General features: G+C 49.6%; 4 protein-coding genes across 4 annotated transcripts in view; 1 reads left to right on the top strand and 3 right to left on the bottom strand.

The window, feature by feature from the left end:
• Positions 1-4551: 4551 nt before the first annotated feature.
• Positions 4552-24987, bottom strand: LOC140203536 (uncharacterized). The gene is made up of 5 exons (XM_072269595.1): positions 23313-24987; positions 23086-23246; positions 18307-18770; positions 14221-14445; positions 4552-13542 (listed from the first exon to the last, which is right to left on the bottom strand). Exons 1-5 carry the CDS (start codon positions 24250-24252, stop codon positions 12528-12530), a joined length of 2805 nt encoding a protein of 934 aa, XP_072125696.1. The 5' UTR covers positions 24253-24987; the 3' UTR covers positions 4552-12527.
• Positions 24988-27012: 2025 nt separating this feature from the next.
• On the bottom strand, positions 27013-82907 carry LOC140203537 (uncharacterized). The gene is made up of 7 exons (XM_072269596.1): positions 82802-82907; positions 79815-80877; positions 69095-69223; positions 57314-57558; positions 55222-56577; positions 33135-33481; positions 27013-32626 (listed from the first exon to the last, which is right to left on the bottom strand). Exons 2-7 carry the CDS (start codon positions 80724-80726, stop codon positions 31536-31538), a joined length of 4080 nt encoding a protein of 1359 aa, XP_072125697.1. The 5' UTR covers positions 80727-80877; positions 82802-82907; the 3' UTR covers positions 27013-31535.
• A 7602-nt stretch (positions 82908-90509) lies between these two features.
• LOC140203538 (uncharacterized) lies at positions 90510-114230 on the bottom strand. The gene is made up of 7 exons (XM_072269597.1): positions 112378-114230; positions 112055-112303; positions 102229-102505; positions 101996-102102; positions 94836-94969; positions 93026-93302; positions 90510-92473 (listed from the first exon to the last, which is right to left on the bottom strand). The coding sequence occupies exons 1-7, from the start codon at positions 113731-113733 to the stop codon at positions 91799-91801; spliced, it is 3075 nt and encodes a 1024-aa protein (XP_072125698.1). The 5' UTR covers positions 113734-114230; the 3' UTR covers positions 90510-91798.
• Positions 114231-127350: 13120 nt separating this feature from the next.
• LOC140203539 (uncharacterized) overlaps positions 127351-142785 on the top strand; it is a 16714-nt gene continuing 1279 nt past the window's right edge. Inside the window, exons 1-3 of the mRNA XM_072269598.1 lie at positions 127351-127539; positions 128815-129973; positions 140991-142785. The exon at positions 140991-142785 is cut by the window's right edge and continues 1279 nt beyond it. Coding sequence (XP_072125699.1) covers positions 128967-129973; positions 140991-141906 — 1923 coding nt within the window. The 5' untranslated portion in view covers positions 127351-127539; positions 128815-128966 and the 3' untranslated portion in view covers positions 141907-142785. The remainder of the gene's footprint in view (positions 127540-128814; positions 129974-140990) is intronic.

Here is a 142785-nt window from a genome sequence, read left to right on the forward strand (position 1 = left end):
GGCATAGCTCAAATACCATCTATAAATTTGCTGACGATACAACCACTGTTGGTAGAATCTCAGGCGGTGACGAGAGGGCGTACAGGAGTGAGATATGCCAACTAGTGGAATGGTGCCGCAGCAACAACCTGGCACTCAACGTCAGTAAGACAAAAGAGCTGATTGTTGATTTCAGGAAGGGTAAGACGAAGGAACACATACTAATCATCACAGAGGGATCAGAAGTGGAGAGAGTGAGCAGCTTCAAGTTCCTGGGTGACAAGATCTCTGAGGATCTAACCTGGTTCCAAAATAGCAATGCAGTTATAAAGAAGGCAAGACAGCGACTGTTCTTCATTAGGAGTTTGAAGCGATTTGGCATGTCAACAAATACACTCAAAAACTTCTATAGTTGTACCGTGGAGAGCATTCTGACAGGCTGCATCACTGTCTGGGATGGAGGGGTTACTGCACAGGACCGAAAGAAGCTGCAGAGGGTTGTAAATCTAGTCAGCTCCATCTTGGGCACTAGCTTACAATGTACCCAGGACGTTTTCAAGGAGCGGTGTCTCAGAAAGACGGCGTCCATTATTAAGGACACCCAGCACCCAGGGCATTCCCTTTTCTCACTTTTACCATCAGTGGGAGGTACAGAAGCCTGAAGGCTCACACTCAGCGATTCAGGAACAGCTTCTTCCCCTCTGCCATCTGATTCCTAAATGGATATTAGACAATAGACAATAGGTGCAGGAGTAGACCATTCAGCCCTTCGAGCCAGCACCACCATTCACTGTGATCATGGCTGATCATCCACAATCAGAACCCCGTTCCTGCCTTATCCCTTGAAGTTTTGGATACTACCTCACTTTTTAAATATATAGTATTTCTGGTTTTTGCACGATTTTTAATCGATTCAATATACATATACTGTAATTGATTTACTTATTGAATTATTATTATTTTTCTTCTTCTAGATTACGTATTGCATTGAACTGCTGCTGCTAAGTTAACAAGTTTCACGACACATGCTGGTGATAATAATCCTGATTCTGATTCTTAACATTCGCAGGGGACTTCTAATTTATAAAAGATTTCCAAATTACCAAACATGTACAAACTACAAAGCATTTCCAATCATAGATACAATTCTTACAAACTAAAAGAACATACTAATGACTTGCAGATGAACGAGTCGTCCGTCGCAGAAATCGAAGGCTGAGGAATAAAGTCTAGTTCCGTTTTTCCACCACCCCATCTTTCTGCCATTTCTAACACTCCTCAATGTGATCTATATTTACAGTGTTTTCGACTGGTTTATATCTACATCTGGAAAGGTAGAATACTGCAAGTTAATTTCACAGTTCATTGGCGAGAGTAACAGGGAGGGGCTGGGGGGGTACTACGTTGCCTTGGTTGTGGCGAGGTCTAGGTCGAGACCACGGAGTCACCTTTTGCAGCCGACCAGGAGAAGAGGCAGCGAGGCGTTGTGAGGGAGGTCCTGCGGGGCGCTGGAATCCGTACTTGGGTTGCCGGACTGCCCCTCCAGTGTTCGCTTAGTGCTGGCCTCTGGTGTTCACTCGGTGCTAAACTCCGGTGTTTGCTCGGTACTGTCCTCTGGTGCTCACTCAGTAGAAGAGCAAGCTGGACCCGGACAACTTACCACCAAATCTATACTGTAGTCATGCTACTCGTGGACTTGAGCTATATATATTGTTTATTGTATGTTTTTCCTGAAGTCATATGTGCTATTTGTGCTACGTGCCATGTGCTGTGTGACGTTGGTAATGTAAACACGAGGAAATCTGCAGATGCTGGAATTTCAAGCAACACACATCAAAGTTGCTGGTGAACGCAGCAGGCCAGGCAGCATCTCTAGGAAGAGGTACAGTCGACGTTTCGGGCCGAGACCCTTCGTCAGGACTAACTGAAAGAAGAGCTAGTAAGAGATTTCGATAGTAAGACGAAGGGTCTCGGCTCAAAACGTCGACTGTATCTCTTCCTATAGATGCTGCCTGGCCTGCTGAGTTCACCAGCAACTTTTACGTGTTATGCACGTTGGTAATGTGTTTTGTGCCGTGGCCCAAGAGGAACGATGCTTCATTTGGCTATATTCATGATAATTAAATGATAACAAATTAAATAATTAATTAGTTGAATGATAATTGCCTGTAATGTTTTCCAGATACCTAGCTGGAAGAAAGATGGTCTAAAAGCTGCTGGCAACAGAGATCCCGAACACCCACTTGTATCCATGTTGCTGTGATAAGCGGTATAACCCCATTTCCTTGTACTTGGCTAATGCAGGTGTGGCAGACATGGACTGCGCCTTTAAAAGAGAGAGAGAGAGACTGACTACAGTACTGCTGCCTGCCTCTGGGTTGCTATGGTGAGAGAGGGGTGGAGTTATGTGATGGACATTTCGATGTTTACAGTTGGTTTACTTAAGCAAGGAGATAACTCTCACAGACACAGAGTGGAACACCGGTTAAGGCGGCCGGTCAGTGAAAGGAGGCCAGTGACAGGAGTCACTGGGTGGAAATTTCGAGTGCCCACAAGGGTGGGTTGAGGATCGATCACTGGTTGTCACGGTGTGTGGAGGCGCTGACCCGGTGGAGGGTACCGGTGTGTCTGGGTGCTAGTTTTCCCTCGAAGACGGTCCCCTTTGTGAAAAGCTACATTTGTCCAACTCGAGAGTGGATTCGGAGACGGACGACGGAAGACCGAGGGCGCCTGTTTATTCGTTCTTCTCCGACTGTGGATTTCAGCTCGGCTTACAAACACCTCTCTCTCCGCCGCCAACTCCGTGCACTGAACTGAACTTCCTGACATTACCATCGTGAGACTTTAACTCTTGCCACCCGAGCTTGAACGAGTTTGGGAGTTATATTTACACACATATATATGCATAAGACTGCTAACTTTGGATTCACCTGGTTTAAGTTACTATATTAAGTAGTTACTAAAAAATAGTGGTCTTAACATCAAAACCAGACTCCCGGTGTGTTCTGTTGCTGCTGGTTCATTTAAACTGTCGCCTGTACGTAATACAGGCAAGAAGACTCCGGGTCACTTTACTTTGCAAGCTGCATTTTTCAACAGCCAGCAACCATAGCAACCCCCCCCACACACACACACACACCCCTCCCTCCCTGCTGTGGGGGCGCAGACTGCGCTTTGTAGCTCTGTTGTTTGGAAATCTGTGATGTTAAATTCAAACTCATTACTGTTTGTATTTTACATTAAGAACTGAATACCTAATATTAAGAACCTTAACATTAAGAACCTAATATAATGTATTTGAAATTATTTTATCTTTTAGTCGATTTATAATATATATCTTCTGGTATTCTTTTATGTGGAAACTAATAAAAATATTGAAAGAGAACTGAATACTGGATCTTGTTTCAGTCTGAAACTTTGGCTCTTTCTTTCCCTCCTCAGATACTGCCTGGTCTATCGAGTTCCTCCAGCATTTTGTGCACATTGTTCAAGATTTCCAGCAGCTACAGAACCTTTTGTGTCTCTGTGTCTGACCCGGGAGTCTGTGATAAGACGGTTTGAGGGAGTTTCACTCTGTGTCTGACCCCGGGAGTGTGTGATGGGATGGTGGGTGTGGAGGGAGCTTCACTCTGTGTCTGACCCCGGGAGTGTGTGACGGGACGGTGTGGAGGGAGTTTCACTCTGTGTCTGACCCCGGGAGTGTGTGATGGGACGGTGTGGAGGGAGCTTCACTCTGTGTCTGACCCCAGGAGTGTGTGATGGGACAGTGTGGAGGGAGTTTCACTCTGTGTCTGACCCCGGGAATGTGTGATGGGATGGTGGGTGTGGAGGGAGCTTCACTCTGTGTCTGACCCCAGGAGTGTGTGATGGGACAGTGTGGAGGGAGATTCACTCTCTGTCTGACCCTGGGAGTGTGTGATGGGATTGTGGGTGTGGAGGGAGCTTCGCTCTGTGTCTGACCCCGGGAGTGTGTGATGGGATGGTGTGGAGGGAGATTCACTCTGTGTCTGAGCCCAGGAGTGTGTGATGGGGTGGTGTGGAGGGAGATTCACTCTGTCTGAGCCCAGGAGTGTGTGATGGGGTGGTGTGGAGGGAGATTCACTCTGTGTCTGAGCCCAGGAGTGTGTGATGGGATGGTGTGGAGGGAGATTCACTCTGTGTCTGAGCCCAGGAGTGTGTGATGGGGTGGTGTGGAGGGAGATTCACTCTGTGTCTGACCCCGGGAGTGTGTGATGGGATGGTGGGTGTGGAGGGAGATTCACTCTGGATTTGCTGCCAGTAATTAACTCCTCCGCAAATTCTCTTTTTGGGTTTCCTGCTCTTTGCAATTTTGGTAAACAGCTTGGATGATGAAGTTTAAAGATGTGCGAGTAAGTTTGCAGAGGACACAAAGGTTGGCGGTGGTGTGGATAGTGTAGAACAGTGTAGATTTCTTCCGGACACTTATGGGTTCAGAGCTGGGCTGCAAAGTGGCAGCTGGAGTTCAGTCCGGAAAAGTGTGAAGTGTATGGCGTGTTGTCCTTCATGAGAAGGGGAATTAAGTTCAGGAGGCGTGAAGTAATGTTACAACTCGATGAAAACTTTACTTAGACTGTACTTGTGTCCCAGTACATCGGCGGTAAAGCTCTCTCAACCTCTGAGGACGTCTATACAGAGCACTGTCGCAGGAAAACAACATCCACCATTAATCACCCCAGCCACCCAGGCGTTGCTGTCTTCCCATTGCGGCCATCAGCAGGAAGGTCCAGGAGCCTCAGGATCCACACCACCAGGTTCAGGAAGAGTTACCACCCCTCACCCATCAGGCTCATGAACCAGAGGGATAACTTCACTGGCCCCGTCACTGAACTGTTCCCACAACCTATGGGCTCCAGTTCAAGCACTCTTCACCTAATGTTCTCAATATTTATTTATTAATAATATTGCTTTTTTTCTCTTTCTTTCTGTTTTTTTGGCACTTTGATTTTTGTCTGTCCCGTTGGATGCCGTCTTTCATTGGTTCTATTGAGTTTCTTGTCTTTACTGTGAATGCCCGCAAGAAAATGAATCTCGGGGTTGTTTGTGGTGACTCGTACTTTGATAACAAATTCACTTTGAACTTGGAGTATTATGTTCAGTTCCGTTCGCCTCGTTAGAGGAAGAATGTGAAACCGTTAGAGATAGTACAGAGGAGATTTACCAGGATGCTCCCTGGATTGGAGAGAATGTTTCCTGAGGAAAGGTTTAGTGAACTAGGGTTTTTTCTCTTTGGAGAAGAGGAGGAGGAGAGGTAATTTTACAGAGGGGCATCAGCTGATAGTAATCATCGACAGAGTGGGCAGCTCCAGGCTTTTTCCCAGGGCAGAAATGGCTTCAGCTGTGGGAGCCATAATTTTAAGGTGACTGGCGGAGAGTAGAGGGGAGATGTCAGATGTGAACTGGCGGAGAGCGGTGGGCGTGTGGGACGCACTGCCAGGGCGGTGGTGGAGGCAGGCACACTGGGGGGCATTTTAGAGACTCAGACAGTAACAGGAGTGAAAGGACAATAGAGAGTTCAATGAGAGGGTGGGGTCAAACCGGCCTTGGGTTTAGATTTGATTTATTTATTTTTACCACAACAGCTCAGAACGTCACAGACCTCCCATAACTCAAATTCACCAAAGGACACCACAGGTCCAGTGCTCCACTATTCCCACACCCAACACCTCCCCCCCAAACCCACCGAGACCGGAATTGACGGCCTTGTGGCGAAGCTAGCAGATGATATGAAGATGGGTGGAGGGGCAGGTAGTTTTGAGAAAGTACAGAGGCTACAGAAGGATTTAGACAGATTAGGAGAATGAGCAAAGTAGTGGCAGATGGAATAAAGTGTTGGGAAGTGTATGGTCATGCACTTTGGGAGAAGAAATGAAAGGGTTGACTATTTTCTAAATGGAGAGAAAATACAGAATTCTGAGATGCAAATGGATTTGGGAGACCTTGTGCAGGATTCCCTAAAGGTTAAGTCAGTGGTGAGAAAGGCAGATGTGATGTTAGGATTCAGTTCGAGAGGACTAGAATATAAAAACAAGATGTAATATTAAGATTTTATAAAGCACTGGTGAGGTCTCACTTTAAGTGTTGTGGGCAATTTTGAGCCCCTTATCTAAGATAGCATGTACGGACTTTGGAAGGGGTTCAGAGGTTCATGAATATGATGCCAGGATTGAAAGGCTTATCATGTAAGGTTGAATTTGTATAAGGCATTGGTAAGGCCAAATTTGGAGTATTGTGTACAGTTCTGGTCACCGAATTATAGGAAAGATGTCAATAAAATTGAGAGAGTACAGAGGAGGTTTACTAAAATGTTGCCTGGGTTTCATCTCCTAAGTTACAGAGAAAGGTTGAACAAGTTAGGTCTTTATTCTTTGGAACGTAGAAGGTTGAGGGGGGACTTGATAGAGGTATTTAAAATTATGAGGGGGATAGATAGAGTTGACGTGGATAGGCTTTTTCCATTGAGACTGGGGGAGATTCAAACAAGAGGGCATGGGTTGAGAATTAGAGGACAAAAGTTTAGGGGTAACATGAGGGGGATCTTCTTTACTCAGAGAGTGGTAGCTGTGTGGAACGAGCTTCCAGCAGAAGTGGTTGAAGCAGGTTCGATGTTGTCATTTAAAGTTAAATTGGACAGCTATATGGACAGGAAAGGAATGGAGGGTTATGGGCCGAGTGCAGGTCGGAGGGACTAGGTGGGAGTAAGAGTTCGGCACGGACCAGAAGGGCCGAGATGGCCTGTTTCCGTGCTGTAAATGTTATATGGTTATATCATATGAGGAGTGTTTGAGGCTCTGGGCCTGTATTCACTGGAATTCAGAAGAATGCGGGGTGACCTCATTGAAATCTATTGATGCTGAAAAGGTTCGAGAGAGTGGAAGGTTCCTGTGTTGGGGGGAGTCTAAGACCAGAGGACACAGCCTTAGAATAGAGGGATGTCCTTTTAGAATGGAGATGAGGAGGAATTTCTTTACCCAGAGAGTGATGAATTTGTGGAAGTTTTTGCCACAGGCAGCTGTGGAGGCCCAGTCATTGGGTAATAAGTAAGGCAGAGATTGACAGATTTTTGATTAGTCAGAGCATGAAGGGATATGGGGAGAAGACAGGAGATTGGGGCTGAGAGGGGAATTGGATTGGCCATGATGAAATGGAGCAGACTCAATGGGCCAAATGGCCTAATTCTGCTCCTATATCTTGTGGCCGCAGAGTACCTCAGTGTGGAAAATATCAGCCAGTCGTGTATCAGCACGGAGGTGAAATTCCGAAACTCTGGGTCTTTTCACACCATTATAGGAAGGGTGTGCAGGCTTTGCAGAGGTTGCAGAACAGACTCACCAGTTGTCGCCCGGATTTGATGCGAAGAACTGGAAGGGAGGCTGATCAAACTTGGGTTATCTTCTCTGAAGCAGCGGATTAAGAGAGACATTGATGGATGAGAAAGTTGTATCTTTCTCCCCCAGTGGGGACGTGCAGGGAGAGATATGGACACACGTAGGCAGAAAGTATTGGGCATCGGTACAACATTACGTTTTACGGCATCTCAAGACGTAGGATCAGAATGAGGCCATTCAGCCCATCAAGTCTGCTCCAACATTCGATCATGGGATCCCTCTCAACCGCATTCTCCCACGCTCTCACCAAAAACCTTTGACCACCTTACTAATCAAGAATCTATCAACCTCCACTTTAAACATACCGAATGAATAGGCCTCCACAGCCATCTGTGGCCATGAATTCCAGAGATTCACCGCATTCTGACTAAAGAAATACCTCTTCATCTCCGTTCTAAAGGGACATCCTCATATCCTGAGGTGTACCTGCTTAATGGAACATCTTCTCCACCCCCACTCTACCCAGAGCTTTCAATATTCAATGGGTTTCAATAAGATCTCCCCTCATTCTTCTATTCGCCAGCGTGTCCAGGCACAGAGTCATCAAAAGCTCCTCAAACGTTAGGCTTCACGTTCCAGGGATCATTCCCATGAACCTCCTCTGGACCCTTTCCAACGCCAACACCACCCTTTACTAGCAAAGGGCCCAAGATAGCTCATCATGCAATAATTCCCCGGGTATCAACATCTCTGAGCATCTAACCTGGTCCCAGCACGTCGATGCACCTGGAAAGCAAGCACAACAGCGGCTATATTTCATGAGGAGTTTTGTCACCTAAAACACTCAAAAATGTATCGCGGAGGCCATTCTGACTGGCTGCATCACCGTTTGGTATGAGGGGGGTTAGAAAGCTGTACAGAGTTATAAAATTAGTCGGCTCCATCATGAGTACTAGCCTCCCGAGTATCCAAGAAAACTTCAAGTTGCAGTCCCTCAGAAAACTGACGTCCTTCACCCAGGACATGCCCTCTTCTCATTGCTACCATCAGGAAGGAGGTACAGGAGCCTGAAGGCTCACACTCAATGATTAAGAAACAACTTCTTCCCCTCTGCCATCTGATTTCTGAATGGACATTGAACCCGTGAACACTACCTCACTACTTTTTTTTAATTTCTGTTTTTACACTACTTATTTAAGTATTTAATATAGTGCTATCACGTTTGCTGTTGTGCGCTGGGGCAGCAGGCTGAGGGTAGCAGACACCAACGTAAGGCCAGTGATGTTGTGGGGATGGAACTGGACTCTCTGACGGTGGTGTCTGAAAAGAGGATGCTGTCCAAGTTGCATGCCATCTTGGTCAATGTCTCCCATCCACTACATAATGGACTGGTTGGGCACAGGAGCACATTCAGCCAGAGACTCATTCCACCGAGATGCAGCACAGAGCGTCATAGGAAGTCATTCCTGCCTGTGGCCATCAAACTTTACAACTCCTCCCTTGGAGGGTCAGACACCCTGAGCCAATAGGCTGGTCCTGGACTTATTTCATAATTTACTGGCATAATTTACATATTACTATTTAACTATTTATGGTTCTATTACTATTTATTATTTATGGTGCAACTGTAGCGAAAACCAATTTCCCCCGGGATCATTAAAGTATGACTATATATACACCTACTGTAATTCAGTTTTTAAATATATTTATCATTGCATTGTACTGCTGCCACAAATTTCATGGCATACAGTGGTGCTAGAAAGTTTGTGAACCCCGTAGAATTTTCTCTATTTCTGATCTAAAATGTGATCAGATCTTCACTCAAGTCCTAAACCTAGATGAAGAGAACCCAGTTAAATAAATAACACAAAAAACATCATATTTGTTCATTTATTTATTGAGAAAAATTATCCATTTGTTGGAAAAAGTATGTGAACCTTTGCTTTCAGTAGCTGGTGTGACCCCCCCCTTGTACAGCAATAACTTCAACCAAACGTTTCCGGTAACTGTCGATCAGTCCTGCAGAACGGGTTGGAGGAATTTTAGGCCATTCCTCCTTATAAAACTGCTTCAACTCTGGGATGTTGGTGGCTTCCTTGAAATAACCGCTTGCTTCAGGTTCTTCCACAAGATTTCTATAGGATTAAGGTCAGGACTTTGACTTGGCCATTCCAAAACACAATTTTTCTTCTTTTTAAACCATTCTGTTGTTGATTTACTCTTGTCTTTCAGATCATTGTCTTGTTGCATCATCCAACTTCTGTTAAGCTTCAGGTGACAGACTGCTACCCTGACATCCTCCTGTAAAATGTCTTGATACAATTTTGAATTTATTGTTCCCTCAACAATTGCAAGCTGATCGGGCAGAGGCAGCAAAGCAGCCCCAAACCGTGATGCTCCTTCCACCATGCTTCACAGCTGGAATGAGGTTTCAGTGTTGGTGTGGAGTGCCCTTTTCCCTCCAAACAGAGCGGTGTGCGTTTCTGCCACGAAGTTCAGCTTTTGCCTCACCTGTAAACAGAACATTGTCCCGGAAGTGCTGTAGAACATCCAGGTGGTCTTCTGCAAACTCGGGACTTGCAGCAATGGTTTTTTTAGGAGAGCAGTGGTTTCCTCCGTGATGTCCTTCCATGAACACCATTCTTGTTCAGTGGTTTTCTTAGAGTGAACACATGAACAGAGACTTTAGCAAGTTCTAGAGATCTCTGCAGGTCTTTTGCTGTTACCTTTGGGTTCTTTTTCAGCTCCTTCAGCATCGCACGTTGTGCTCCTGGTGTGATCTTTGCAGGATGCCCACTCCGAGGGAGAGTAGCAACAGTACTGAATTGCCTCCATTTGCAGACCATTTCTCTTGCTGTGGACTGATGTACTCTCAGGTCTTCAGAAATGCTTTTGTAACCTTTTCCAGCTTCATGCATCTCTACAGTTCTTCTTCCAAGGTCCTCTGAAAGTCGATTTGATCGAGGCATGGTGCATATAAACAGATCTTTCTTGAGATGAGCAGGTTCTGTCAGTAACCTGACTTTGTGAGTCTTTTTCTACAATCCCCACCTCCAATCTCATCTCATTGACTGGAGCACCTGACTCCAAATAGCTTCTGTGGAAGGGCTGGCTGGTGGTGCAGTGGCATCAGCACTGGACTTCAAGGCAGATGGTCGTGAGTTCAAACCCAGCCAGGTCCCAACCTGGGCAGCAGCAACATCTGCGCGGAAGAGAGGCCTGGCAATCCACTTCCGTATCTTGCCGTGAAAACCTTATAGTCCGTGAGTCGGACTTGACTTAATGACTGAACAACAGAAGGCATTACCCAAGATGTTCACATTCTTTTTCCAACAATATTGTGTTGTTTATTTAATTGGGTTCCCTTTATCCAGTTTTAGGACTTGCGTGTTTACGTTTTAGATCATACTTTTGCAGAAATAGAGAAAATTCTACAGGGTTCACAAACTTTCCAGCACCACTGTGATATTATGCTTGTGGGCTGTCCACTGCCTTATAAAGGCTCAGCAGGGAATCATCCTGCAAGTCGGCCGTTAGGGAAACCTGCACGACGACTCGTCAGATTGTACCCCTGATAACCGGATTTGTCCCCACCCCAACGTTCAGGAAATTATCTGCACCTTTATTCCTGCTACCAAAGTGCCTGACCGTATACCTCCCGACACTCTTGGCCCGTGCTATTAATCTGTCTAAGTCCTTCTGCAGACTCTGTGCCTTGGACGGAATGTGAGGGATGCTCTGCCACGTGGCGTGATAGAGGCCGGTACAGTGAGGACGTTTTAGACACTCAGACAGCAACTTGGGTCAAAGAAGAACAGCGGGTTATGTGAGAGGGAAACGTTAGATTAAAATGTCAGTACAACATTCAGGGCCGAAGGGCCTGTACTGTTCCCTGTTCTAATGTCTCACATAAATAGGTCGCCTATTCTAAAGAACACCGATTTAATTTTTCAGCAGCCATTCCAATACCAACTTCACCACTTCCCATATCTACATTAACAAAACGACACTACAAATACAGCCCTGGTCTAATCCAACAGTGTACCCCACAACCACAACTCCTCTCCTGCCCTCGGAGTCCCACAGTGACCCAGCCTAGAACATCTCAGCCAAGGGTGTATCGTCACCGTGTCCAAATCACAGAAACCCCAACTACAGAGCTCATCCCTTCACAGGAGGGGTGGTGGGGGCCCTGCACCAGGATGCTGTGTGGAGTGGAGGGGCAGCCTGGAAAAACTTGGGTTACATTGTCCGGAGTGCCAGAGGCTGAAGAGAGACCTGATAGAAGTTTACAGGATTTCGAGAAAGACAGATGGAGCAGACAGTCAGAATCTTTTTACCAGGGAGAAATGTCTCAGACTAGAGGGTTTGGAGTTGAGGTTTAGGGAGATGTGGGAGGCAAGTTGCTTTTTACTTCCATAGTCAGTCATGGGTACCGTGGATATGCTGCCAGTGTGGTGGTGAAGCAGGTATGACAGAGGAGTTTAAAAGACCATTAAATTGGCACTCCGATATGCAGGGAATGGTGTGATCTGGACATTGTGTAGGCGGGGGGGATGAGGTGTCAGCATAGCACCGCGGGCCGAAGGGCCTGAACCGACCACATTTACACTGACCCATCTCACTCTCCCCACACAGTTCACTGCCAGAGGCACACGTCCACGTTCACACATCTGCCGTGGGTAACTCAATTACAGCAGCATTACATCCCCGTCAACAACACCCCCCCCCCCAGTCTATCCCTAACAAAGGACGAAACCAGAACAGAGACACACACACATACAGACAGCACCTGAGGGTGGGGTGAAAACGAACCTCCTCCCCAAACCCTGAATTGAGGCCACGGCTGCTCTACATGGCGGGGCGAGTGCGCTGGTGGGCCAGGAGTTGAGCGGACCAAGTAAAAGCACCCCCCCACCACAATCAGGACAGCTGACTGACTGTGTCTATCAATGGTTCTGGAGCTGTGACGAGCCAGTGAAACCCTTCCCGCAGACATGGAAGGTGAAGGACTTCTCGCCTGGGAGGAGTTGATGAGGGCCTTGTTGCATTTGAGACAGGAGGAGGGCTCCTCCCCGGTGTGGATCGGCCGAGAGTCCATTAGCTGGGAGGAGTTGATGAGGGCCTTGCTGCACGTGGGGCAGGAGAAGGGCTGCTCGCCGGTGTGCCAGCGGGTACAAGGACCGGGTGAAGGTCTGTGCGTCAGGTGAAACTCGTCTCCTTGGTGTGAACCTGCCGGTGCCTCCACAGGTAGGAGTAGCGGACGAAGGCCTTCCCGCAGACCGTGCAGTAGTAGTTCCTCTCCCCAGTGTGGATCACCAGGTGCTGCTTCAGGTACCGGGGTCGTTTGAAGACCTTGCCACACTCGGGGCAGGGGTAGGGCCGCTCTTCGGTGTGGACGTGTTGGTGCCGCCACAAGGTGCAAGTGGTACTAAAGCTCATCCCGCAGTCCGGGCAGGTGTGGGGCTTCTCCCCCGTGTGCGATCGCTGGTGGATTTGGAGCTTTGACAACCCGGCGAAGCTCTTCCCACAGAAGGGACAGGTGAAGGGCTTCTCCCCAGTGTGAACTCTCCGGTGCTGCACGAGGTGGGAGGACTGGACGAAGGCCTTGCCGCAGTCGAGGCAGCAGAAAGGCCGCTCGCCGGTGTGGGTCCTCCGGTGCTGAAGGAGGTGTGAGGAGCGAATGAAGCTCTTGCCGCACTCGAGGCAGGAGAAGGGGCGCTCGCCGGTGTGGGTGCGCCGGTGCACTACCAGGTGTGAGGAGTGGCCATAGGCCTTGCCGCAGTCGGGGCAGGAGAAGGGCCGCTCACCGGTGTGGCTGCGCAGGTGCGCCTGCAGGTGAGAAAAGCTGCTGAAGGCCTTGCCACACTCGGGGCAGGTGATGCTCTTCTCTCTAGTGTGGATCCGCTGGAGCCGTGAGAGGTCCTGGCCGCTCTTCAAGGCCTTGCTGCAGTCATCACACCTGAAGGGCCGGATCTCATTGTGGGCTAGTCTGTTGTGGTGCGGCACGGACTGGTCAGGAAACACATTCCCGCACAGTATGCACGGCAACAGGTTCTGCCCGGACGGTGCTTCCCCCAGCACACCCTCGCCACCCTCGGAGACAGGTATGGCTGTGAGGACGTCACAGGGCTCTCCTTCCATCGGTCGTTGTCTGCTGTTTGCCAGATCCTGGCACTCCTGAGTTACTCTGCAGGATCTTGGTGTGACCGCTTGTCTTCAGCTTTTGGCTCCAACGCTGGTGTGGTGTAGGACAAACAAAGCTAAGCTTTCTCAGCAGTCTCTGAAAAGGCAAAAAGAAGACTTCTAAGTATGTCATTTTATAACCTGTCTCTGTAATTGTAACACATCATTCTGTTTTACCACTTTTTCTGTCTAAATGCTGCCCATACAAAATCTTTTTCCTAAATTCAAGTGACAGTAATAAATCAAAACCTGCATTGCGGTGCCAAAAACACATCCAGCATTACTATTTAAATGGCTCTGACTCCCAAATCCAGGGAGCTTTTTCACTAACTTTCTTCCAGCCCAACACATTTATATATCTGCCCTCTGCTCAAAGGCAGAATACACTGCAATGTTTAAAAAAATGTTACTAAAGGCCTGAACTTTGAGCATGCCTAGTGTAGTCGATGGATTCTCCGTCCCGTGCTAAAAAGCTAATGATCTGAAATCAAACTATTCAGGACAAATTGCATGATGAATAACCAGCGAGATGCTGAAGTTAGGTTTCCAGATTTTGCAGAAAGCTGATGGCGGAGACCTATCCCATGACGTACCGCGCGCCAGAAACCGCTCTATCTCATTAGCCAGCGACCTTCGCACCACGGGACGGAGAATCAATCGGCTACACTACGCATGCTCAAAGTTCGGGCCTCGCTCCGCTGTAAATTACCCTGGGCGGCGGACAACCCCCGGCTGCAGTTTCCCACCCGGCAGCGGGGTCGGAATCGCCGATAGGGACCGGTCAAGATCGGGGGGAATCCGGGAGGAAACACCGAGCAGACGGGCCGCGCAAACCGGAAAGCAGATTCCGCCGCTGCACGTTGCCGGAACCGAGGCTCCACGTGATTCCCAACGCCCGCCCACATAACGTTCTAGCGATTGATTGGCTTGGCCTCTGATTTACAGGAGCTTTAGCCAATCCGAGGAACCGATGGACTGAACCCTGCGGTTGTCATCCAAACAAAGGGACAGCGGAGTGGGCGTAACCCGGATCGGTTGATTGACGGGTCGGTGGAACAAGCGGACCCGGTGCCCGGTGCCCGGTGCCCGGTGCCCGGTGCCCATCGGGAGTGAGTTACCGAATTAGTATCGGAATTGGTTTATTATTATCACCTACCGCGATACAATAGCAAAATATCGCCTGGCGTACTGTTTATTCAATCAAATAATTACACAGTGTATCAGAATCGGGTTTAACATCACCGGCATATGCCGTGAAATTTGTTAATTTAGCGGCATCAGTACAATACAAAACATGATAATATTAAAAAACTGATTAAATAAGTAGGGTAAAAACAAGTTTTTACAAATTAGTGAGGCAGTGTTCATGGTTTCAATGTCCATTTCGGAATCGGATGGCCGAGGGGAAGAAGCTGTGCTTGAATCACTAAGGTTGTGCCTTCAGGCTTCTGTACCTCCTCCCTGATGGTTACAATGAGAAGAGGCCATGTCCAGGGTGGTGTGGGTCCTTAATAATGGACGCCGCCTTCCTAAGGCGCCGCTGCTTGGAGATGTCTTGGGCACAATGGAACTGACTGAATTTACAGCTCTCTGCAGCAGAGGAGTAATAATGGAATGCAGAATTTACAGAGACCGTGCGCTGCAGGCAGATAATAAGGTGCAAGATCTGCGTCCCTGTTTCTCATCAGTCAGGCCGTGCCATCTTTCCACGGCTCCGATCGGGAAGGAGGTGCAGAAGTCTGTAATACCACATCACCAATTTCAGGAGCAGCCTCTTCTCTTCAGCCATTTGGTTCCTGAACCAACTGACCATAATAAGACCATAAGATTCAGTATGGAGCAGGAGTAGGCCATTTGGCCCATCGAGTCTGCTCTGCCATTTCATCATGGCTGATCCATTATTCCTCTCAGCCCCTATCTTCTGACTTTACCCCCCCATATCACTTCATGCCCTGATCAATTAAGAATCTATCAACCTCTACCTTAAATATACATTAACATTTGGCCCCCACAGCTGCCTGTGGCAACAAATTCCACAGATTCACCACCATCTGGCTAAAGAAATTATTCCTCATCTCTGTTCTAAAGGACGCCCCTCTATTCTGAGGCTGTGTCCCCTGGTTTTAGACCCCCCCCCCCACCTTAGGAAACATCCTGGCCACATCCACTCTATCAAGGCCTTTCACCATTCGATAGGTTTCAATGAGGTCTTCTGAATTCTAGTGAATACAGGCCCAGAGCCATCAAGCACTTTTCATATGCCAAGCCATTCAATCCTGGAATTATTTTTATGAATCTCCTTTGAACCTTCTCCAGTTTCAGCACATCCATTCTAAGATAGGGGGCCCAAAACTGCTCACAATACTCCAAATGAGGCCTCAACAGTGCTTTATAAAGTCTCAACATTACATCCTTGCTTTTATGTTCCAGTCCTCTTGACATGAATGCTAACATTGCATTTGCCTTCCTTACCTCAGACTCAACCTGCAAATTAACCTTTAGAGAATCCTGCACAAGGACTCCCACGTCCCTTTGTGCCTCCGTGTTTTGTATTTTCTCTCCATTTAGAAAATGGAGAGAAATGGGCTGTCAATGCTAGGGCTTTAATGTTTTGGCAACGGGGTTCCAGATAACCTAGCCCCTGGGGCTCCCTTGTGGCTATGTATGGAGTCCAACTCTGTTGTCAATTCCTCCTTGCCAGCCACGCTGTTCTCCAAGTTAGAGAAGCCTGGGATTTCAAAAAGTTTGAGTTTCATTTTGAAAAATTCCATCAGAATTCTAAACCAGATTAGGAGCGTTCTGAATTCACCAGACACCTCTGCACAAACACCAATCTGTTTCAATCACTCCTTTCTACCTTCATGGTCAGATAAAACCTACCATGCTTGGAGGGAGAAGGGTCTAGTTTCTATTGAAGACCCGTACATAGAGGGACGGTTTGCAACACTTAGTCTGCTGAAAGAGAAACTTGAGCTGCCTCATTCACACTTTTTTCATTACTTACAAATTAGACACTACATTCAATCTAAGATTTGTCATTTTGAAATCCTTCCAGGGAAACATATATTTTTTGATATTTTAAAGAACCCTCCTGACTCTAGGCATCTCGTTTCTAAGTTTGCATGTTTGTTTGATAATTGCACTGTAGCATCTACTGTGAAGATTAGAGATGCCTGGAGAGAGGAGTTGGGCATTGAATTATCTGAAGCTGCCTGGGACAAGAGTTTGTCAATGATACAGGCTTGCTCTGTTAACAGCAGGCACCAACTGATCCAGTTTAAAGTTGTCCACCATCTCCATTACTCCAAACTTAGATTGCACAGGATCTACCCTTCTGTCTCACCAATGTGTGATAGATGTCAAGGGACGGAGGCCACGTTGTCACACACCTTTTGGTTTTGCCCATTACTGACTGGATTTTGGTCCAAGATATTCCACTGGTACTCAAAGGCCTATAAAAGATCCTTCCCCTTGGAAGCTGGTCTCACTATATCTGGCTGCTCGCAATCTATTGTTTGTTTCCCTGCCACCATACAACAGTCTCTGATGCTGGGGATGATTGCTGCCAAAAGACTTATCTTGAGGGAATGGAAATCACCTTCTCCCCCTTCCTTTCAGAGATGGATGGCTGATATGATCTTAGTCATACAGATGGAGAAACATAGGTTTTTGAGAACCAATTCAATTAAAAAAATTTTCGGCTATCTGGGATGCATTTCTTGCCTACCTCGACGAGGCCAGGGACAGATGAGCAATTTCCCCCCAGCTGATTTCTCATGGCCCTCATTTGAGATTTAATGTTTAGTATTTTTGAGCACTTTGTACAATTGGCATCCCTCTAATGTTATGTTCCTTTTTTATTGCTCATTTCATTTTTACACATGTCTGAGCTGGTATGTTCTTGTGATTTCATTTTGAAAATTTTGAAAATAGAGTATTTAAAAAAAAAGAAAACAATCAAGCTTTTCATTTCTTTTACCAAAGTGCATGTCTATAAACTTCCTGACACTGTATTCCATCTGTTGACTTTTTGCCCATCTCCTAGTCTAAGTCCTTCTGTAGCCTCTCTACTTTCTCAAAACTATCCGCCCCTCTACCTACCTTTGTATTGTCCACAAACTTGGCAACAAAGCCATCAGTTCTGTTATCCACATCATTGACATATAATGTAAAAAGAATCGGTTCCAACACAGACCCTGTGGAATACCACTAGTCACCGGCAGCCAATCAGGAAAGGCTCCCTTTATTCCCACTCTTTGCCTCCGGCCAATCAGCCACTGCTTTATCCGTGCTAGAATCTTTCCTGTAATACCATGGGCTCCAAACTCGTTAAGCAGCCTCATGTGTGGCACCTTGTCAAAGGCCTTCTGAAAATCCAAGTACACAACATCAACCCATTTTCCTTTGTCTATCCTGCTTGTTATTTCCTCAAAGAATTGCAACAGAGTTGTCAGACAAGATTTTCCCTTGTAAAACCATGCTGACTTCGGCCTATTTTATCACGTGCCTCCAAGTACCCTGAAACCTCATCCTTAATAATCAACTCCAACACCTTCCCACCCTCTGAGGTCAGACTAACTGGCCTGTAGTTTCCTTTCTTTGGCCTCTCTCCCTTCTTGAAGAGTGGAGTGACATTTGCAATCTTCTAGTCTTCCGGAACCATTCCATCATCTAGTGATTCTTGTGAGATCATTTGTAATGCTTCCACATTGTTGATGCTTTGCTGGTCAGAGAGGCTCCCCAGGGTGCTCGCCTCCTGATGAGAGAGGGTCAAGTTGGAGGCCCCTCATCCCACAGTCGGAGCAGCCACGTGGCCAGGTGCTCGCCCAGCCGTTGGCGGTACCGATCCGCCAGCTGGATCCGCTCCTTTGGGGAGAAATCCCGGGTCTCGGAGGGACCACGGGCATGCCTCCCTGCGGCTTGGTCATCCTCATCCCCCTCCTCTCTGCAGTGGACCTGGGACCGCGTGGTGACGGGTCGAGCGTGCAGGGGTTCGGGCGCACAGGGGAAAGGGCGGTTGTGGGACCTAGGCTCCTCGGGCACCCGCTCCCCGTCACTGCTTAGCCATAAATCGCCATCTCCCAGCCACGCGTCCAGCTTGTCACCGCGCTGGACCGGGGCTCGAATTTTTAGCGGGTCCGGCTGCCAGCCAGACCGGCGAGCTGCCCGCGCCTGCTGCAACTGTATTAGCCCGCAGGCGACTTCAGTCTCCCTGACCCCGAGATCGTTGTCTCGAGTCTGGGCAGCTTGTACTGCCCCCTGCAGCGTGGAGCAGCGCTGCCGAGCTCTTCTAACTCCCTGTCCCTCTTGTTGCATAGCTGCTGGATCTGGCCAGAAACCCTAACCTGGCGTTTCAGGAGGGACCCAAAAAGCCAAAAGGCTCCCCCTTCACTCCCTTTGGCTTTGAGGGAACCCGACTTCCTAAGGAGGGAGACCACGTGGTGCCCCAGTTTCTCGCCACGTGGGTCCAACTGCTCGGACTAGCCCACCGGTTTACCGTGGTCCGCAGGCTGGCAGGCTGGCCAAGCGCTCAAATCCCTCTCTCTTGTCGGTCCACCCAGGAATCCTATCCTCGGTGCCTGCACTGGTTTTTTTTACCAGTTCCAGAACATTTTCCCACGCCTGTGCCCAGCCAAGAACCCTGAGCCCTGCTCGCAGCGCCAATTGTGGTAAGTGAGGAAACAGGTTCGGTAGGTCTCAAAGGCGAGGACTCTGGACACACAGTCTTGGTAGTAAAGGATTTTATTTACAGAAGGCAAACGTGTGAAAATGGCAACAGAAGCAACACGCACATGCGCACAATTTACAGCAGTCGTGGGAACACAGTACACGTGCACCATACACACAGACACACACACACACATACAACCAAGGGAAAAGTCAATATGATACCCGTCACCCCTTAACTCTGTGCAGGCTCGGCTCTATGCTATTAGGGACAATAATCAATGCTCCCAGCCCTATTCAATGCGCAGCTCCCCAACAGTTTCTCCAGCACCGTTCCACGGTTCTCAGCCTGGAGTGAAGCAGGGTGGTCCCTCGGAGATGGCAAAGAGAGAGAGAGAGCCCAGCGCACCCTTTTAGTGCAGGAGGGCTGGAGGGTCCCACCCAGGTAATTCATGGGGGGGGGGCAATGGCTCGGTGCCATCTGAATTAAGCTGATTAGAAAGGACAATTGCTCGAGGCCAAGTACAAAGCTAATTAAAGGGGCCAATGGTTAGGTGTGTATTGATGAGTGAGGAGGGGTCAAACCTTGATTGGCAGGTGGGGTCCCAGAACAGATCCCTGAGGCACACCACTGGTCACCATCCTCCATGCAGAATATGACCCATCTAGAACCACTCTTTGCCTTCTGTGGGCAAGCCAATTCTGGATCCACAAAGCAATGTCCCCTTGGATCCCATGCCTCCTTAATAAGCCTTGCATGGGGTACCTTCTCAAATGCCTTGCTGAAATCCATATACACGACATCTACTGCTCTACCTTCATCAATGTGTTTAGTCACATCCTCAAAAAGTTCAATCAGGCTCGTAAGACACGACCTGCCTCTGACAAAGCCACGCTGCCTATTCCTAATCATATTATGCCTCTCCAAACGTTCATAAATCCTGCCTCTCAGGATGTTCTCCATCAACATGGAGAAGATGGGGTTGAATTCAACAGGCATGAAGTAATATTGCAGCTCTATAAAACTACTCTGAGACCGGACTTGTGTCCTAGTCCATCACGGATAAAGCTCTCCCTATCATCGAGCCCATATGTACGGAGAACCACGCGGGAAAGCAGCGTCCATCACCAAGGCCCCCCACCATCTCTTCTGGCTGCGGCCATCAGCAAGAAGGTACCGGCGCCCAGGGACATCGCACCACCAGGTTCAGGAACAGTTACCCCCCCTCAACCATCAGACTTTTGCCCCAAAACGGATAACTTCACTTGCCCCATCACCGAATTGCTGCTAGAACATTCGGTCTCACTTCCGAGGACTTTTGATCTGATGTTATTGATAATTGCTGCTTATTTGTTAATTTTTATTAATTATATATATTTATTTATTTGTATTTTTTGCATATTGGTTGTTGTCTGTTCTGCTGATGTGGTCTTTCATTGATTCTATTATGGTTATTGGATTTATTGAGTATGCCTGCAAGAAGATGAATCTCGGGGGTGTATACAGATGTAGCCCCCTGGTAAGCCTCAGGCTCGCTCAGCTCGCTTCCGTCCAGAGGGAGCAGCCTTCGGCCCCGCTAAACTGGGTCATCAAGTTTGTGTGGATGCTGTGTGATGTACCACATCCCGCCAAATAACAAACAATACACCATATGCGATTAAATGATTACACTTTATAGATATTACTGGAACTGTGTAATTAATAGAGATAAAATATAAAAGGAAAGTAAAAGGCGCCAAACTTATCAAAGTTCAACCACTTCGTGCACAACAGTTGAAGCACAATTAACGGAGTCTTCTTTCCACCCTCCAATCCCCTCTGACCTCCTCAACCTGCCGTCTGGGACCAACCACGATGGTCAGCCAGACGCTCCACACGAGTCTATCTTCGTCTCCTCTCCTCGCCGAAGACCCTGGGCCTCGGACTCCCACTCGGGGTCCGTCCCGCCGCCCAGTTTACAGCATCGCGTCTCCTCTCTCTGTCCCCATCGCGCCTTCCGCCCCAAAGCCCGCGAAACAATAGCTTACAGACACACAAGAAAGAATAACGTCTATATTGGTTAGCAAATGAATACAATCCTCTTATCGGTAATTATAACCCAAACAAGCTGCGAGAGAGAAACACTTTCTCAGCGGTTAACATAACAAAGAAGCCATTTTTATTAGCCTTAGCAGCAACATAAGAGAAGAAACCTCTTACACAGACTTTGAACTTGTTCAGTTCCAGTCGCCTCATTAGAGGAAGGATATGAAACCGTTAGAGATGGCGCAGAGGAGATTTACCAGGGTGCTGCTTGGATTGGAAAGCATGCCTTCCGAGAATAGATTTAGTGAGACAGGGTTTTTCCTCTTTGAAACAAAGGGAGCTGAGAGGCAACTTTATAGGGGTATGTACGATGGTACGAGGCATAGAGTGGAACGCTGGAGACTTTTACCGAGGCAGAAATGGCTTAGTTATACCCCTTACATAGGAGGAATAATTTTAAGGTGATTGGCAGAGAGTTTAGTGGAGGTGTCAGATGTAGGCATCTCACACGGAGAGTGCTGGGTGTGTGGAACGCACTGCCAGGGCGGAGGTGGAGGCAGATACATTGGGACATTTTAGAGGCTCAGGAAAAAAAGGACAATAGAGGGTTAAGTGGGGTCAGATTGGTCTTAGAGATCTTGGGGTTAGATCTGGTTTATTTATTTTTACAACATTGAAATACGTCCCAAAGCCTCACACACCTCCACACACAAAACGCCGCGGCAGATACTGACCTCGGCTATTGCGAACCAACGGTTCTGCTACTCCCCAGGTCCCAGACCACATCTTCACCCCACGCTATCAATCTTTGAAGTTGTTCTGCAGACTCCCTGATTTGGACAATGTGAGGAACACGCTGCTACGTGGCGTGGCAAAGGCCGGTACAGTAAAGAAATTTAGCTGACTCAGACAGCAACTTGGTCAACAGAGGAACGAAGGGTTATGTGGGAAGGAAGCGTTAGATTAAAACGCTAGTACAACATTGTGGGCCGCAGGGCCTGAACTGTTCCCTGTCCTAATGTTCCAAATCAAAAGACAAGGCATTTTAAAGACTGCTTTATTTTTTCGCAACAGCATTAAAATATTGCTCAGAATTTCACCACTTCCCATATCTACATTAACAAAACGACTCTGCAGGTGCAATCCCTGAATTAATCCAACGGCGACCCCCACAACCACGACTCCTCTCCCGCCCTCCGAGTCCCACGGTGACCCAGCCTGGAACATCTCAGCCAAGCGTGTACCGTCACCGCGTCCAAATTCCAGAAACCCCGACTACAGAGCTCATCCCTTCACAGGAGGGGTGTGGAGGATCCGCACGAGAATCCTGTGTGGAGTGGAGGGGCAGCCTGGAAAAACTTGGGTTACATTGTCCGGAGTGCCAGAGGCTGACGGGAAAAGTTTACAGGATTACGCGAAACATAGATGCGGCAGACAGTCAGAATCTTTTTACCAGGGAGAAAGGTCTCACACCAAAGTTAAGGTGACAGGGGATAAGTTTAAAGGAGATGTGTGCGGCGAGTTGTTTTTTCGCTTACACAGTAACTGCTTTACTTTCTCCGCAAGGCTCTGCCGACCACATTTACACTGACCCATCTCACTCTCCCCACAGAGTTCACTGCCAGAGGCACACGTCCACGTTCACACATCTGCCGTGGGTAACTCAATTACAGCAGCATTACATCCCCGTCAACAACCCTCCCCACCCGAGTCTATCCCTAATGGATGACAAAATCAGAACAGAGACACCACACAGACAGCACCTGAGGGTGGGGTGAAAGCGCACCTCCTCCCCCAAACCCTGAATTGAAACCACGTCTGCCCTAGACCAAGTAAAAGACCCCCCCCCCCCCACCACCACACACAATCAGGACAGCTGACCGACTCTATCTGCCAATGGTTCTGGAGCTGTGACGAGCCGGTGAAGCCCTTCTCGCAGACGTGGAAGGTGAAGGGCTCCTCCCCGGTGTGGCTCGCCCGGGAGTCCAGGGGCTGGGAGGAGTTGATGAGGGCCTTGTTGCATTTGAGATTTAGGAGAAGGGCTGCTCGCCAGTGTGGGCGAACAGGTGTGCCAGCGGGTACAAGGACCGGGTGAAGTTTTTCGCCTCAGGTGAAACTCCGTTCCTTGGTGTGGACCCGCTGGTGCCTCCGCAGGTTGTAGGAGCGAATGAAGGCCTTCCCGCAGACGGAGCAGAAGAAGTTCTTCTCCCCGGCGTGGATCACCAGGTGCTGCTTCAGATTCCGGGGTGCCTTGAAGGCCTTGCCGCACTCGGGGCAGGGGTAGGGCCGCTGCTCGGTGTGGACGTGTTGGTGCTGCCGCAAGCTGCAAGTGGTACTAAAGCTCATCCCGCAGTCCGGGCAGGCGTGGGGCTTCTCCCCCGTGTGGGTGCGCTGATGGGCCTGGAGCTCGGACAACCGAGCCAAGCTCTTCCCGCAGAAGGGGCAGGAGAAGGGCTTCTCTCCAGTGTGAACCCTCCGGTGCTCCACAAGTTGGGAAGACTGGGCGAAGGCCTTGCCGCAGTCGGGGCAGGAGAAGGGCCGCTCGCCTGTATGGGTGCGCTGGTGGCCCTTTAAGTGGGAGGAGTGGGTGAAGACCTTGCCGCAGTCGGGGCAGGAGAAGGGACGCTCGCCGGTGTGGGTGCGGCGGTGCACCACCAGGTGCGAGGCGTGGCCGTAGGCCTTTCCGCAGTCGGGGCAGGAGAAGGGCCGCTCGCCGGTGTGGCTGCGCAGGTGCGCCTGCAGGTACGAGAAGTTACTGAAGGCCTTTTCGCACTCGGGGCAGGCGACGCTCTTCTCGCCCGTGTGCATCCGCCGGTGCCACATGTGGTCCAGGCTGTTCTGGAAGGCCTTACCGCAGTCGTTGCACCTGAAGGGCCGGATCTCCGTGTGGGCCATCCGGTGGCGCCGCAGCGTGGACTGGTCGGGAAACACCTTCCCGCAGAGCGGGCAGGGCGACGGGCCTTCCCCTGGGGACGCGCTCCTCTGCACACCCTCTCCCCCCTCGGAGGCAGGTACGTCCGTGAGGAGGTCACTGGCCTTTCCTTCCATCGGTTGTTTGCTGCTGTCTGCCGGGTCCCGGTGGGTCAGAGTCCGTCTGCGAGATCTTGGTTTCAGCGTTTGGCCTCAACTTCCTCTGTCCTAACGCTTCATCTACGCTGGATGATGCTAAGGACAGACAAAGCAAGCCCTTCACAGCAGTCTGATACCTAAAAAGACAAACAGAACACTTCTCAATGTAGTTTAATGTTACAATCTTTTTCTGTAACTGTAACACATAATTCTGTTTCAAGACCGTAAGACATAGGAGCAGAATTTAGCCCCAAAAATGTCTGCTCCGCCTTTCCATCATGGCTGATTGCTCATCCCTATCAAACCCCATTCTTCTGCCTTTTCCTCGTATTCTCCGATGCTCTGATTGATCAACAACCTCTGCCTTAAATATATCCCACTGCTTTAAATGGACGTCCCTCAATCTGAGGCGGTGTCACTGAGTTTTCCTATTTTATGTTGGCATGATCTGTCTGATGGTTCACATGGTTGTCAAGTATTTCGATAGAAGCGACAGCAATAAATCAAAACCTGTACTGCTCTGCCGAAGTTCGCATCCGATATCACCTGAATCCCATATTCTGGACGTTGTTCTGTTAACAATTGTAGCCCAAAGAATTTATATCTGTTCTCTGCTCAAACGCATCAAAATCGGTGAAGGGGAGAGCGTTGCTGCAGGCGCTAAAACCATTCGATCTGAAATTAAACTATTCAGAACAAAATGTACGTAGCGTAATCAGCGGATAACATGATGAATAACAAGCATTTCCAAGCGTCTGGAATTGGAGCATGGCGGACGCTTCTCCCACAATGACCCGCGCGCCCGAGACCACTCTATCCCATCAGCCCGCGCCTCCGCACCGCGGGACACAAGAATCAGTCGACCACACTACGCATGCTCCGAAGACCGGGCCTCGCTCCAGTGTAAATTAACCTGGGCGGTGGACACACCCCTGGCAGCGGGGTGGGAGTCACCAATGGGAACGGTCAAGATCAGGGGAATCCGGGAGGGGGCAAGCACCGACTAGATGGGCCGCGCAACCGGGAAGCAGACGCTGCCGCTGCCAGAACCGAGACCACCCACGTGATCCTAACCCTCCCCCCGCCCACATCACGTCATTGTAATTACCCCGCTTGGTTCCTGATTTACAGGTCCTTTCGCCAATCAGAGATCTCGGTGGGCGAAACCCGCTGGTGTTCATCCAATCAGTGTGTCGAATGAATGAGAGGGCGTTAACCAAGACCGGTTGATTGATGGGTTGGCAGAGCCGGATGTCCATGAACGAACTGAGTTATCGAATTGATATTAGAATTGATTATTGTCACATGTACCAAAATGCATTAAAGAAAACTTGCGTTGCATTCTGTTCATATTGATCAAATCATTGCACAGAGCTGGAACATACCGCCGGTATTCCTAGACCAGCCTGTGCTGGTTACGTAACTGGCTGCAAGAGAAATCTTGGGTAGCTGGAGCAGAAGGGAAACGTCCGTCACTCGACCGTCCTTTCCGGAACGGCGCCAGGAAATCCTCCCTCGTTCTCGGAAATATCGGGCCGAACGTGAAACTTGACGAGGCGGAGGAAGGGGTGTTGATCCGATGTGGTGGAACAACGATTATTCTCTCCCCCCCTTTCCGAGCGAAACGGCTTTTCGGCGATTTGCCGGGGCCACGCTGATTAGCAGCCGCCAAAAAACGCAGCCCAAACTGGCGGAGACCCTCCACACCTCCTTCACTGTATCCTCGATTTCTCCCAGCTCAATCAAGACAGCTTCACTGTGTCTGACCCCGGGAGTGTGTGATGGGACGGTGTGGAGGGAGCTTCACTCTGTGTCTGACCCCGGGAGTGTGTGATGGGACGGTGTGGAAGCAGCTTCACTCTGTGTGTGACCACCAGCCTGTGTTGGGATGGTGAAGAGGAAACTTCGCTCTGGATTTGTCACCTGTAAATTAACTTCTTTTCCTCTAATTCTGTTCTGGGGCTCCAGCCCTTTGTGATTTGTGTAACTGACTTGGATGGTGAAATTGAAGTTTGTGTTGGTAAGCTTGCAGATGAGATAAAGGTTGCTGGTGCTGTGGAAAGTGTAGAAGATTGCCTTACGTTATGTCGGGACACTGATAGGATGCAGAGCCCGGCTGCAGTTGAACCTGGAAAAGCGTGAGCTGATTCTCTTTGGAACGTCGAACTCTCAGACAGAGCACAGGGGGGAATGGCAGGAGTCTTAGCAGTGTGCTGGTGCAGAGGGATCTTGCAGTCCACAGCTACAACAAAATTGCATTAGTAAGGCCTTCATAAGCCAAGGAAGAGACAACCTGCAGATGCTGGAAATGCAAGCGACACACACAAAATGCTGGAGGAACTCGGCAGGCCTGATGAAGGGTCTTGGCCTGAAACATTGACTGTTTAGTCTTTTCCATAGATGCTGCCTGGCCTGCTGAGTTCCTCCAGCATTTTGTGTGTGGTTTATCGGGGGGGGGGGTGGTTGAGATCAGGAACTGTGAGGTAGCGTTGCAGCTCTATAAATCTCTGGTTAGACACACTGCGGATATATTGTGTTCAGTTCTGGTCACCTCACCGTCCAGGATGTGGATGATTGGAAGGTGGTACAGAGGAGATTTGTCCTGGGAGGATAGGTTGAGGGAGTTGTGGCCTCTCTACTTGCAGTGAAGGAGGATGAGACAGAATGGACGGCCACAGGCTCTTTTTCCCAGGACAGATGTGGCTCTAACGAAGGTGACTGGAGGAAAGTACAGTGGAGGTGTCAGATGTAGGCATTTCACACGGAGAGTGGTGGGTGTATTGAACGCACTGCCAGGGCACTGGTGGAGGCAGACACATTGGGAAGATTTAAGAGGCTCAGACAGCAGCAGGAGTGGGTTAAGTGGGAGGGTGGGATCAGATTAGTCTGGGAGATTTTGGGGTTATATCTGATTTATTTTTTTTAACCACAACATCAAAATACAACCCAAAGTGCCACACACTTCCCATAACTAACATTTACAATACAGCACTGCAGATACAGTCCAAGCCTATTCCGACCAATGCCCCTCCCACCCTCCGAGTCCTAGAGTATCCCGGCGTGGAACGCTTCAGCCAGTCGTCTACCGTCACCGGGTCCAAGTCCCGAAATCCCTTCGGACTTTTCATCCCAGGTGCACTACGGTCGTGCGGTGGTCAGAGTTCAATGGTGGCATTCTCCGCAAGGAGTTTGTACGTTCTCCCTGTGACTGTGTGGGTTTCCAACGGGTGCTCCGGTTTCCTCCCACAGTCCAGAGGCGTCCTGCTCAGTTAGTAGGTTATTTGGTTATCATAAGTTGTCCCGTGATTAGGCTGCGGTACAATCATGGGTGGCTGGACGGTGTGGCTCGGAGGGCTGGGTGGGTCTATTCTGCACTGTATCTCTAAATAAACTATCAGAAGCGTGCGGAGGCTTTGCAACAGATGCAGATGAGATTTACCAGACGCTGCCTGGTTTACAGGGTATAAACTATAAAGAGACGTTAGACAAACTTGGATTAATAAACTCTTCTCGGGATTTCAACCGGGTACCGGTATAACCGACGTTTCGGTGACAAACTCTTGCCATCTTCATCAGAGGTGATCCCTGGGCATGTCTAGTCCGGTGGTATTTGTACCCCCATGTCTAGTCCGATGGTACTTATACCCCCATGTCTTGTCCGGTAGTATTTGTACCCCTATGTCTAGTCCGGTGGTATTTTTACCCCCATGTCTAGTCCGGTGGTATTTATACCCCCATGTCTAGTCCGGTGGTATTTGTACTCCCATGTCTAGTCCGGTGGTATTTTTACCCCCATGTCTAGTCCGGTGGTATTTATACCCCCATGTCTAGTCCGGTGGTATTTGTACTCCCATGTCTAGTCCGGTGGTATTTTTACCCACACGTCTAGTCCGGTGGTATTTTTACCCCCACGTCTAGTCCGGTGGTATTTGTACCCCCATGTCCAGTCTGGTGGTATTTGTACCCCCATGTCTAGTCCAGTGATATTTATACCCCCATGTCTAGTCCGGTAGTATTTGTACCCCCATGTGTAGTCTGGTAGTATTTATACCCCCATCTTCCATCCCTCCCAATTGGTTAGTTCTCAGCCACAGTGTAATGGCAAAGAATTTGGACAAAGTCGAATGTCTCCACAAGTAAAGAACTGGAATTTGATTGTAAACAAGGTGGGGCAATGGAAGCCTGATTGGATGAGGACTAACCAATCAGGAGGGGCTGATGACGGGGGTATAAATCTATTCATCCAGACTATTCATGCCCAGGCATCATCTGTGATGATGATGGCAGAGTGTGTCACTGAAACGTCGATTAAAATCGATACCTGGAAGCCCGAGAAGAGATTATGTGTCATGTATGCCAGGAAAGCACTAGATCCCTTTTTAAAACTTAGATTACTTTCTCTGAAGTGGTGGAGGACGAGGGAAGTTCCGAAGATCATGAGAGGCACAGTTGGAGTAGACAGCTCTATCTCCCTGTGGAAATGTCTAACACCAGAGGGCATACAGTTAAGACCAAAGGGTGAAAGGTAAAGATGTGTCAGACAGGTTTTTCTGGTTTTTTTTGCAGAGACAATGACAGGTGCCTGGAATGCTCTGCCAGGAGTGGTGGTGGTGGCAGATACAATCGAGGATTGTAAGAAGTCCTTAGATGGCCCCATGGATGCTTGGGAGACTTATGGACATTGTGCAGGCTGCACGACGGCACTATAATACACAGGAACTGAAGTAGGGCCACTTGGCCCATTTGCTGTTACATCATGGCTGATTTACTATCCCTCTCAACCCTATTCTCATCCAATTTTCTGGTAACCTTCCACGCCCTTACTAGTCAAGAACCTATCAATTCCCAGTTTAAATACACCCAATGACTTCACCTCCACCACCATCTGTGGCAATGAATTCCACAGATTCTCCACCCTCTGGCTAAAGAAACCTCTTCCCCCATCTCTGTTCCTTCTATTCTCAGGCTGTTCCCTCTGGTCCTAGACTCACCCACTACCGGAAACATCTTCTCCACGTCAACTCTATTGAGGCCCTTTAATATTCCACAGGTCTCCCCTCGTTCTTCTGAACTGCAGCGTGTACAACATTGCATTTGCCTTCCTTACCAGCGACTCAACCTGCAAATTAACCTTCAGGGAATCCTGCGTGAGGACTCCCCTCACTTCTGAATTCTGAGTTTGCAGCATTCCCCGCCCCCGGCAGTTTACAGGTTATCCCGTGGCTTTATTCCTTCTACCAAAGTGCATGACCATACACGTCCCTACACTGCATTCCACCTGGCGCTTCTTTGCCCAATCTCCCAATCTGTCCGAGTCCTTCCGCAGACTCCTGCCCCTCTGCCTACCTTTGTATCACCTGCAAACTTGGCCGTAACGCCATCGATGCCGTCATCCAAATCATTGACATATAATGTGAAAAGCAGCGGTCCCAACACTGACCCTTGTGAAACACTACTAGTCACCAGCAGCCAGCCACAGGAGGCCCCCTCTTTGCCTCCTGCCAGGTCAGCCAATCCTCCATCCATGCTAGCAACTTCTCCCGTAATAACACAGACTCCTGTTTAGCAGCCTCATGTGTGGCACCTTGTCAAAGGCCTTCTGAAAATCCAAGTACACAACATCCACTGACTATCCTTTGTCTATCCTGCCTGGTATTTCCTCGAAGAATTCCAACAAAATTATCAGGGAAGTTTTCCCTTTGAAACCACGCTGACTTTGGCCCAGTTTATCATGGGCCTCCAAGAATCCCGAAACCTTATCCTTCACAATGGACTCCAACATCATAGCAACTACTGACCTGGCCCATCATTTCCTGCGCAACACACACAGAATGCTGGAGGAACTCAGCATCTATGGAAAAGGGTAAACAGTCGATGTTTCGGGCCGAGACCCTAATCTGTACTGACCAAGGCACCTACCTTGTTCCGGTCCTCGTTGACCGCTCCTGGCCCATATTCCTCTCTTTCCTATCCTGTCCAAGTGTCAATGTGAACTACCCACTTCAACCAGACCTCCTGGCAGATCGTTCCACACACAAAATGCCGGAGGAACTCAGCAGGCCAGGCAGCATCTATGGAAAAGAGTAAAAAGTCTACATTCCCGGCCGAGACCCTTCCTCAGGACTGGAATAAAAATGACGAGAAGTCAGAGTAAGAAGGTGGGGGGAGGGGAGGAAGAAGTACAAGTGGTCGGTGATGGGTGAAACTGGGAGAGGGGGGTGGCGAAGTGAAGAGCTGGGAAGTTGATTTGTGAAAGAGATCAAAGGCCGGAGAAGGGGGAATCTGACAGGGGACAGAAAGCAAAAGGAAAGGGGGAGGAGACCCAGAGGGAAGTGATGGGATAAGGTGAGAGATGGTAAAGGGAATGGTGAAGGTGGGGGGGGGGGGGGGGAAGGGCAATTACTGTAAGCTCCAGAAATCGATATTCATGCCATCGGGTTGGAAACTACCCAGACAGGTCACTCCTCCAGCCTGTGGTCTCATCACGGCAGTAGAGGTGGCCGTGGACCGACGCGTCGGAATGGGAAGTGGAATTGGAGTAATTTCCTGTTATTTGCCTCCCTCCCTTCTTATAGAGCAACATTTGCAACTTCCCAGCCCTCCTCCGGAAATGCTACAGAATCTATCGATCCTTGAAAGGTCACAACCCGTGCCTCCACAATTCCCTCAGCGACCTGTGCCACAACCCTGGGATGTACACCCTCTGCCACGTTCTGTGAGGACCGAGCACCGTCACCCAGACCCCACCTCACAAAGTTCACTTGCAGAGGCACGAGTCCTCGAGTGCACCAGTGCCCTGAGAGACTCACTCGCAGCTGCATCACGTCCCCTACAACACCTCCCCTCCCCACCAGATTCTACCTAATACCAGGGGCGGAGGTGAATGAGTTATGTCTGTGAAAGAGGGAGGAACATGGAGCAGACAGATACAGACAGCAGCCGAGAGGATGATGGAAGCACACGCTCCCCTGAATAAAGACCAAGGTCTGCCCTATGCGAGTCTCAGCTGGGCCAGGAGTTGGGCAAACCGAGTGGAGGCTCCCCAGCAGTCAGTGCAGGTCGCGTGCCTCTATCCTGTGTGGGTCCTCCGGCACATCTGGAGCTGCGATGACCCGGTGGACTCTCCCACACACGCGGAAGGCAAAGGGCTTCACCGCAGTGCGACCTCCCTGTCGTCCAGGAGCAGGTGGAGGCCGCGCTCGGGACAGGAGCAGCACAGCCCACTAGGCCAGCTGCCGGCGCAAGGAGAGGGTGCGGGCGTGTCAGGCGAAGCTCGTCTCTTCGGCATGGACGCGCCGGTGGGTCCGCAGGTTGGAGTACCGGGCGAAGGCCTTGCCGCAGACGGCGCAGTAGAAGTGCCTCTCCCCAGCGTGGATCACGTGGTGCTGCTTCAGGTTCAGGGGGCTCTTGAAGGCCTTGCCGCAGTCGGGGCAGGGGAAGGGCCGCTCCTCGGTGTGGACCTGACGGTGCTGCAGCAGGATGGAAGACGTGCTGAAGCTCTTCCCGCAGTCGGGGCAGGTGTAGGGCCTCTCCCCCGTGTGGGTCCGCTGATGGGCTTGGAGCTGCGACGACCGGGCGAAGCTCTTCCCGCAGAAGGCGCAGGTGTAGGGCTTCTCCCCGGTGTGGATCCTCCGGTGCACCTGCAGGTGCGAGTCGTAGGTGAAGGCCTTGCCGCAGTCGGGGCAGGTGAAGGGCCGCTCGCCAGTGTGGGTCCGCCGGTGCCTCTGCAGGTGTGAGGAGTGGCCATAGGCCTTTCCGCAGTCGGGACAGGCGTAGGGCCGCTCGCCGGTGTGGGTGCGCCGGTGTCTTTGTAGGTGTGAGGAGTGGCCGAAGGCCTTGCCACAGTCGGGGCAGGGGAAGGGCCGCTCGCCGGTGTGGGTGCGCAGGTGCGCCTGCAGGTGCGAGGAGTGGCTGAAGGCCTTGCCGCACTCGGGGCAGATGAAGTTCGTATCACCTGTATGGATGCGCTGGTGCCGCGAGCGGTCCGGGCCGGTTTTGAAGGCCTTGCCGCAGTCGTCGCACCTGAAGGGCCGGATCTCACTGTGGGCCAGCCAGTGGCGGCGCAGCATGGACTGGTAGGCGAACACCTTCCCGCAGAGCGTGCAGGGCAACGGGCCCTCCCGGGCAGGCCTGCTCCTCGGCAAGCCCTCGCTGCCCTCGGCAGCAGGTATATCCACAAGGATGTCACTGGGCTTTTCTTCCATTGGTTGCTGGCTGCTGTCAGTCGGGTCCTGACCCTCCTGAGTCACTTTGCGAGATCGTGGCGTGAGCGCTTGGACTTTTCCTGCTCTGATACTCCACTTAGGCTCGGTGATGCTCTCGTGAGAGGGACATAGAAAGCTGTCTCTGATACCTGAAGAGATAAACAGAAGTCTTCTATATATATGTTACCAGCAGTAAATTTTACAATCTATTTCAGTAACTGTAAAACATAACTCCATTTTAACATTTCATGTGTGGTACAATCTAGCATACAATTTTTTTCACATAAGTGACAGTAATAAATCAAAACCTATACCACTGTGCTGAGTTTAGCATCAAATATCTTTTTAAATGATCTGTCTCAAATCCAGTAGTTCTTTCCCCAGCTTCCTTGCAGCCCTGCAAGCTTATATCCTTGCCCTCTGCTCAAAGCCATTATCAGGCTGCAATTTTTTCTGAAAAGTGTTACTACAGGGGCTAAAAACCTGATGATATGAAATCAAACTATTCAGGACAAACTGCGAGAAGAATAATCAGCGGAGAGCGCGATGAGAAACTTGGGTTTCGGAGTATCTTTACACGGTAGATGGCGAGCGCGTATCCCACAATCCCCCGCGAGTCTGAATCGGCTCTACCGTATCAACCAGCGCCCTCCATACCACGTGATGTAGAATGAACGGACAACACTACGCATGCTCGGAAGTACGGGCCCCCGCTCCAGTGTAAATCACCCGCCCGGGCACCTACGCGGTGGACAGTCCCCGGCTGCAGGTTCCCACCCGGTAGCGGGGTAGGAGTCGCCAACGGGGACCAGTGAAGATCCGGGGAATCGGGGAGGAAACACCGACCAGATGGGCTGCGCAATCGGGAAGCAGGCGCCGCCGCTGCCCGTTGGCCGAACCAAGCTCCCACGTGATCACTTGCAGCGTCATCGCAACTCCCCCGCTTGGTTCCTGATGAGCAGGCGCCTCGACCAATCCGGATATCCGCCGAACTCAACCCGCTGCTTGTCATCCAACCAATAGGGTGGCTGAATGGGTGTAACTAGGTCCGGTTGATTGACAGCTTGGCGGATCAAACGTACCGGGTGTCAGACACATTAATCGAACCCAGTACCCAGTTTATCTGAATAGGGCCGCATTCGATACTCTGATAGCAGAGGGGTGGAACCATCCTTAAAGCTGGTGGTACATTTGCATCTTCTGCCGGATGGGAGGGCGGTGAGACGAGATAATGTACCAGCGGTTGCGGTCTTTCATTTTGTAGTAATGACTCAGTCATAAGCTGCCGTGTCCACGACCCTGTCGCTGCTGTCGAGAGTTGCTGAGCAAGACCGTGATGCAACCATTCAAGAGTACATCAGAGTTTGCTATAGGGGAGCTATGACCTCCCCTGCTGGGACATATTCTGGAATTAGGGCATATATCAAATCATCACTTCAGCAACCAATCTTTGTCCAGAACTGTATTCTAAATTCAATCTGCAATCCACGTTCCTAGAGCTGTGGACAGCAAGTAATTGAAAAACCAGACAATGCTGATTAGCATTCACTTTGGGTGTCTGGACTGTGGGTGCGAAGACGGAGGTGGGAAAGTTATATTCACAGGAAGCATTGTACATACATTATAAATATTGAATTGTCCTTTGATCTTCAGCAAACAAAATGTCATGTAGCACACATAAAAGTTGCTGGTGAACGCAGCAGGCCAGGCAGCATCTCTAGGAAGAGGTGCAGTTGACGTTTCAAGCCGAGACCCTTCGTCAGGACTCAAATACTGACGAAGGGTCTCGGCCTGAAACGTCGACTGCACCACTTCCTAGAGATGCTGCCTGGCCTGCTGTGTTCACCAGCAACTTTTATGTGTGTTGTTTGAATTTCCAGCATCTGTAGAATTCCTGTTGTTTGCATTAAAATGTTATGTAATACTGGGTCGAACAGATCTTCCCCCCCCCCCAAGAGTGAATCACTTTGTTGAATAAAAGACTACTTTATATCAACTAACAGTGTCTCTGTAGTGATTTTGTTCACATTATGGCTAGAACTTGCAGGTGTGAATTGGGATGATGTTTTTTGCAGGGAAATGTACAATGGACAGATGGTCGATATTTAGGGATCTCTTGCAGGATGTTAGGGATAAATTTATCCCAGTGAGGAAGATAAAGAATGGTACGGTGAAGGAACACGTACAAGTGAGGTGGAAAATCTAGTCAGACAATAGACAATAGGTGCAGGAGTAGGCCATTCAGCCCCTCAAGCCGGCACTGCCATTCACTGTGATCATGGCTGATCATCCACAGTCAGTACCCTGTTCCTGCCTTCTCCCCATATCCCTTCACTCCGCTATCTTTAAGAGCTCAATCTTGAAAGAATCCAGAAAATTGGCCTCCACTGCCTTCTGAGGCAGAGCATTCCACAGATCCACAACCCTCTGGGTGAAAAAGTTTTTCCCCAACTCCGTTCTAAATGGTCTACCCCTTATTCTTAAACTGTGCCCTCTGGTTCTGGACTCCCCCAACATCCGGAACATGTTTCCTGCCTCTAGCGTGTCCAATCCCTTAATAATCTTACATGTTTCAATCAGATCCCCTCTCATCCTTCTAAATTCCAGTGTATACAAGCCCAGTCGCTCCAATCTTTCAACATATGACAGTCCCACCATCCCTAGAATTAACCCAGTGAATTTACGCTGCACTCCCTCAATAGCAAGAATGTCCTTCCTCAAATTTGGACACCAAAACTGCACACAGTACTCCAGGTGTGGTCTCACCAGGGCCCTGTACAACTGCAGAAGGACCTCTTTGCTCCTATACTTAACTCCCCTTGTTATGAAGGCCAGCATACCATTAGCTTTCTTGTTAGCAGATCATGTCTAACAAGCCTGAGAGAGTTCTTTGAGGAGGTGACCAGGCATATAGATGAGGGTAGTGCAGTGGATGTGATCTATATGGATTTTAGTAAGGCATTTGACAAGGTTCCACATGGTAGGCTTATTCAGAAAGTTAGAAGGCATGGTACCCAGGGAAGTTTGGCCAGGTGGATTCAGAATTAGCTTGCCTGCAGAAGGCAGAGGGTGATGGTGGAGGGAGTACATTCAGATTGGAGGATTGTGACTAGTGGTGTCCCACAAGGATCGGTTCTGGGACCTCTACTTTTCGTGATTTTTATTACCGATTTGGATGTGGGGGTAGAAGGGTGGGTTGGCAAGTTTGCAGACGACACAAAGGTTGATGGTGTTGTAGATAGTGTAGAGGATTGTCAAAGATTGCAGAGAGACATTGACAGGATGCAGAAGTGGGCTGAGAAGTGGCAGATGGAGTTCAACCCGGAGAAGTGTGAGGTGGTACACTTTGGAAGGACAAACTCCAAGGCAGAGTACAAAGTAAATATCAGGATACTTGGTAGTGTGGAGGAGCAGAGGGATCTCGGGGTACATGTGCACAGATCCCTGAAAGTTGCCTCACAGGTAGATAGGGTAGTTAAGAAAGCTTATGGGGTGTTAGCTTTCATAAGTCGAGGGATAGAGTTTAAGAGTCGTGATGTAATGATGCAGCTCTATAAAACTCTGGTTAGGCTACCCTTGGAGTACTGTGTCCAGTTCTGGTCGCCTCACTATAGGAAGGATGTGGAAGCATTGGAAACGGTACAGAGGAGATTTACCAGAATGCTGCCTGGTTTAGAGAGTATGCATTATGATCAGAGATTAAGGGAGCTAGGGCTTTACTCTTTGGAGAGAAGGAGGGTGACAGGAGACATGATAAAGGTATACAAGATATTAAGAGGAATAGATAGAGTGGACAGCCAGCGCCTCTTCCCCAGGGCACCACTGCTCAATACAAGAGGACATGGCTTTAAGGGAAGGGGTGGGAAGTTCAAGGGGGATATTAGAGGAAGGTTTTTAACTCAGAGTGTGGTTGGTGCGTGGAATGCACTGCCTGAGTCAGTGGTGGAGGCAGATACACTAGTGAAGTTTACTAGACAGGTATATGGAGGAATTTAAGGTGGGGGGTTATATGGGAGGCAGGGTTTGAGGGTCGGCAGAACATTGTGGGCCGAAGGGCCTGTACTGTGCTGTTCTATTCTATGTTTTATGTTCTATTACAACACTGCCTAACCTCAGCAACCTTTGAAGAAAGAAGCAGCAGTGGTGGTCTTCTTCCTGGGCCCACAGCAGGTCACCTAAGATGCTAATGAAGAGCGTTTGCAGCTGCCTTTCCATCTCTGATCCACCAGTGAGAGCCGGTCTCTCCACTCCTCCGCTCCGAAGCCAACTATTACATCTTATGATTGTTGATGCTGAGCCAGAGGGTGGTGGTGTGGTGCCACTCGGTCTGGGGACCCATCTTGACTCCTCTCCACCTGTGATTCAGCCAGCCACCGCGCTGGCAGCGGTGAGCGTGTCTGTGGTGACGGCCACGTGTACAAGGGGTTAGCAGCTCCACAGATGCCGTTTGACCTGATGACTTCTTTGTCTCAAAGTCAAGTTTACAGAGTTGAAATGAATTGACTTTATTACTTACATCCTTCACACACAAGGAGTAAAAATCTTTACGTTATGTCTGCGTCTAAATGTGCAATGTGAAACTTACAGTTATTTATAATAAATAGTATGTACAATAGGACATCAATACAATTGTATCAGCGTGAATTAATCAGTCCGATGGTCTGGTGGAAGAAGCTGTCCCGGAGCCTGTAGGTCCTGGCTTTTATGCTGTGGTACTGTTTCCCGGATGGGAGCAGCTGAACAGTTTGTGGTTGGGGTGACTCGGGTCCCCAATGATCCTTTGGGCCCTTTTTACACACCTGTCTCTGTAAATGTCCTGAACAGTGGGAAGTTCACGTCTACAGATGCGCTGGGCTGTCCGCACCACTCTCTGCTGAGTCCTGCGACTGAGGGAAGTACAGTTCCCATACCGGGCAGTGCCGCAGCCGGATATGACCAGATACATCTCACAGTGCTCCCTCAGCTGACATCTTCTTGATAGACCACAACACCCTGTATTTCCATCGCTTTGCAGCTACTTTTTATGTTGAATTTGTTTCCGGAACTGTTAGAGTGTTGACTCCAGAGGCCGATTCAGCATTCCTGTGGTTTGCTGTCTCCAAGAATGTTCCTGGAACCAAACGCGAGCTCGAGCTGGAACCCCCAAGGCCTCCATTTCGCCAATTAAAGCACCCAGGAAGATTGAAACTTCGAGCAGAATGCGGAAGCTGAGCGAGGGTTCAGCGCCAACTGCCTTTGGGTCAGGGATGGGTTCGATCTGCCACTGGAGAAGGTGTCACTGAGTGGCCATTTGCTCTGTAGCAGCTTGCTGTGGCCCAGGGGTATAGGCGTGTACGTTCCAGTGGATGTCGGGGGACGTTACCGAGTTGTGGAGTTTCTGGATTTGGACTGTGAACTTTTTCTATGGTTTTTATATTCTGTGTTTTCGGCCGTTTTCCCTCATTTTTTTTTGTGCGGAGGAGGGAGTTTCAGGGTCAATGTTCTTGTTGAGTTTTGTGTGGGGGGACGGGAGATTGGATGTCAGTGTTCTTGCTGTGTTTTGTGTGGGGGTGGGAGTTTGGGAGTTGGTGTTCTTGTGTTTTGTGTGGGGAAGATAGGAGTTAGGGGTCAATGTTCTTTTTGTGTTTTGTGTGGGGTGATGATCATGTTGCTGTACTTTTTTGTCTGTGGGTGTGCGTGGGGGGTTGGGGTCGCTGTTTCTCTTTGAACTGAGTTCCATGGTTTTCTTTGACTCATGACTATCTGGAGAAGGTGAATCTCAGAGTTGTATTCTCCATACATCATTATCATCATCATCAGGTGCCATGCCCAGTTTGAGCTTTGCCTGCCATGGCCCACACACTCCTGTTTCGGGTCAAGTGGATCAATTCATTGGTATTCATTTCCAGTTCTCTGGCTGCTGTCTCCATCATCATTTGTCTTTGCTTTCTTCCCTTCAATCTTTCCCATAATTACTGTGCGTTCTAACTTCTCTTTCCTAATCACATGTCCAATGAAGTTACGTTGCCTTTTCATGATCTCATACATTATTTCTCTTTTTGTGCTTGCTCTGTTCATGACATCCTTGTTAGATATTCATTTCGTTCATGATATTCTTTGTATCCTCCTCAAAAACCACATCTCCACTGCTTCAATTTGTTTCCTCATGTTAGTAGATATTGTCCAACATTCTGAGCCATATAACATAACTGGATAAACGTAACATTTCAGTACTCTGAGGCAGGTTGTCATGCCTAGTTTAGTATTGGTCAGTATACTCTTCATTCTCGTAAAGGTATCTACATACATTCTTTGATAATAAATGAATCTTTGAATGTTTGATATGTACAGGTCCACATTGGCACAGCTGCCACCAAAATCCACAGGCACTCAATGTCAACATGTGCAGCTTTCAGAAAAGGCGTAAATTAAACATAAATTACACGCAAATTCTTAAAAGAAAGAGCTATAGTTTTCTATAGTTCTTTTTTTTAAGTTTTATTTAGTTTAGGTTAATATCGCTTAGTTTAATTAATATGTCTTTCTTTTCTAATTTGGGGGTTTATTTTTAGATTTTTTTCTCATTTATCCCTCTATCATGTTTAATTGTATTTAGAGTTTGGGAAACTTTTTACATCTGTATTAAGAGCATAATTTGAGCATAATTGGGAATCCTTTTGCAGAACACCCTGAAGATTAACGAGTTGGCGGTGAGGAAGGCAAATGCAGTGTTAACATTCATTTCAAGAGGTCTAGATTACAAGAGCAGGGATGTGATGCTGAGGCTTTATAAGGCACTGGTGAGGCCTCACCTTGAGTATTGTGAACAGTTTTGGGCCCCTCATCTTAGAAAAGATGTGCTGGCATTGGAGAGGGTCCAGAGGAGGTTCACAAGGATGATTCCAGGAATGAAAGGGTTATCACAGGGGAACGTTTGATGGCTCTGGGTCTGTACTCACTGGAATTCAGAAGGATGAGGGGGGATCTCATTGAAACCTTTCGAATGTTGAAAGGCCTAGACAGAGTAGATGTGGAAAGGATGTTTCCCATGGTGGGAGAGTCTAGGACAAGAGGACACAGCCTCAGGATAGAGGGGCACCCTTTCAAAACAGAGATGCGGAGAAATTTCTTTAGCCAAAGGGTGGTGAATGTGGAATTTGTTGCCACGGGCAGCTGTGGAGGCCAGGGCATTGGGTGTATTTAAGGCAAAGATTGTTAGGTTCTTGATTGGACATGGCATCAAAGGTTATGGGGAGAAGGCCAGGAATTGGGGTTGAGGAGGAGAAAAAAAGGATGAGCAGTGATTGAATGATGGATCAGACTCGATGGGCCAGATGGCCTAATTCTGCTCCTATGTCTTATGATCTAAGTCTGTCGGAATTCTTTGACGAAATGACAGGCAGGATAGACAAGACAGAGTCAGTGAATGTTCCTTGGCATCCACGTTACCAAGATTCTACAGATGTGGGGCGGAGAGCATTCTGACCGGTCGCACTGAGGCCTCCAATGCCCAGGATCACAGGAGGCTGTACACCCAGAGAGCACTGTCACGGGCACAATCTTCCCCCACCCCACAGAGGTCAGGGGCACCCTCAAGAAAACAGCGTCCACCTGAGGACCTTCCCCATCTGGGACGTGACCTCTCCTCATGACCAGCCTCAGATCAGATTCCTGAATGTCCATTAACTCATGGACACCACCTCACTATTCCTCTTTTCCACTATTCCTTTGTTTCCTTAGAACTTACAGTAATGTTTCTGATTTGCAGTGTCCTGCTGACCAACACCTGAAATCTCATGACCTACGTCAGTGAAAATGAACCCCATTCTGACTGGGATGAAGAAAGCCCATAGCGTGTTCACTTTCTTAGGCATCAGATTGCTGAACCAGTCGCCTCCATCGCATCCCCCTCCGCTGGCGTTGCCTCCCTCTGGGGCACTTAACTCGACCACCCTCTTCTCTCCGGAAGGGAGATCTCAGTGCCCACTGGCTGGGCCGTGCTGTCTTTTCATGGCTGCCGGTGGGTAGGAGGTGCAGAGGCCTGCGATGCCTCACCACTGAAATTCAGAAACCGCTACTTCTCTTCAATCAGTTCCCGAGCCAATTGACAAAGCCCTCACCGCCACCTCAGTTCAGCAACGGCGTGATCGCAGTGGACCCAGCTTTTTGTTAACGAATTGTGTTCTTTATTGTAAAAACTGGGCATCGGTTACGTTGAGTTCACACTTTCCTGGTGAGCGATGCTTATCGGATACCGCATGGCTGTGATGGTAAGTTTGTCTGAGTGGCTGGGGATACGTGCACTGTACATGTGGTGGTAATATAACTTGGATTAAAAACAAACACCTGATGTAAGCCCACCCAAAGGTGCTGATCTGGAAGATGGCGATGTCGTGTGAACATCCCCCCCCCACCCATGTTAGTTTTGTGTTCCCTGTCCACAAGATGGTAAACTCAATAGAAGATGTTCAGCCTATCTGATAAAGACTACCCTCCTTTACCCTCGGGAGATTACACTGTGTCGATAAGCACGAGCACCCTGTCTGGTGTCTGCTGCGAGGTCTAGCTGCCTGTACCACCCACTCGAATGGTGCATCCCTCCTCCCCTCCCCACCGAGGATCAGATACTTCCAGCTAGCAAAGTGGTTTAAACAGACTTTATTCTATTTTTAATGATTCACGTTTAAATTTATACAAATTGGCCTTAACACGCATTTTTAACACTTACAGAGGATTTCTGACTTATAAAAGATCTTGGAATTACAAAAGATTTACAAACTACAGCCAATTTCCAAACACAAGTACAATCCTTACGAATTAAAAGAACATACCAAGGAGTTGCAGACGAACGAGTCGTCCGTCGCAGAGACCGACGGCTGAGGAAAGAGTTTTAGTTCTTTCTGTCACATCAGTTTATCTGTCAGTCTCCGTGTTGTTCCGAACATTCGCCAATGCTTTCTGATATTTGTACCATTTTCTACTTGGTGACACCATATGCGTGTGATGTTCTCCAGAAACCTTTGCTGGGACAAAGTAATTCACACAGATGGTCCTAAAGCTTCTGGTGACAGAGATTCCCCCAAGCATCCACAATTAATGCTGTGAGGGCTGACCCTGCCAGCACACAAATATCCCAGCCTGGAAGCATGTCTGATGTGCTCAGTGACACAACCCCGTGGTCTTGCATTTGGCTAGTGCAGACAGGAAGGCTCCTGGTTACTTTACTTTGCAAACCACACCTCTCAGCAGCTGGAAACCCCTGTATCCCTCACCCCCCCAAACCCCTTTCCCCACCCTGGGGGAGCAGCTTGTGCTCTGTAACTGTTGTTTGCAAAGTTGTGCTTTTAACTTCAAACTGATTACTGTTTGCAATTTATATTAAGAACTGAAGACTGGTTCTCGCTTACAACAAAAAGCTGAGCAAGGAATATTTGTTATAAATTTAACTTTCTCACAAACGACTCTGACCCTTTGAAAAGGTCATAGTCCTGAGCCAGAAAGCTGAGGTTGGTAAGAAGACTCTCGGGCCCAGGAAACTGAATATCCATCACACCCCCACCCCCTTTCCCTGCAGCGGTACAACTGTACAAGACCTTAAGGTGACATCTTCACCAACAAGTTCTGAGCTCAGAACCCTCATCAGGAAGGGTGTAGAAGCCAGAATTAGGTGTTGGGAGAGGTGGAGGAACACGAGTTGCAAGGTGATATGGGAGACCAGGTAAGGAGGAAGTTGAGTTGGGGCACTGGGGATGTTGTAAGAAGTTTGGTGCTGATAGGTGGAAGAGGTAAATGACAAGAGAATAAGGTAGTTAATAGGATAGACCATGGACCAAGGAATAAGGGGAAGGAAGAGAGGATCCAGAGGGAGGTTATGGTCAGATCATGACAGCAGAGAGGAAGGGATGAGAAGGGAGCCAGAATGGGGAATAGAAGAGACAGGAGGAGAGGAGGCCAGAGGGGACGAGGAGACGGGAGGAGAGAGGGGACGAGGAGACGGGAGGAGAGAGGGGACGAGGAGACGGGAGGAGAGAGGGGACGAGGTGACGGGAGGAGAGAGGGGACGAGGTGACGGGAGGAGAGAGGGGACGAGGAGACGGGAGGAGAGAGGGGACGAGGAGACGGGAGGAGAGAGGGGACGAGGAGACGGGAGGAGAGAGGGGACGAGGAGACGGGAGGAGAGAGGGGACGAGGAGACGGGAGGAGAGAGGGACGAGGAGACGGGAGGAGAGAGGGACGAGGAGACGGGAGGAGAGAGGGACGAGGAGACGGGAGGAGAGAGGGACGAGGAGGAGAGAGGGGAAGAGGAGACAGGAGGAGAGAGGGGAAGAGGAGACAGGAGGAGAGAGGGGAAGAGGAGACAGGAGGAGAGGGGACGAGGAGACAGGAGGAGAGAGGGGACGAGGAGACAGGAGGAGAGAGGGGACGAGGAGACAGGAGGAGAGAGGGGACGAGGAGACAGGAGGAGAGAGGGGACGAGGAGACAGGAGGAGAGAGGGGACGAGGAGACAGGAGGAGAGAGGGGAAGAGGAGACAGGAGGAGAGAGGGGACGAGGAGACAGGAGGAGAGAGGGGACGAGGAGACAGGAGGAGAGAGGGGACGAGGAGACAGGAGCAGAGAGGGATGAGGAGACAGGACGAGAGAGGGAGGAGGAGACAGGACGAGAGAGGGAGGAGGAGACAGGACGAGAGAGGGAGGAGGAGACAGGACGAGAGAGGGAGGAGGAGACAGGACGAGAGAGGGGAAGAGGAGACAGGAGGAGAGAGGGGAAGAGGAGACAGGAGGAGAGAGGGGACGAGGAGACAGGAGGAGAGAGGGGACGAGGAGACAGGAGGAGAGAGGGGACGAGGAGACAGGAGGAGAGAGGGATGAGGAGACAGGAGGAGAGAGGAGATGAGAAGACAGGAGGAGAGAGGGAGGAGGAGACAGGAGGAGAGAGGGAGGAGGAGACAGGAGGAGAGGGGGACAAGGAGACAGGAGGAGAGAGGGGTCGAGGAGACAGGAGGAGAGAGGGGTCGAGGAGACAGGAGGAGAGAGGGGTCGAGGAGACAGGAGGAGAGAGGGGTCGAGGAGACAGGAGGAGAGAGGGGTCGAGGAGACAGGAGGAGAGAGAGGTCGAGGAGACAGGAGGAGAGAGGGGTCGAGGAGACAGGAGGAGAGAGGGGTCGAGGAGACAGGAGGAGAGAGAGGTCGAGGAGACAGGAGGAGAGAGGGGTCGAGGAGACAGGAGGAGAGAGGGGTCGAGGAGACAGGAGGAGAGAGGGGTCGAGGAGACAGGACGAGAGAGGGGAAGAAACTACCAGAAGCTGGAGGAAGTGCTGGTCGTGCCAGTAAGGACCCCCACCACCCAGGATACCTCCCTTCTCAACACTGCCATTGGGAACGAGGTACTGGAGCCTCAGGACCCACATCACTGGGTTCAGGAACAGTTATTACCCTTCGACCATCAGCCTCCTGAACCAGCGTGCATAACTTCACTCATCAATTCTGAACGAATTCCACGACCAAGGACTCTGGAACTCATGCTCCCAGTGTAATTTATTTAACTATTTAGTTATTTGCGTGTAGTGTTTTTTCACTATCGGAGTTCCTGATGAATCTCAAGGTTTTACGTGGTGAGATATCTGTACGTTGATATTAAATTTACCTTCAACTTTGAGGTTGGAGGCCACCAAGACAGAATTTGGGGTGTTGCTGCTCGGAGCTGAACTTGGCCTTGGTCAGACACATCAGTAGGAAATGGGAAGTTGAATTGAAATGGCTGGACAGCGGCTGATCCTGCCTTTTGTGGCTGAAAGTGTGAAAGTGTTGGAAGAAACTGCTCCCCAATCTCCTTTGGGTGTCAGCAATGCAGAGGAGGCCGCTCTGGGACCACCAGATACAATAGACTCGCAAGTGAAACGTTACCTCACCGGGGAGGACTGTTTGGGGTTCTGAGTGGTAATGGAGAGGAGGCGCAGGGGAAGGTTATAAGTTAAATATTATTCTCCTGTTCTGGTGACCCTCTCAGTCACTCTCTCCTCCTCACTCACCCTGATGACCTGCCCATCACCTCCGTCCGGTCCCCTCTTCTCCACTGTCCCTACCCGCTCAGATTCATTCTTCTCTAGACCTGTACAGTCCACCTGTTACCACCAGTTTCTCCCATCGTCCACCCCCCACATACCCACCCACCCACCCTCCTACACCTCACCTGTACTCTCTAACCTGCTCCTCCCCTCTCCCACCGCTGCCCCCTTCCTTTCCAGTACCGATGAAGGGCTTCAGTCTCAAACTTTGGCTGTTTATTTCCTGCCATAGATGCTTGCTGAGCTGCTGAGTTCCTCCAGCACTCTGTGCACATTTGCTCAAGATTTCTGGCACCCACAGAACCACTTGTGTCTCTGAGCTATAAGGAGACTGGACAGACGGGGAGCATACATTTGTGGTGAGCGTGTCTATGAGGATTTTGGAGGATCTGTGTGGAACTCTTCCATCAAGATATCACTAGCTGGATTACTACAGGTAGAGGGAGCTTCTCTCTATGTCTGACTTGCAGAGCATGTGACGGGCTGTTGTAGAAGGAGCTTTGCTCCCTGCCTAACCACGGGACATTGTTTTGGGACACTGTGGAGGGAGCTTCACTCTGTGTCTGACCCCGGGAGTGTGTGATGGGACGGTGTGGAGGGAGTTTCACTCTGTGTCCGACCCCGGGAGTGTGTGATGGGACGGTGTGGAGGGAGATTCACTCTGTGTCTGACCCCGGGAGTGTGTGATGGGACGGTGTGGAGGGAGATTCACTCTGTGTCCGACCCTGGGAGTGTGTGATGGGACGGTGTGGAGGGAGTTTCACTCTGTGCCCGACCCCGGGAGTGTGTGATGGGATGGTGTGGAGGGAGTTTCACTCCGTGTCTGACCCCGGGAGTGTGTGATGGGACGGTGTGGAGGGAGATTCACTCTGTATCTGACCCGGGGAGTGTGTTGGGCTGGTGCGGAGGGAATTTCACTCTGTGTCTGATCCCGGGAGTGTGTGATGGGACAGCATGGAGGGAGTTTCACTCTGTGTCCGACCCCCGGAAGTGTGTGATGGGACGGTGTAGAGGGAGCTTCACTCTGTGTCTGACCCCGGGAGTGTGTGATGGGACGGTGTGGAGGGAGATTCACTCTGTGTCTGACCCCGGGAGTGTGTGATGGGACGGCGTGGAGGGAGCTTCACTCTATGTCTGACCCCGGGAGTGTGTGATAGGATGGTCTGGAGGGAGATCCACTCTGGATTTGTTGCCAGTAATTAACTTTCTGATTGCTATTTCTGTTCCGGGACTCGTGCTCTTTGTGATTTTTGTAAATGACTTGGATGACAGAGTTTAAGGGTGTGTTGGTAAGTTTGCAGATGACATGAGGGTCGGTGTTGTGGATACTGTAGCCTGTTGTTGGTTACATCGGGACTTTGACAGGATGCAGAGCTGGGCCAAGAAGTAGCAGCTGCAGTTCAATCTGGAATAGTGTGAAATGACTCACTTTGACAGTTTGAACATGGAGGCAGGGCACAGGGTTAACGGCCGGATTGTCAGCAGTGTGAGGAACAGAGGGAGCTTGCAGTTTATGCCCATAGATACGGCAAAGTCTCCTGAGGAGACTGAGGTCCTTTAACATCTGCCGGACGATGCTGAGGATGTTCTATGAGTCTGTGGTGGCCAGTGCGATCATGTTTGCTGTTGTGTGCTGGGGTAGCAGGCTGAGGGTAGCAGACACCAACAGAATCAACAAACTCATTCGTAAGGCCAGTGATGTTGTGGGGATGGAACTGGACTCTCACGGTGGTGTCTGAAAAGAGGATGCTGTCCAAGTTGCATGCCATCTTGGACAATGTCTCCCATCCACTACATAATGTACTGGGTGGGCACAGGAGTACATTCAGCCAGAGACTCATTCCACCGAGATGCAACACAGAGCATCATAGGAAGTCATTCCTGCCTGTGGCCATCAAACTTTACAACTCCTCCCTTGGAGGGTCAGACACCCTGAGCCGATAGGCTGGTTCTGGACTTATTTCATAATTTACTGGCATAATTTACATATTACTATTTAACTATTTATGGTTCTATTACTATTTATTATTTATGGTGCAACTGTAATGAAAATCAATTTCCCCGGGGATCAATAAAGTATGACTATGACTAAAATTACCCTGCAAGGTGATCGGATGGCTGAGATGCCATGCTGTGTGATGGCCTTCACTAGTCGGGGAACTGGGCTCAGGATGGCGAGGTAATGTTGCGGCTCTATAAAACTCTGGTTGGACCAGACTTGGCGCATTGTGTTCTGTTCTGGTCGCCTCAGTACAGAAAGGATGAGGGAGCTTTAGAGGGGGTGCAGAGGAGGTTTGCCAGGGTTGGAAGGTAGGTCCTGTGAGGAAAGGTTGACTGAGCTGAAGAGAGGTGACATGATACAGGTGGATATCACCGAGGGAGGGGACCTACCAGGGAGGGGCTGGGGGGGGGGGGAGAGTCTGCTGTGGCTCAGAAGGGAAGGGATGATCCAACACTCCATAGGAGGAGTGGACACGTCGTGCTCTGGACGCGGTAGAGACACCCGGAGGCTACGTTGCCTCGTAGGTGCCAGGAACTGGAACGGCTCAGACCGGGTCCACAACATTCTAAGAGGGGGGTGAACAGTCAGAAATATTAGTCTATATTGGCATCAGTGACATAGGGTGGAAAACCGAGGAGGTCCTGAAGAGAGGATATAGGGAGTTAGGGAGAAAGCTGAAAAGTAGGACCTCTGGGGTAGTCATCTTTGGATTGCTGCCTGTGCCACGTCCCATTGAGGGTAAGAATTGGATGATTTGGCAGATGAATGCGTAGCTGAAGAATTGGTGCAGGGGACAGGGTTTCAGATTTCTAGATCATTGGGGCCTCTCCTGGGGAATGTATGACCTGTACAAAAAGGACGGGTTGCTCCTGAACCCGAGGGGGTCCAATATCCTCGCAGGCGGGTTTGCTAGAGCTGTTCGGGAGGGTCTAAGCTGATTTGGCAGGGGGATGGGAACCAGAGTGAGAGGGCTGAGGATGGGGTAGCTGGTTTACAAACAGAGGCAGTGTGTAGCGAGACTCCAAGCAAAGCAGAGGCTGATGACAGGGCAAAATTGCAGTCAACAGGATGAGTTGAAATGTAAGAGGTGGACAAATGACAATGTGACCAGTATACGGAATACGGTACAGGCAGAGGCCGTGCGTAGTGAGACGGTCAGGGTTGACAGGCAGCTGTTGGGGCAAAATTGCAGTCAGTCAGATGAACTGCAGTGTAGTGGGGACAAAAATCAAAAAAAAAGGTGATGGATAGAGGACTGAAAGTGTGATATTTGAATGCACACAGTATACAAAGTATGGTAGCACAGTTAGAGATTGGCAGGTATGACGTTGTGGGCATCAGAGTCGCAGCTGAAAAAAGAATAAGATCCAAAGGGTACACGCAAACAACAGGAATTCTGCAGATGCTAGAATTTCAAGCAACACGCATCAAAGTTGCTGATGAACGCAGCAGGCCAGGCAGCATCTCTAGGAAGAGGTACAGTTGACGATTCAGGCCGAGACCCTTCATCAGGACTAATTGAAGGAAGAGCTAGTAAGAGATTTGAAACTGGGAGGGGGAGGGGGAGATCCAAAATTATAGGGAGGATGGGCAATAACGGATGGGGTACGACCATTTTGCTGAACACCTATGCTCTGTCCGCCAGAGAAAGCAGGATCTCCCAGTGGCCACACATTTTAATTCTACGTCCCATTCCCATTCTGATATGTCTATCCACGGCCTCCTCTACTGTCAAGATGAAGCCACACTCAGGTTGGAGGAACAACACCTTATATTCTGTCTGGGTAGCCTCCAACCTGATGGCATGAACATTGACTTCTCTAACTTCCGTTAATGCCCCTCCTCCTCCTCGTTATTTATTTATTATATACACACATTCTTTCTCTCTCCCTCCTTTTTCTCCCTCTGTCCCTCTGACTATACCCCTTGCCCATCCTCTGGGTTTTTCCCCCCTCCCCCTTTTCCTTCTCCCTGGGCCTCCTGTCCCATGATCCTCTCATATCCCTTTTGCCAATCACCTGTCCAGCTCTTGGCTCCATCCCTCCCCCTCCTGAATTCTTCTATCATTTCGGATCTCCCCCTCCCACTTTCAAATCTCTTACTAGCTTTTCCTTCAGTTAGTCCTGACGAAGGGTCTCGGCCCGAAACGTCGACTGTACCTCTTCCTAGAGATGCTGCCTGGCCTGCTGCGTTCACCAGCAACTTTGATGTGTGTTGCAAGGGTACACATTGTATTGAAAGGACAGGCAGGTAGGCAGAGGGGGTGGGGTGGCTCTGTTGGTGAAAAATTAAGCAAATCCTTAGAAAGAGGTGATGTAGGATTGGAAGATGTAGAATCTTTGTGGATAGATCTAAGAAACTGCAAGGGTGAAAAGACTCTGATGGGAGTTATATACAAGCCTCCAAACAACAGCCAGGATGTGGGCTGCAAATTACAGTGGGAGATAGAAAATGCATGTCAAAAGGGCAATGTTACGATCGTCATGGGGGATTTCAATATGCAGGTAGGTTGAGAAAATCAGGCTGGTACTGAATCCCAAGAGGGTGAGTTTGTAGAATGCCTATGGGATCGCTTTTTAGAGCAGCTCCTGGTTGAGCCACTAGGACATTAGCCATTCTGGATTGGGTGTTGTGCAATGAATTGGATTTGATTAGGTAGTTTAAGTTATGGAACCCTAGGAGGCAACGGTAAGGATTCACCCTGCAATTTGTGAGGGAGAATTACAGAGGCATAAGAGAGGAGCTGGCCAAAATTGATTGGAAGGGAACACTAGCAGGGACGATGGCAGAGTAACAATGACTGCAGTTTCTGGGAGCAATTTGGAAGGTGCAGGATAGATGCATCCCAAAGATGATGGAATATTCTAAAGGCAGGATGACGCAACTGTGGCTGACAAGGGAAGGGAAAGCCAACAGAAAAGCAAAAGAAAGGGCATGTAATAGATCACAAATTATTCGGTAGTTAGAGGATTGGAAAATTTTTAAAAACCAACAGAAGGCAACTAAAAAAGGCCATAAGGGGGGAGAAGATGAAATATGAAGGTAAGCTAGCCAATAGTGTCAAAGAGCATACCAAAAGCTTTTTCAGATACATAAAGAAAAAAAAAGAGATGTGACAGTAGATATTAGACCGTAGGAAAATGACGCTGCAGAGATAGTAATGGGGGACAAGGAGATAGCGGGCAAACTGTTTTAAGTACTTTGCACCTGGCTTCACTGTTAAAGTCACTACCATTGTGCCAGAGGTTTAAGAGTGTCAGTGTGTAAAAGTGAGTGTAGTTGCTATTACTACAGAGGTGCTTGGGAAACCGCAAGGTCTGAGGGCAGGTAAGTCACCTGGACCAGATAGTGTGCACCCTAGGTTTCTGAAAAAGGTGGCTGAAGAGATTATGGAGTCATTAGTAGTGAACTTTCAAGAATCAGTAGATTCTGGCATCGTTCTGGTGGTTTGGAAGATTGCAAATGTCACTCCACCTTTTAAGAAGGGAGGGTGGCAGGAGAAAGGATATTATAAGCCAGTTAGCCTGACTTCAGTGGTTGGGAAAATGTTGGAGTTGATCGTTAAGGATGAAGTTACAGGGTACTTGGAGGCACATGATAATATAGGCCAAAGTCAGCATGGTTTCCTCAAGGGAAAATCTTGCCTGACAAGTGGTAAAAGGACATTGATGGCAGTTATAAATAGGCCTCCCAACAGTGGCTGGGAGGTGGACACAGATTACAACAGGAAATAGAAAAGGCGAGTCAAAAGGGCAATGTTACGGTAGTCATGGGAGATTTTAACATGCAGGTGGATTGGGAAAGTCAGATTTGTAGGGATCTCAAAAGAGTGAGTTTGTTGAATGCCTAGGAGATGGCTTTTTAGAGCAGTTTGTCGTTGAGCCTACTAGGGGATCAGCGATACTGGATTGTGTGTTATGTAATGAACCGGAGGCGATTAGGGAGCTTAAGGTAAAAGAACCCTTAGGAACCAGTGATCACAATATGATTGTGTTCAGCTTGAAATTTGATAGGGAGAAAGTAAAGTCTGATGTTGCAGTATTTCAGTGGAGTAAGGGAAATTACACTGGTATGAGAGAGGAGTTGGCCAAAGTAAATTGGAAGGAGCTGCTGGCGGGGATGTCAGCAGAGCAGCAATGGTGTGCGTTTCTGGGAAAAATGAGGAAGGTGCAGGTTATGTGTATTCCAAAAATGAAGAAATACTCAAATGGTAAAATAGTAAAACCGTGGCTAACAAGGGAACCCAAAGCTATTGTAAAAGCAAAAGAAAGGGCATACAACGAAGCAAAAATTAGTGGGAAGATAGAGGATTGGGAAATTTTTTTAAATGTAGAGGGCAACTAAAAGTCATTAGAAGGGAAAAGATGAAATATGAAAGCAAGCTAGCAAATAATATCAAAGTGGATAGTAAAAGTTTTTTCAAGTATGTTAAAAATAAAAGAGAAATGAGAGTGGATATAGGACCGCTAGAAAATGAGGCAGGAGAGATAATAACGGGGACAAGGAGATGGCCGATGAACTAAATGAGTATTTTGCATCAGTCTTCACTGTGGAAGACACTAGCAGTATGCCTGATGTTGTAGTGTGTGAAGGAAGAGAAGTGAGTACAGTTACTTTTACAAGAGAGACGGTGCTCAAAAAGCTGAAAGACCTAAAGGTATATAAGTCACCTGGATCAGAGGAACTGCTCCCTAGGGTTCTGAAAGAGGTAGCTTTAGAGATTGTGGTGGCAGTGGAAATGATCCTTTGAAAATCATTAGACTCTGGCATGGTGCCAGAGGACTGGAAAGTTGCAAATGTCACTCCACTCTTTAACAAAGGAGGAAGGCAGCAGAAAGGAAATTATAGCAGTTAGCCTGACCTCAGTAGTTGGGAGGATGTTAATTATTAAGGACGAGGAGATGGAATACTTGGTGACACAGGACAAGACAGTACAAAGTGGGCATGGTTTCCTTCAGGGAAAATCCTGCCTGACAGAACTGTTGGAATTCTTTGAGGAGATTACAAGTAGGATAGATAAAGGGGATGTAGTGGATGTTGTATATTTGGATTTTCAGAAGGCTTTTGACAAGGTGCCACACATGAGGCTGCTTACCAAGTTAAGCGCCCATGGTATTACAGGAAAGTTACTAACAAGGTTAGAGCATTGGCTGATTGATCAGAGGCAGCAAGTGGGAATAAAAGGATCCTTTTCTGGTTGGCTGCCAGTGACTAGTGGTGTTCCACAGGGGTCGGTGTTGGGACCACTTCTTTTTATGCTGTGTATAAATGATTTAAATGATGGAATAAATGGCTTTGTTGCCAAGTTTGCAGATGATACAAAGATTGGTGGAGGGGCAGGTAGTGTTGACGAAACAGGTAGGATGCAGAAGGACATAGACAGATTAGAAGAATGGGCAAGGGAGTGGCAAATGAAATACAATGTTGGAAAATGCATGGCCATGCACTTTGGTAGTAGAAATAAATGTGCGGAATATTTTCTAAATGGGGAGAAAATCCAGGAATCTGAGATGCAAAGGGACTTGGGAATCCTTGAGCAGAACATCCCGAAGGTTAACTTGCAGTTTGAGTCGGTGGTGAGGAAGGCAAATGCCATGTTAGCATTCATTTCAAGAGGTCTAGAATACAAGAGCAAGGATGTGATACCGAGGCTTTATAAGGCACTGGTGAGGCCTCGCATTGAGTATTGTGAACAGTTTTGGGATCCTCATCTTAGAAAAGATGTGCTGGCATTGGAGAGGGTCCAGAGGAGGTTCACAGGGATGATTCCAGGAATGAAAGGGTTATCATACGAAGAATGTTTGATGGCTCTGGGTCTGTATTCGCTGGAATTCAGAAGGATGAGGGGGAATCTCATCAAAACCTTTCAAATGTTGAAAGGCCTAGACAGAGTAGATGTGGAAAGGATGTTTCCCATGGTGGGAGAGTCTAGGACAAGAGGGCACAGCCTCAGGATAGAGGGGCGCCCTTTCACAACAGAGATGCGGAGAAATTTCTTTAGCCAAAAAATGGTGAATTTGTGGAACTTGTTGCCATGTGCAGCTGTGGAAGCCAGGTCGTTGGGTGTATTTAAGGCAGAGGTTGATAGGTTCTTGATTGGACACGACATCAAAGGTTACAGGGAGAAGGCTGGGAACTAGGGTTGAGGAGGAGAGAAAAAAAAAGATCAGCCATGATTGAATGGTGGAGCAGACTCGATGGGCCAGATGGCCTAATTCTGCTCCTATGTCTTATGGTCTAAATCTGTTGGAATTCTTTGAAGAAATAACAATCAAGATAGACAAAAGAGAGTCGGTGAATGTTGCTTACTTGGAATTTCAGAAGGCCTTTGACAAGGTGCCGTACATGAGGCTGCTTAAAAAGAGCCCATGGTGTTACAGGAAAGATACTGGCATAGACAGAGCATTGGCTGATTGGCAGGAGGTGAAGAGTGGGAATAAAAGGAGCCTTTTCTGATTGGCTGCCGGTGACAAGTGGTGTTCTGCAGGGTCGGTATTGGGACCACCTCTTTTTACGTTATATATCAATGACTTGGATGATGGAATTGGTGGCTTTGTGGCCAAGTTTGTGGACACTATGAAGATAGGTGGAGGGGCAGGTGGTGTTGAGGAAACAGAGTCTGTAGAAGGACTTGGACAGATTAGGAGAATTGGCAAAGAAGTGGCACATGGAATACAGTGTCAGGAAGAAAATTCAAAGTTCTGAGCTGCAAAGGGACTTGGAAGTCCTCGTGCAGGATTCCCCAAAGATTAATTTGCAGGTTGAGTTGATGGCGAAGAAGGCAAATGCAACGTTAGCATTCATTTCAAGAGGACCAGTACATAAAAGCAAGCATGTAATGATGAGGCTTTATAGGGCACTGGTGAGGCCTCACTTGGGAGTACAGTGAGCAGGTTTGGGTCCTTTATTTAAGAAAAGACGCGCTGACATTGGAGAGGGTTGAATGGAGGTTCACAAAAATGATTCCAGGAACAAAAGGCTTGTCATACAAGGAGTGATTTATGGCTCTGGGCCTGTACTCACTGGGATTCTGAAGTACGAGGGTGGGATCTCATTGAAGCCTATCAAACGTTGAAAGGTCCCGAGAGAGTGGATGATTCCTGTGGTGGGGGAGTCTAGGACCAGAGGGAACTATCTCTGAATAGAGGGCCGTCCATTTAGAACGGAGATGAGGAGGCGAGTCTTTAGCCAGAGACTGGCGAGTCTGTGGAATCCGTTGCCACAGGCGGCTGTGGAGGCCAAGTCTTTATGTTTCTTTAAGCTGATTGATGAGTCAGGGTGTGAAAAGTTACAGAGAGAAGACAGGAGATTGGGGCTGGGAGGGAAATGGATCTGCCACGAGGAAAGCTGGGGCAGACCTGATGGGCCAAATCATCTAATAATGCTCCTATTTCTTATGACCTTATAAGGAAAGAGGCACAGAGTGGACAGCCAAGGACATTGTTCCAGAGTGCAAATGGCTAAAAAAAAAAGGACATATTTTTAAAATGATTGTAGAAAGTATTTGGGGTGGGTGTCAGAGTAGGTGTTTTTTACACAGAGACTGGTGGGGTCATGAATCACGCTGCCAGGGTTGGTTCAGGCAGATACGTTGGGGACACTTACAATTCTCTTTGATAGCAGTAAGGATGAACGAACAATGGGGGAAATTTCAGATTGGTTTTAGAGTAGGTTCAAATTTCAGCAGAGTTGAAGGGCCGGTGCTGTACTCTGCTGTGTTCTGTTTATGTTCTAATGGGCATCTGAAAGAACACTGATTTACAACACGAAAACACGGCCCAGAATTTCACCAATGCCCCACAACTGACATTTACAAAACACACCGCAGATACCGTCCTGGGCCAATCCAACGGCGCCTCCCACAACCAACACCTCTCCCACCCGCCGAGAACCCAGAGTACCCCAGCCTGGAATGTATCATCATCGAGTCCAAATCCCGAAACTCGGACTGCAGTCCGCTCATCCCAGGAGGGACGAGACTTTGGAGGGGGTGCAGAAGAGGTTCACCAGGATGGTGCCTGGATTCGGGGGCGTGAGCTACGAGGACAGGCTGGAAAAAACTGTGTTACTTTCTCTGGAACGGCAGAGGCCGAGAGGAAACCCGATAGAAGTTTGTCAGATTATGAGAGTCATAGACAGCCGGTGCTTTTTCCCAGGATGGAAATGTCTGATAGGAGAGGCCATGGAGTCGATGTGTGAAGGGACAAATTCAAAGGCGATGTGTGGGGCAAAGTTTAGATCTTTTTTTGCACTGAGCAGCAGGTCCATGGATGGTGGCAGAGACAAGAGGAGTTAAAGGTGCCCTGAGGTAGGCAGGGAATGGAGGTAGGTGGACAAGGGACTGGGCATGTATACAATATCATGGGCTGAATGGCCTGTACTCTGTCATGTTCTGTGATCGCCAACCGCAATTATACAGATGCCTTCTCACCCTCCTCAGAAAGTTCACCGCCACACATCTGTGTACACATGGCGGCCACGAGAAACTAATTTTCAGCGGCGTCACATCCCCTTCACCTCCCCCAGTCCCAGATTCTATCCCCAGCCGACTCACTGAACAGATTTACCTTTGTGGAATGTGGGAGGAAATCGGATCAGCCCACGGACACAGAAACTCCAGACACACACAAGCACACGCAGCGTCCGCTGTACCAGGAGACGACCCTCCCCTCGTCGGGACGAGTGTCACCGCTCTACTCCGTGTGAGTCCGCTGGTGGTTCTGCATCTGCCACGACCACGTGAAGCACTTGCCGCAGACGGGGCAGGCGAAGGGCTTCTCCCCGGTGTGGACCCTCCGGTGCGCCTGCAGGTGCGAGGAGTGGGTGAAGGCCTTGCCGCAGTCAGGGCAGGAGAAGGGCCGCTCGCCGGTGTGGGTGCGCCGGTGGGCCAGCAGGTGCGAGGCGTAGACGAAGGTCTTGGCGCACTCGGGGCAGGCGAATGGCCGTTTGCCGGCGTGGGCGCGACGGTGTGCCAGCAGGTTCGTGGTGTGGGGGAAGACCTTGCCACACTCAGGGCAGGCGAACCTCTTCTCCCTCAAGTGTAGCCGCTGGTGCGCCTGCAGGTTGGAGTACCGGACAAAGGCCTTGCCGCAGACGACGCAGGAGAAGGGCCTCTCCCCGGCGTGGATCACGTGGTGCTGCTTCAGGTGCACGGGGCTCTTGAAGGCCTTGCCGCAGTCGGGGCAGGGGAAGGGCCGCTCCTCGGTGTGGACCTGACGGTGCTGAAGTAAGATTGAAGCCGTGCTGAAGCACTTCCCACAGTCTGGACATGGGTAGGGCCTCTCCCCTGTGTGAGTCCGCCTGTGTGCATGGAGCTGTGACGACCGGGCGAAGCTCTTCCCACAGAGAGGGCAGACGAAGGGCTTCTCTCCGGTGTGAACCCGCTGGTGCTCCAGGAGGTGGGCAGACTGGACGAAGGCCTTGCCGCAGTCGGGGCAGGAGAAAGGCCGCTCGCAGGTGTGGGTGCGCCGGTGCGCCTGTAGGTGCGAAGAGCGGCCGAACGTCTTGCCGCAGTCGGGGCAGGAGAAGGGCTGCTGGCAGCTGTGGGTGCGTTGGTGCCTCTGTAGGTGTGAGGAGTGGCCGAAGGCCTTGCCGCAGTCGGGGCAGGGGTAGGGCCGCTCGCAGGTGTGGGTGCGTTGGTGCCTCTGCAGGTGGGAGGAGTGGCCGAAGGCCTTGCCGCAGTCGGGGCAGGGGAAGGGCCGCTCGCCGGTGTGGGTGCGCAGGTGGGCCTGCAGGTGTGAGAAGTGGGTGAAGGCCTTGCCGCACTCGGGGCAGGCCACACTCGTCTCCTCGGTGTGGATCCGCTGGTGCCGAGTGCAGTCCTGGTGACTCTTGTAGGTCTTGCCGCAGACGTTGCAGATGAAGGGCCGGATCTCGGTGTGGGCCAGCCAGTGGCGGCGCAACAAGGACTGGTAGGCAAACACCTTCCCACACAGCGTGCAGGGCAACAGGCCCTCGCGATCAGGTCTGCTCTTCTGCACACCCTCACCGCCCTCAGAGGCAGGAACATCCACATGGATATCGAGGGGCTTTCCTTCCATCCTGTGGTGGCTACTGTCGATAGAATCGCAGCACTCCCACGTCACTCTGCAAGATCTTGGCGTGAATGTTTGGCCCTAACTTTCTCTGCTCTGATGCTCCACTTAAGCTATGTGACACCGGTGTGGACAGCGTCATACAGAACAAATCTTTCTCACCCGAGTCACTGATACCTGAAAGGACAAAACACTTCTCAATTATAGGTTCACGGCAGTAAATTTTATAGCTTTTCTCTGAAATTGCATAACAAGATTCTGTTTTAACACTTCGTGTACAGCATGATATGTCTAGATGGCACAAACACACAACCTTTTTCACATATTCCAGAAGTAACAATAATAAATCAAAACCTGTACCACTATGCCCAAGATCGCAGCCAATATAAATGGTTATCAATGGTTCCAAGTCCCAAAGCCATGTAGTCTTTTCCCTCAGCTTCCTTGTAGCCAGCAAATTTATACCTGTCCTCTGCTCAAAAGCATATCAAGCTGTAATATTTAAAAGGGGGGGAAGTAAATACAGGCGTTAAAAAAACCGGATGATATGAAATCAAAGTACTGAGGACAAGTTGATGAAGTTCAATCAGCAGAGGTCTGGACTAACTTGGGGTTCCAATCCTCTGCAAGAGGAGCAGGGCGGACAGTTTTCCCAGAATGCAGCACGCGCAACAAACAGCTCCAACTGCTCAGCCAGCGCCCTCCGCACCACGAGACGTTGCCTTACCGAGGGCAGTGCGCATGCTCAGACGTACGGGCCCCCCGCTCCAGTGTAAATCACCCGCCCTGGCAACCTGCGCGGCGGACAGCCCCCAGCTGCGGGCTCACACCCAACGGCGGGCCAGGAATCGCTAACGGCGACCAGCGGAGGGGCAACAATCCGTGACGGGCCGCGCAACTGGGAAGCGGGCGCCGACGCCGCCCGTTGGGCGAACCGATCGCCCACGTGACCCCAGCGCCCGCCCTTCATTGTGACGTTGCAGAAGGCCTTCGCGTGGTTCTTGATTGACAATCGAGTTGGCCATTCCGGGCACCTGGAGGACTCAGGCCCCCCCCCCGTTTGTCATCCGGCTGTTTGGACAGCCGGAGGGGGCGTAACCAAGAACCATTGATTGATAGGTCAGCTGAGTAGGCGGGCGGTGCCAAACGAACATCAAAGGACCCAGTTAATCGAATTGGTTTACATGTACAGTACACTGAAAAGCCTGTCTGCGAACAGATTGAATAATAACGCAGCGCACTGGAGTAGAACAGTAGAAAAGCAATAACAGAATGCAGTTATCTTTAGTAAAAGTGCTGCGCAGGCAGACCATATAATGATTCTCGGGAGCCGTTGTTATAATAGCGGGGTAGAAGTTGTTCTGGAGCTTGGTGGTAATTGCTTTCAGGCGATGGGAGAGGAGGAAGAGATGGGCTCTTCTGGTGGGATATCTTTCATTATGCTCCCTGCGTGTCCACCACCTTCTTTACCCGTGTTGGAATTGCCCTACCAGACCAAGATGCAACCTGTCAACAGGATATCCCTCAAGGTTTGCCAGCGAATTTGTGGCATGCCTAACCACCTTAAGCTGCCAGGACACTGTCGCCCCAACTCCATGGACCCACAGCAGGTCATCCAGATAGCAAAACACACGTGTGAAACTGCTAACTCTTCCCACCTCTGGCCCACCGATGAGATCTGGTACAATTCATAAGCACTAAAAGAACATACCAAGTGCTCACGAACGAGTCATCCATCGCAGAAATCGAAGATAGAGGAACGAATTCTAATTCTTCTTTCCGTCATTCTCCTTGTCATTCCTAACAACACTCGATGCTTCCTAATATTTAAACTGTTAGCCATTAGCTGACATTATCCACCGTCAACTCCTGGGCCCTCGGAAGCTCCATCTTCCTCTCACCCCAACCCTCCCCTCTCCACTGACACCCCCAGCCTCCCCCCTCCCCTCTCTGATCCCAGCTCTCATCCGTGCCGGGTCTTTACCATCCCCTGCGACCTTCAACTGTCGGAGGCAGAACGTTCTGTTCTCAGTAAGGGCTTCACGTTTGTCCCCCTTCGCCCACACCTCAGCGAGTTCCGTGTTCGCCATGATGCGGAACTTTTCTTCCGCCGCCTCCGTCTCCGAGCCTACTTCTTCGGCAAGGACTCTTCCACCCCCGCCGATGACCCCTTCTCCCGTCTTCAACCCTCCTCTTCTTCATGGACACCCCGCTCTGGTCTTCTGCCTGCTCTGAATCTCTTTATCGCTAATTGCCGACGGGACATCAACCGTCTCGACTTCACCGCACCTTGTCCCCATTCCAACCTCACTCCTTCCGAACGCTCGGCTCTCCACTCCCTCCGCACTAATCGTAACCTTATTATTAAACCCGCCGATAAGGGGGGTGCTGTTGTAGTCTGGCGTACTGACCTCTACCTTGCCGAGGCACAGCGACAACTCGCGGATACCTCCTCTTATTTACCCCTCAATCGTGACCCCACTAAGGAGCACCAGGCCATTGTCTCCCACACCACCACCGACTTTATCCACTCAGGGGATCTCCCATCCACTGCTACCAACCTTATAGTTCCCACACCCCGCACTTCCCGTTTCTACCTCCTACCCAAGATCCACAAACCTGCCTGTCCTGGCCGACCTATTGTCTCAGCTTGCTCCTGCCCCACCGAACTCGTTTCTGCATACCTCGACACGGTTTTATCACCCCTTGTTCAATCCCTTCCGACCTATGTTTGTGACACTTCTCACGCTCTTAAACTTTTCGATGATTTTAAGTTCCCTGGCCCCCACCACTTTATTTTCACCATGGATGTCCAGTCCTTATATACTTCCATCCCCCATCAGGAAGGTCTTAAAGCTCTACGTTTCTTTTTGGATTCCAGACCTAATCAGTTCCCCTGTACCACCACTCTGCTCCGTCTAGCGGAATTAGTCCTTACTCTTAATAATTTCTCCTTTGGCTCCTCCCACTTCCTCCAAACTAAAGGTATAGCTATGGGCACCCGTATGGGTCCTAGCTATGCCTGCCTTTTTATTGGGTTTGTGGAACAATCTATGTTCCGTGCCTATTCTGGTATCTGTCCCCCACTTTTCCTTCGCTACATCGATGACTGCATTGGCGCTGCTTCCTGCACGCATGCAGAACTCGTTGACTTTATTAACTTTGCCTCCAACTTTCACCCTGCCCTCAAGTTTACCTGGTCCATTTCCGATACCTCCCTCCCCTTTCTAGATCTTTCTGTCTCTGTCTCTGGAGACAGCTTATCCACTGATGTCTACTATAAGCCTACTGACTCTCACAGCTATCTGGACTATTCCTCTTCTCACCCTGTCTCCTGCAAAAACGCCATCCCCTTCTCGCAATTCCTCCGTCTCCGCCGCATCTGCTCTCAGGATGAGGCTTTTCATTCTAGGACGAGGGAGATGTCCTCCTTTTTTAAAGAAAGAGGCTTCCCTTCCTCCACTATCAACTCTGCTCTTAAACGCATCTCTCCCATTTCACGTACATCTGCTCTCACTCCATCCTCTCGCCACCCCACTAGGAATAGGGTTCCCCTGGTCCTCACCTACCACCCCACCAGCCTCCGGGTCCAACATATTATTCTCCGTAACTTCTGCCACCTCCAACGGGATCCCACCACTAAGCACATCTTTCCCTCCCCCCCGCTCTCTGCATTCCGCAGGGATCGCTCCCTACACAACCCCCTTGTCCATTCGTCCGCCCCATCCCTCCCCACTGATCTCCCTCCTGGCACTTATCCGTGTAAGCGGAACAAGTGCTACACATGCCCTTACACTTCCTCCCTTACCACCATTCAGGGCCCCAAACAGTCCTTCCAGGTGAGGCAACACTTCACCTGTGAGTCGACTGGGGTGATATACTGCGTCCGGTGCTCCCGATGTGGCCTTTTATATATTGGCGAGACCCGACGCAGACTGGGAGACCGCTTTGCTGAACATCTACGCTCTGTCCTCCAGAGAAAGCAGGATCTCCCAGTGGCCACACATTTTAATTCCACATCCCATTCCCATTCTGACATGTCCATCCACGGCCTCCTCTACTGTAAAGATGAAGCCACACTCAGGTTGGAGGAACAACACCTTATATTCCGTCTGGGTAGCCTCCAACCTGATGGCATGAACATTGACTTCTCTAACTTCCGCTAAGGCCCCACCTCCCCCTCGTATCCCATCTGTTATTTATTTTTATGCACACATTCTTTCTTTCACTCTCCTTTTTCTCCCTCTGTCCCTCTGAATATACCTCTTGCCCATCCTCTGGGTCCCCCCCCCCTGTCTTTCTTCCCGGACCTCCTGTCCCATGATCCTCTCATATCCCCTTTGCCAATCACCTGTCCAGCTCTTGGCTCCATCCCTCCCTCTCCTGTCTTCTCTTATCATTTTGGATCTCCCCCTCCCCCTCCAAATTTCAAATCCCTTACTCACTCTTCCTTCAGTTAGTCCTGACGAAGGGTCTCGGCCTGAAACGTCGACTGCACCTCTTCCTACAGATGCTGCCTGGCCTGCTGCGTTCACCAGCAACTTTGATGTGTGTTGCTTGAATTTCCAGCATCTGCAGAATTCCTGTTGTTAGCTGACATTACCTGCATGTTATGTTTTCCAGAAACCTTTGCTGGGACAAAGTACTTCACACAGATGGCCTAAAAGCTACCGGGGACAATAGTGCAAATAACTTAGCTGTAGCTGTTTGGTTTAATGTGGACCAATTAACACAGCCTCATTGTCTTTTGTTGCGGACCAGAATTGGTCACATCACATTGCAAACCACATCTCTTAGCTCCCCACCCCACCCACTGTGAATTAGCAGCCTGTGCTCTGTAACACTGTCATTTTGCAAAGCTGTATTTTTAACTTCAAACTGATTGCTGTTTGCAATTTATATTATTAACTGAAGATTGGTTCTTGTTTACAACAAGAAGCTGAGCAAAGAGTATTTGTTAGAAGGTTAACTTTGTCACAAACAACTCTGACCCTTTGGAAAGGTCATGCTGTGGTTGGCAATAATCCTCTCGGGCCCTAGAAAGTGAATAGCCATCACACTTGCACACTTAACTTTACCTCTCTCTTGTCTCAATAGACAATAGACAACAGGTGCAGGAGTAGGCCATTCAGCCCTTCGAGCCAGCACCGCCATTCACTGTGATCATGGCTGATCATCCACAATCAGTACCCCATTCCTGCCTTCTCCCCATATCCCTTCACTCCGCTATCTTTAATTGCTCTATCTAACTCTTTTTTGAAAGAATCCGGAGAATTGGCCTGCACTACCTTCTGAGGCAGAGCATTCCACAGAACCACAACCCTCTGTGTGAAAAAGTTTTTCCTCAACTCCATTCTAAATGGTCTACCCCTTATTCTTAAACTGTGCCCTCTGGTTCTGGACTCCCCCAACATCAGGAACATGTTTCCTGCCTCTAGCATGTCCAATCTCTTAATAATCTTATATGTTTCAATCAGATCCCCTCTCATCCTTCTAAATTCCAGTGTATACAACCCCAGTCACTCCAATTTTTCAACATATGACAGTCCTGCCATCCCGGGAATTAACCTCGTGAACCTACGCTGCACTCCCTCAATAGCAAGAATGTCCTTCCTCAAATTTGGAGACCAAACCTGCACACAGTACTCCAGGTGTGGTCTCACCAGGGCCTTGTACAACTGCAGAAGGACCTCTTTGCTCTTATACTCAACTCCCCTTGTTATGAAGGCTGGCATGCCATTAGCTTTCTTCACTGCCTGCTGTACCTGCATGCTTACTTTCAGTGACTGATAAACAAGGACACCTGGATCTCGTTGTACTTCCCCTTTTCCGAACTTGACACCATTCAGATAGTAATCTGCCTTCCTGTTCTTGCCACCAAAGTGGATAACCTCATATTTATCCACATTAAACTGCATCTGCCATGCATCTGCCCACTCACCCAACCTGTCCAAGTCACCCTGCATTCTCATAACATCCTCCTCATATTTCACACTGCCACCCAGCTTTGTGTCATCTGCAAATTTGCTAATGTTACTTTTAAGTCAAAGTATATCATCTAATACCTCTTACCAACAGCATCTCATGACTCCCTTCGGGCAGGAGGTACAGAAGCCTGACATCCTACACCACCGGGTTCAGGAACAGATTTTTCTCTTCAGTCACTGAGTTATTGGACCAACCGCCCCCTCACTGCAGTAACACTGTGTCCACTTTGCATTACAATGGACTTTCAATTTTTTTACACTAATTGAATTCTTTCTTGTAAAAAACTGTTCATTATTCATGTTTAGTCTATATTTTGTTTGTGAACACTGCACGTCTGCTGTTAGATGCCTGTGATGGTGCTGCGAGTATGTTTTTCAATGCCTGTGACGTTACTGTAATTTAGAAACACAGAAAACCTGCAGCACAATACAGGCCCTTCAGCCCACAAAGCTGTGCTGAACATGTACTTACTTTAGAAATTACCTAAGGTTACCTATACCCCTCTATTTTTCTAAGCTCCATGTACCTATCCAGGAGTCTCTTAAGAGACCCTATCATATCCACCTCCACCACCATTGCCGGCAGCCCATTCCACGCATTCACCACTCTCTGTGTGAAAAACTTACCCCTGACATCTCCTCTGTACCTACTTCCAAGCACCTTAAAACTGTGCCCTCTCATGTTAGCCATTCCAGCCCTGGGAAAAAGTTTTGGATCTCCCCCTCCCCCACCCACTTTCAAATCTCTTACTAACTCTTCTTTCAGTTAGTCTTGACAAAGGGTCTCGGCCCGAAACGTCGACCGTACCTCTTCCTATAGATGCTGCCTGGCCTTCTGCGTTCACCAGCAACTTTGATGTGTGTTGCTTGAATTTCCAGCAATTGCAGAATTACTGTTGTCTGGGAAAAAGCCTCTGGCTATCCACACGATCAATGCCTCTCATCATCTTATACACCTCTGTCAGGTCACCTTTCATCCTCCATCGCTCCAAGGAGAAAAGGCCAAGTTCACTCAACCTGTTTTCATAAGGCATGCTCCCCAATCCAGGCAACATCCTTGTAAATCTCCTCTGTGTTACAATGGGGGGTGTTGGGAACTGACCCAAATGCAAGACACAGACACTGAAGTACTAGGAACAGGACAAGGATGCAGGACCTGGGCTAGGACATGGACTAGAAACGGGGAAACCAGACAAGGAACTATGAACTAGGAGCCCAGGCTTGAACCCCGAGCCAGAGACTGGACAAGGACCCAGAATCTGGGTCTTGCCTCGGGCTCGGGCCCCAGAACCAGGCAAGGACATGACATGACCGCAAGATTGGAGGCTAGGGTCTTGAGGCTTGAGGCTTGGAGACAGGCTTGGGGTCTTGAGGCCTCAGTCTAGGGTACTTCGAGGCTTGGGTATGGACTCAGAGCCAGAGACTGGGCAAGGACCCAAAACCTGGGACTTGACTCGGGCTTGGACTCCAGAACAAGGCGAGGACTCTGGCTCGGACTCCAGAACTAGGTGAGGACAAGACGAGGCTACAGGACTGGACATGGCTTGGGTGAGGAATTCTTGGGTAGGGCGAGACACAAGGACAGGTAAAAGCACATGGACAGGACTCGGATAGGACTGGACTAGGCACGGACTGGACGAGGGCCTTCAGGAGCACGGAGCCTTGGACTAGAAGAGACAGGAGCACAGAACACAGAGCCGGCAGCCCTCCTTGGGAACAGGACGTAGGGCCAGGACTCATACACAGAACGCTGGACATGAAGAGACGGATCTCAACACAAGGTGGCGGCAAACGGCCAGACCCATCTAGTGAAGGCGTGGACACAGAGAGACAATTCCACACAACGAAAGACAGTCCTTTATCTTGACCTAACAAGGCTCCGGTCTCGCTCCGGTGGTAAAACTTCAGCGATACAGGCGGGGTATCCAGGCTAGGTGAGCAGGCAGAGAGTCAAGCGAGGGGAGAAAAGACAAGGAGGGGAAGAGAACAGTTCAGCAGGGAATCCCTGGTTTGCAGAGGTATTTATGTCTCAGCCCCAAAACGAGAATCATGTGCCTACAACAGAAACTGGGGAAAACCAGAAACCCTGAAATAAGGAACTATGGACCCGACCGTGTCTGATCCCGGGAGTGTGATGGGACGGTGTAGAGGGAGTTTCACTCTGTGTCTGACCCCGGGAGTGTGATGGGATGGTGTGGAGGGAGTTTCACTCTGTGTCTGACCCCGGAGGTGTGTGATGGGATGGTGTGGAGGGAGTTTCACTCTGTGTCTGACACCGGGAGTGTGCGATGGGACGGTGTAGAGGGAGTTTCACTCTGTGTCTGACCCCGGGAGTGTGTGATGGGACGGTGTGGAGGGAGTTTCACTCTGTGTCTGACTCTGGGAGTGTGTGATGGGACGGTGTGGAGGGAGTTTCACTCTGTGTCTGACTCTGGGAGTGTGTGATGGGACGGTGTGGATGGAGATTCACTCTGTGTCTGACCCTGGGAGTGTGTGATGGGACGGTGTGGATGGAGATTCACTCTGTGTCTGACCCTGGGAGTGTGTGATGGGACGGTGTGGAGGGAGTTTCACTCTGTGTCTGACTCTGGGAGTGTGTGATGGGACGGTGTGGATGAAGATTCACTCTGTGTCTGACCCCGGGAGTGTGTGATGGGATGGTGTGGCGGAAGTTTCACTCTAGGTGTGACCCCGGGAGTGTGTGATGGGACGGTGTGGAGGGAGCTTCACTCTGTGTCTGACCCCAGGAGTGTGTGATGGACGGTGTGGAGGATCTTCACCATATCTGACGACAGGAGTTTGTGTTGTGAACGTGTGAGGTTAGATTCACCCAGGACCCTGCCTTCCTTCCCACTAATTCTGTTCTGGGACCCCTGCTCTTTGTGGTTTTTATAAATGACTTGGACGAGGAAGTGGAAGGGTGAGTTAGATAGACAGATACTCTATTGATCCCAAAGGAAATGACAGTGTCACAGTAGCATTACAAGTGCACAGATATACAAATATACAAATATTAGAAGAGAAATAAGAAAGATTAAAAAATAAGTTGCCTCAAACAGTCTAACAGGAGGGGATCATCACTTCCCCGGTTATAGGTTGACTGATTATAGAGCTTGACGACCGAGGGTAAGAATGGCCTCATCTGGAGCTTATTGGAGCAGCGCTATTGTCTTAATCTAGTACTGAAGGTGCTCCTCTGTTCAGCAAGGTGGCATGCAGAGGGTGAGATACATTGTCCAGAATTGCCAGGATTCTCCATGGGGTCCTTTGTTCTACCACAGCCTCCAGTGTGTCCAGTTTGACTCCTGTAACAGAGCCAGCCTTTCTAATCTGCTTATTGAGCCTGTTGGCATCACCCATGTTGATGCCATTGCCCCGGCACAGCACCACATAGAAGATTGTTCTGGCGACAACAGACTGATAGAACATGTGGAGGAGAGGCCTGCATACTGCAAAGAACTTCAGTCTCCTCAGGAAATAGAGGCGACTCTGGCCCTGCTTGTACACAGCCTCTGTGTTGGTGCTCCAGGCAAGTCTGTTGTCGAGGTGCACCCGCAGGTACTTGTAGGTTCTCACCACATCCACGTCCTCACATCAATAGTAACAGGGAGCAGTGCACGATTAGTCTTCCTGAAGTTCATCACCATCTCCTTTGTCTTACTGATGTTGAGCTGCAGATGATTCAGCTTGCACCATTTAACAAAGTCCTCCACCAGGGCCCTGTATTCATCCTCCCTTTATACAACCAACTACTGCCGAGTCATCAGAGAATTTCTGCAGATGACATGACTCAGTGTGGTATCTAAAATCCAAGGTATACAGGATAAACAGGAAGGGAGCCAGTACAGTCCCCTGTGGGGCCCCAGTGCTGCTTGTAGCCATGCCTGACACACAGCTCTGAAACTACACAAACTGTGATCTGCCAGTCAGGTAGTCCGTTATCCAGGGTACAATGGAAGTGCCGATCTGCAGTGAATGGAGCTTTTCCCCAGCAATGAGGGCTGTATGGTACTGAAGGCTCTTGAAAAATCAAACATGATCCTCACAGTGCTGCCCTGCTTATCCAAATGGGAGTAGGCTCTGTTCGGCAGGTAGATGACAGCATCGCCGACTCTAGTGTGCTCCTGGTCGGAAACCCAGGGGATCGAGGGCTGGTCTGACCAGGGGTCGAAGGTGAGTAAGTTCGTCGGTGACACGAAGGCTATCGTATGTTCCAACAAGACGTTGATAGGATGTGGAATTGGGCCGAGAAGTGGCAGATGCAGTTCAATCCGGAAAAGTGCCAAGTGAAACACTTTGGAATATTGAACGAAGGCTGAGTACAGGGTCAATGGCCAGACCCTCAGCAGTGCGGAGATACAGAGAAATCCTGGGGTCCACAGCCATGGCTGCCTCAAAGATGCAGTGCACATTGATAGGGTATTAAGAAGTCCTCTGATGTGTTCATTAGTTGAGGGATTGAGGAGTCGAGAGGTAATGTTGCAGCTCTATAAAACTCCGGTCAGATCGCACATAGAGCAGTGTGTTCAATTCCGGTTGCCTCATTACAGGAAGGATGTGGAAGCTTTAGAGAGGGAGCAGAGGAGATTTACCAGGATACTGCCTGGATTAGAGGGCATGTCTTATGATGAAGGGCTGCGCGAGATTGGGCTTTCCGCTGTGGAGCTAGGGAGGCTGCGAGGTAACTTGGTAGAGGTGTACAAGATGAGAAGAGGCAGAGACTGAGTGATCTGCCAGCATCTTTTTTTTCTTTTTAGGACAGAAATAGCTAATGCAAGGGGTGTGTTTTTAAGGTGATTGGTGGAAAGTATAGGGGAGATATCAGAGGAGGTATTTTTGCAGAGAGAGTAGTGGGTGCGTGGAATACACTGTCAGGTGTGGTGGTAGAGGCAGATACATTCGGGACCTTTATAGCAACATGGATGAAAGAAAGATGGAGAGCTCTGTGGGTGCGAAGGGTGAGATTAACCTTACAGTAGATTAGAAGGGTGAGATTGACAGAGTATATTAGAAGATCAGCACAACATCATGGGCCGAATGGCCTGCACTGTTCTATGTTCACAATAAGCAGCTTGTCTATTCGAAAGAACACTGGTATATTTTGCCACAGCATTAAGATGCAGTCCAGAATTTTGCCTCTTGCCAAGCTAACATTTAAAAAAATGCCACTGCAGATGCTGTCCCGGCCTTTTCAAACAGAACCTCCCACAACCAACACCCCTCCCAGCCTCTAGGTCCCAAACTATCACTGCCAGTGCTGTGGAGAGGGTGCAGAACAGGTCCACCAGGATAGTGCCTGGATTAGAGGTTGGAGAGGTATGAGAGGCTGGAGGGGTAGGAGAGGCTGAAGGGGTAGGAGAGGCTGAAGGGGTAGGAGAGAGGTATGAGAGGCTGGAGGGGTATGAGAGATTGGAGGGGTATGAGAGGCTGGAGGGGTATGAGAGAGGTATGAGAGGCTGGAGGGGTATGAGAGATTGGAGGGGTATGAGAGGCTGGAGGGGTATGAGAGGTTGGAGAGGTTGGAGGGGTATGAGAGGCTGGAGGGGTATGAGAGGTTGGAGGGGTATGAGAGGCTGGAGGGGTATGAGAGGTTGGAGGGGTATGAGAGGCTGGAGGGGTATGAGAGGTTGGAGGGGTATGAGAGGCTGGAGGGGCGTGAGAGGGCTGGAGGGGCGTGAGAGGGCTGGAGGGGTAGGAGAGGTTGGAGGGGTAGGAGAGGTTGGAGGGGTAGGAGAGGTTGGAGGGGTGTGAGAGGCTGGAGGGGTGTGAGAGGTTGGAGGGGTATGAGAGGCTGGAGGGGTTGGAGGGGTATGAGAGGTTGGAGGGGTATGAGAGGCTGGAGGGGTAGGAGAGGCTGGAGGGGTAGGAGAGGCTGGAGGGGTGTGAGAGGTTGGAGGGGTGTGAGAGGCTGGAGGGGTATGAGAGGCTGGAGGGGTATGAGAGGTTGGAGGGGTATGAGAGGCTGGAGGGGTATGAGAGGTTGGAGGGGTATGAGAGGCTGGAGGGGTATGAGAGGTTGGAGGGGTATGAGAGGCTGGAGGGGTAGGAGAGGCTGGACAGATGTATTAGTTTCTCTGGAGTTGCAGAAGCTGGTGGGAGTTGATCTGATTACAATAACCGGCATATTTTCCGCAGGGTGGAAATGTCTAATACGAGAGGCAATGGAGTTAGGACGAGAGGGGAAAAGTTCAAAGGCGATTTGCGTGGCAAGATTTTGATCTCTTGGTGCCTCTGGATGGTGGTGGTGAGTTACAACACAGGACTTAAGTTAGGCAGGGATTGGAGGGATGTGGACAAGGCGTAGCCAGCAGGAACTGGGCATCAGGACTATATTGTGGGCCGAATGCTCTGTACTGTGTTATGTTATGTGACCGACAACCAGATTTATACAGATCCCATCTCACTCTCCTCACAAAGTTCACTGCCAGACACACGTGCCCGTGTATGCCCGGTGGCCTCGAGAAGCTAATTTAAAGTCGTATTACATCCCCTTCATCTCCCCGAACCCCTGGTTCTGTCTCTCACCTAGTCACTCGCGGAACAGTTCACCTTGGTGGAACGCCGTGTTTGCGCCGGTGTCCCTGCAGGCTCGAGGACTGGTGGAAGGTCTTGCCGCGCCCGGGGCGGGTGACCCTCTGCTCCCTGGTGGGCGTCAGGCCGCGTCTCAGCGTGGGCGTACTAGTGGCAGTGCAGCAAGGACCGCTGGGCAAACACTTGCCCGCACATTGTGCAGGTCAGCAGCCCCCTTCGCCACACCCCCCCCTCAATGAGTCTGCTCCACACACCCTCGCTCCCCTCGGAGGCAGATACATCCACAGGGATATCACTGGACTTTCCTTCTGTCAGCTGTCTGTTGGATCCTGGCTCTCCTGCATTAGTCTGCAACATCTTAGCATTAGCTTTCTCCCTCCTGTCTCACTACTCAAGCATCTGCGACGCTGGTGGGGAGAGGGTCATACAGTGCGAGTCTTTCTCAGCGCAGCCACTGATACCCGGGCAATCCTAAATCACAGGTTCACAGTAGTACACAGCCTTTCTCTGTAACCGTACCAGAAAATTCCAATTTCCTGATTTTTTTGTGTGTGACATAAAGTGGGAAAACAGATTTTTTTCCAGCGGCACAAATCAACTCGACGGGGGTGGGGGATCCACACAGGTGAGGGTGGGGGCAGCGGTTTGAAAACTAGTGTTCGCGGGCTTTTGGGTTTTTCTGGTGGCCCAGTTGAATCGCAGATCATTAGCAAGGGCAAATGGAAGTCAGGTGGGGAGAAGCAGGGCAGCCATTGTGGGAGCAGGCCGGCAGTGTGGGAGTGGGGAGGCTTTGGCTCAATTGGTGAGAACGGGCTTGTTCTTCATTCTTCATCTGTTAGTGCAGGGAGGCTGCGAGGAAGGACAGGCAGATGACAGGTCAGTGGGATGAGTAACAGGATTATGAAGACACGTAGTCCTCTTTTATTGTCATTTAGTAATGCATGCATTAAGAAATGATACAATATTTCCTCCGGTGTGATATCACAAAACACAGGACAGACCAAGACTGAAAAAACTGATAAAACCACATAATTATAACATATAGTTACAAACAGTGCAATAATACCATAACTTGAAGAAGTCCGTGAGCACAGTAAAGTTCAAAGTTTCTCAAATGTCACATATCTCATGCAGACGGGAGAAGGAAGAAAAACTCTCCCTGCCATGCCGACCACAATCCGTCTCTGACTCATCCGAAAACTTTAAGCTCTGATCAGCTCTCCGACACCGAATACTGAGCGCCATCTCTGTCCGAACGATTCGAGCTCCTTCTCGGTCGCCAAAAGCGGGCAAGGCCGCGAATTTTGAGGCCTACCCTCCGAAAGATTCCAGACCACGCAGTAATGACAGCAGCGGATGGGCATTTCAGAAATTTCTCCAGATGTTCCTCTGTGCTTTCATGTCCATTCTCCATCAAATCAGAATTGTCCACGGCCCCACGGGGGCAAAATCGAAAAGGGTGATGAATACAGGACTGCAGGTGTTGTATTTGAATGCGCGCGGTATAGAGAATAAGGTAGATGATCTTGTAGCATAGTTAGAGATTGGCAGGTGTGATGTTGCGGGCAACACGGACACGTGGCTAAGATTATAGTTGGGAGTTTAACATACAAGGATACACATTGTATAGAAAGTACAGACAGGTAGGCAGAGAGGGTGGCATGGCTCTGTTGGTTAAAAAAAAGAAATCAAATCCTTTGGAAGTGAACCTTGAGGAGATAGTGATCATAATATGATAGAGTTCACCCTGCACTTTGAGAGTGAGGAGCTGAGTCAGGTATATCAGTATTACTGTGGAGTAAAGGGAATTATAAGAGGCATGACAGAAAAGTTGGCCAAAATTGATTGGAAGGGGACACTGGTAGGGATGATGGCAGAACAACAAAGGTTGGAGTGTCTCAGAGGAAATCGGAAGGTGCAGGATAGATACCCCCCAAGGAAGAAGTATTCTAAAAGCAGGATGACACAACTATGGTTGACAGGGGAAGTCAAAAACAACATAAAAGAAAAAAAAAGGGCAAATTATAAAGCAAAACTTTCTGTGAAGTTGGAGGACTGGGAGGCTTTTAAAACCAACAAGAAAAGCCATAAAGAAAGAAGACATGAAATATAAAGGTAAGCAACACACACAAAAAGTGTTGGTGAGCGCAGCAGGCCAGGCAGCATCTATAGGAAGAGGTACAGTCGACGTTTCGGGCCGAGACCCTTCATCAGGGCAAAAAGGTAAGCTAGCCAATAATATCAAAGAAGATATCAGAAGTCTATTATTTGATCTATAAGCAGTAAAACAGAGGCAAGAGTGGATATCAGACCACTGGAAAATGACACAGAAGAGGTAGTAACAGGGAACAAGGAAATGGCGGATGAACTGAATAAGTACGTTTCCTCAGCCATCACTGTGAAACGCACTAGCAGTATGCCGGAGGTTCGAGAATGTCAGGGGGCAGAACTGAGTGTAGTTGCTACTACTGGGGAGGTGCTTGGGAAGCTGAAAGGTCTGAAGTTGGAAAAGCCACCTGGGGAGGATGAATTACAACCCAGGAATCTGAAAGAGGTAGCTGAAGAGATTGTGGCGCCATTAGTAATAACCAAGAGATTCTGGCATTGTTCCAGAGGAGTGGAAAATTGCAAATGTCACTCCATTCTTCACAAAGGGAGGGAGGCAGAAGAAAGGAGATTATAGGCCTGTAGGCCTGGCCCCAGTGGTTGGGAAGATGTTGGAGTCCATTGTTAAGGATTAGGTCTCAGGGTACTTTAAGGCACATGAATAAAATAGGCTAAATAAATAGGATAAAAATAACACATCTGTTGGAATACTTTCGGGAAGTAACAAGCAGGATAGACAAAGGAGAGTCAGTGGACGCTGTGCAATTGAATTTTGACAAGGTGCCACACATGAGGCTGGTTAACAAGATAAGAGCCTTACAGGAAAGATACTAACAAGGATAGAGGATTGGCTGATTGATTGATTGGCGGGAGACAAAGAGTGGGAATAAACTGAGCTTTTACTGGTTGGGTGCCAGTGACTAGAAGTGTTCTGTAGGGGTCAGTGTGGGACTGCTTTTCTGTTATCGGTCAATGATCTGGATGACAGAGTTAATAGTTTTGAGGCCATATTTTTGCAAGGATTTGAAGATAGGTGGAGTGGCCGTTCCCGTTGAGGAAGCAGGAGGTCTGTAGAAGGACTTGGACAGATTGGGAGAAGAAGCAAAGAAGTGGCAAGTAGAACACAGTGTCGGGAAGTGTATGGTCATGTATTTTGGTAGAAAGAACAAAGATGTTGACTATTTTCTAATAAAGAATTGGTCCCGACACACACCCTTGTGGAACACCACTTGTTACAGGCAGCCAACCAGAAAAGACTCCCTTTATTCCCACTCTTTGTCTCCTGCCAATCAGCCACTACTTTATCCATTCTAGAATCTTTCCTGCAATGTCATGGGCTTGTAGCTTGTTAAGCAGCCTCATGTGTGGCACCTTGTCAATGGCCTTCTGAAAATCCAATTACACATCAGTTCTCATTTGTATATCCTGCTTGTCATTTCTTCAAACAATTCCAATAGATCTGTCCAGCAAAATTTTCCCTATGGCCTATTTTATCACATGCCTCCAAGTACCCTGAGACCTCATCCTTAATGATCGACTCCAACATCTTTCCAATCACTGAGGTCAGACTAACTGGCCTATAGTTTCTTGTCTTCTGCTTCTCTCCCTTCTTGAAGAGTGGAGACATTTGCGATTTTTGAAAATGAAATGAGTAATGAAAGATCATTACTAAAGCCCCCAGAATCTCTTCAGCCACCTCTTTCAGAACCCTGGGGTTCACTATCTATCTTCAGACCTTTCAGCTTCCCAAGAACCTTCTCTCTAGTAATGGTCCTGACCCCTGACACCTGCAGCTTCCATCATACGGCTAGCGACTATTTTTGCTGCAATTTAGAAGAATGGGGGGGGGGCGCAGAATGTTGAAAATTATCAAATGACATAGCGTTGGAAGGTGTTGAATCACTGCAGGTAGAGCTAAGGAACTGCAAGGGTAGAAAGACCCTGATGGGAGTTTTATACAGATCCCAAACAGTAGCAAGGATGTGGCCTACAAATTACAATGGGAGATGGAAAATGCATGCCAAAAGGTCAATATATAGTGATGGGGGATTTCAATCTGCAAGTAGATTGGGAAAACCAGTTTGCTGCTAGATTACAGGAGTGGGATTTTTTAGAATGCCTGCATGATGGCTTTTTAAGAGTAGGTCATGGTTGAGCCCTTGAGCTATACTGGATAGGGTGTTGTGCAATGAATCAGAATTGATCAAAGAGCTTCAGGTAAAAGAACCCTTCGGGGCAAGTGATCATAATACAATCGAATTCACTCTGGAATTTAAGAAGGGGAAGCTAAACTCAGATGTATCAGTATTACAGTGGAGTAAAGGGAATTACAGAGGCAATGGAGAAGAGTTGGTCAGAATTGATTGGAAAAGAACACTGGCAGGGATGATGGCAGAGCAGCAATGTCTGGAATTTCTGGAAGCAATTCAGAAGGCACAGGATATATACATCTTAAAAGAAAGGAAATATTCTAAAGGAAAGATGACACAACCGTCAAAAGCCAAAGTGAGCACACATCATAGAACAAAGGTTATTGGGAAGTTAGAGAGTTGGGAAGCTTTGAAAAACCAGCAGAAAGCAACTAAAAAGGATGAGAGGGGATCTGACTGAAACATATAAGATTATTAAGGGATTGGACACGCTAGAGGCAGGAAACATGTTCCCGATGTTGGGGGAGTCCAGATCCAGAGGCCACTGCTTACGAATAAGGGGTAGGCCATTTAGAACGGAGTTGAGGAAAAACTTTTTCACCCAGAGAGTTGTGGATCTGTGGAATGCTCTGCCTCAGAAGGCAGTGGAGGCCAATTCTCTGGATGCTTTCAAGAAAGAGTTAGATAGAGCTCTTAATGATAGTGGAGTCAAAGGATATGGGGATAAGGCAGGAACTGGATACTGACTGTGGATGATCAGCCATGATCACAGTGAATGGTGGTGCTGGCTCATAGGGCTGAATGGCCTACTCCTGCCCCTATTGTCTATAAAAATTCATTAAGGTAAAGATGGAAAATGAAAATAATGTAGCCAATAATACTAAATAGGATACAAAACATTTCTTCAGATACATAAAATGTAAGAGAGGCGAGAGTGGATATTGGACCTCTAGAAAATGATGCTGGAGAGGTAGTAATGGGGGAAATGGCAAATGAACTGAATTAGTATTTTGCATCTGTCTTCACTGTGGAAGACACTAGCAGTATGGTGGAAGTTCCAGATGTCAGGGGTCATTAAATGTGTGAAATTGCCTTTACTAGGAAGAAGGTTCTTGGGAAACTGAAAGGTCTGCAGATAAGATAAGATACCTGGTCCAGATCATGTACACTCCAGGGTTCTGAAAGAGGAGGCTGAAGTGATTAGTAATAATCTTTAAAGATCACTAGATTCTGGAATGGTTCTGGAAGACTGGAAGATGGCAAATGTCATTCCACTCTTCAGGAAGGAAGAGAGGCAGAAGAAAGGAAACTATAGGCCAGTTAGTCTGACCTCAGTGGTTGGGAAGATGTTGGGGTTGATTATTAAGGTCTCAGGGTACTTGGTGGCACACGATAAAACAGGCTGTAGTCAGCATAGTTTCTTTTTACATTATATGTTGATGCAGGACACCCCTTTGCCACTATTCATTTAATTTTATCGTCACCTGGGGTGATGTTGATGTCTTGTACTGTAGTGCTGCCACAAATCATATGTCAGTGACAATAAACCAGATTCTGATGCCATGATCAAAAATATCCGTCACTTCCTGAAGCATTGGGAAGATTATCAGACTCCGGAACCAATCCCTTCATTCACATCCCTTTCCTGGTGGTGCTGCTTTGCTCTCATGTGATGCTGTTGGATTCCCTTTCACATAGTCCTAAACTCAAAAGGTTTTAAGCCTGATATAGACACCTAAGGGTGCCCTCGCTATAGGGAGACGATACTGCTTTCAGAAGGACAAGCTTACTTGCCTGTCTCGTCCAGCTGCCAATACCCACTGCTCGAGTGCTGGGATCCCCCTCCCTACCAACAAGGAAGGTACTTCCAGCTAATGAAGTAGTTTAACCAGAGTTTATTTTACTTTTAATTATACACTTTTAAATTTAGACAAAAAGTTCTTAGCAAGCATTTAGTACTCACAGAGGATTTCCGATTTACAAAACAGTACAGTTCTAAATTACAAATGATTTACAAACTACAAAGGGTTCCCAAACACAAGTACAATTCTTATAAACTAAAATAACATGCCAACGAGTTGTAGATGAACAAGTTGTCTGTCACTGAAATCAAAGGCTGAAGAATGAATTCTAGTTCTTCTTTCGCTGTCTCCTTGACATCCCTAACAATCCTCAATGTTTTCTAATACTTACACTGTTTGCCACTGGGTGACATTATCTGCATGAGGTGTTTCCCAGATACCTGTGCTGGGACAAAGTAATTCACACCGATGGTCTACAACCAGGGGGTCCAGAGGGCTTCCCCTGTGAAGAAGAGACAGGGAAAATTGGAGCTCCTTTTCCCTGGAGTGAAGGAGACAGAGGGGAGGCATGGTAGAGATTCACTAACACGAGAAAAACTGTAGAATTTGGAAATCATGAGCAACACACAAAATGCCAGAGAAACTCAGCAGGTCAGGCAGCGTCTGTGGAGGGAAATAAACAGTCGAAGCTCTGGGCCGGGACTGGAAAAGAAAGGTGTGAATGAGATTGTGGAGTGAGAGTACACAAGCTGGAGGTGACAGGTGGGATCGAGCGAGGATGAATATGGGTGGATTGCCGTAGGAAGCTGGGTGTGATAGCTGGAAGAGATAAAGGGCTGCAGAAAGATCTAATAGGAGACGAGAGTGGACCAAGGAGTACAGTGAAAGAAGAGAATGGTGAGAGGGACGAGATGGGTAGGTCCTGAGGACGCAAGATGAGAGGGGAAGGGTTGAGCAGGTAACCTGATTGGGAGAAAAAAATTGGTTTGGATGAGGAAAAATTACTGGAAGTTTGACAAATTGATGTTCATGCCATCAGGTTGGAGGCCACCCAGACGGAATATGAGGTGCTGCTCCTCCAGCCTGAATTTTGCCAGAGGGAGGATGTGTTATTTTAGCATGCTGGTGGCCCTCTCACCCCTTCACTTCTCCCCCACCCTCATGACATGTCCATCGCCTCCCTCAGGTTCCCGACGTTCTCCACTGTCGATTCCAATCATTCTTTCTCCTCTTGTCCTTCACCTCTTCCGTCGATTACCTCCCAATTTCTCACGTCATTCCCTCCCCACCCACCCACTTCAACTGGTCTCACCTAGCAGCTGCCTACATACACCCCCTCCCCAGCCTTTTATTTTCGCTTACATTTCCTTCCTTTCCCGTCCCGATGAAGGGTTTCAGCACAAAACATCGGCTGTTTATCTCTCTCTGTAGATGCTGCCTGACCTGCCCAGTGAATCCCACAAAGGGGTGATCACGTTTTCCAGCATCGCCAGTGTCTTTTCTGTCTGAGTCATGAGGAGAGACTGGGCAGGCTGGATAAACGGACAGGGGAGCATATTAATGTAGGAGTGCGTAAGAGGATTTGGGCGATATGTGAGTAAGTTTTTCACCCAAAATTTGTTACCTTTAATTCACGGATCAGGAAGCTTCTGTGTCTGACCCCGGGAGTGTGTAATGGGACGGTGTGGAGGGAGTTTCACGCTGTGTCTGACCCTGGGAGTGTGTGATGGGACGGTGTGGAGGGAGTTTCATGCTGTGTCTGACCCCAGGAGTGTGTGATGGGACGGTGTGGAGGGAGTTTCACTCTGGGTCTGACCCCAGGAGTGTGTGATGGGACAGTGTGGAGGAAGACTCACTCTGTGTCTGACCCCGGGAGTGTGTGATGGGATGGTGCGGAGGGAGTTTCACTCTGTGTCTGACCCCGGGAGTGTGTGATGGGACGGTGTAGAGGGAGATTCACTCTGTGTCTGACCCCGGGAGTGTGTGATGGGACCGCGTAGAGGGAGATTCACTCTGTGTCTGACCCCGGGAGTGTGTGATGGGATGGTGCGGAGGGAGTTTCACTCTGTGTCTGACCCCGGGAGTGTGTGATGGGACGGTGTAGAGGGAGATTCACTCTGTGTCTGACCCCGGGAGTGTGTGATGGGACTGCGTAGAGGGAGATTCACTCTGTGTCTGACTCCGGGAGTGTGTGATGGGACGGTCTGGAGGGAGCTTCACTCTGTGTCTGACCCTGGGAGTGTGTGATGGGATGGTGTGGAGGGAGCTTCACTCTGTGTCTGACCCTGGGAGTGTGTGATGGGATGGTGTGGAGGGAGTTTTACTCTGTCTCTGACCCTGGGAGTGTGTGATGGGACGGTGTAGAGGGAGATTCACTCTGTGTCTGACCCCGGGAGTGTGTGATGGGACGGTGTGGAGGGAGCTTCACTCTGTGTCTGACCCTGGGAGTGTGTGATGGGACGGTGTGGAGGGAGCTTCACTCTGTGTCTGACCCTGGGAGTGTGTGATGGGACGGTGTGGAGGGAGCTTCACTCTGTGTCTGACCCCGGGAGTGTGTGCTGGGACGGTGTGGAGGGAGCTTCACTCTGTGTCTGACCCCGGGATTGTGTGATGGGACGGTGTGGAGGGAGCTTCACTCTGTGTCTGACCCCGGGAGTCTGTGATGGGATGGTGTGGAGGGATTTTTACTCTGTCTCTGACTCCGGGAGTGTGTGATGGGACAGTGTGGAGGGAGCTTCACTCTGTGTCTGACCCCGGGAGTCTGTGATGGGATGGTGTGGAGGGAGTTTTACTCTGTCTCTGACTCCGGGAGTGTGTGATGGGACAGTGTGGAGGGAGCTTCACTCTGTGTCTGACCCCGGGATTGTGTGATGGGACGGTGAGGAGGGAGCCTCTCTCTGTCTGATCCCAGAGGTGTGTGATGGGACTATGTGTAGGGAGCTTCTGACCACAGGATTTTTGTGTTGTGAACATGTGGAGTTAGATTCACCCTGGATCTGTTGCCACTAATTTACTCCCTCTGCCCTAATTCTGTTCTGGGACCCCTGCTCTTTGTGACTTTTATAAATGACTTGTCCGAGGAAGTGGAAGGGTGAGTTAGTAAGTTTGTTTCAACACAAACTTTGTTGCATGTTACAACAGGACACTGATAGGATGTGGAACTGGCAGTTCAGTTCAATCCGGAAAACTGTCAAGTGATACACTTTGCGATATCGAATGAAGGAAGGACAGGTACAGGGTGAATCGCAGAACTCTTAGCAGAGTGGAGATACAGAGGGCTCCTGGGGCCCACGTCCATGGATGCCTCAATGATGACAGGGGGTTAACAAGGTGCGTGGTGTGTCGGCTTTTACTAGTTGAGGGCCGCGCGGTAACGTCGCAGTTCTATAAAACAGAAGAGATTCACCAGGATGCTGCCTGGATTAGAGGGTGCGAGCTATCAGGAGAGGCTGGAGAAACTTGTGTTAGTTTCTCCGCAACAACAGTGACCAAAGGAAGACCTGATAGAAGCTTACAATATTCTGGGAGGCACAGATCGGCAGCCGGTATCCTTACCTTTTTCTAAGGATGAGAACATCTAATATCAGAGGACATCAATGGATACAGCTGAACGACAGAGTGTTCCTCTGAAACCAAGGTGCAAACTATACACAGCATATTCAAAATAACAAGGAAAAAAAAAGTCACGCAAAAAAACAAACCACATATACAGCCCAAGGCCCTGAGCCCCCTTCTCACCAGAACCTGGAATTACGGTGTGAGGGGGCAGGTTCAGAGGAGACGAGTGAGGCAAATTGTTTTTCTCTCAGACAGTTGTGGGTGTGTGGAATACCCTGCCAGGCGAGCTGACAGAGGTGCACAAGAGGCCCTTAGTTATAAGATAAGATACCTGGTAGGGAACAGAGGGATATGGATTCTGTACGGGCAGAAGAGATTGGGCATCAGACCAACATAAGGCCATAAGGGGAATAATTAGGCCATTCATCTCATCGCGTCTGCTCTATCCTTCCATCACGGCTGATTTATTATCTCCATTCTGCCGCCTTCTTCCCGTAACCTTTCCCACCCTTGCTCATTCAGAACCTATCGACCTTCCGTTTTAACTATAGCCAATCACTCGGCCTCTCCGGCCATCTGAATGAATTCCAGATCCGCTGCGCGACCGCCGCCCGTGTCAATCCGGACCCCATTTCGCCCTCCCCACAGAGGTCGCCGGCAGGCGGGCAAGCTCACGCACGCGCAGCAGCCGAGAGCCGCGTCACGTCCCCCGCAATGCCCGGCCAGCCCCACGCGGACGCTATTCCTCCACTACACGCTCGGGGAACGTATCGCCTCCGTGGGACGCGGGAGGAAACCGGAGAGGCTGAACGGGAAACCCGTGGGGCCACTGAGAGAGCGAACAAGCTCCACATACATACAGACACAGAATGGCAGCCCAGGGCAATAGAGAAACTCGTGCGCCCCCCCCCCCCGAATGAGGACCACGTGCGGGGCTTCCGGAGCTACCGTGACTGGGTGAAGCACCTCCTGCAGATGGGGTAGGCGAAGGGCTTTCCCCGGTGTGTAGATGAAGGTCTCACCACATGAGGGGCAGGAGAAGAGGGTCTAGGCTCGCAAGCGTCCCAGCAGGTGCGAGGTCTGGGCAGGACAACCCGCTGCAGACTACGCGCTGCCATGCACGTGCTGGTGCGCCTGCAGATTGCAGTGGCGGGCGAAGGCCTTGCCGCAGATGGGGCAGGAGAAGGGCCTCTCCCCGGTGTGGATCACGTGGTGCTGCTTCAGGTTCAGGGGGCTCTTGAAGGCCTTGCCGCAGTCGGGGCAGGGGAAGGGCCGCTCCTCGGTGTGGACCTGACGGTGCTGCCGCAAGATGGAAGACGTGCTGAAGCTCTTCCCGCAGTCGGGGCAGGCGTAGGGCCTCTCCCCCGTGTGGGTCCGCCGGTGGTCCTGCAGCTGCGTCGAGCGGGTGAAGCACTTCCCACAGACGGGGCAGGCGAAGGGCTTCTCCCCGGTGTGGGTGCGCTGGTGCTCCAGGAGGTGCGAGGAGTCGCGGAAGGCCTTGCCGCAGTCGGGGCAGGCGAAGGGCTGCTTGATGGCGTGGGTGCGCTGGTGCCTCAGCAGGTGGAAGGAGTGCCGGAACCCCTTGCCGCAGTCGGGGCAGGCGAAGGGCCGCTCATCGGTGTGGGTCCGCTGGTGCCGCTCCATGTGCGAGGAGTGCCGGAAGGCCTTGCCGCAGTCGGGGCAGGGGAAGGGCCGCTCGCCGGTGTGGGTGCGCATGTGGGCCTCCAGGTGCGAGACGTGGGTGAAGGCCTTGCCGCACTCGGGGCAGGTGACGCTCTTCTCCTCGGTGTGGATGCGCTGGTGCCGCGAGCAGTCCTGGTTGCTCTTGTAGGCCTTGCCGCAGTCGCCGCAGATGAAGGGCCGGGCCTCGGTGTGGGCCAGCCAGTGGCGCCGCAGCACCGACTCGTAGGCGAACACCTTCCCGCACAGCGTGCAGGGCAACGGGCCTTTGCGGTCGGGCCGGCCCCGCGGCGCACCCTCGCCGTCCTCGGAGGCAGGGACATCCGCGAGGACGTCGTCGAGCTTCGCTCCCATCAGGCAGTGGCTGTCGCCAGTCAGACCCTGGCACTCCCTAGTCACTCTGCAAGGTCTAAACGTGAACGCTTGGCCTCAGCTCTCTCTATCCCCTCGAACTGCTGTGAACTACTGACAGGGAAAGTGATTCCTTCTCAGCAGAGTCCGATACCTGGAAGGACAAACAGGAGACTTCTAAATATATGTCTGCCGCGGTAAGTGTTAAAGCTTTTCTCTGTAACTGCAGCTCTGTTTGACATGATCTGCCTGGATGCCTTATTCACAGATCTCAATACAAGTGGCAGTATTAAATCACTGTGCCGAAGTTCACCTTTTGAATATTCCGAGTCCCAAGGCCCTCACTGTCGCAGTCAGAGGTTCCCATCCGTTTCAAAAGAGTGAGAATCATACCAGTGCCCAAGAAGAGCAGGGTGAGCTGTCTCAATGACCATCGCTCAGTTGCACCCACATCTACTGTGAGGAAATGCTTTGAGAGGTTGGTCACGACCAGAATCAACTCCTGCTTAAGCAAGGACCTGGACCCCTGCAATTTGCCTGTTGCCACAATCGGTCTACACTGGAATCAATCTCACTTGGCCTTGAATCACCTGGACAGTCGCAGTACCTACATCAGGCCTCTTTTTATTGATAACAACTCAGCACTCAACCACCATCACACTCTCAGTACTGATCAACAAGCTCTAAAACCTGGGCCTCTCCGCCTCCCTCTCAAACCGTCCCTTGACTCCCTCACCGGGAGACCACAGTCAGTGTGGATCTGAAAGAGCATCTCCTCCTCGTGGACAATCAGCACTGGTGCACCCCACGGATGGAGGCTTAGCCCACTACTCTACTCTCTCTACCCCCATGACTGTGTGGCAAGGCGCAGCTCAAACACCACCTATAAGTTTGCCGATGACATACATGAGGGTAAGTTTTTTACTCAGAGAGTGGTGGATGTCAGGAATGTGCTGCCTGGTGTGGTGGTGGAGGCAAATACATTAGAGGTTTTTAAGGGACGTTTGGATGTGAGGAAGGTGGAGGGATATGTACACTGTGTAGGTAGGAGGGACTAGTTTTTGTGTCTTTTTTAAAATTTACTTTTTAGCTGGTCTGGCACAACGTCATGCTCCTGTGCTGCTTCTCATTATCATGTTCTATAACACAACTATTGCTGGCAGAATTTCAGATGGTGCCGAGGAGGCGAACAGCAGTGAGATAGATCAGTTGGTTGGGTGATGTTGCAACACCAACCTTGCACTCAACAACACTAAGAGCAAGGAATTGACTGTGAACTTCAGGAAGCAGACATCTTCAAAAGTCAATGTCGCAAAAAGATGGCATCCATCATTAGGGACCCCTGTCACCCTAGACATCCCCTCTTCTCCCTTCATCAAGGAGGAAGTACAGGAGTGTGAAGACACTCAGTGTTTCAGGAACAGCTTCTTCCCTTCTACCATCAGATTTCTGAATGGAAAATGGGCCCACGTACACAACCTCTCTATTTTCCCTCTCTCTGCTTATTTAATTTATTTTTATATATTTCATTTATAGTGTTTAAGTATTTCTAGACTGCACTGTACCACTGCCCCAAAACAATACATTTCATGACCTATACCAGTGATATTGAACTAACATGATTCAAACCCAGACAGCTCTTTCCCAGCTTCCTTGCAGACCAGAGAATTTTATATTTCTGTATCCTTCTCAAAAGCCTATCAAGTTAAAGAGGGAAGGGGGTGCTGAAAAGCTTGATGATGTGAAAAGAAAGTACTCATGACAGGTTATCTCAAGATTAATCAGTCAGCGGACATCCTGACGAAGAGTTTGGTTTTCTGCTCTGCTACAGAAAGCGGATGCCGGACACTTCTCCCACACTGCCCCGCTTCCCAGCAACCACTCTATCTGATCCGTGAGCCCCTCCGCACCACGTGACGTGAGACCTATCAAACGCACTGCGCATGTTCGGACTACAGGCGCGCCCCCCCCCCCACTCCGCCGTAAATCACCCGCCGACACGGTAGGACAACGCCCCCCCCACCACACCGCGCTACAGACTCGCACACAACGGCGGGAAGGAAGACGCCAACGGGTACCGGTGGAAGGCGGGGGAATCCGCATGGAAACGCCGACCAGATGAGCCGCGCAATCGGGAAGCGGAGGCCTCTGCTGTCGGTTGGCCGAACCGGCCTCCCACGTGACTGTAACGCCTTCCCTACGTAGTGACGTCTTGCAAGTCCCTGCGCGTAGTTCATGATTGACAGTCGCATTCGCCAATCCAGACAGCCGGAGGCGTCATCCCGCAAATAGGACGGCCGGGGGGGGGGGATTATTCGCAACAAATAAAAGAAAATGTGCAGACGCTGGAAATGCAAACCAAACACTGGAAGTGTTGGAGGATTATTCAGGAAACCTAAATAGGCGGAGCCGGTTATCGGACTGGAATTGGCGGTGGGATTGATCCCCACCATCTGTCACGTGCACACGTCTCATTAAAACCACCGCAGCAGATTTTGAACGGCCCATCGCTATTCCTCTTTTGCACAATATATATGTTTTCTAAATATGAAACATGGTGGTAATGTTCATGCCTCACACTTTACCGCTGCCACAATTAACACTGCGCCTGTTTCTGATTACGGGGAAACCCCTGATGTATTCACTTTCTCAGGCATCGGGAAGGCTATCAGACCCCTGAAAAGCTAACTTCTTTTCGCACCCTGTCCCGATATGGAACACTTAAAGTTCAAGTTCAGGGCTATTTGATATTCACCCGTACACCTGCAAGCGAGACACCGGACCAAGGTGCACAACACGGTGCGTATAAGTCACACACATAACACATAAAGTAAAACTACCACAAATAATACAGTGCATATACAATGCAAGATAAAAAGTAAATGGCATAATGCTACCGGCGCTGATTCATATCTGATGAGACCTGGGTGGTGGCAGGGAGTTCAGAGCAGCCCTATGGCCTGGGGGATGAAGTTGTTTCCCATCCCTACAGTTCTTGGGAATCAAAGTTGGCAGTGAAAACATCAATAATTTCAGATATGTGGATGACACTGTGTTAATTGCAAGTACGGAGGAAGAACTAGAAAACTTAATTGATATCATTTTGAAGAAAGTGCAAAAATGGGTCTATCTATCAATTGCAAGAAGACAGAATGTATGGTGATATCCAAAAAGAAGGAGAATCCTATCTGCAGACTGAGAATAAACGGGGAAGACATAAAACAAGTACAGAACTTTTGCTACTTAGGAAGCTGGGTGACATCAGATGGCAGGTGCGACATGGACATCAAAAGAAGAATAAGGATGGCAAAAGACACCTTTACGAGAATGAAGAGTATACTGACCAATACTAAACTAGGCATGACAACCCGCCTCAGAAAACTGAAATGTTATGTTTATCCAGTTATGTTGTATGGCTCAGAATGTTGGACAATATCTACTAACATGAGGAAATGAATTGTAGCAGCAGAAATGTGGTTTTTGAGGAGGATGCAAAGAATATCATGGACGAAATGAATATCTAAGGAGGATGTCATGAACAGAGCAAACACAAAAAGAGAAATAATGTATGAGATCATGAAAAGGCAAGGTAACTTCATTGGACATGTGATTAGGAAAGAGGAGTTAGAACGCACGGTAATTATGGGAAAGATTGAAGGGAAGAAAGCAAGAGGAAGACACAGACAAATGATGATGGAGACAGCAGCCAGAGAACTGGAAATGAATACCAATGAATTGATCCACTTGACCCGAAACAGGAGTGTGTGGGCCATGGCAGTCAAAGCTCAAACTGGGCATGGCACCTGATGATGACAGTTCTTGTCCTCATGCTATGATCCCTCCTGATTGATGTTGGATGGATGGGAGGGATCACTGACAATCCTAAGGGCTCTGAGTACGCAGCGATCCTAATAAATATTTTTAATGGGTGGAAGAGAGACTCAATAATCCTCTCAGCAGCCCTCGTGACCTTTTGTAGGGACTTGCGGTCAGATGCCTTCTAGTTCCTGTACCAGACGGCGACGCAGCTGGTCAAGACCCTCTTAGTGATGCCCCTGTAAAAATTTGTTATAACAGGGCTGGGGACCTCGCTGGCCTCAATTTCCAGGAAATGGAGATGACTCTGCGTTTTCTTGACCAGAGAGGTGGTGTGGAGGGGCTACTCTCTCGTCTCAGTAAAGCAACGTCCATCATCCCCCACCAATGGGGCTACACCATGTTTCCACAGCTACCACCGGGCACTGGGTACAGAAGCCTTGAGGCGCACAGCACCAGGTTCTGGCACCGCTACCTCTCTTCAATCATCTGGCCGTGGAACCAACCAGCAAAACCCTATTCGCCATCTGAGTGCAGCCACATGGGGCCACTTTGCAAGACAATGGATCTGGTTTATGTTTGTACGAATTGCATTCTTTCTTGCAATAAAACTGTACGTCTTTTGTGCTTAGTCTGTGTTTCTCATCTGATGCTGTGGGCCCATGATGCAGCTGTGACTGAGACTGAGATCGAAGTCACTGGAGAGGCACTGGAGCTGGTGATGTGGAAGTCTTTATCCATCGACAGGCAGGAATCGTCCTGGGGATGCTCCCGGTAGACGCTCACAAACCCAAAGGTACATCACGTTTTTACACCCTTATGATCAAAGGTAACAGTAGCTGATTCAGTACAATTTCAGTGGTTCCTGGGCTGTCATAGCCTGGGGCTGGTGGTGAGGATAAGCTCCCAATGGCGTGCGACTCTAACAGCCTCTGACAACCAAGTCCAACTCTTGGCCTTCACGTCTGGTTTAGCTACGAGACCTGGCGGAACTGTTTCTACTGACGAGAGAAGGGGCAAAGGCGGACCACTGGCACCTCAAAACCAGTCACTTCGGGCAGGTGGGGCTCGTCAGCCTTGGACGGCAGCCCGACTAGGAGAAGGAAATCTCTGATTTTAAACCTCCGCTGCCTTGCGGCCATACCCACCCATGGGAACGGCTTCAGGAGTAAACCCCGAGGAAGAAATCCAGAGCCCGAGTCCCTGAGACAGTTTGATGTTGTTTACAGCTTCACTCTGGCAACCCCTGCGATGACACTGGTGCCAAGCTGTATCGGCCCCTGCCCTTCCCTTGGGCTACATCAGTGACGTGGAGAGGGGGAACCCGCTGCATGGCAACAGCCGGTTCTTCAAATCTTCCCGGCCAGGCTTGCGCCCTGCAGAGAACACAGTCCACCAGAGGTACAAACCCTAGGAGTGACGGCTGCCTGCTACTACTACAATTTCAGTAGTTACAAAGACATTGTTTACTTCAATACTTTGGGTTGACGATGCTTGCATATCCACAGTGAGAGGCACTCATGAATGTTCAAATACCTTTGCTGAGACAAACTAAATGCAAACTTCCCTGAATTTTCACAATGTTACAATGGTGCAAATTCCTTTAACCCACAGCCTCTGCAAGGCAATTAACACAACGCCAATCCCTTAAATGTGGCTGAAAAGTATGCAAATGTGTCACGGTCATCATTTTGCAAACCACATCTCAAGCTCTGTACAGACTTTTAATTTCAATTTACTGCTTGCAATTTACAATTAGAACTGAAGGCTGGTTCTTGCCTGAATTAATATCTGCTTAACTCCAGAATGGTGGCGTAGTGGCATCGGCGCCGGACTTCAGAGCGGAGGCTCCCGAGTTCGAATCCAGCCGGCTCCCTTGCACGCTCTCCAGCCGTGCTGGGTTGAGCATCGAGCTAGCAACTCGACCTCGTAAAAGTAAGAAAGCCTGCTAAAAAAAAAAAAGGCCTCATGATGGCGTCCCAATGGCTCCACTCGGAGTTAAGGGCTTTCTTCTTAACTCCAGAATAGCGTCTCATGAGGGAGAGGGAAATATTGTGTGTACTTTTGTACCCCCCCCCCCCAACTTTTCCTGGAGATCTACAACAGTAAAAGATACAGGTGAGACTACACTTGGAGTACTGAGTGCAGTTCTGGTCTCCACAGCTACAGGAAAGCTATAGGAAAAGATTCGCGGGGATGTTGCCGGGAATGGAGGGCTTGCTGTTAGGAGGAGATGCTGGACAGGCTGGAGTTGTTTTCCCTGCAGTGAGGAAGGCTGAAGGACGAGATGTTGTTTCTTTCTGCACCTTGTGGTGAATCAAGAGGCAATCAGGGAACCTGAAACTCTTTGAGGAAATATCAAGCAGGATAGACGAAGGAGAATCAGTTGATGTTGTGTTCTTGGATTTTCAGAAGGCCTTTGACAAGATGCCACACATGAGGCTGCGTAACAAATTAAGAGCCCGTGGTATTACAGGAAAGACACTAGCATGGGTAAAGTGGCTGACTGGCAGGAGGCAAAGAATGGGATAAGGGGAGCCTTTTTCGATTGGCTGCTGGTGACTAGTGGTGTTCCACAGGGATCTGCTTTGGGACCGATTCTTCTTACGTTATATGTCACTGACTTGGATGACGGAATTAATGTATTTGTTGAAAAGTTTGCAAAGATACATGTGGGGAAAGGTAATTTTGAGGAGGTAGAGAGTCTGCAGAAGGACTTAGACAGATTAAAAGAATGGGAAAAGAAGTGGAAGATGGTATACAGTTTTGGGAAGTGTACGGTCATACACTTTGGTAGAAGAAATAAAAGGGTAGACTATTTTCTAAATGGAGAGAAAATTCAAAAAATCTGAGGTGCAAAGGGACTTAGGAGTCCTTGAGGAAGATTCTCTAAAGGTTAACTTGGAGGTTGAGTGTGTGGTGAGGAAGTCAGCATTTATTTCAAGGGGACTAGAATACAAAACCATGTTCAGGCCTCATAAGGCACTGGTGAAGCCTCGCTTGGAGTATTTTGAGCAAGTTTGGGGATGAGCTGACTTTGGAAAGGGTTCAAAGTAGATTCACTAAAATGATTCCAGGACTGACTGAAAGGCCTGTCAAATGAAGAGTGTTTGACGGCTCTGGGCCTGTGCCAACTGGAATTGAGAAGAATGAGGGAGGGATCGCATTGAAGCTGATCGAATGTTGAAAGGACTCGATAGAGTGGATGTTTCCTATGGTAGGGGAGCCTAAGATCAGAGGACACAGCCTCAAAATCGAAGGGTGGCCTTTAGAACAAAATTGAGGAAGAATTTCTTTAGCCAGAGAGTGGTGAATCTGTGGAATTCATTGCCACAGGCGGCTGTGGAGGCCAAGCCATTGGGTATATTTAAGGCACAGGTTGATAAATTCTTGATTAGTCAGGGCATGAAGGGATTTGGCGGGAGATTGAGGCCAAGAGGTAAAATGGATCAGTCATGATGAAATGGCAGAGCAGACTCGATGGGCTAAATGGCCTAATTCTGCTCCTATAACTTGTGGTCTTTTATCTGAAGAGTAGATTGGCTTAGAGTAACATGTTCAGGGAGGTGGCAACCTACAACCGTCACATTAACGTCGATGACTATCTGAGAGCTGTGTCTGGCTACATGGAGACGTGCTTTGAAGACGTCACTGTTATTAAACACGTCTACGTGCGGGCCGTTCAGAATGGCTGACGGTGGAGGTCTGGGCACGGCTGAGAAATTGGGACGCTGCCTTCAGATCCGGGGTTAGAACAGCAATCACATCAGTAAGAGCTGCGCTTCCCTGCGCCACCAGGAAGGCAGGGATGGGACTATTCATGGAGATTCCGTGACAGGGACAGCAGGGACACCAGGCGCATGTGGCCGGGCATTCGGGCTGCACGCCGTGCTTCAGCGGTCGTGCTGCCTCACCTCCTGATGGGCTGAATGTCTTTTACATTCCGTTTGATGCACAGGATGGTGCGCGGGCGAGGAACGACCCCGCGCCCCCGCGAAGAGCAGGAACTCCGTCTGGCCGTCGCTGGAGAGAGGAGGACCCTCGCCAGGGTCAACCACGTGAAGGTGCAGGGCCTGACGACATACCTGGTCATGTGCTAAGGGACCCTGCAGCCCAGTTAACTGAAGTTCCAGCAGGCATCTTCATCATCCCAGTGCCCAAGAGGCTGAGGGGAACCTGCCTCACCGACCACCGACAGGCGGTTCTGACCTCAAGTGATTTGAGTGGCTGTTTATGGATTGCAATAAAATCCACCTTGCTGATCTATTGAACCCTTTCAGGTTCGTTTTCCACTCAAATCGGTCGATCCACTGATGATGCAATGGCCTCTGCACCCCACTCCGTCCTGTCCCACCTGGAAAATGATACCTCACACACCAGGATGCTGTTTATCAACCTCAGCTCGGTTAGTGTTGGTAAATGTGAGGTCATCCACTTTGGAAGGAATAATGAAAGAGCAGATTATTATTTAAATGGTAAAAACTGCAACATGCTGCTGTGCAGAGGGACTTGGGAGTGCTTGTGCATGAATCACAAAAGGTGCAGCAGGCTATCACAAAGGCAAATAGAACGTTGGCCTTCATTGCTAGAGGGATTGAATTTATGAGCAGGGAGGTTATGCTGCAACTGTACAGGGTACTGGTGAGGCCGCATCTGGAGTACTGCGTGCAGTTCTGGTCTCCTTACTTGAGGAAGGATATACTGGCTTTGGAGGCAGTGCAGGGGAGGTTCACCAGATTGATTCCAGAGATTGGGTGGGTGGTGGGGCGGGGGTTAGATTATGAGGAGAGATTGAGTAGCCTGGGACTGTACTCGCTGGAATTCAGAAGAATGAGAGGGATCTTACAGAAACATATAAAATGGTAAAAGGTATAGAGAAGACAGAGGCAGGAAAGTTGTTTCCACTGGTAGGTGAGACTAGAACTAGGGGGCGTAGCCTCAAGATTCGGGGGAGTAGATTTAGGACGGAGATGAGGAGGAACTGTTTTTCCCAGAGAGTGGTGAATCCGTGGAATTCTCTGCCCAATGAAGCAGTGGAGGTGACCTCAGAAAATATACTTAAGACAAGGTTGGATAGATTTTTGCATAGTAGGGGAATTAAGGGTTCTGGGGAAAAGGCAGGTAGGTGGAGATGAGTCCATGGCCAGGTCAGCGATGATTTTATTGAATGGCGGAGCAGGCTCGGTGGGCCAGATGGCCTACTCCTGCTCCATTTCTTGTGTAACGAGAACCACACCAGAGTGATGGTTATGGACCTTGGGAAGGTGCAGGCTCGCTGGACAGAGTTGGGAGCACCCATGAAGGACCAGCTCAACTCCACTTCGTTGGCCAAAGAAGCACAGCAACGTCTCCACTTCCTGAGGAGATCGAGATGAGTGAGGGTCTACCTCCCCCCCCACCCCCCCACTTTAACCAGTTTTTACAGGAGTCCCTGATCAGCGGCGTCACTGCCTGGCACGGGAATTGCAAGGCATCTGACTGGGAGTCTCCGCAAAGGATTGTGAAGGCAGCTGAGAGGATCACTGGGGTCTCTCTTCCACCCACCAGAGACATTTATCAGGGACTTTAATGTTGTCAATGATCCCTCCCACCCATCCAACCATCTTGGACCCCCTACCATCAGGCAGGAGTACTGTCACATTAGGACAAAGACCGTTAGGGTGGGAAACAGCTTCTTCCCTTAAGACTACCGAACGCCCTGCCACCACACATGAATATCATCATAAAGTCTTGTCACATACGAGGCACCAGTAGTGTCAGACTGTGTATTTGTTATTCCTTGTCCATTTATTTATGGTAATATCACTTTCTGTGTGTCTGAGCTACCTGCTTGGTGTTGTGCACCTTGCTTTGGGTTCAGTATACCTGTGCATGGCAATAAAAGTGCACTTGAATTTAAAATATCAGCAAATTGTCAATGGGCTGAAGGGCCTGAGCTGTGGTCTATGTGTTAAAGTGTGAAATAAACGGACTGCATGTTTGAAAGAACACTGGTTTATTTATTATTTTACCACAGCATTAGAATAGGGTCTGGAATTTCACCCACTTCCCATAACCAACATTTACAAAACGACACAGCAGATTCTGTCCCGGGCTGTCCCCGCGGCACCTCCCACAGCCGACACCTCTCCCACCCTCTGAGCCCCGGCCCGTCCCGTACTGTCAACGCCAAGACCACATGGCTGCAGCCTTTCAGCCCGCCGCAGGGGGAAAGCGGGGCCTCTGCAGAGGGTGCAGAGGCTCAGCAGGACCCCGTGGGGATTGGAGGGGCCGAGGTCGGAAAAGCCTGGGGTACATTCTTTGGAGCAGCGGAGACTGAAGGGAGATGTGATAGAGGTTTATAAGATTATGAGAGATATTCGTCCGAAGTGCGACCCGACAGAGACTTATAAGATCAAGAGAAGCACAGATTACTGCAATCTCTTCCCCCAGGGTGAAATGTCGAACACCAGAGGGCATGGGGTTAAGCTGAGAGAGGGTAAATTCAAATGAGATACGTGGGGCAAGTTGGTGTGTTTTCCTTGCACAGACAGTCATGGGTGCCAGGGGTAGAGGTGGAGGTAGATACTACAGAAGACGTTTAAAAGGCCGTGAAATTGCCACACGGATGTACAGAGAACGGGGTGATGCGGACACTGTGCAGACTGAAGGAACTGGGCTTCAGTACCACACCGTGGGGCAAACCTGTACTCCACTACGTTCTGCAACCGCATTATCACCGGTCCCACCTCACAAAGTTCTCCGGCTGAGGCAGGTGTCCGTGTATACACGGCTGGAGCGCGAAACTCACTTGCAGCCACGTCATATTCTACCCCCCACCCCCTCAGATTCTACCCCTGTCCATCCACCACCACTGGGGGGGGGCGGGGGAGCGGTTTACCTCTCCAGAGTGGCAAGCCGAGGGGAAGCCTTCAGGGCCACAGGCGGAGCGCTCAAACTCAGATACAGACCCAAGGGTGGACGGAAGCAGACGTCACCCCACCCCAACCGAATAAGAATCACGTCCACCCTACCCGGTGGGATGATTCCGCCGGTGGGCCAGGCGGTGAGGGGACCGGGTCTAGGCCCTCCCACAGTCTCGTCATTCAGAATGCTTCTATGCCAGAGGGTCCAGAGCCGGGACGACCCAGTGAAGCCCCTCCTGCAGATGAGGCAGGCCTGGTGCGCTCAGGAGCTGGGAGGAGACCGTGAGGGCCTCGCGGGAGAAGTGTCGGTCGCTGGCGTGGCGCGCGCCGGCCGGATAGGTTGCCGGGCCAGCGTCAGGCGAAGCTGGTCTCCTTGGCGTGAACGCGACGGTGCATCTGCAGGTTGTTGGAGCGGGCGAAGACCTCCCCGCAGTCGGAGCAGGTGAAGCGCCGCTCCTTCGTGTGAATGCGCCGGTGTCTCTGGACCTGCGAGGACTGGGTGAAGCACTTGCCGCAGACGGGGCAGGAGAAGGGCTTCTCGCCGGTGTGGATCCTCCGGTGGGCCTGCAGGTGTGAGAAGTGGGTGAAGGCCCTGCCACACTCGGGGCAGGCCACGCTCTTCTCCTCGGTGTGAATGCGCTGGTGCCGCGTGCAGTCCTGGTTGCTCTTGTAGGCCCTGCCGCAGATGCCGCAGATGAAGGGCCGGGCCTCAGTGTGGGCCAGCCAGTGGCGCCGCAGCATGGACTCATAGGGGAAGACCTTCCCGCACAGCGTGCAGGGCATCGGGCCATCTCCGGCGGGTCTGCCCCTCCGTACAGTCTTGACGCACTCGGCGGCAGGGATGTCCACAAGGACGTCGTCGGGCTTCTCCTCAATCAGGCAGTGATCGTTGTCAGTCAGATCCTGGTTCTCCCCACTCATTCTGCAAGGTCTGGATGTGAACGTTTGCCCTCTACTTTCTCTCAAGCTCTGTGGCGCTGGCGTGGAGAGGGACACACACAGAGCGAGTCTTTCCCAGTCGAGTGCCGCCTACCTGAAAGGACAAAAAGTCACGTCTAAATGATTTTATGATAATTTCCTGTAACTGTAACACACAGCTCCATTTTACAACTTCATGCCTGGCCTGATCTGCCTGGGTGGTTTGCACACACAGAATCTTTATGGTGTGTATTGATAAACCTGTGCCGAAGTTCGCATCCAAGATTGCTTTTTAAATGGTTCCGAGTCCCAAACCCAGACAGTCCCTTCCCCAACTACCTTGCGGCCGGGCAGGTTTTATATTTCTGGAAGGCAGGTGTAGCTGGATGGTTGGCGAGCGGCAGAAACCGAGGTCCCGGGACAAGTTGCGCCCAGGACGACCTGACAATGAGCCGGGGCTTCCGGCCTCCTGCGGACACATATCCCACAATGCGCCGCGCCATGAAGCAACTTTATCTGATCAGCCAGCGCCCTCCGGATCACGTGACGCCCGACCCGCCGCCCGCACTACGCATGCGCCGTCCCTCAGGGCGCCCCCCCACCCACTCTACATCAAACGCTCTGCGCCTGCGCGGTGCACACCCCTCCCCCCCACCCCCCCACCCCCGATTGTAGGCTCTCACAAGGACGGAGCAGGCGCGAGTCGACCGGCGGAGAACAGGGTGGGAGTCCGTTGGCGCGGGGGGGCTGGGGGAGAAAACACCGACCAGATGAGCCGCGGGTCGGGAAGCGGCCGCCGCAGCTGCCGGTTGGTTGGCCGAATCGATCGCCCACGTGACCTCGGCCCCCGGCTCCGCGTCGTGACGTCACGCGACTCCCGCCGTATGGCTCCTGATGGACGGTCGCCTTGGCCAATCGGAGCGCCGGGAGGACTCGGCCCCTTTGTTTGTTCAGCTAATTGGGGCGTGACCTGGACCCCGGGGTCGATTCAGTTATCAATGGGCCGTCGTTTATTGTCAATTAATGATAATAACCATATAATGTATATAGAAACCAGACAACCAGGCTGTAAGGTACAGCAGTACACATAACGTGATAATTTATAAAGGTGAGGATTAAATCCACAGATGAATCACACATAAATAACTAACTAGATTAAATATTGTAAAGTTCGGAACAGATTAACCAGTGACAGTTCGAACACGATGTGGCAGGGGGTTCGGAAGCCGAATGGCCCGAGGATAGAGACCGTCTCCCACCCTGACCGTTCTTGTCCTTATGCATCGGAGTCTCCTGCCCGATGGTAGAAAGTCAAAGAGGAAGCTGGATGGACGGGTGGGATCCTTGTACGCAACGCTCCTGATAAATCTCGCAGACGGGTGTTGTACGATCACCTCAGCCGTTCTCACAGTCCTTTGTAGGGACTTCTGGTCCGATGCTCTGCTGCTGCCGTAGCAGATGGAGATGCAGCTTTACCCGGACCTCCCTCTCAGTGGTGCTCCTGCAAAACGCAGTTAAAATGGGGGGGGGGGGGGGGGAGCGGAGAGCCTTGCTTGCCTCAGTGTTCTCGGAAGTGGAGACGCTGCTGGCCCTTTTTTTCAGGGAGGTGATATTAAGGGACTAGGTGAGGTCATCGGGGATGTGAGCTTCCAGAAACCTGGGGGAAGGGGGGATCGTTTCTCGCTGCCGCTTACGCGCGGGAGGGAGGAGAGCTGGGGGGGGGGACTTTGGGGTTCTTACATTTAAATGTCGTTCATTCTGTGGGGCACTTCTCTTTCGTGGATAGTTGCAAAGAAAAAGCTTTTCAGGATGTATATTGTATACATTTCTCTGACATTAAATTGGACCTTTAAACCTCTGAACTTGGTGCACGTAACACTCTCTACGGAGCAGCCATGTATTCGGGAGGGGGGTGGTTTGTCTGCACCTTCCTGAAGTCCACAATGTCTTCTCCACGTTCAAGCTTAGGTTGTTCTTCTCACACCAATCCACCAGCCGCTCCACTTCCTCTCTATACTCCGTCTTGTCATCGTTCTTGATGAGGCCAACCACTGTTGTATCATCCATAAACTTGACCCAGGTGAGCTGGATCCTGCGCCAGCGGTGGGATGAATACACATCCTTGGGAAGCGCCAGTGCTCAGCACAATGGAACTAGAGACGTTGCTGCCCACACGGACTGACTGTGGCCTTACTGTTAGGAACTGAGGACCCACTCCATCCAGCACAGGCCGTTTCTCATTTCAACCATCGGAGGAGCAGATTTCCGAATGGTCCCGCAATCCATGAACACCCTCTCCATAGTCCTCTTTTGCAGAATATTTTATTGTAACCGATGGTAACCGCGGCACCACGAAACACAACAATTCACGACCTCTAACAATGAACGTGAATCTGATCCTGAAGCCCACAGCGTATTCCCTTTCCTGGGCTTGGGGAAGGCGACCACTGAACCAGCCTCTTCCTTCACACACCTTTCCCCGCCGGCGCTGCCTCTGTCTGGAGCACTCCTGACTTCAATAAGGCAAAGTGCATCATCCTCCACCAACAAGCACAACACGCCATGTACGCGGTACACTGGCAGGTTCCCACAGGTGCACTGCATCACCTGAGGTTGGGGCAAAAATCTGTAAACTCAGTCAGCTCCACCTTGAGTCACAGTATTCAGGACATCTTCAAGGAACGATGCCTGAAATAGGTGGCGTCCATCATTAACACATTAACAACCCCCATCATTGCCACCATCAGGTGGGAGGTACAGAAGCCTGAAGGCACACACTCAGCGATTCAGGAACAGCTTCTTCCCCTCTGCCACCTGATTTCTGAACGGACATTGAACCCATGAACACTACCTCACTACATTGCATGGTACTGCTCCTGCAAAAACAACATATGGCGGTTATATGTTCTGAACCAGACGGAGGTGATGAGGCCAGCGGAGAACAGAATCAGTTTGGGGAACAGAGAAAGAGAGGAGGGATCCCGGGAGGTTTTTCTGAATGGACAGCGTGTAGGGATCTCCACTATGTCTGAGTGTTTGCCCTGAACGTGCTTCACCCCGGATCTGCTGCCAGTAAATTCACCACCTCTCCACTCATTCTGTTCTGGGACCCCTGCTTTTGGAGATTTTTTTTATACAAGGCTTGGATAAGGAAGGAGAAACGTGGGCTTGTAGCTTTGCAAGTGACACAAGTGTTGGTGTTGTGGACGGTGTAGATGATCATTGTAGGTCATTGATAAGATGCAGAGCTGGGCTGAGAGATGGCAGATGAAGATTAAGACAGAAAAGTGCAAAGTGATGCGGTGTGCACGGTCGAATCTGAAGACAGAGGACAGGGTTAAACACAGGATCATTAGCAGGGAAGCAGCAAAGGGGTCTTGGCTCTACATTCCGAGATCGCTTACAGTTGCTGTGCAAGTTGATAGGCTGACTACAAATAGTGCTTTAGCCTTCAGTGGTCAGAGGATTTATTTCAAGATCAGCAATGCAGCTCGATAAAACTCCCCTGAGACCATGCTTGGAGTATCTTGGGTACAGCTCCTGCTGCCTCATTAGAGGAAGGATTAAGAGAGCGGGTGCGAGGTTCACGCTGCTGGGTGTTCTAGCAGATGTGCCACACACATGGTGTGTTGTGTTCGTTGATGGAGGGTGATGTGCTTTGCCTTACTGAAGTCAAGAGAGTTCCAGACGGAGGCAGCGCCAGTGGGGAAAGGTGTGTGAAAGACCGATACGTTGGGGATATTTAAGAGACTCGTGTCCAGCAACAAGAAAAGAAAGTTGGAGATCTGTGTAGGAGGGAAGTGTTAGGTTGATCGATGTCAGCTCAACATTGTGAGCTACAGGGCTTCTACTGTTCTAATGTTGGGAATAAACAGACTGCATCATTGAAAGAACACTGATTTATTATTTTTTAACCACAGCATTATAATATGGCCCAGATTTTCACCCACTTCCCACGGCCAACACTGACAAAACACACCACAGATAATGTCCAGGGCTAATCCAATAGCGCCCCCACAACCAACACCTCTCCCACCCTCCGGGTCCCAGAGTATCCCAGCCCGGAACTTTATCAGTCAGTCCTGTCTCGTCACTGAGAGTCCAGATCCCAACCTGTGACTGACAGGAGGGGCGTGGGGGCTCTGCAGAGGGTGCGGATGAAGTTCATCAGGACCCCGCGAGGATTGATGGGCGTCAGCGAGACCGGCAGGTTGCAAAAACATGGGTTCCGTTCTCTGGAACTTCAGGCAGAAGTGCTTCTAAGCCCCCCCTCCCCTACCCCGTGCAATCAGCTCAATCAGTTTTATTGCTGGTTCGATAAGGACAATCAACGTCTATCTCTTCTCACTCCCTCTGACTGTGATATGCTGAGCCCCCTTCCCCCTCCCTTCCACAATCACTCCAACACCACCCCCCCACTTCACCTTTCCTCCCTTGCCCCCTCCCTCCATCCCACCCCGTGAAATTTGGAAGGCAGAACATTAGGAAAGCTGCAGGCCCTGACGGTGTCTCTAAGGCACCGTGCACATCAGCCAATAACACACATCAAAGTTGCTGGTGAACGCAGCAGGCCGGGCAGCATCTGTAGGAAGAGGTGCAGCCGACGTTTCAGGCCGAGACCCTTCGTCAGGACTAACTGAAGGAAGAGTGAGTAAGGGATTTGAAAGTTGGAGGGGGAGGGGGAGATACAAAATGATAGGAGAAGACAGGAGGGGGAGGGATGGAGCCAAGAGCTGGACAGGTGATAGGCAAAGGGGATATGAGAGGATCATGGGACAGGAGGCCCAGGGAGAAAGAAAGGGGGGGGGAGAGACCCAGAGGATGGGCAAGGCGTATAGTCAGAGGGACAGAGGGAGAAAAAGGAGAGTGAGAGAAAGAATGTGTGTATATAAATAAATAACAGATGGGGTATGAGGGGGAGGTGGGGCATTAGCAGAAGTTAGAGAAGTCAATGTTCATGCCATCAGGTTGGAGGCTACCCAGACAGAATATAAGGCAACATCAGCCAGTACCTGTCTTCACTGAGATATTTAACACCTCCTCGCAATTATGAAGGCCTCTGGATTGCCTTAAAGTTCCCAAAACTGTTTCAGTTCCCAAGAAAAACAAGATCACCTGGACTTAATGACTGTACAGTTGCTCTGACTTTAATAGTTATGAAAACCTTTGAAAGTTTGATATTGGCCTAAATTACGTCCATTACTGATCCTCTTCCTGACCCACTATAATTTGCTTATGGAGAAAAGCTCTCAATGGAGGATACAGTTAACTTGTGGCTTCATTATAGTCTTTAACATTTAAACTCCCCAACACCCATGTTAGGATCTCGTTTGTTGATTCAACACTACTGCTCTGGAGTTGCACCACAGTAAACTACCCCAACTAGCCATACCCTAGAGTACCTGTCAACAAGTTACACACTTCCTGCCAGGAAGCAGGCATGAGCCAAAGTTTGTCTCCCTGTCACCGACTAAAGTGCCGAGGAAGACTGAAGCATCAAGGTGAATATGGAAGGCGAGGGTTCAGCACCAGCTGCCCGGCGGGACCGCTCTGCTGCCTGAGAAGGATCCTGTGTAGCAGCTCGCTGTGCCTCGAGGGTAGGCCTGCTCGTTCGACTGGCGTCTCTCTCTTTCAATGATGTCAGAGGAAGTTAACGAGGTTCTGCGTTTACCGAGTTGGACTGTGCACTTTCCCAGTTTTATGGTTTTTATATTCCAATTGTCACCATTCTTTCTCATTTTTCTAATGCAGGGAGAGGGGGATGTTTTGGAGCCAATGTTCTTGCTGTGTGTGTGAGTGTGAGTGTGAGTGTGTGTGTCTGTGTCTGTGTCTGTGTGTGTGTGTGTGTGTGTGTGTGTGTGTGTGTGTGTGTGTGTGTGCGTGCGTGTGTGGGGGGGGGCGGTTTATGGTCATGTTGTCTTTCTTTTTTTGTGCGGGGGGGGGCTGCCGTTTCTGTTTGAACTGACTACCAAGGTTTTCCCTTTGTTTCCTGGCTATCTGGAGAAGACGAATCTCAGAGTTGTGTACTGCATACAAACTTTAATAAATGAACCTTTGAACCTTCAGTACGTAAAGCTGGGCTCCCAATTGTCCAATCCAATGCCTACGAGCACAACATAAACTGGAGAAAGTCTGCAGATGCTGGAAATCCAGAGCAACATACACGCAAAATGCTGGAGGAACTCAGCAGGGCAGACAGCGTCTGTGGAGGGGAATAAGCAGTGGAGAATTCAGGCCGAGACCCTTCTTCAGGACGGAAATGGAAGGGGGAAGACGACAGAATAAAAATGTGGGGGAGGGGAGGGGAGGTAGGTTAGCTGTAAGGTGATAGGTGAAGCCAGGTGGGCCAGAAAGGTAAAGGGCTGGGGAAGAAGGAGAGGGGACCGTAGGAGAAAGGAGGAGGAGAGAACCGGGGGAACTGATGGCAGGAAAAACGAGGTGAAAGGCCAGAGTGGGGAATAGAAGAGGGGATGGGGAGAGGATTTTTTTTAAACCGTAAAGAGCAATTGATATTCATGCCTTCAGATGGAATATAAGATGCTGCTCCTCCACCCCGAGGACAGGTGAAGCACTTTGGCTGTTTGCCAGGATAAGTGCTGGGAGGGAGATGAGTGGGGAGGAACGAATGGACAAGGAAATCACGGAGGGAGCGATCCCTGCGGAAAGTCGGGGGGTGTGGTAAAGATGCACTTCTTTCATCCCACCTCCCCTCAGTTTATACGAATGACAGTACCTCCACAGACAAATCCATTAAAATCCTAAAGTTTGTGGATGACACAAGTGCAGTTAGTCTCACCTCTAATAACGATGTGACCTGTTTCCAAAGGGAGGTAGACTGTTTTATAGCACGGTGTGCTCGTAACAACTTGGAGCTGAATGCTAACAAGACAGTGGAAATGAGGGTTGATTTCCACCGACAATACCCTACCTGCCCCCGCCCCCTTGGAAATTAATGGTCAGACTGTGTCTGTGGCTGAGTCATTCAAATTCCTGGGTCTACCAGTGAGGTGGGTCAAGCACTTTACACTCAACACCAGGAAAGCCCAGCAGAAATTGCTCTTCCTATAGCAGTTTAGGAAACTTAACATCTCAGGGCATATCCTGATGAATTTTTACTCAGCCAGCATTGAGTGTTGTGACCATCTCTATCACCGTTCAGTTTCCTGCTGCCTCCACCCTCTCCAAGTCCAGGTTGCAGAGAGTACCCACTCATTGAAGAAGATCAGCTACCAACATTAAAAGACCTGTTCATTGCCAGAGTGAAGAAAAGAGCTTGAAAAATTACTGCTGACTCCACCCATCCTAGCAGTCACCAAATTGCCATTAGGGAGACACTACAAGTCCATCAGCACCGGCACTACACATCATTTCCAAAGTTTCTTCCCTGTAGCTATCCATTTCCTCACTCAGGTGTAATGCCGTAAATATCCCTTCACAATATCTGTTAAAGGGTCTTTCCATCTCTCCTTGTTCTGTTGAAAATTACTTATAGTCTGTCTATATGTTCACATTTATTTAAGTTTGATTATTGGCGTTTGCACACGTGATCGTTATGCTAACTGTTGATTGCTGTTTGCACTATTATCTTGTAAGTCACTGTTGTCCTGGGCTTTATGCTTGGCACGGAAGCACAACTGACTCTGGGACGTTTCAGATACCGGCAATGGAGACTGTGATTCTGGAGCAGTGGACGACGAAGGGAAACCTCAAATTTTCTAAGGTTATCAGAGGCACAGATAGACAATCATCTGCAGGGAGGCCTTCAGAGGGTAAGAAGATCATGAGAAGTACAGATTGAGGGAACTGCCAGAGTATTTTTCCCCAGGGTGAAACGTCAGACACGAGAGGGCACAGAATTAAGGTGGGGGGGGGGCAAATTCAAATGAGATGTGTGGGGAAAGTTTTTATTTACACAGGGATGTGTCATCAAGTGCGGTGATAGCAGATACTACAGACAACTTTAAAAGGGATTAGGCACAGCATAACATTGTGGGCCAAAAGAGCCAGAGCAGTGCTGTAATCTGTAACGGCCAGCCAGGTTTAAGACCATGAGACATGGGAGACTTGAGTTCAGGAGCCGAGAGGTAATGTTGCAGCTATTTCGGACCCTGGTCAGACCCCACTTGGAGTACTGTGCTCAGTTCTGGTCGCCTCACTACAGGAAGGATGTGGAAACCATAGAAAAGGTGCAGAGGAGATTTACAAGGATGTTGCCTGGATTGGGGAGCATGCCTTATGAGAATAGGCTGAGTGAACTCGGCCTTTTCTCCCTCGGAGTGACGGAGGATGAGAGGTGACCTGATAGAGGTGTATAAGAGGCATTGATCGTGTGACTAGCCAGAGGCTTTTTCCCAGGGCTGGAATGGCTAACACGAGGGGGCTTAGTTTTAAGATGCTTGGAAGTAGGTACAGAGGGGATGTCAGAAGCAAGTTTCTCACACAGAGAGTGGTGAGTGCGTGGAATGCTCTGCCGGTGATGGTGGTAGAGGTGGATACGATAGAGTCTTTTAAGAGACTTAGACAGGTACATGGAGCTTAGAAAAATAGAGGGCTGTGCAGTAGGGAAATTGTGGGCAGCTTCATGGTTACATGGTCGGTACAATGCTGTGGGCCTGTAATGCGCTGTAGATTTTCTATGTTCCAATTAGGCCATTTGGCCCATCGAGTCTGCTTCAATATTTCATCATGGCTGATCCATTTCCCTCTCAGCCTCAATCTCCCGCCTTCTCCCTGTATCCCTTCATGCCTTGACCAAACAAGAATCTATCAACCTCTGCTTTAAATACATGGAGTGACTTGGCCTCCACAGCCGCCTGTGCCAACGAATTCCACAGATTCACCACCCTCTGGCTAAAGAAATCCCTCCTCATCTCCGTTCTAAATGGCTGTCCCTCAGTTCTAAGGCTGTGTCCTCAGGCCCTAGTGATCTATCTACCTGCAGACCTTTCAGTTTCCCAAGCACCTTCTCCCTAGTGACAGCAACTTCACTCACTTCTCCCGCCTGTCTGGCATACTACTTGCGACTGCCACGGTGAACCGTGATATTCAGTTCTACTGCCATTTCCTTGTCCCCCAGTACTACCTCTCCAGGGGTCCGATATCTACTCTCACCTCGTATACCTGAAGAAACATTCGGTATCATCTTTAATATTATTGGCTACTTTACTTTCGTATTAACCTTCATATTCACTTTTTCAGTTGCCTTCTTAAAAGCATCCCAGTCCTCTCAACTTCCCACGAGCTTTGGCTCTATTATATCCCCTCTCTTTTGCTTTGACTTCTCTTATCAGCCATGGTTTCCTTTAGGATGTATCTATCCTGCGTCTTCCGATGGATCCTATCTCCCGATTCCCACAAAGTTCACTTCCAGAGGCACAGTCCAAAGGAGGAACTGACTCGGACCTGCATCATTACCCCCACCCCCCTCACGATTCTATCAGGGGGGCATAAACTCAATATAACACAGGAGAAAACTCGCAGCTGAGGGGAAGAACAGGGGCCACCAGGAAAGCACACAAACTTCTCCCCCCACCCTGACACACACACAGCACACAACGTCCCCCAGCCCCGACTGTAGAGCGCACCCAGCGACGGTGAGTGAGGGGTCTCCTGCAGTCAGGACAGGCAGAGCACCTCTGTCACGTGAGGGTCCACACTTTGGCCTCTGGAGCTGCGATGATCCAGCCCGTGGAGGGCGGAGGGCTTCTCCCCGGCGTGGTCTGCGCCCGGTGGTCCTGGAGCTGGGACAGCCAATGAAGTCGGGGCAGGAACGGTTCCGCTCGCCGGCGCATGCACGCCGATGCTCCAGCGGGCTCGAGGGGTGGGCGAAGGCATTGCCTCTCCGGCACCAACAGCTCATCGTGAACCCGGGTTCAGGGAGCAGGCGAAGACCCCGCCGCGCTCAGAGCCCGGGCCCTGCCTCTCCCCCACACGGTGCACTGGAGTCTCTGGAACCGCGAAGACTAGGTGAGGCTCTTCCCACCGAGAGGGCGGGCAAAGGGCTCCTCCCCGGTGCGCCTGCGGGTGTGAGAGGCGGGCGAAGGACTTACTGCATAGCGTGCCGGGCAACGGGCCGCCCTGGGCGGGGTCCGCCCCTCCGTACACACCCGCTGCGCTCGGAGGCGAAGGCGTCGTCGGGCTCTCCTCCCGGCGGGCAGGGAGCACCGTCCGTCAGATACCAGCGCTCTCGACTCATTCTACAAGACCTCGATGCGACTGTGTGGCCTCAGCCTTCTCTCTCCTGTCACACTGTTCGAGCTCTGTGACGCTGACGTGAAGGGAGTCTTTCCCAGCAGAGCGCCTGATACCTGAAAAGACAAACAGAAAACTTCTTCAGTACTGTGCGACAGTCTGAGGTTAACTGCATCTTTTATATGGTATGGCCTCCACACGGCCCTGATCTCAACATCATCGAGGCTGTCTGGGACTACCTGGAGAGAGGGAAGCAAGCAAGACAGCCAAAGTCTGCAGAAGAACTGTGGCAAGTTCTCCCAGATGCTTGGAACAACCTACCGGCCGATTTTCTTATTAAAATGCACACCTTCTATTATTATCGATATACTGTTCAGCTTGGTTGATAGTTTGACTCTTATTCTACATATTGATATATTGACTTGATTATTTCAATTTTTTTTTGTTGTTGATTTTCAATAATAATTAATAAAAAATGTGAAAATGAAATGAAAATTGCACACCAGTGTACCTCAGAGAACAGATGCAGTTTTAAAAGGCAAAGGCTGGTCACACTAAATACTGGTTTGATTTAACTCTTTACTGTTTACTGCTCTTTATAGTGTTTTTTTTTTGCTATTCAGAAACTTTTCATTTCATGAACGTTTGAAAGCGGCTTCACTTTGCAGAAACGCACATCAAAGTTGCTGGTGAACGCAGCAGGCCAAGCAGCATCTCTAGGAAGAGGTGCAGTCGACGTTTCGGGCCGAGACCCTTCGTCAGGACTAACTGAAGGAAGAGTTAGTAAGAGATTTGAAAGTGGGAGGCGGAGGGGGAGATCCAAAATGATAGGAGAAGACAGGAGGGGGAGGGATGGAGCCAAGAGCTGGACAGGTGATTGGCAAAGGGGATATGAGAGGATCATGGGACAGGAGGCCCGGGAAGAAAGACAAGGGGGGGGGACCCAGAGGATGGGCAAGGGGTATATTCAGAGGGACAGAGGGAGAAAAAGGAGAGTGAGAGAAAGAATGTGTGTATAAAAATAAATAACGGATGGGGTACGAGGGGGAGGTGGGGCATTAGCGGAAGTTTGAGATGTCAATGTTCATGCCATCAGGTTGGAGGCTACCCAGACGGAATATAAGGTATTGTTCCTCCAACCTGAGTGTGGCTTCATCTTTACAGTAGAGGAGGCCGTGGACAGACATATCAGAATGGGAATGGGATGGGGAATTAAAATATGTGGCCAGTGGGAGATTTGCAGAATTTTTATTTACATCTGCCCACATTCACAGTGATAAACGTTATCGCCTTCCTCTGTAATTGTAGCACGTAATTCTATTTTACCACTATGTATGGCATGACCTGTCTGGGTGGCTTGACGCCTACAATTTTTTAAAAAAGTATTCCAATGGAAATGTTCAGTTATAAATCAAAACTTATAATAAGATGCCGAGGTTCGAATCAAATTTCACTTTTTAAGTTGGTCCCGAGCCCCAAATCCAATTAATTCTTTCCCATCCCAGCGAATTTCCCTTTTGTCTGCTTCTTAAAGGCACATCAAGCTGAAATATTAAAGGGGGCAGGGGACAAATACAGGCGCTGAAATCGAAGTATTCAAGAACACTTGCATCAAGAATATTCAGCAGAGATCTGGACATAGCCCCAGGAATTCTGCTCATCCGCAGAACATCCCACAACGCCCGTCACCAGAAGCCGGATTCATTGCTGCCTGGCCTGCTGAGCTCCTCCAGCATTTTGGGCGTGCTGGTCGGATTTACAGCGTCTGCTGATTTTCTCTTGCTTGTGAAGCCGGTTTATTTGGTCAGCCGGCGTCCCCTGGAACCCGTCGAAAGCTGCGCGTGCTCAGACGTCCGGGCCCCAGCTCCACGCTAAATCACCTGCGCGTTGGACACCACTTGGCCATTGGTTCCCACGCAACGGTGGGGCAGGGGTCGCAAATGGGATACTTGGAGGGCGGGGCAGGGGTCGCAAATATGGATATTTGGAGGGCAGGACCCCGGGCGTTTTCTGAATGGACAGCGTGTAGGGATCTCCACTATGTCTGAGTGTTTGCCCTGAACGTGCTTCACCCCGGATCTGCTGCCAGTAAATTCACCACCTCTCCACTCATTCTGTTCTGGGACCCCTGCTTTTGGAGATTTTTTTTATACAAGGCTTGGATAAGGAAGGAGAAATGTGGGCTTGTAGCTTTGCAGGTGACACAAGTGTTGGTGTTGTGGACGGTGTAGATGATCGTTGTAGGTCATTGATAAGATGCAGAGCTGGGCTGAGAGATGGCAGATGAAGATTAATACAGAAAAGTGCAAAGTGATGCGGTGTGCACGGTCGAATCTGAAGACAGAGGACAGGGTTAAACACAGGATCATTAGCAGGGAAGCAGCAAAGGGGTCTTGGCTCTACATTCCGAGATCGCTTACAGTTGCTGCGCAAGTTGATAGGCTGACTACGAATAGTGCTTTAGCCTTCATTGGTCAGAGGATTTATTTCAGGATCAGCAACGTTGCATTGCAGCTCGATAAAACTCCCCTGAGACCATGCTTGGAGTATCTTGGGTACAGCTCCTGCTGCCTCATTAGAGGAAGGATTAAGAGAGCGGGTGCGAGGTTCACGCTGCTGGGTGTTCTAGCAGACGTGCCACACACATGGTGTGTTGTGTTCGTTGGTGGAGGGTGATGTGCTTTGCCTTACTGAAGTCAAGAGAGTTCCAGACGGAGGCAGCGCCAGTGGGGAAAGGTGTCTGAAAGACCGATACGTTGGGGATATTTAAGAGACTCGTGTGTCTACTCCTGCTCCTATTTCTGATGTTAACTCCCGGCGCATGGCTCCTGATCGACAGCCACTTTCGCCAATCAGGGCAATAGACAATAGACAATAGGTGCAGGAGTAGGCCATTCGGCCCTTCGAGCCAGCACCACCATTCACTGTGATCATGGCTGATCATCCACAATCAGTATCCAGTCCCTGCCTTCTCCCCATAATCTTTGGTTCCGCTATCTTTAAGAGCTCTATCTATCTCTTTCTTGAAAGCATCCAGAGACTTGGCCTCCACAGCCTTCTGGGGCAGAGCATTCCATATATCCACCACTCTCTGGGTGAAAAAGTTTTTCCTCAACTCCGTTCTAAACGGCCTACCACCTGTACGACTCAGCCTATTCCTCTTTTGCACGACTTATCTTCATTCTAAGCGATGGCAATGTCTGTCCTGCACCGCACGACTGCCCCAAGTAATCAAATTCTCGTCATACAGCAGTGATGGTAAATCTAACTCTGAAGCTGGCATCAGTCACCTGATTCAGGTCCTCAGATACCTGAACCAGTCACTGGTTTCACATTCTTTCCACCCTCTCAGTGCTGCCGAAATCTAAAGCGTTTAAATGCATCTCTCCCATCTAAACGAGGCCATCATCCCCCACTGAGGGCTCCATGCCACGTTTTCACAACTCCCATTGGGCACTGGGTACAGAAGCCTCGAGGCACAAAGCACCAGCTTCAGAAACCACTACTTCCCTTCAATCATCCGGCGACAGAACCAACCACCAACAACTGTACCAGAAAAGTGTGCAACAAGTTTAGATTTTGTTTTGCTCCACAACAACCCCCCCCCCCCAACCCTTTAGTTTTACAACGATAAAAAGCTGTTGGAGAGTTTGCACTTGGGAGTACTGTATACAGTTCCAACCTCACAACAAGAGCAAGTATAAGCTGGAGAGGGTGCAGGAAGATTTACTGGGGGGGGGGGCTTGGCATCAGAAAGGGTTTGGAGAGCCTGAGACTGTTTTCCCTGCAGTGTCGGAGGCCGAGTGGGGTGACCTGGCAGGGATTCATAAACACCAGAGAATGCAGACTCTCGAAACTTTCAGACACACACACACACACAAAGCTGGAGGAACACAGCAGGTCAGGCAGCATCCGGGTGGGGGTGGGGAGGGAAATAAACAGTCGACGTTTCGAGCCAAGAAGCTTCCACGGGGCTAGAAAAGAAAGCGGCAGAAGCCAAAGTGAAATGGCATGGTCGGTGGGGGGCGGGGGGAAGGTGAGGGGATGGGCGATGGGTTATGAAGGAGTGAGGCACGACAGTTGGAAGACGTAAAGGACTGGAGGAGGAGGAACCCAAGGGGATCAGACAGTGGACCAGGGAACAAAGGGAAGGAAAGATCCGAGGCAGGTGATGAGCACGTGAAGAGCTCAGGGGAGGAGAAGAGAAGGGGTGAGAGGGGTGAAAGTCAGAAGTGGGGGGAGAGTGGCCCAGGAGTGTGCCAGTGGTTCATGTGGAGGGATATTCACTACGTCTGACCACGACTGATGGATCGGGACAGGAGCTGCTTTCCCGATATATTGCCAGTAATTAACTTACTCTCCGCTAATTCTGTTGCAATTTTTATAATGGACCATCTGATATAGGAGCAGAATCAGGCCATTTGGCCCATCGAGTCCATTTCATCATGGCTGTTCCAATATTCCTCTCAGCCCCTGTCTCCCGCTTTCTCCCCGTATCCCTTCATATCCTGACAAATCATGAACCTACCAACCTCTGCCTTAAATACACCCAACAACCTGGCCTCCAACAGCTGCCTGTGGCAACAAATTCCACACATTCACCACCCTCGGGATAAAGAAATTCCGCCTCATCTAAAAGGACGCCCCTCCAATCTGAGGCTGCGTCCTCTGGTTTTCGATTCTCCAATCCTAGGAAGCATCCTCTCTAAATCCACTATCGAGTCTTTGCAATATTTGATAGGTTTCAATTATGTCACCCCTCGATCTTCTGATTCCAGTGAATAAAATGCCAGAATCACTTCCACCAACTTCCTTTGAACCCTCTCCAATGTCAGCATATCCTTTCTAAGATAAGGGGCACAAAACTGCTCACAATACTCCAAGTGAGGCCTCACCAGTGCTTACATCCTTGCTTTTATATTCTAGTCCTCTTGAAATTAATGCTAACATTGCATTTGCCTTCCTCACCACAGACTCAACCTACAAATTAACCTTCAGGGAATCCTGCACAAGGACCCCCAAGTCCCTTTGTGCCTCTGTGCTTTGTATTTTCTCTCTACTTAGAAAAAGTCAACCCTTTCATTTCTTCTACCAAAGTGCACTTCCCGACACTGTATTCCATCTGACGTTTCTTTGCTCATTCTCCTAATCTGTCCAAATCCTTCTGTAGCCTCTCTACTTCCTCAAAACTACCTGCCCCACCACCAATTGTCATGTTGTCTGCAAACTTTGCAACAAAGCTATCAATTCCATCCTCCAAATCATTGATATATAATGTAAAAAGAACCAGTCCCAACACAGACCCCTGTGGAACACCAGTCACCTGCAGCCAGCCAGAAGAGGCTCTCCTTATTCCCACTCTTTGCCTCCTGCCAATCAGCCACTTTACCCATGCTAGTGTCTTTCCTGTAACACCAATGGGCTCTTACCTTGTTAAGCAGCCTCATGTGTGGCATCTTGTCAAAGGGCTTCTGAAAATCTAAGTACACAATATCCACCAATTCTCCTTTGTCTATCGTTCTTGTTATTTCTTCGAAGAATTCAACAGATTTGTCAGGCGAGATTTTCCCTTGAGGAAACCATGCTGACTTTGGCCTATTTTATCAGGTGACTCCAAGTACCCTGAGACCTCATCCTTAATAATCGACTCCAACATCTTCCCAATCACTGAGGTCAGACCAACTGGCCTATAATTTCCTTCTTCAGCCTCTTTCCCTTCTTAAATAGCAATTCTTCCAGTCCTCCGGAACCATACAAGAAGCGTGAAAGATCATCACTAATGCATCCATAATCTCTTCAGCCTGCTCTCTCAGGACCCTGGGCTGTAGACCATGTGGTCCAGGTGCCTTACCTACCTTCAGACCCTTCAGTTTACACAGAAACTTCTCCCAAGAAATGACAACTTCACACACTTCTGCCCCCTGACACCTTTGAACTTCTGGTATTCTGCTGATGTCTTCCCCAGGGAAATCTGATGCAAAAATACCTATTCAGTTGGTCCGTCATTTCCTTGTCCCCCATTACTACCTCTCCAGCATCATTTTCCAGCGGTCCAATATATATTCTTGTCTCTTTTCACTTTATGTAACCAAAGAAACTTTTGCTGGCCTCTTTATTATTAGCTAGCTTATCTTCATTTTCCATCTGTTCCTTCTTTCTGACTTTTTAGTTGCCTTCTGTTGATTTTTAAAAGCTTCCCAATAATTTTTGCTCAATTATACACCCCACCTCTTTGGCTTTGACTTCTCTTGTCAGCCATGGTTGTGTCATCTTGCCTTTAGAATACTTCTTCCTCTTTGGGATGTATCTATCCTGCACCTTCTGAATTGTCTCCAGAATTTCCAGCCACAGCTGCTCTGCCATCATCCCTGCCAGTGTTCTTTTCCAATCAATTCTGGCCAGCTCCTCTCTCATACCTCTGTAATTCCCGTTACCCTATTGTAATGCTGATAAAACTGGCTTGAGCTTCTCCTCCTCAAACTGTAGGGTGAATTCCATCATATTATGATCACTGGTCCCTGAAGGTTCTTTTACCTTCAGCTCTCTAATCAACTCCAGTTCATTGCACAACACCTAATCCAGAATAGCTGGTCCTCTAGCAGGCTCAACCAAGAGTTGATCTCAAAATCCATCTTGTAGGCACTGCAGAAATTTCCCCTCTTGAGATCCGGTACTAACCCGACTTTCCAAATCTACCTACATATTGAAATTCCCCATGACCATCAAAACATTACATTTTCCATCTCATATCTTTACTAGTTGGGGGTCTGTATACAACTCCTGTCAGGGTCTTTTTACCCTTGCAGATCCTTAGCTCTATCCACAACGATTCAACACCTTCTGACCCTATGTCACCTCTTTCTAATGATTTGCTTTCTTCTTGTTTTTAAAAAACCAACAGAGCCACCCCACCCCCTCTGCCTACTTGCCTACCCTTCTGATACAACGTGTATCCTGTCCTTCTGATACAACGTGTATCCTGTCCTTCTGATACAACGTGTATCCTGTCCTTCTGATACAACGTGTATCCTGTCCTTCTGATACAACGTGTATCCTGTCCTTCTGATACAACGTGTATCCTGTCTTTCTGATACAACGTGTATCCTTGGATATCAAGCTCCCAGCTATGATCTCCTTTCAGCCATGATTCAGTGATGCCCACAATGTCACACCGGCTGACCTGTAACTATGCCTATGTTTATCTACCTTATTCCATAAACTCCACACATTCAAATACATTTTCAGTCCTGTATTCACCAATTTCAATGTTGTCCACCTTTTACACTGCAACTCATTCTAACTTTGCCCTGTCACCAGCCTCTCCTTGCGACAAGTTGCCCTGCAATAGTGGGCAAGCCCACGGCTTGAGACCCAGTCCTTGCTACAAACGAGGCCACGCGGCAACCCAACCACCTGTTGCACCACCAAACGTGGTTAGCGTTTGTAAACCAACCACCTTATCCTCAGCACTATAACTCTGGTTCTCACCACCACCACCCCCCCAGCCAAATTTGTTTGAACCCTCCCCAACAACTCTAGCAATGCCACCCGCAATGATATTGGTCTGGTTCAGGCATAACCCGCCCCCTTTTTTTTATATACAGGTCACACCGTCCGCAGAAGAGGTCCCAATGATCCGCAAGTCTGCACCAATTCCTCAGCCACATGTCCACCTGCCAAATCATTCTGTTCTTACCCTCACTGACGTGTGACACAGGCAGCAACCCAGAGATTACTAACCTAGTGGACAAAAGTTTAGGGGTAACATGAGGGGAACTTCTTTACTCAGAGAGTGGTAGCTGTGTGGAACGAGCTTCCAGCAGAAGTGGTTGAAGCAGGTTCGATGTTGTCATTTAAAGTTAAATTGGACAGCTATATGGACAGGAAAGGAATGGAGGGTTATGGGCTGAGTGCAGGTTGGTGGGACTAGATGAGAGTAAGAGTTCAGCAGGGACTAGAAGGGACGAGATGGCCTGTTTCTGTGCTGTAATTGTTATATGGTTATATAGTGTTCCTGCTTTTCAACTTTCTTCCAAAGCTCCCTAAGATCTCTCTTCAGAACCTGCTCACCTTTCCCGTCTATGTCGGTGCACCAGTTTACCTGGCTGTTCACCCTCCCCTTTGAATACCATGGCCCCAATCCAAGACATCCCTGTGTCTGGTGCCTGGGCAGCAACATACCACCCAGGTGCCCCTGTTGCACCCACAGATGGGGCTACCCAACTCCTTTCCCTCTCCTGACAGTCACCCGTTCACCCGCCTGTTTGCAACCCAGGGGTGACAACCCCAAAACATGACTTGGACGGGGAAGAGGAAATGTGGGTAGCCGACACAAATACTGGTGCTGCTGCGCACAGCGGAGAAGTTTGTAGCGGATGCAACAGGGCATCGATAGGATGCGGAGCTGGGCTGGGAGGTAGCGGGTGGAGTTCAGTCCAGGTATTTCCGGTAAGATGGCAGTGCATGTGGACGTAGCAGTCTCTCAGGGGGGGCCAACTAAAGGTGATTTTTCCCCCCTTTGTTAAATGACTTTTTAATGATCGAAAGGTGGTACTGGACTCCAAGAACTTTGGGGCCTGCCAGTCTACCCCATCGGCGAGCTACTCATGGGTCGGAGGAGCTGGAAGAACCGCTACAGGAAGGCATCCGAGTTAGCAGTGGAACTGTGGGCGAGTGTCTCGGACATTTCTCTCGCGGTCGCAAGACCCCGTTGGTCAGTGATAATACAAGATGCCGCAGGCCCGCTAACCACGTCTGGTGGTGCGACAGGCGGCTGGGTCGCCGCGTGGCCTCGTCTGTAGCACGGACTGGGCCTCAAGCCGTGGGCTTGCCTACTATTGCGGTCCAGGAGCGGGGACGGCTGGAGGTGGTGTGGCACGGCGTCCATGCTGGGGTCGGTGGCTGGCCTCTCCCGTCTTTGCTGCCCTCCAGTGTTCGATCAGTGGAACAACAAGCTGCCTCGCAGATGGTCAATCTGCAGGACGTGTCACTCTGGGACTTGAGCTATATGGGGGTATTCTGCGTGACTGTTTTATTTTGCTTGCTACCTTGATTCATGTGCTGCCTATATTTTGCACCTTTGCCCCAGCGGTACACTGTTTCGTTTGGCTGTATTCATGTACGGTTGAATGACAATGAAACTTGGATTTGATTTGGACATTGGAGAGGCAGAAGGGATTAGGCGAGAGCACAACAATGCGGACGGAAGGGTCTGTGCTCTGCTACTTCCTGTAACCTGTGACTTGCTCACGTTTACCGGTATCCCGCCTCCTTCCTCCCACAAAGTTGACTAACGGCCGGCTGGGGCACATATCCATGATATGTGCAGTCTCCCCCCCCCCCCCCGCCCTTATTTTACACCACACCCTCCTCGGGTTTTATTCTCAGCCAATACACCGCGGGGGTGTGCGGCCTACCCTGTGGAATGTGGGGGAACACAGCCTAGCAGCCGAGAGGAAATCCCGAGGAAACTCCACACCCTCGCCCAAATGATGACCCTACCTTCCGGTGGGCCAAGGGTTGGGAGAACCGAGTGACCGAGTGAAGACCCTCCCGCAGTCGGGACAGCCAAAACTCCTCTAACCCGTGCGGGTCTGCCGGTGGCTCTGGAGCGGTGACCATCCCAAGGAAGCCCCTTACCGCGATCGTGGAAGGCGATGGCTTTCTCCCTGACGTGGCCACCCGGTGGGGCAGGAGCCGGGAGGAGTTGAAGGCCGTGCCGCAGTCGGGGCATGCGAAGCTTCGGGGCTGCTGGTTGAGGTGGGTGTGCGGTGCGTCAGCAGGTATAAGGAGCGGGATAGGGCGTCGCCCCACCGGCGTCAGGCAAAGCTCGTCTCCTCGGCGTGAACCCGCTGGTGCGTCCGCAGGTTGTTGGAGCGGGCGAAGGCCTTGCCGCAGTTGGAGCAGGTGTAGCGCCTCTCCCCCGTGTGGGTCCGCCGGTGGGTCTGCAGCTGCGAGGACTGGGTGAAGCACTTGCCGCAGACGGGGCAGGCGAAGGGCTTCTCCCCAGTGTGGATCCGCCGGTGCGCCTGCAGGTGCGAGGAGTGGGTGAAGGCCTTGCCGCAGTCGGGGCAGGCGAAGGGCCGCTCGCCGGTGTGGGTGCGCCGGTGCACCACCAGGTGCGAGGCGTAGATGAAGGTCTTGGTGCACTCGGAGCAGGAGAAGGGTCGCTTGCCGGTGTGGATGCGCTGGTGCGCCAGCAGGTTCGAGGTGTGTGCAAAAGCCTTGCCACACTCGGGGCAGGCGAACCTCTTCACCCTGGTGTGCACCCGGCGGTGGGCCTGCAGGTTGGAGTACCGGGCGAAGGCCTTCCCGCAGACGGCGCAGGAGAAGGGCCTCTCCCCGGCGTGGATCACATGGTGCTGCTTCAGGTTCAGGGGGCTCTTGAAGGTCTTGCCGCAGTCGGGGCAGGGGAAGGGCCGCTCCTCGGAGTGGACCTGCCGGTGCTGCAATAAGATGGAAGCCCTGCTAAACCTCTTCCCGCAGTCGGGGCAGGCGTAGGGCCTCTCCCCCGTGTGGATCCGCCGGTGGGCCCTGAGTTGCGACAGCCGGGCGAAGTCCTTCCCGCATACGGGGCAGACGAAGGGCTTCTCCCCAGTGTGGACCCTCTGGTGCTCCAGCAAGTCAGAGGACCTGAAAAAGGCCTTTCCGCAGTCGGGGCATGAGAAGGGCCGCTCGGCGGTGTGGGTGCGCCGGTGCCTGTGCAGGTGCGACGAGTGGCCGAAGGTCTTGTCGCATTCGGGGCAGGAGAAGGGCCGCTCGCCGGTGTGGGTGCGTCGGTGCCTTTGCAGCTGCGAGGAGTGGCTGAAGGCTTTTCCGCAGTCAATGCAGGAGAAGGGTGGCTCGCCGGTATGGGTGCGCCGGTGCGCCTGCAGGAGCGAGCAGTTTGCGAAGACCTTGCCGCAGTCGGTGCATATGAAGCTTCTCTCGCCGGTGTGGATCCGCTGGTGCCGCGATCGCTGCGAGCCGCTCTTGAAAGCCTTACCGCAGTCGGCGCATATGAAGGGCCGGGCGTCGGTGTGGACCAGCCAGTGGCGGCGCAGCTTGGACTGGTTAGCGAACGCCTTCCCGCATAGCGTGCAGGGCAACTGGCCCTCCCGGGCAGGTGCGATCCACTGTACAGCCTCGCCGCCCTCGAAGGCAGGTCTGACTACAGGGACGTCGTCAGGCTTTTCTCCCATCGGGCGGTGGCCGCTGTCAAGTCACTCTGCAAGATCTCAGTGTGAGTGTTTGGCTTCAACTTTCTCTGTCCCAACGCTGGTGTGGAGACGGCCGTACAAAGTGAGTCTATCTCAGCAAAATCCCAGATAGCCAAAAGGACAAACAGCGCAGGCTGTGACGAAAAGCTTCAGCAGGCGGATGGCGGATTCTCATCCCACAAGTCATCGGGGCATGTGAAACCGCTCTATCTGATCAGCCAGCGCCCTCCGAGCCACGTAACGTAGGTTGATCCGATGCCACTGCGCATGCTCGGCTGTGTGGGCGCACGTCCGCCCGAGGTCTCCCGCTCCGACGCGTGCTCGGCGGACGGCACTCGGGTGCAGGCAGCCGCCCCCGGCGGCGGGGCGGGATCGCGGGAGAATCCGGTGCGAAGCGCCGAGCAGCTGGGCCGCGCCACTGGGAAATAGGCGCCGCCGCTGCCCGTTGGCCCGAGCGGCCACACACGTGACCCGAGCGCCCGTCCCACCCCCGTGACGTCTCCATAGCTCCCGGCGCCTGGCTCCTGATTGGCAGCTTTCCGTCTGCCCAATGGGGTGGCCGAGGGGGCGTAACCAGGACCGAGGGGATCCAATGATGGAATTGGTTCATTGCCGAGATACAGTGAAAGTGTGCTTTAAAATCATTACCCGCGGCACTGAGGGCATGAGGGTCGATTAGAACCCTATTTGAACCTGGGGGCATATTCTTCAGAATCAGGTTTAACATCACCGGCATGTATTGTGAGATCTGTTAACTTTCAGCAGCAGCCCAATAATAATATAGAAAGAATAGTTCGATTATAGCAAGAATATAAATGCATATTAAATAGATTAAAACAGTGCAAAAACAGATATGTAGTTTTTTTAAAAAGTAAGGTATTATCACGGACTCCACGTCCATTTAGGAATCGGATGGCAGAGGGGAAGAAGCTGTTCCTGAATCGCTGAATGTGTGCCTTCAGGCTTCTGTACCTCCTTCCTGGCGGTGAGCAGAGGGCATGTCCTGGGTGGTGGGGGTCCTTAATGATGGACGCCGTCTTCCTGAGTCACCGCTCCTTGAAGATGTCTTGGATGCTATGGAGGCTGGTACTGTCGTGCTTTCTCGTTTCTCACAAACGACAAGGAGATGCACAAAATTCTTTAAGAAGTTTTAAACTCCAATTTGCAAATCAAAGCTGAGACAGTCAGTGAGCTAGTCGCCAATTGTCCGCCGATCTTTGTACATCGCATTTTTTATAGCAATTTTCCTATCTAGCTACATTATCATATCCAATCGGACTGTGATTACATATCATCAATATATCCGCTCTTGACTTTCCACTATTGTTTTACTCCCCAACTTAATTATGTCCCAGTTTACATTTTTAGAGCATATGTCTTCTCATCCCTAACCACAGTTATTTCTTAATTGGTCTTGCATCGACATACTGCCACATATTTCATCATCTTACCCGCCACCGTTATCTTTCCACTTGATTTCATTCTAGTTCTCTCATGAATTAATAGTGAACAGGTCAAAAGTCATGGCTGCATAGTGAATACCTTTTAATGAGCTAACAGTGGTTACATAGTAAATACTGTAGAAAATACAATGTGTGCATTTACATTTTCCAATAGTACCCATGATGGAGCTGACTAATTTTACCACTTTCTGTAGCTTCTTTTGGTCCTGTGTAGTAGCCACCACCCTCCCCGCCCTTTCCCGTACCAGACAGTGATGCAGCCAGTCAGAATGTTCTCAACAGCACATCAGTATAAATTTTCGAGTGTTTTAGGTGACAGACCAAATCTCTTCAAACTCCTAATGAAATATAGCTGCATTGATATGCTGGGACCAGGTCAGATCCTCAGAGATCTTGACACCCAGGAACTTGAAACTGCTCCCTCTCTCCACCTCTGAACTCTCTATGAGAACAGGTATGTGTTCCTACATCTTACCTTTCCTGAAGTCCACAATCAGCTTTTCCATCTTACTGATGTTGAATGAAAGGTTGTTGCTGTGACAACACTCCCCTGGTTGGCAAATCTCGCTCCTGTACGCCCCCTCACCTCCATCTGAGATTCTACCAATAATGGTTTATCATCAGCAAATTTATAGATGGTGTTTGAGCTGTGCCCAGCCACAGAGTCATGTGTATACAGAGAGTAGAGCAGTGGGCTAAGCACACGGCCCTGAGGTGCGCCAGTGTTAATTGTCAGCGAGGAGGAGATATTGTCATCAATAACGCAGACTGTGGTCTTCCAGTTGGGAAGTCGAGAATCAATTGCAGAGGGAGGTACAGAGGCCCAGCTTCTGTAGCTTATCATCAAGATTGTGGTAACGATGGTGTTGAATGCTGACCTATAGTCGATGAACAGCATCCTGACAAAGGTGTTTGTGTTGTCCAGGTGGTCTCAGGCCGTGTGAAGAGCCATTAAGATTGCGTCTGCCGTTGACCTATTGTGGCGATAGGCAAATTGCAGTGGGTCCAGGTCCTTGCTGAGGCAGGAGTTAGTCTAGTCATGACCAACCTCTCAAAGCATTTCATCACTGTCGATGTGAGTGCTACTGGGCGATAGTCATTAAGGCAGCTCACATGACTCTTCTTAGTCACTGGTATAATTGATGCCTTTTTGAAGCAAGTGGCAGTGAGAAGTTGAAAATGTCCTTGAATACTCCCGCCAGATAGTTGGCACAAGTTTTCAGAGCCTTACCAGGTACTCTCTTGGGGCCTGCCACCTTGCAAGGGTTCACCCTCCTGAAAGACAGTCTGACATCAGTCTTTGAGACAGAGATCACAGGGTCACTGGGTACAGCAGGGATCTTCACAGCTGTAGTTATATTCTCCATTTCAAATCAGGCATAGAAGGCGTTGAGCTCATCTGGTAGTGAAGCATCGCTGCCATTCATGCTATTGGGTTTCACTTTGTTGGAAGTAATGTCTTGCCAACCCAGCCAGAATAGACATGCATTCGATGTTGCCTCCAACCTTGTTCAGAATTCTCTCTTCACCCTTGAAATAGACCTCTGCAAGTCATACCTGGTTTTTTTGTACAGACCTGGGTCGGGAGAGTTAAATACCACAAATCCAGCCTTCAGCAGATGATGCACCTCCTGGTTCATCCATGGCTTCTGGTTTGGTAATGGGCAGTAAGATTTTGCAGGCACAGACTCATCCACACAGGCTTTAATGAAGTCAGTGACATCTGCTGCATACTCATCCAGGTTCGAAGATGAATCCCTGAATACAGTCCAGACCACCAATTCAAAGCAGTCCTGTCGGCGCTCCTGTGCTTCCCTGGTCCAAACCTTCTTGGTCCTCACTACTGGTGCTGCAGTCTTCAGTCTCTGCCTGTACTCAGGGAGAAGGAGTACAGCCAGGTGATCAGACTTCCCGAAGTGAGGGCGTGGAATAGCACGGCAGGCATTCTTGACGGTGATGTGACAGTGGTCCAGTGTGTTGTTTCCTCTGGTACTATAGATGATTTGTTGATGGTAATTGTTTAGAGACTCTTTCAAGCTGGCCTGGTTAAAATCCCCCAAAATGATGGTGAAGGCGTCAGGGTGTGCCATTTCGTGCTTCAATCCTGTGCAGTAGCTCTCCCCCTCCCCCCACCCACCCTCACCGGACGGTGATGCGGCCAGTCAGACTGCTCTCCACGGTACAGTTGTAGAAGTTTTGGAGTGTTTTGGTTGACAAACCAAATCTCCTCAAACTCCAAATGAAGTACCGCTGTCTTGCCTTGTTTACAGCTGCATCGATATGCTAGGTCCAGATTAGACCCGCAGAGGTGTCGACACCCAGGAACTTGAAACTGCTCACTCTCTCTAATTCTGATCCCTCTATGAGGATCGGTTTGTGTTCCCTTGTCCTTCCCTTTGAGCTTGCGGGCTTTTGTAGCTTCTGCCTGACGGGAGGGAGGAGGGAGGAGGGAATTTCCAGTGGGTGGGGTATTTCTTTATGCTGGGTGTGGCTGTGATGGAGCAGGCTGTGTCCACAACCTTTCTGCTCCTGCGTGTTGGGATTGTGCAAGGAGGCAGAGGTGCTGCCATACATCCCATAGACATTTGTCATGGAATTTGGTGGGGTGCCAAACGCCGTTAAGCTTGTTGCTGTCAGGGATCTGGACAACACCCTGGATCGTCATCTCAACGAGGCGAAAGAGTTGCGTGTTGGACTAAGGAAGGAGAAGGGTGAGCACAAACCCATCCTCGCCACGGAAGAGGGTTGGAGATGGTCGACAGCTTGACGTAGCTTGTCACCTACGTCACCAGCAGACTCTCCTGGTCTCCTCATGATCCTGCAGTTGATTGGCAGACGGCATTCCGACCAGCCTGCTAAGGAAGCTCCAATGGACATACGAGGGGTGATTGATAACTTCGTGGCCTAGGGTAGAAGGAGTCAGTTTTAGAAAACCTAGCAGATTTATTTTTCAACATAGTCCCCTCCTACATGTACACACTTAGTCCAGCGGTCATGGAGCATATGGATCCCTTCTTTGTAGAAGTGGTCCACAACAGGGGTGATTGATAAGTTGGTGGCCTAAAGTAGAAGGAGATGAGTTATTAACTTCAAACTTTCTGCATTATCACTCAAAGAGTTGAACTGCACGTGCATGTAACGAGAGCATCTTGAACCTCCAGGTGGTCCACAGCGGGGGTGATTGGTAAGTTCGTGGCCTAAGGTGGAAGGAGATGAGTTATACTGCTTTTGTTACATGCATGTGCAGTTCAACTCTTTGAGTGAAAATGCAGAAAGTTTGAAGTTAATAACCCATCTCCTTCTATCGTATGCCACAAGCTTATCAATCACCCCTGCAGTGGACCACTTCTACAAAGAAGGGATCCGTATGCTCCACGACCGCTGGACTAAGTGTGTAAATGTAGGAGGGGACTATGTTGAAAAATAAAGGGTCTAGCTTTTCTAAAACTGACTCCTTCTACCTTGGGCCACGAAGTTATCAATCACCCCTCGTATGTCCATTGGGAGAAGCTGCAGGGAGCTGTCAGCAGGCTCGGCCACCTCCAACGTGGGCACAGTCCACCCCACCACTGGGGACGTCGTCAACAGGCACAGCCTCAAGATGATGGCTCTGAGAACCTTCACCATCTGGAACACGCCTTCTTCTCATCCCTGCCATCAGATTAGATTTCCGAACGGTCTGTCAGCCCGGTGACTCTCCTGTGACATTGTTTACTGAGATACAGTGTGGAATAGGCCCTTCTGGCCCTTTGAGCTGCCCCCCCATTTAATCCTAGCCCGGTCATGGGACAATTTACAATGACCAACTAGCCCACCAAGCTTTAGACTGTGGGAGGACCCGCGGGAAGCCGACGCGGTCATGGGGAGAATGTGCAGACTCCTTATAGGCAGCGATGGGAATTGAACCCCGGTCGCCTGTACTGTAAACCGTTGTGCTGACCGCTACACTACCGTGCCATGGTTATTTTTATATATATATATTATATAGGCATCCGTTAGTGTCGTGAGACCATGGATTTGTGCCTTGGGAGGTTTCCAGGGTGCAGGCCTGGGCAAGGTTGTATGGAAGACCGGCAGTTGCCCATGCTGCAAGTCTCCCCTCTCCATGACACCGATGTTGTCCAAGGGAAGGGCATTAGAACCCATACAGCTTGGCACCGGTGTCGTCGCAGAGCAATGTGTGATTAAGTGCCTTGCTCAAGGACACAACACGCTGCCTCGGCTGGGGCTCGAACTCACGACCTTCAGATCACTAGACCGATGCCTTAACCACTTGACCACGCACCACGGTTATAACTTAGATAAATATTTATGACTTGCACTATATTGCCACCCTAAACAACAACTCCCATGACACATAAACGATGAACATGATTTTGTTACTGGGATCCACATAACCCATAGCATATTCACTTTCTTAGGCATCCGGAAGACTATCAGCCTCCAGGAACTGATCACCTCTTTTACATCCCTCATTGTCCAACTACCACCCTCTTGATGCAAAAAGGCAAAGTCCATCATCTAAGTTCCCCCACTAATGGGGCCCTGCCATGATTTCGCGACAATTTTCGGGCAGTAGGTATGGAAGCCTGCGGTCCCTTTCCCCTGGGTTCAGGAGCAGCTATTTCTCTTCAGTCATGAGGTTATTAAACCATCCAGTGATCCCTCGTCACCACCTCAGTAGAGCAACAGCGTGGCCTCTTCAAAGTTCAAAGTACATTTATTGTTCAAAGTTCGAATTAAATTTATTATCAAAGTACATAAATGTCACCACATACAACCCTGAGGGTCATTTACTTGCGGGCATACTCAATAAATCCATACTAGAATAATAACCATAATTAATGAAAGACCGCACTAACTTGCTCGTTCAACAACTGACCAAAAGACCACAAACTGTGCAAGTACAAGAAGAAAGAAGGAAATAATAATAACACATAAATAAGCAATAAGTATCGAGAACATGGGATGAAGAGTCTTTGAAAGCGAGTCCGTAGGTTGTGGGAACAGTCCAGTGATGGTGCAAGTGAAATTATTCCCTCTGTTTCAAGAGCCTGATGTTTGAGGGATAGTTACTGTTCCTGAACCTGCTGGTGTGGGTCCTGAGGCTCCTGTACCTTCTTCCTGATGGCAGCAGCGAGAAGAGAGCGTGTCCTGGGTGGTGGTGTTGGGGTTGGGTTCTCTGACGATGGATGCTACTTTCCTGCAACAGCACTCTGGTGTAGATGTGCTCAACGGTGGCGAGGCCTTTACCCGTGATGGGCTGGGCTGCATCCATTACATTTTGTGGGATTTGATGCAACCAGTCCATGCACCCCTCACTGCTCATCTATGGAAGTTTGTCAAGTTTTAGATGTCATGCCAAGTCTTTGCAAACTCCTAAGGAAGTAGAGGTGCTACTGTGCTTTCTTCATAATTCCACTTAAGTGCCGGGCCCAGGACAGGTCCCCTGAAATAATAACACCACCTCTCCGCCTCATCCTCTAATGAGGACTGGCGCATGGACCCCTCTGGTTTCCTCCTCCTGAAGTTAATAGGCAGCTCCGTGGTCTTGTTGAAATTCCCTTCGAAATGCTGGCTCGTCACCGCCTTTGATTCGGCCTACAACAGTGGAGTCATCAGCAAACCCACATATGGCATTGGAGCTGTGCGTAGCCTCACAGTCATAGTTATAAAGCGAGTTGAGCAGAGGGCCAAGCACACAGCCCTGTGGTGCGCCTGTGCTGGTGGAGACGTTGTTGCCAATCCCAACTGAATGTCTTCTACAAGAGAGAAAATTTGGGATACAGTTGCACAGGGAGGTATTGAGGCCAAGGTCTGGAAGCTTATTGATTAGTTTCGAGGGGATGATGGTACTAAATGCTGAGCTGTAGTCGATAAAGAGCATCCTTTCTGTCCAGATGTTCCAGGGTTGACTGAAGAGCCAATGAGATTGCATCTGTTCTTGCACCAGTAGGCATATTGGAGCAGATTTAAGTTGCTTCTCAGGTAGAGCTGATATGCTTCATCTCCAATCTCTCAAAACAATTCATCACAGTAGATATAAGTGCTACTGGACGATAGATATTGAGGCAGGTTACCTTGTTCCTCTGGGTCCCTCAGACTCCTGAAGCGGGTGGTTAAAGATCTCGATGAACACTCCAGCCAGCCGATCAGCACAAGTCTTCAGTACTTGACCAGGTTCCCCATCTGGGCCGGACGCTCTCCTTGGGTTCACCCTCCCGGAGGCCGCTGTCACATCAGCCTCCGAGACCGGAATCGCAGCATCATCGGGGGCTGTGGGAGTTCGTGATGGTTTCTCCATGTTCTCACGGTCAGAGTGAACGTAGAAGGCATTGAGCTCACCTGGAAGCAAAACCCCCTTGTCACTTATGTTGCTTATTTTCACTTTGTAAGAGGTGATATTCAAGTTCTGTCACAACCGTGGAGCATCCTTCATTGATTCAGGTTTAGTCCGGAGCTGCCACTTCGCCCGTGTGCTGGCTTTCTGAAGGTTGTCCCTGGACCTCCTGTAACTTTCACGGTCACCAGACTTGAATGCCTCTGATCTGGCCCTTAGAAAATTCCGGATCTCGTGGTTCATCCAGGGCTTCTAGCTGGGGAAGATTCTGGATGATTTTGTGGGGACACACTTGTCTACAACTGTTTTTATAAAGTCTGTGGCAACCCTGGTGTATGCTTTCAGATCCACAGATGAGTCCTTGAACACAGCCCAGTCCATCGACCCAAAGCAGTCCAGCTGCTGTTCCTCTGCCTCCGTGATCAGCCTTTTGTCATCCAAAGTTTCATGTTGGGGCAAGTGAAGTTATTCATTCTGGTTCAAGGGCCTGATGGTTGAGGGGTAGTAACTGCTCTTCAGCCTGGAGGTGTAGGACCTGAGGGTCCTGTACCTCCTTCCTGATGGCAGAAGTGAGAAAAGAGCATGACGAGGATGGTAGGGGGCTTGATGACTTTGACATGAACTGAACAGGTGGAGCAGAAATGATGGAGTTGGTTATTACCCTGTGGTCCACACCATCGACACGCCCGCGGCGGCTTGGTCACAGATGATGGTGAGCAAGGCTAAGCTGTGCGTGTGTGCACACACAAGTTTTTCAACCAGCGCACAAAGGAAATTAATGTACACACAAAAGGTTAGTTACCTAAAATAATGTAGTAGTTAATAATTATACTTACTGAATATAATCTTTTAGCTAACTGCTTCTGTTAACTAGTTAGTCGGTTTTTCAAATACCATAATGCACGTCACTAATTTACGTCACCTCACCTTACCTTTCCTGTTCTGGTTTGTACAGCTGCATCACGGCGGCAGTCATGTTTGGCAGACAGTGTTCATATCGTAAAGTTTACAAAGATCTGTTTCAAATCCTGTAGGTAGCTTACTAAGTTTTTATTGAAAAAAACATTGATTCACTATGTCGAATTCAAAAGAAGCGAAGGGCGTGAAGCGCAAAAGAACTGCAAATTTGTTTAAAGTTGAATGGCTTAACAAAATAGTAGAAACTGCTACACCGAAAGCTCGTGAGGTCATGAACGTTCAGCTACGAGAGATATTTATGTATGGTTCAGAAAATGGAGTTATCTGTTTGTATTGTCATGATGCGAAAGTTGCTGGAGAATTTGCTAGTGGAAAGAAGTGGGATGATATTTGGAAACTTGACTTTTTGAAGCGTCATTTGGCAAGTAAATCGCATTTGGACAGTGTACAAAAGCTCAGGCAACAGAACCCGTCATTACCCGTTCCAGGAGTGCTACGCATGTTACAGTTGAGTGCAGATGAGTGAGAGTGAAAACGATCAAACCCAGAGGAGATCAAAGTTGAGGTACAAGAATTGCTGATTGTGACCTCACATTTGGCGATGAACCAGGTTAATGCCTTATGCCTAAAATATCATGATTTTCTAACTGAAAATATTGTAATAGACAGTTTAATGATTTCAGATTTTCCGTGCAAGAAAAAATTAAATCCAAACCGATTTCAAACTTCACTCAAATGGTGGCATTTGTACTTCAAAATGAACAGCTTTGCAACCTTGCACAGTTGATGGACATTGGGGGAACATTTCTTGCGTCTAGTGCGGACTGTGAGCGAGGTTTTAGCCTAATGAATCAACTCAAAAACAAGCTGAGAAACCGTTTAGGTGAATGTCATTTGGATATGTTAATGAGAATCAAAAGCTATCAATTGGATGGAAGTTCTATTAGTCTAGATAGAGCTTACAAAGAATGGGTAAATGCCAAAGACAGGAGAGAGAAAAAATAACTGAGTGACTTAAATATGATAAAAATTAAAATCTCCAACCTGATGGCAAGAACATTGACTTCTCTAACTTCCATTAATGCCCCTCCTCCCCTTCGTATCCCATCCCTTATTTGCTTGCTTGCTTATTTATTTATTATCATTATTATGACTTTCTTCTTTCTCTTTTTTTCTCTCTTTTTTCTCCCTCTGTCTCTCTCACTATACCCCTTGCCTATCCTCTGGGTTCCCCCCCTCCCTTTTCTTTCTCACTGGGCCTCCTGTCCCATGATCCTCTCACATCCCTTTTGCCAATCAACTGTCCAGCTCTTGGCTCCATCCCTCCCCCTCCCGTCTTCTCCTATCATTTTGGATCTCCCCCTCCCCCTCCCACTTTCAAATCTCTTACTAGCTCTTCCTTCAGTTAGTCCTGACGAAGGGTCTTGGCCTGAAACGTCGACTGCACCTCTTCCTAGAGATGCTGCCTGGCCTGCTGCGTTCACCAGCAACTTTGATGTGTGTATTATTGATGCTTGAGTCCTTGTATAACCAAGGAATTAATACTTGACCAGAATGGGGAATGCGGGGAGATCTGATTGGTAGGTAGAAGGTGGAAAGAGCTAATAGCTTCCAACTTCTGGCCGACCTGTTGTGGGTCCATGAAGAAGACACACCAATGCCTCTACTTTCTTGGAAGCTCAAGGAGGTTAGACACATCACAGGCTTGGCACCACCCAGTACACGGCAGCCCACTTGATTGGTACCCCTTCCACAAGCATCCAATTCCCCCACCATCGACCAACAGTCACGGCAGTGTGTACTGTCTACAAGATGCACTGCAACAACACACCAAAGTTCCTAAGGCTGCACCTTCCAGACCCACGACCACTACCATCTAGAAGGACGAGAACAGTAGATACCTGGGAACACCACCTCATGGAAATCCCCCTCCAAGTCACTCACCATCCTGACTTGGAGGCATATCACCGTTCCTTCACTGTTGCTGGGTCAGAATCATGGAATTCCCTCTCTAACAGCACTGTGAGTGTACCTACACCTCAGGGACTGCAGTGGTTCAAGAAGGCAGCTCATCACCACCTTCTCAAGGGCAATTAGGGATGGGCAATAAATGCTGGCGTAGCTGGCAATGCCCACATCCCGTAAATGAATAAATTTTAAAACACTTAAAACTTCTCCAACGAACTTCTACAGACGTGCTCTTGACAAATTGCGTCTCGGTCCAGTCTGCCAATCATAACACAGGAACAGAAGTTAGTGGGCACAGTCTGCCCGATCCTAGGCTCATCCAGTGTAATGAAAGGCCCCTCCCACCAGGACCCATTCTCTTGTTCCCCCCCTCCAATCTCTCCCATCGGAATAAATGTACCACTAACCTTCTCCTCTGCTATTATAAGACTAATGGTTCTGTAGATTAACACAATGGACTCTTGACCTCACTATCCACCACGTTATGACTTTGCAGCTTATTATTTGCCAGCAAAGGACTTTCTTTATGAATCCTGTATTCTGTTATTGCAGAAACAAATATCGCTGTGATAATTGTACGTTCTAGTATCAATTGTTTGGCGACAATAAAGTATAAAGCATAAAGACCTTTCTTCAGGATGGGAAAGGAGGGGAGGAAAGACACCAAAATAAAATGGGGGGGGGAAGGAGGCTGGCTGAAAGGTGATAGGTGAAGCCAGGAGGGTGGGAAAGGTATGGGACTGGAGAAGAAGGAATCTGATCGGAGAAGAGAGAGGACTATGGAAGGAGGTGAAGGAGGAGAGGCACCAGGGGGAGGTGATAGGCAATTAAGGAGAAGAGGTCTGAGGCCAGAGTGGGGAATGAAAGAAGAGGGAAGTGGGGGGGGGGGAGAGAGAAAAAAATTACTGGAAGGGGAAATTGCCATTCATGCCAGGCCCAGAGGGAATATGAGGTGTTGCTCCTCCACGCTGAGAGTGGCCTCATCGTGGCACGGGAGGAGGCCATGGATCGTCATGTCGGGATGGGAATTAAGGTGGTTGGTCATCAGGAAATTCTGCTTTTGGCAATAACTTTCAGTTTAAGATGGCGCTGGTGAAGCTCGGTGACCACTTGCTGCCGACAAACAAAGCAAAGAAAACAACTAAATACTTTGTCACTTCATGAATTACACTTTTCCTGCTAAACGAACACTGCAAACAATAGACTGTAGCTTGATGGAGTTGAGCTTTTGAATTGATCGGACAAACTGGCATTTTTTTGTGTGAACTGGGGTCGTGAAGGTGGAGGGTGGTGAGGTGAGGCGAGGCAAGGTGAGGCGGGGAACGGGGAACGAGCCGGTGCTTGTCCATTGCTGGAGCGGATTTGGAGGTGATTCAATGCGGCAGAGTCAAGCCCGAGACTGAGAGGAGGAAAGACCCGAGGTCTGATTGATTTAGGCACGGAGCCGAATTGCAAAGGTCAGGTACAGGCCGAATCAAGGCGGCAGATCTTGGGCCAGGAGAGTATTGAAGCGGCAGGGCCCAGGTACGAGAGCGAGGAACGGCCAGAATTCGGACAAATTAAATGCCAGGCCAGATTGGAAAGATCAGGGTGTCGGGCCTGGTGGTGAGGGATGGACCGGTTCTGTGAGGTTCACTTGTCTCTGCGCTGAACTGACACTGTGGCCTGCAACTCACGGACTTCAGTGAACCCTCACTCTGTTTGCTATTTGCTTACTTTTATTGGTTCCACGATTTCTTTTCTCTCTGCACGTTGGGTGTCCGACAGGCTTCTCTCATCTTAATGGGTTCTACTGGGTTTCTCTGTCTTGTGGCTGTCAGTAAGCAGACAAATCTCAAGGTTGTACAAAGTATACACACTTTGTTAATAAATGCTCCTTGAACTTTGAACTCAGCAAAGAATCAGAATCAGAATCACGCTTACTATCTCCGGCGGACGTCGTGAAATTTGTTAACTTTGCGGCAGCAGTACAGTGCAAAACACAGTATTTATATTTTTGATTCTTTTTTTCTTTTAATTCGGTTCTTTCAGGCTTCTTGTTTTGTAAGCAAGCAAGTCTCAAGTTTGTATAATTTATATATATATATCAAACAAATTAATCAAATAGTGCAAAAAAAGGAATAAAACAGTAGTGAGGTAGTGTTCATCCATTCAGAAATAGGACGTCAGTTTTTCAGTCTTGGTCTGTCTTGTGTTTCTGTGATATTATTCTGGAGGAACATTGTATCATTTCGTAACGCATGCATTACTAAATGACAATAAAAGAGGACTGCGTGTCCTCATAATCTAATCTAAGAAGCTGTCCCTGAGTCGCTGAGTGTGTGCTTTCAGGCTTCTGTACCTCCTTCCTGATGGTGACAGTGAGAAGAGGGCGTTCACTGGGTGGTGGGGGTCTTTAATGATGGACGCCGCCTTCCTGAGACACCGCTACTTGAAGATGTTCTGGATTCTGCGGAGGCTGGGCTGAAGCTAGCCTCCCCCCACCCCCCAACACCTTATCAATATCAATGTAGAAGATGCTGCACCGGGAGCACTGGATACGATAGACGACCTCCAACAGATTCGCAGGTGAAGTCTTGCCTCAGTCTGGGGCTCTGAATGGAGGTGAATGGGCAGGTGCAGCGAGAGGGGGATATGTACCCAGAGGGGGATTAGTGGGGAGGGTCGACTGGAAGAGGGAATGAGGGAGAGGGAGAGATGCACAAAGCGGAGAGTGGGGAACGAGTGAAGATGCGTTCGTTGGGAGGATCCTTTTGAAGATGGCCGACCCATCAATCATCGGGTCTTGGTTACGCCCCTCGGCCGTCCCATCTGAGTCCTCCAGCGACTCACAGTGGTCAATTCCACTGTCAATCATGAGCCGCTCTCACGTCAGGATGCGGGGCGGGCGCTGTGGTCACGTGGGAAACCGGTTTGGCCAACGGGCGGCTGCGGCGCCCGCTCCCGGTTGCGTGGTCGGTGATTCTCCCCGCCCCTCCACCGGGACCCATTGCCAGTTCCCGCCGGTTGTTGCTGTGGGTGTTTTGCAGCCGGCGGTGCCCACCGCGTCGGTGCCAGGGCGGGCTGGCCCCGTACAGTAGAGCATGCGCAGTGTGTTCGGTAGGTCCTAAATCGCGTGGTGCGGAGGACGCTGCTGATTAGATAGAGCTGTTTTTAGCGCGTGGGGGTTTGTGGGAAAAGTGATGGCCATCCTCAGTCAGCGGAAGAGCTAAACCCACGGTTGTCAGGATTTCTGCGGATTAAATTTTGCTAGCTTCTCGAGTAGTTTAATTTGAGATCAATAAGTTATTTTAGCAATTTAAAGTGGTCCATAGGGTCCTCTTGACAAAGGATAAGTTGTCTCGCTTTTATTTGAATATATCTCCTTATTGTGATAAATGTAATGATGAAGCTTCACTCATTCATATGTTTTGGACATGTCCGAGTCTTGGCAAATATTGGAAAGAAGTATTTCAAACCTTCTCAGTACTTTTAAAAGTAAATTTTAAGCCTAATCCTTTGACCACTTTATTCAGTATTGTTGGAGGAAAGGATATTATTTTGGAGAAATCTGATTTGTACATTTTGGATTTTATTTCTCTTGTGGCTAGGAGGGCACTCTTGCTTAAATAGAAAGATGTGGTGTTCAATGGCTGTGGGATGTGATGGCATGTTTAAATTTAGAGAAGATTCGGTATTCAATTTCTGAATCTAATCAAGACTTTCAAACATTGTGGGGACCTTTTTTGAACTACTTCCAAAACCTTTGATTTGCCATTAAAGCACAGATGGTGGCTAATAATATACTTTTTTTTCCCTTTTTCTTCTTTACCAATCAGCTTCAGTCTTGGTAGTGGGTTAGATATTTTTCCCATATAATAAATTTACAGTATTTCAATATTATGAATTAATCAATTTGTATGAATACAGTATAGAGTAAGGAGTTTGTATGTGCGATTCAGTATAATGTATTTGATATATTTCTTTTTTCTTGAACTCTGTATTCTCCTATGTAGAAAATTAATAAAAATATTGAAAAAAAAGAAAAGTTGTTTTAGTGTCTCTGTTAAATTTCTCATCCATTTTAACTGTCGCAGCCATTGAGCAGAGGGCATATATATAGTATTCATTGGCCTTCAAGGAAGCTGGGGAGGAAAATAACTCCATGGTTTTGGGAGTTGGACCCCTTTATAAAGTGATGTTAGGTGTGACCTCTACACAGTGGTTCAGATTCCTCTGAAATTAATGTAAAAGAGTGTGTATGCGTGCCATCCAGATAGATCATATCATACCTAATGTGCTAAAACAGATTTTTGAACTACAGTTTCAGAGGAAGGCTATAACATTTATTGCTGTGAACCTATCGTTTAGAAATCTCTTTTTGTTTTGTTTCAGCTATCTGGAATGGTATGTCCCTCTCCACAGCAGCAAATTGCGGAGCTTAAGTAGTTCGACGAAGCAGAGAAAGTTAATGAGAAGTATTCGCACCAGGCTGTTGCAAAGTGAGGTGAGAGTGCCAGGGTTTAACTGACAGTGCCCATTGCAGGATGGAAGGAAAGCCCAGTGACATCCCTGTGGAGGCACCTGCTTCCGAGGGTGGTGAGGGTGTGCGGAGCAGCAGACGTGACCTGGAGGGCCTGTTGTCCTGCACGCTGTGCGGGAAGGTGTTTGCCTACCAGTCCTTGCTGCGCCGGCACCTGCAAGCCCACACTGAGAACCGGCCCTTCAGCTGCGACGTCTGCAGCAAGACCTACAAGAGCGACCAGGACCTCTTGCAGCACCGGCGGATCCACACCAGGGAGAGGAGCGCCAGGTGCCCTGAGTGCGGCAAGGCCTTCGTCCGCTTCTCGCACTTGGAGGCGCACCTGCGCACCCACACCGGCGAGCGGCCCTTCTCCTGCCCCGACTGCGGCAAGGCCTTCCAGCAGTCCTCGAACCTGCAGAGGCACCAACGCACCCACACCCGCGAGCGACCGTTCTCCTGCCCTGACTGCGGCAAGGCCTTCTACCAGTCCTCGAACCTGCAGAGGCACCGGCGCAAACACAGCTGCCAGCAGCCCTTCTCCTGCCCCGACTGCGGCAAGGCCTTTGGCTGCTACTCACACTTACAGGGGCACCGGTGCGCCGACACCTGCGAGCGGCCCTTCTCCTGCTCCGACTGCGGCAAGGCCTTCATCCAGTCTGCCCACCTCGTGGAGCACCGGAGAGTTCACACTGGGGAGAAGCCCTTCGTCTGCCCGGTCTGTGGGAAGAGCTTCGCCCGGTCGTCACAGCTCCACGTTCACAGGCGGACCCACACGGGGGAGAGGCCCTACGCCTGCCCCGACTGCGGGAAGAGCTTCAGCACGACTTCCATCTTGCTGAAGCACCGGCAGGTCCACACCGAGGAGCGGCCCTTCCCCTGCCCCGACTGCGGCAAGGCCTTCAAGAGCCCCGTGCACCTGAAGCAGCACCACGTGATCCACGCCGGGGAGAGGCCCTTCTCCTGCCCCGTCTGCGGGAGGTGCTTCACTTGGTCGTGGCAACTGCGGAACCACCGGCGGACACACGCGGAGTAGAGAAGCTACGCGTGTCCCGGCAAGGGAGGGGGGGGTGGAGACTTCACTTGGTCCTGCCATCTCCTGCCACGGCAGCCGACTCACCCTGCCATCCTTCCCTCGGGCACTGTCTGTATCCATGTGAGAGTGTGCCTGTGTGTCTGTCAGTGTGTGTGTGTGTGTCCTGTCCCTGCAGACCTGTGGGTTTCCTCCTGGTTGCTCTAGTTTTCTCCAGCATTCCACAGAGGTAAATCATTCCCCCAGTGTGTCGGATATGTTGTGTATTTAACATCTCAGTAGCATTTGATCGAGGCCTCGTTGACCTGGTATTGCATCCTCGCTGTCTAGATACGCAAAGGCTGGGCAGTACGATATGGAGAGTGAGCTGTTGCCCGTGTAGCAAGCTCCCCCTCTCCACGCATCTGATGAATCTAAAGGCAGAGACCGATACGGTTTGGCACCAGCGGCATTGCGGGAGTTGCCAGTCGGCGTTGAACTCAACGTGGGACTGCCTCAGGGACCCCAGCTCCGGATTTTTCCCTCAGGGTTCACTCCCCAAGCCTTCCCCATGAGTGGGTACAGCCGCAAGGCAGCGGAGGTTTGAGATCAGAGTTTTCCTTCTCCCAGATGAGCTGCCAACCATGGCTGACGAGCCCCGTCTGACCGAAGTGACTGGTTTTAAGGCGCCAGTAACCCGACTTCGCCCCTTCTCCTGTCAGTAGAAACTGTTCCACTGGGCTTGGTGGCTAAGCCACGCGTGAAGGCCGGGAGCTGGACTATTTGAGGTGGACGCCATTGGGAGTACTTGATAGGTGGTGGGATATTTGCTTGATTAAGAATTCTCTGTTTAAATAATTCATTACGGTTCGTATGTGAAAATAAGTGAATTGGATACATCGTGTTGCTGCCAAGTGATGCCTGTGCCCTCACTTAAAGTAAAATGTGACTTTAGACTCGGCTTCCCGACTCCGTCTCTTTCTTCCAGTTAGGTTTTCGTTTTGGAGTTTGGAAAGAGTCAGTGTAGGGCTAGAATCTGGGGTTGGGGGAGACGAACGCGATGTGACGTGGCTGAAGGTTAGTTTCTCGAGGCAGCCGTGTGCGTCTGGCAGCGAGGAGAGTGAGGTGGGATCCGTATTGATGCGTTTGGTGGTCACGCGGTATTGCGCCAATGTACAATCCCTCCTGCCGACGCTATGTCCGTATCCCTCTGTCCCACGCGTATTCATGGTGCCCATCTGAGGACATCTTTAACCTCTCCTGACTCCTGACACTCAGTGTTAAAAAAACATCAAAACTTTTCCCTGCCCATCTCCTTCGGACTTACTCCCTCTCACCGAAACTCCGCGGCCCCGCATTTTAGACATTCTCATCCTGTGAAAACTGAAACACCGGCTGTCTATATCTCTCATAATCTCATAACCTTCTATCAGGTCTGAAACACAAGAGATTCTGCAGATGTTGAAACCCAGAGCAACACACACAAAATACTGCAGGAGGTCAGCAAAGCGGGCAGGTTTCAACGCTTCAGGCCGAGAACCTCCTTCCGGGCTGAAACGGAAGGCGCCAGAATAAAATACTGCGGGGAGGGGAAGGTGATAGTTCAGGAAAGGAGGAGGAGGATTCTGGTGGGGGAGGAGAGTGCACTATGGGAGAAAGGGAGGAAAGAGAGGCTCTAAGGGAAGAGATGGGCAGGAGAGATAAGACGCCGGAGTGGGGAATGGAAGGAGGAGGGCAAAAAAAAAAAGACCGGAAACAAATTAATATTGGTGCCATCAGGTTGGAGGCTACCAAGGCGGAATATGAGGTGTTGCTCTCCGACCTGAGGGTGGCTTCGTCGTGGCAGAGGTGAGGCCGTGGACCAACATGTCAGAACGGGAACGGGGATGAGAATTACAGTGGCTGTAATTTCTGTTTTGGCAGGTGGAGCAGAGGTGCTTGACAAAGCAGCCCCCCCCCCCCCCCGCCCCCAGTTTACTTCAGGGCTCACCAGGAGCACTGGACACAATAGACAACCCCGGCCGATTTCGCAGGTGAAGTGTTGCCTCGCCTGGAAGGACCGTCAGGGGTCCCTGAATGGAGGAGAGGGAGGATCATTTCTCCTGGTTGTGGGTATACGACCCAGGGGTCTCCCCTCAGTCTCTGCGGCTCCGGAGAAAGCAACACATTTGTCCACCCTCAAGCAGTATCCTGGTGAATTTCTACAAAACCCCTACAACCTCCCTGTCCAGGGTAAAAAACTACAATCCCTGGAGTGTTTTCTCAATGTTCGTTATTAAAAAGTTAAGTAAGTCGCGCAAAAATGTAGGGAGGTAGTGTTCACGAGTTCAATGTTCATTCAGAAACCTCTCAACCACTTTGCTCAGCAGAGAAAAGCCCTAAATCACTCAACCTTCCCTCAAAGAAAAACCTTTGCTCAGTCAATCCTCCCTCAGAGAAAAGCCCTGGCTCACTCACTCGTCCCTCACAGAAAACCCTAAATCACTCAACCTTCCCTCAGAGAAAATCTCTAAATCACCCAACTTTCCCTCAGAGAAAATCTCTAAATCACTCAACCTTCCCTCAGAGAAAATCTCTAAATCACCCAACTTTCCCTCAGAGAAAAGCCCTAAATCACCCAACTTTCCCTCAGAGAAAATCTCTAAATCACCCAACTTTCCCTCAGAGAAAATCTCTAAATCACTCAACCTTCCCTCAGAGAAAAGCCCTAAATCACAACCCTCCCTCAGTGAAAATCTCTAAATCACCCAACTTTCCCTCAGAGAAAAGCTCTGTCTCACTGAAACTTCCCTCACAGAAAACCCTAAATCACTCAACCTTCCCTCAGAGAAAATCTCTAAATCACCCAACTTTCCCTCAGAGAAAATCTCTAAATCACCCAACCTTCCCTCAGAGAAAATCACTATATTACTCAAATTTCCCTCAGAGAAAAGCCTTAAATCACTCATCATTCCTTCTTTTGCAATCTTTTTATTAATTTCATAGAATGAAAACATAACAAAGCAAAAATACTGGTAGGAGATACATTGTTACATTTAAAATGAGTAATTGTAAAACCAAATAGTAAAAATTAACAAAGCTCCCAATCGTGCAGAATAATAATGAATAATACAAAGAAAAAAAAAATGAAGAAAAATCATGAAAAAGAAAAGAAAAAGAAAAAAAAACAAACCCCATCCCCCAAAAAACTAAACTAAACAGAATTAGTCAACTAAACTAAACTAAAAGACTTGGGCAATTCTAACAACTTAAAAATGGGAAAGAAGAAAACCTTAGTGTCGACGACTCCATTCCTCTCCACCAACAGTACAGAGAAATAAAACAAGTTTGGAAATGGTCAAATTACATCAAATGAAAATGCTGAATGAACGGCCTCCAAGTTTTTTCAAATCTAATGGAAGGGTCATAAACCGCACTTCTAATTTTTTCCAAATTCAAACATACCATAGTTTGTGAAAACCAATGGAATACCGTAGGAGGGTTAATCTCTTTCCAATTCAGCAAAATTGATCTTCTAATCACTCATCATTTCTTCAGAGAAAATCCCTAAATCACTCAACATTTCCTCAGAGAAAAGCCCTGAATCACTCAACCTTTTCTCATTAGTCATGCTGTCTAATCCAAGCAGCATGCTGGTGAATCTCCTCTGCTCTCTCTAATATTTACATATCCTTCCCATAATGAGGTGAGCAGAACTGAACACAATACGCTCAGTGTGGTCAAACTGGACATATATGGAGCTACAACATACCTTGTGGCTCTTCAGTTCCTCAACTACTGACCTGCACACCATGCACCCTGCTAACATTTCGCTGCAACTTTGAGGCATCTATGGACATGGTCCCCAAGATCACTCTGTATCTGCACGCTGCTAAGAATCCTGGCATTAACCCTGTACCCGCCCTTAAATAGTCCAAAATGTTTCACCTGACACTTTTCCAGATCAAACTGCATTTGCCACTTCTCAGCTCACTTCTGCAACCTGTCAATGTCCCATTGGAACATACGATAACCTTCGTGTTACCAACAAACTTACCAACTCACCCTTCCACTTCCTTATCCAAGTCATTTATAAAAATCACAAACAGGTCCTAGAGCAGAGTTATTGGGGAGAGTTAATTACCGACAACAAATCCAGGGAGAACCTACCTCCACATGTTCACAACACACTCTGGAGGTCAGACTTGGTGAAGTTTCCTGCACACCCTCTGATCATACACTCACTGGGTCAGACAGACTCAAACTCCCTCCACACTGTCCCATCACACACTCCCAGGGTCAGACACAGAGTGAATCTCCCTCCACACCGTCCCATCACACACTCCCGGGGTCAGACACAGAGTGAATCTCCCTCCACACCATCCCATCACACACTCCCGGGGTCAGATACAGAGTGAATCTCCCTCCACACCGTCCCATCACACACTCCCGGGGTCAGACACAGAGTGAAACTCCCTCCACACCGTCCCATCACACACTTCCGGGGTCAGACACAGAGTGAAGCTCCCTCCACACCGTCCCATCACACACTCCCGGGGTCAGACACAGAGTGAATCTCCCTCCACACCATCCCATCACACACTCCCGGGGTCAGATACAGAGTGAATCTCCCTCCACACCGTCCCATCACACACTCCTGGGGTCAGACACAGAGTGAAGCTCCCTAATCTGTGTATTCGAGGTACTAAACTCTAGGTGAAAATTTTACTCACGTATTCCCCCCTAAATCCTCCTATGCACCCCTACCTTAAATATATGACCTCCCCCATACAGTCTACCCAGTCTCTGCATATGACTCAGAGACACAAAGCTATTGACGTGTCAGAGAAGCTGAGCTTTGCTTTTGTTGGATTCACTCTGCAGGTCAGGCAGCATCTACGGAGAGAGATAAGCAGCCGATGTTTCGTGTTGAAACCCTTCATTGGGACGGGAAAGGAAAGAGGCAGAATGTGGGGAAGGGGGAGGTTGTATGTTGGTGGGTGGGGAGGGAATGATGTGAGAAATTGGGAGGTAATCGACGGAAGAGGTGAAGGACGAGAGAAGAAGGAATGATTGGAATCGACAGTGGAGAACGTCGGGAACCTGAGGGAGGCAATGGACATGTCATGAGGGTGGGGGAGAAGTGAAGGGGTGAGAGGGCCCCCAGCATGCTAAAATAACACATCCTCCCTCAGCGCCATTCAGACCCCCAAGTACACTGTGAGAGGGAGACATCATTTCACCTGAGAAACTCTCAGGATTATCCACTGTGCTCCCGGTGAGCCACCTCTGCATCGGTGAGACCTGACGAAGGTTAGGGAGCAGCTTCAGTGTGTCTGTTGAAAATCCGGGATTTTCCGGTGGGCACCCATTCCAATCCGACTTCCCACTCCCATACAAAGTTCTCTCTCCACATCCTCTTACAATGCCACGATGAAGCCAATCTCAGGTTGGAGGTCAACACCACTTACTCCATCTGGGTAGCCGCCGACCTGATGGTATGAACATCAATAGCTGTTACTTGCTGCCCGTAAGCCGCTGGTGTTTAGAGCAGCAATGAGAAGGTCCTCCATCTCTGATGGCTTTCAGGACTTCCTTCATCGTGTCAGTAGCTTCCTTTGTCAGTCCTGCAAGTCCGGGGTGGAGACTCTGGAATACTGTCTCACTCAGATGTAGAAGGATTCTTCATTGATGTTTCCTGAACAATTTTGTTTGACCGGTCAGGGTTGTTAGCCCTGAGCCTGGAGAACCACTCTTAGTCTGTACTCTACCCTTTGACCTGTTTGGCATGGGTGACCCTACCTAGAGCCAAAGCAAAAGGCCCTGACTCCAGCCAACATAGCACTTAGGGTCATTGAAACAGGCAAGCCTCCAAACCCTACGACAAGATAGTGGTCTACTTGGATGATCTATATCTCTAACTTCTCGTAATTTCTTCCCCATCCTAAACAGCCATATTTCTTTCTCTTTCACCCCCCACCTCACATTTTCCATTCCCCAGAAGGTTACTCGCTCACCCTCTTCTCACCTCGTCTCCATCCTCATGACCATCGTCCATGATAGCACTGGTGACAGTTTTGCAGGCCGCACACAAAACTTCTAGATAAACCGCTTCTGAACTACTATCACTGCAATGTTCAGCCTGTATTATCCTTTTAAGTAACATATTTTTAAATCAGCATAACAAAATAGTGATCTTACAATCTTCTTAAGGACTTGGTGGTCTTAACTCTCAAGAAGCAGGTACAGCACCTTTAAGCAGACAAAGGTACATCAACATGCTGGAAGTGAGGGAGGAGGAGTATGAAACTTCCTTTACCCGGTATTTTGTTAGCAAATGTACTGTGCAGTCTCTGGAGAACAAGACTGAGGACTTTGGGGCAAGATTGCTGTATCAGAGCGAAATAAGGGATTGCTGCATCCTCTGTTTCATGGTGACGTGGCTGACCTCATATTTTCCAGATAGCGTCACTAAAACCCTAAGGCTTCTCAATACACCAGATAAACCAGACTGTTGACTTGAAGAGACAAAAGATAGCAGTCAGGGTTTATGATTAACACTTTGTGGTGTTTGAACGTAGCATCTTGTCACACTCTTGTTCCTCTGAGCTGGAACATCTAATGATTAAGTGCTCACTGTTCTACTTACCAAAAGCATTCTCCAAAATCCTGACCACAGTTTGCATAGCAAAGGGCATGCACTCAAGGGATAGATTACAGCAATACGTGAACAAGAGACAGCCTGTCCTGGCACCTTCCAAATTATTGCTGGGGACTTCAATCAGGCTTGCTTGAAGCAATCTCCAGCCAATCATCGTCAACATATCGCCTGCAGTACCAGGGGCCCCAAAGCACTCGACCACTGCTGTACAACCAGGAAATCTGATCTTCCATCTGTCCTCCCCCGACCTGCACACAGGCAGAGGTTAAAGATCAAAAAGCTCTGAAAGTAGATGCAATGAGGAGGTGGTCACGGGAGGCAGGGAACTGGCTGCACGACTGCTTCCAGTCAGTGAACTGGGCCACGTTTAAGAACTTGTCAGTGGATCTGAATGAAAATCGCAGAAAGTCTCTCTTTGTGTTTGTTCATCTCTGCCATGTCTCCCCTCTGTCTCCTTCTCTCCAGGGAAAACAGTTCCAGCTCTTCCTCCCTCTCCCTCACAGGGAAAGCCCTCCATTCCCAGCAACATCCTCGGGGATTTTTTCCTGTATCCTCCAGCTTAATCACATGCTCAGAATCAGAATCAGGTTTATTATCACTGGCGTGTGTCGTGAACTTTGTTAACTTAGCAGCAGCAGTTCAATGCAATACATAACATAGAAGTAAAAAATAAAATAATAATAATAAAGTAAATCAATTATAGTATCTGTGAATTGAAAAGATTAAAAATCGTGCAAAAACAGAAATAATATATGTTAAAAAGTGAGGTAGTGTTCATGGGTTCAATGTCCATTTAGGAATCGGATGGCAGAGGGGAAGAAGCTGTTCCTGAATCGCTGAGTGTGTGCCTTCAGGCTTCTGTACCTCCTACCTGATGGTAACAGTGAGAAAAGGACAGTGATGCAGCCTGTCAGAATGCTCTCCACAGTACAACTATAGAAGTTTTTGAGTGTATTTGTTGACAATGACCAGGCTGGTGGCATAGTGGCATCAGCGCTGGACTGCGGGGCGGCAGGTCCTGGGTTCGAATCCAGCCAGATCCCCTGCATGCCTTTCATCCGTGCTGGGTTACGAGCTGGTGATCTCTTCGGATAAAAAACTCACCCAACATAAGGCAATGGCAAACCACTGCTGTATCTTGCCTCGTACGCGATTTCCCACTACATCAGAGTGGCGTGGGAGGAAATTGTTCACTAACCGGAGAAATTCCAGATGCAGTGTACCTTTCCTTTTTTGACAGTCCTTCCAATGGCTTGAGATGAGAACTGCACACAGTACTGCAATTGCAGCCTCACCCACGTCTTTTACAGTTGTAGAGCTCAGAGGAATTGGGAGTGGGGGGGGGGGCAAAAGTGTACGCAACATTCCCCCCTCCCCGATGACCACCTTCACGTGTGGCTGCTTCAGGCTGTGTGTGAATCCAAATTACGGTAACGTCGCAGGCATTGAAAAACTTACCTGCAGCAGCATCACCAGCATCTAACAGCAGACATGCAGCGTTCACAAGGAAAACAGACTAAACTTGTTTTTTTTACAAGAAAGAATTCAATTAGTGTAAAAATATTAAAGTCCATTGTAATGCAAAGTGGACACAGTGTTACTGCAACACACATCAAAGTTGCTGGTGAACGCAGCAGGCCAGGCAGCATCTCCAGGAAGAGGTACAGTCAGCGTTTCGGGCCGAGACCCTTCGTCAGGACTAACTGAAAGAAGAGCTAGTAAGAGATTTGAAAGTTGGAGATAGTCCTGATGAAGGGTCTCGGCCCAAAACATCAACTGTACCTCTTCCTAGAGATGCTGCCTGGCCTGCTGCGTTCACCAGCAGCTTTGATGTGTGTAGCTTGAATTTCCAGCATCTGTAGAATTCCTCGTGTTTGGGCCTATTGCCGGCATCAGCTTTCTAACACACAGCATGACCTTTCCAAAGGGTCAGAGTTGTTTGTAGCAAAGTTAAACCTCTAACGAATGCTCAGCTCCTTGTTGTGAACAAGATCCAGTCTTCAATTCTTGATGTAAATTGTAAACAGTAATTAGTTTTAAGTTAAAAGCACAGCTTTGCAAACATAGAAAATAGGTGCAGGAGTAGGCCATTTGGCCCTTCATAGTCAAGTCATACTTTATTGATCACGGGGGAAAGTGGTTTTCGTTACAGTTGCACCATAAATAATAAATAGTAATGAAACCATAAATAGTTAAATAGTAATATGTAAATAGTGCCAGGAAATAAGTCCAGGACCAGCCTATTGGCTCAGGGTGTCTGACCCTCCAAGGGAGGAGTTGTAAAGTTTGATGGCCACAGGCAGGAATGACTTCCTATGACGCTCTGTGTTGCATCTTGGTGGAATGAGTCTCTGGCTGAATGTACTCCTGTGCCCACCCAGTACATTATGTAGTGGATGGGAGGCATTGTCCAAGATGGCATGCAACTTGGACAGCATCCCCTTTTCAGACACCACTGTCAGAGAGTCCAGTTCCATCCCCACAACATCACTGGCCTTACGAATGAGTTTGTTGATTCTGTTGGTGTCTGCTGCCCTCAGCCTGCTGCCCCAGCACACAACAGCAAACATGATCGCACTGGCCACCACAGACTCGTAGAACATCCTCAGCATCGTTCCAGCCTGCACTGCCGTTCAGTATGATCATGGCTGATCATCCAACTCAGAACCCTGCACATGCCTTCCCTCCATACCCCCTGATCCCTTTAGCCACAAGGGCCATATCTAACTCCCTCTTAAATATAGCCAATGTACTGGCTTCAACTGTTTCCTGTGGCAGAGAATTCCACAGATTCACCACTCTCTGTGTGAATAAGAAACAACAGTGTTACAGAGCATAATGGGAGGGGACGACTGGCTGCTGAGAGATGTGATTTGCAATGTGAAGTCACCATCAGCACCGAAGGGCCTGTTTTTTGTGCTGTACTTTTCTACGCCTCCAATCTATGAGCATAACAAATTTGCAGGTGCAGGAGAAGGTAAATGGGTAGGTGCTTGCCCCAGAGGGGGATTAGTGGGAAAGGACGAATGAGGAGGGAAGCAGAGGGGGGCGTTGAGCTGCAAACGCCCAGGGTAGGGAGGAGGTAAGTGGGCAGGTGCAGCTTTTCAGGCGCTTGCCCCGGAGGGAGATTAGTGGGAAAGGACGAGTGAGGAGGGAAGGTAAGGTAAGGTGCTCGGATCCTTCTGAAGATGGCGGAGTGATACCGCCCACCGGCTCATTGACAAACTGAGGGCTGAGTCCTCCCCGTGCCCGGATTGGCGAAAACCACTGTCAATCATAAACCACACGCTGTGGTATCCAACGTCACAATGTGGGGCGGGCTTTGTGGTCACGTGAACGAGCGGGTCGGCCAACGGGCGGCGGCGGCGCCTGGCTCAGGGTTACGCGGCCCATCACCTCTGCGGTGGGTGTTTTCGCACGGATTCCCTCCACCAGTCCCCGTTGCCGATGCCCGGCCGCCGTCTACATAGGCGCCGGGGGTTGTTTATAATGGAGCGGGGAGTCGGGGAGCTGTACAGTAGAGCATGCGCAGTGCGTTCGGCAGCTCTCAAGTCACGTGGTGTGCAGGATTTTGGCTGATCAGATAGAGCTATTTATGGCGCGTGGGGCATTGTGGGAAAAGTGTCCGCCATTCTCGTTCTGCGGAAAATTGAAACGCAAGTCGTCAAGATTTCTGCTGATTAAACTTTGATTTCAGATCCTAACGTAATTTTACCGCCTGCATTTACTTCCTCACCCATTTTTAATATTGTAGCCTTTGAGGAGAGTAAAGAAATATAAAATCGCTGGACTTCAAGCAAGCTGGGTGAAAAAAGCAACTAGTTTTTGGTTGCAACACACATCAAAGTTGCTGATGAACGCAGCAGGCCAGGCAGCATCTCTAGGAAGAGGTGCAGTCGACGTTTCAGGCCGAGACACGTCGACTGCAGCTCTTCCTAGAGATGCTGCCTGGCCTGCTGCGTTCACCAGCAACTTTGATGTGTGTTGCTTGAATTTCCAGCATCTGCAGAATTCCTGTTGTTTTAGTTTTTGGTTGCAGAGTTTTGGGAGTTGGAACCAAGTGATAGTAGGTGCGACCTTTGGCACAATGATTCAGATTCTAACAAAATATGTGTAAAAGATTTTGTATGCAATCCATGCCATATTTAATGTGGTAAAACAGTATTTTGAATTACAGTTATGGAGAAAGGTTGTAAAGTGTACTGCCTTGATCCTGTCTTTGATAAGTCTTCTGTTTGCATTTTCAGGTATCACTGACTCGCTTTGTATGACCTTCTCCAGACCAGTGTCGCATAACTTAAGTAATGCGATGGTTTATTGAAAGTTAAGCGACATATTCGCACCAGGATCTTGCAGAGTGACTTGGAGTATCAGGATCTGTCTGACAGTGTATATTGAGCGATGGAAGGAAAGCCCCGTGACAACCCTGTGGACACACTTGCCCCCGAGGATGTGCAGAAGAGCAGTCGAGAGGGCCTGTTGTCCTGTACACTGTGTGGGAAGGTGTTTGCCTACCAGTCCGTCCTGCGCCGCCACTTGCAAGGCCACAGTGCTGACCGGCCCTTTAGGTGTGAAGAGTGTGGCAAGGCCTACAAGAGTGGCCAGGACCTCCTGCAGCACCAGCGGATGCACAACAGGGAGAAGAGCGTCACCTGCCCCGAGTGCAGCAAAGTCTTCATCCGCTTCTCGCACTTGGAGGCGCACCTGCGCACCCACACTGGCGAGCGGCCCTTTTCCTGCCCCGACTGCGGCAAGGCCTTCCAGCAGTCCTCGAACCTGCAGAGGCACCAGCGCACCCACACCCGCGAGCGACCGTTCTCCTGCCCCGACTGCGGCAAGGCCTTCCACCAGTCCTCGAACCTGCAGAGGCACCGGCGCAACCACAGTTGCCTGCGGCCCTTCTCCTGCCCCGACTGCGGCAAGACCTTCGTCCAGTCTGCCCAACTAGCGGAGCACCAGAGAGTTCACACTGGAGAGAAGCCCTTCACCTGCCCCGTGTGTAGGAAGAGTTTTGCCCGGTCATCAGAGCTACATGTTCACAGGCGGACCCACACGGGGGAGAGGCCCTACGCCTGCCCCGACTGCGGGAAGAGCTTCAGCACGACTTCCATCTTGCTGAAACACCGGCAGATCCACAGTGAGGAGCGGCCCTTCCCCTGCCCCGACTGCGGCAAGGCCTTCAAGAGCCCCGTGCACCTGAAGCAGCACCACGTGATCCACGCCGGGGAGAGGCCCTTCTCCTGCCCCGTCTGCGGGAGGTGCTTCACTTGGTCGTGGCAACTGCGGAACCACCGGCGGACACACGCGGAGTAGAGAAGCTACACGTGTCCCGGCAAGGGAGGGGGGGTGGAGACTTCACTTGGTCCTGCCATCTCCTTCACAGCAGCAGACACGCCCTGACAAGTAGGGGGAGCGTGGTCTGCCTACGGGGTGCGTCTGCTTCCACCCCTCCCTTGGGCGCTGCCTATACTGTATCTGTGAGTGTGTTTTTTGTGTCTCTCTGTGGAGATTGCGTGCTCTCCCTGTGACCCTGTGGAATTCCCACAGCTGCTCCAGTTTCCTCCCATGTCCTACAGAGAAAAGTTGCTCCCGAGTGCGTCAGTTATTTCACATATTTTATATCTCAGTAGTATTTGAGCATTACTGCAAATATATCATTTGATTGACCATTCCTTGTTGGTTTACAGGTAGTTTTTAAAAATACCTGCATTCGCATGCCACGACCTTCCCACGTGATCTGTGTGCACCTTGAGGGGTCAAAGAGCTTCAGGAAAGTTGCGAGCATTCGGCTTTTGCGAGTAGAAAGAACCAGAATCTACTCTGCGCGCATTGAGGTTATTGCATGAACTTCAAGGGGGAGACAAAAAGCTGCTTGTAAAAGTAGATGCAAAGACCAAAGCCCAGCTGGGTGAATGGAAGGCCAGAAAGAAAGGAGAAATTAAAACAGCGGATCCATCAGATTAGATTATGAGAACACTCAGTCCTCTTTTATTGTCATTTAGAAATGCATACATGCATTAAGAAATGATACAATGTTCCTCCAGAGTGATATCACAGAAAACAGGACAGACCAAAGACTTAACACTAACAAAACCACATAATTATAACATATAGTTACAGCGGTGCAAAGCAATACCATAATTTGATAAAGAACAGACCATAGGCACAGTAAAAAAAAAGTCTCAAAGTCCT

This window comes from Mobula birostris, chromosome 10 (assembly GCF_030028105.1).
Source record: "Mobula birostris isolate sMobBir1 chromosome 10, sMobBir1.hap1, whole genome shotgun sequence".
NCBI classification, from domain to species: domain Eukaryota; kingdom Metazoa; phylum Chordata; class Chondrichthyes; order Myliobatiformes; family Myliobatidae; genus Mobula; species Mobula birostris.

Coding starts and splice junctions, on each gene's coding strand:
- LOC140203537 (XM_072269596.1), bottom strand. CDS start 80,726: ATGGGAGCGAAGCTCGACGACGTCCTCGCGGATGTCCCTGCCTCCGAG. Junction 57,559..69,094: donor AAACACGGCGTTCCACCAAG/GTGAACTGTTCC, acceptor TTGTCAATCAAG/AACCACGCGAAGGCCTTCTG. Junction 33,482..55,221: donor CACCAGCGGACTCACACGGA/GTAGAGCGGTGA, acceptor TTGGATGACAAG/CAGCGGGTTGAGTTCGGCGG.
- LOC140203538 (XM_072269597.1), bottom strand. CDS start 113,733: ATGGGAGAAAAGCCTGACGACGTCCCTGTAGTCAGACCTGCCTTCGAG. Junction 112,304..112,377: donor ACGCCGAGGAGACGAGCTTT/GCCTGACGCCGG, acceptor CACCTCAACCAG/CAGCCCCGAAGCTTCGCATG. Junction 92,474..93,025: donor GTGAGAGCCTACAATCGGGG/GTGGGGGGGTGG, acceptor CCTTTCAGGTAG/GCGGCACTCGACTGGGAAAG.
- LOC140203536 (XM_072269595.1), bottom strand. CDS start 24,252: ATGGAAGGAAAGGCCAGTGACCTCCTCACGGACGTACCTGCCTCCGAG. Junction 23,247..23,312: donor CAAGGAACGGAGTTTCACCT/GAGGCGAAAAAC, acceptor ACTGGCGAGCAG/CCCTTCTCCTAAATCTCAAA. Junction 13,543..14,220: donor GGGGTTGTCCGCCGCCCAGG/GTAATTTACAGC, acceptor CAAAAGCTGAAG/ACAAGCGGTCACACCAAGAT.